At 37.4% G+C, this 144179-nt stretch overlaps 8 protein-coding genes across 12 annotated transcripts; 4 read left to right on the forward strand and 4 right to left on the reverse strand.

Annotated features, from left to right (window-relative positions):
• The first annotated feature begins 5909 nt into the window (after positions 1–5909).
• On the forward strand, positions 5910–12959 carry LOC137385288 (bifunctional 3'-phosphoadenosine 5'-phosphosulfate synthase-like). Its single transcript, XM_068071733.1, has 11 exons — positions 5910–6062; positions 6172–6280; positions 6395–6630; positions 6965–7103; positions 7535–7653; positions 8512–8737; positions 10438–10597; positions 11267–11447; positions 11575–11847; positions 12016–12141; positions 12444–12959. Exons 1-11 carry the CDS (start codon positions 6054–6056, stop codon positions 12684–12686), a joined length of 1821 nt encoding a protein of 606 aa, XP_067927834.1. The 5' UTR covers positions 5910–6053; the 3' UTR covers positions 12687–12959.
• Positions 12882–42680, reverse strand: LOC137385286 (roundabout homolog 2-like). 3 transcript variants are annotated; one of them, XM_068071731.1, is made up of 22 exons: positions 42561–42680; positions 40725–40832; positions 38523–38825; positions 37363–37469; positions 37012–37195; positions 34829–35029; positions 32707–32891; positions 31845–32013; positions 29475–29666; positions 28813–28902; positions 28178–28347; positions 26987–27259; positions 25522–25744; positions 25231–25343; positions 22517–22691; positions 21227–21394; positions 20859–20924; positions 19428–19657; positions 17927–18779; positions 16643–16759; positions 15453–15602; positions 12882–13211 (listed from the first exon to the last, which is right to left on the reverse strand). In XM_068071731.1, the coding sequence occupies exons 2-22, from the start codon at positions 40774–40776 to the stop codon at positions 13150–13152; spliced, it is 4083 nt and encodes a 1360-aa protein (XP_067927832.1). In that variant the 5' UTR covers positions 40777–40832; positions 42561–42680; the 3' UTR covers positions 12882–13149. The 3 variants fall into 3 exon arrangements, with proteins under 3 accessions (XP_067927832.1, XP_067927831.1, XP_067927833.1); XM_068071730.1 differs by having other exon boundaries at positions 16625–16759; XM_068071732.1 differs by lacking the exon at positions 20859–20924 and having other exon boundaries at positions 16625–16759.
• Positions 42681–49668: 6988 nt separating this feature from the next.
• Positions 49669–64067, forward strand: LOC137386026 (sphingosine-1-phosphate lyase 1-like). The gene is made up of 16 exons (XM_068072677.1): positions 49669–49746; positions 50741–50885; positions 51721–51899; positions 52110–52149; positions 55479–55558; positions 55802–55930; positions 56596–56684; positions 57152–57188; positions 57560–57667; positions 57812–57874; positions 58016–58162; positions 59107–59227; positions 62130–62247; positions 62378–62524; positions 63209–63329; positions 63422–64067. Exons 1-16 carry the CDS (start codon positions 49687–49689, stop codon positions 63548–63550), a joined length of 1713 nt encoding a protein of 570 aa, XP_067928778.1. The 5' UTR covers positions 49669–49686; the 3' UTR covers positions 63551–64067.
• Positions 64068–64105: 38 nt separating this feature from the next.
• On the reverse strand, positions 64106–65857 carry LOC137386027 (uncharacterized). 2 transcript variants are annotated; one of them, XM_068072678.1, is made up of 2 exons: positions 64915–65354; positions 64106–64459 (listed from the first exon to the last, which is right to left on the reverse strand). In XM_068072678.1, the coding sequence occupies exons 1-2, from the start codon at positions 65029–65031 to the stop codon at positions 64106–64108; spliced, it is 471 nt and encodes a 156-aa protein (XP_067928779.1). In that variant the 5' UTR covers positions 65032–65354. The 2 variants fall into 2 exon arrangements, 1 of the variants encoding a protein (XP_067928779.1); XR_010977815.1 differs by lacking the exon at positions 64915–65354 and adding an exon at positions 65366–65857 and having other exon boundaries at positions 64244–64459.
• A 1489-nt stretch (positions 65858–67346) lies between these two features.
• LOC137402514 (SUMO-specific isopeptidase USPL1-like) lies at positions 67347–80482 on the reverse strand. The gene is made up of 8 exons (XM_068089016.1): positions 80366–80482; positions 77425–77576; positions 76442–77300; positions 74302–74441; positions 74000–74169; positions 73534–73659; positions 69438–69613; positions 67347–68460 (listed from the first exon to the last, which is right to left on the reverse strand). Exons 2-8 carry the CDS (start codon positions 77572–77574, stop codon positions 67499–67501), a joined length of 2583 nt encoding a protein of 860 aa, XP_067945117.1. The 5' UTR covers positions 77575–77576; positions 80366–80482; the 3' UTR covers positions 67347–67498.
• A 2970-nt stretch (positions 80483–83452) lies between these two features.
• On the forward strand, positions 83453–108111 carry LOC137404444 (F-box/WD repeat-containing protein 8-like). Of its 2 annotated transcripts, XM_068090656.1 has the most exons (14): positions 83453–83587; positions 84214–84370; positions 87100–87231; positions 89927–90034; positions 91697–91801; positions 92319–92489; positions 94580–94668; positions 95477–95661; positions 96564–96793; positions 97608–97841; positions 97937–98064; positions 104929–105105; positions 105309–105416; positions 106970–108110. In XM_068090656.1, exons 2-14 carry the CDS (start codon positions 84257–84259, stop codon positions 107109–107111), a joined length of 1923 nt encoding a protein of 640 aa, XP_067946757.1. In that variant the 5' UTR covers positions 83453–83587; positions 84214–84256; the 3' UTR covers positions 107112–108110. The 2 variants fall into 2 exon arrangements, with proteins under 2 accessions (XP_067946757.1, XP_067946765.1); XM_068090664.1 differs by lacking the exon at positions 105309–105416 and having other exon boundaries at positions 106970–108111.
• A 2107-nt stretch (positions 108112–110218) lies between these two features.
• On the forward strand, positions 110219–127481 carry LOC137400438 (putative glucosylceramidase 4). Its single transcript, XM_068086768.1, has 11 exons — positions 110219–110423; positions 111194–111391; positions 120183–120326; positions 122405–122538; positions 123033–123205; positions 123476–123624; positions 123997–124085; positions 124632–124856; positions 125668–125831; positions 126031–126146; positions 127165–127481. The coding sequence occupies exons 1-11, from the start codon at positions 110369–110371 to the stop codon at positions 127260–127262; spliced, it is 1545 nt and encodes a 514-aa protein (XP_067942869.1). The 5' UTR covers positions 110219–110368; the 3' UTR covers positions 127263–127481.
• Positions 127482–129596: 2115 nt separating this feature from the next.
• On the reverse strand, positions 129597–138523 carry LOC137410605 (putative glucosylceramidase 4). The gene is made up of 11 exons (XM_068096050.1): positions 138435–138523; positions 137507–137701; positions 137174–137317; positions 136337–136470; positions 134384–134556; positions 133301–133449; positions 132228–132316; positions 131517–131738; positions 130408–130571; positions 129971–130084; positions 129597–129767 (listed from the first exon to the last, which is right to left on the reverse strand). The coding sequence occupies exons 1-11, from the start codon at positions 138493–138495 to the stop codon at positions 129668–129670; spliced, it is 1545 nt and encodes a 514-aa protein (XP_067952151.1). The 5' UTR covers positions 138496–138523; the 3' UTR covers positions 129597–129667.
• Positions 138524–144179: the final 5656 nt, after the last annotated feature.

Genomic DNA, 144179 nt, shown 5'->3' on the forward strand with positions numbered 1-144179 from the left:
CACAAGCAATATACCAGTCTAGCATGATGAAGGCTCTATTTATAGCTTGTCTGGAAAACAATCATAGGACCTTCGTGGCCTGCATTTTATGAATAATTATCCTCTTACGAGTTATTAGTAATGAATGCGTTGCAAGGGACTCTGAGAACAAGTAGTCACAGATAAATCAAATCATCACATAGAAAGCTGACAAATTTAGTTGGGCTTAGTTTGACTGATGGCAAATCTGACAATCCATAGTCTGTTGGCTGTCTGGCCAATGCATCTACGTACCTGCCTGAACACAGTTACTGTAGGTTACAGAATAAGCTGTTTCAATTTTATGCCCTTAATAGATATCGTATGCATGGTATACCAACCAGACATACCGTATTTGTACCAGATTCAATCAGTGGTCAGTCTACAGAAGTATTTAGAAGGTTAATTAGAAGTAGTGCCTTTAGAATAATACTAACTGAATGCACAGGTAATGGAATATTACCTGATGAATTTGAGTAACTTAACTATAAAGCTAGATCTTTACTAAAAATTTTACTAAAACAGTACTCGCATTTTGGACCAACAATGTTATGCATAATAGTCAACAGTGCTAGTTATTAACCCCAAGCAAGCGCTTCAAGCTTGAATATCTTAACCAATGCAATGGGTATTTGCCCGATGAATTTATTGAATTTTGTGTAGCTTAATGGTTAAGTTCGCCGCCTCTAGTTCTTGAGATCAACTCCAGGGCAGTGTGGAGTTTCATTGCTAGATTTTAATGGCTATAACTGGACACACGGTTTAACAAAAAGACAAACACTGAGATTTATATAGATGTACTATTATAGTTATAGCCTTAGTCCACCGGGATCACAGACACATCTTGCAGTTTCACCTACTGTTATACGTAGTTATAGCCTTAGTGCACATTGATGACAGACACATCCTGCAGTTTGACCTACTATTATACATAGTTAGGCCTATAGCTTTAGTGCACAAGGATTACAGACACATCCTGCAATTTGACCTATTATAGTTATAGCCTTAGTGCACAGCGTTCATAGACACATCCTACAGTTTGTCCTGGTCCAGTCTGGCTGCAAAATAATCATACGCCCATCCTAGTGCTTTATTTACAGCTTTCCTATCTTATAGCCTTAGAGCATATGGATCATGGGACTGTTTAAGGGCATCCCAGAGAAATCTGTTACTGCATGAATTGCGTTATTCATAAAATATGACTGCTTATCTCCGTTGTAATGCTGAAGTTGTAATGCGTAACATAAAAAACATGTTTCCTAACCCTTTAAAAAACATTTTTTTGTTATACTTACCTTTGCATTGCGCCTACCGTACTTTTCGAGCTATTAGCCGCTACTTTTTTCTGATGGTTTGTGAGCCATGCGGCTTATATAAGGGTGTGGCTATTCTGTGGCATTTTCTTTTACCGCTAGGGCACATTAACCAGAATCTCTAGTTAGTGCGCCTCTAGCGGTGAAAGAAAAAACGAAACAATGACTAGCGGTACTGTTCCGTTAGACACTAGGTTAAAAAGCGTCGGTTAATACGAAACAGTGTTGTTGGGCACTGTTCCGTTTTAAACAGGAAAGTTGTTGCCGTGTTAAAAAGCACCGCCCTGAGTTCTGCGGCCTATACAAAGGTGCAGCTTATGTATTGTTTTATTATCACTTTTTGGAAAATAAAGCAGATGCGGCTTATATAGGGGTGTGGTTTATAGTCCGAAAAGTACGGCAGTTTTATACATACTCTTAACTTCCTGCAGTAATAGACTAAGGACCTCAGGCTTTATAAACAAAACTGGGGTCTTCGGAACAACGAAAAATAAAACCTAACATCCAAGCAGTTCTCTGCTAATTACACTCAGGCTTTGGCAGCCATGAATGTTTCTAGTAGAAATATCTGCATCTCCATTCTGTTTTGTTTCTGTTTTTTTATCTGAGATCTGCATTTGTCTCATGAGTTTTCGCAGGTATCATGAAATATGAATATCTTTATTCCATGACCTATAAAATATATTACCTTTATTTCATGACCTATAAAATACATTACTATAATACTTCTATCTTTTATGTATTTTAACTTCATTACCTATTCATATCAAGGTCAGGTCTCGTGATTGAGCCATCTGGCTTGTCACAGGTTAATTGAATTTTTAATAGCGTAACATTTTTTTTCATCTTTGTAGCAAGGCAGCAGTTGAGAGTGTAACAGAAGGGTGCTGAATGTCAGGTTTATCTGGTGTTACCATATAATGCTGTCTGCCATAGCATTCGCATGAACTTGAGAGAGATAGGCAGATTTCTATGTAATCTATGATCAGCATATGTTAAGAGATCACGCAAAGATATTGTATGACCCTCTACAGCAAAAATGTTGCAGCTTCAATTCTTGTCCTTTGCTTGCTCACGCATTTTATTCAAGTCATGGCGTGTGAAGGCAATACCTCAGATGTTTTAACACGCTACAATGCTTTCATAGAAGCCCTGCAGTGGGTGTATTGCCTAGTTAGACTTGACAGTTTACTAGGAAAAGGGTCTGCACTGATAATAGGACTAAAAACAGAGCTTACTCTATCACTGAGTTGGTTAATACCCTGAATAATTTATAGAGCAGCTGCTGTGTCTTTTCAGAACTTGCTCAAATGTCCTTCAGTTCTAAAAAGACAACAAATATTATAAGCAAGTGTTTCTTCTTATCAAAATATTTCCGAATGCTCCCTCAAGCGTTAATTTTTATAATTTACAGCATTCCTGGTTTTAAATTGATCGAAGCGATCATCACGAATGCCAAAATGCGTTAGCAATTTAATTTATTATGACATATATGGATCAGCAGTTGCGCATAGACGCATAGACACATATGCCTTTGCTACGTGGACCTCTCGGGGTGAGACAAATTAGAGCTCTCCACAATGATGCTTTGACAAACTTTTTCTTTGAGTGAGCTGGCAGCTGAATTTTCCCTAGTGGGTTGCTCCATCTGACAGAAGGGTGCAGGGGCGGATCTAGGAAAAAAAGTGTGTGGTGCAAAATTTGTGTAATATATCTAGAGTGGGAGGGGGTGCGCGAGGCAACCTCCTTACCTGGCCCCGCGTTTGCGGAACTTTTTGAAATTTAGGCATCTTAGATTGAAGGAGAGGTGTGTTTGAGCCCAAAAAAGTGTAATCATTTATTTGCAGCAAACAACAAGTTTAGAGGTAAAAATTGACATTAGATAAGATTAATTAAATTGGTGTTTTATAATGTTTATTATACTATGTATATCAAGATTACATGTAAACAGAAAGTTAACAACATATGTGCAATAAAATAAAATCAAGACAAAATCAATCACAAAACCTCAACAGCCATTTGGTTTGGCTGTGCAGAAATTAGCCATAATTTCTGCAAACTACCATAAAAAATGTTTCGTAGTATTAGCTACATAACGATGCTATTATAAAACAGACATATTAGGGCATACTTTTTTGAATTGTTGTTTTGTTGTCGAAAGAAATGATCCAAAGTTCGTTCTTGACCTTCCTTTTGAGACATTTTGCTTTTAAAATTGCTTGTAGCACTTCTTTCGAAAAAGTTGTGGCTCAATTGGGGATGTTTATTGGGACCACTCTCATTTGTTTATAAGCTAAACAAATTCAGGTCAATGTTATTAAAACTGGTTCATTATAACGAGCTCTACTAGGCCGATTTTGTTCATTTTCTCCCAAAGCAAGTTCTCAGTGAAATGAATTGTAATTTACTCAATTCTTGATGGATTTTAAATCTTTTTTTTTAAATTTTATGCCATATTTATGGTGGTGCATTTGCACCATATGCACTACAGTAGATCTGCCCCTGAACCCGCCCGCGTCACCGCTCTTTAGTTTATAAGGTAGCTTTGCAAGAAATGTGCAGCTGAAGATACCTCTTTAATGCGCAATTTCCTTCGGCTATAAATGAAACTTGTTTCAAGTTATTGGCAATATTATTCACCATGAAGGGCTATTTTGTTTGCAGAACTTTTACCGATATGTTAAAATAAAAATTCAAGCCACCTACTCATATAATTCAAAAATTTGTGTTCCTCTTTAGGATACATAAGCGGTGCTTAAATGATACACCAATGAGTCTTACTGTTAAACTCAGAGAAAACATTTAAACTGTTAATCAGTTCGAGGCCTAGTAAACAAATTTTCATGTAACAATAAAACCAATTAACTAACTTGCAAAGATTCACTCATATAACAGTAAATTCAATATTGCCTCCTTAGCGTACCTAATAAATGAACTTTATGGTTTCCACTGTCAAAATATGGGCAGAGCATTACACATGTAAGGCACTTTCAGATTTCTTACGCGTACTCTAGAGGGCTCGCCCGTGGAGTGAATTCATTTAGTCCCATGTGTATTCATGAACTAGTAACTAACTTCAACCTTTCAGGTATATCTCTCATATATGCGCTCTCAGCTATATCTGACTGACATGGTAATTACTCTCTCCTGAAGATCTGAACAGATCCATCGAAACATTAACAGCATATACCAAATACTTGTTATAAGAAATGAGTGCGGTTATAGTAGCCTAAAATGTTAGAACTTTTATGAAGCTGTCGAGCTGCAGCTATTAATAGATTATTACCATACACGCTCTTATCAACTGTCAATGGACCTACCTGACTTACGTATCGTGCATGTATATGATAACTGTATAGGATGGGATCCATCGAGCCAATTAAGGCGCTATCGTATTTTACTTCTCACGTAGGAAATCCAAAAGCTCACTGAATCGATTTGAGAGTCAACTATATAAATTGCATGTAGCAAAGAGTAATGACAGTTGGAATATAAATTGAATTGCTTCGCGCAAACCAGTCTTTACTATAATAAGAGTCGGGTGTCCGTCTGTTCAAAGCTATGATTAGAGATTAGGAAAAGAATGCATCACCAAGGAATAGAACTCAGATATCCAACTTCACAAGCAAGCACACTATTAACTGCACCACTCGACCACCTTGAGTACAGCATCCAGATTATACTCATGATGATCTCTCACAACGCGCAAGACAGCCAGAGTACTAGTTCATATAGCAAACACAATTATAATTCATTTTTGAATATTTAGGCAATACTCAGACATCCATTTTACCGCCAGACTCAGCATGAAACGTTAGCAATTTCAGTGTAAGAGAGCTCATTGTTGTACAATACATTACAAACTGTGAAAATAGCAACACTGCTTGAGCTCTTAGTTGCATATAAAAATCTATCTATAGCTTGCACAAGCCACGACCTACAGCGTTTACACTGTAGATAGTTTTATTCCTAATTGTAAAAACAACTCGTGACATTAAGTGGACGCCTCCTGTAAGGGTTTACTGACATTGTGAATCACCTGAGATCTGGTGTTTGGGTTGTCCATGAGTGGTTCATTTCATTGCGTGTGACTCACCCATATACACAGGCTCTGCTCTAATTAAATCATCCCCTCTTGCACCATTGACAGATAAATAGCTGTGTAACTAAAAGGGGAATAGGATGCTGCATTCATGAGCTTTATCCTAAGATTTTGCTGAAAGCCATGCGCTGGCAAAAATAGACTGAATTTTGCTCAGACAGGGAGGGTATGGTATGTGGCATTCTAGGACAATTTTAATTATGCAAAAAGAGCTTGTTTTGCTAGAAAGCTGATCACTTATAAACAAATCTTATGGCGCAACAGCAGAAATTAATAAACTTAGTAAATATTCACTGCATAGCTATTGCATCACCATTCACCACTACATCGGCACAATTCTGATAGCGTAGCCGAGCCGGTATGACAGGACCCGGTGAGCATGTAGGACATTGGACAGGGTAGTATTTGGATCAAACACAACTCACGTGATTGCCAAGTCTTCAAATTTATATGTAAAGCTTTGCTGCAAAAATAATTGTGATGCGTAACAATGACATAGGAGGTGGGGCTTGCAAGATACGCTTAGTTGACATTGTATAAAACATTCTGCACTCACAAACTGCTTTGCATTGTCGTGGAGAAGGGGTAGCGAAAGAAAACGTAGGTTGACCCAACGCACCATGTCTAAGGTGGGTTTGCTAGCTTCACACGTGTGAAGTATTTATTTTACTGCAACAGGTAACAGTGAATCAAAGTTGCATATGTGAAAATTGTGTATTGCAACTTTTACACTTGCAGGTAAAAGCGACAAATGTTTACTTCCAAAAGAACCAAGTGTCTCGAGATGCCAGAGCGGAGGTCTTTGGTGGTCCTGCCGGATTCAGAGGCTGTACCATTTGGTTGACGGGTAAGCAACGAAAGCAACCTTTAGCTTGTATGTGCTACATGGTGCTACATGATCTGACATGTGATGCAAGTCTATGGCCTGTGGCACTTGACTCATCTGAGTCTTTATTTGTAGGTCTGTCTGGAGCTGGTAAAACTACTATTGGTTTCGCTTTGGAGCACTACCTCGTTGCTAGAGGGATTCCTGCATATGTTCTTGATGGCGACAACGTGAGAACTGGCCTTAACAAGAACCTTGGCTTCACTCCCGAAGACCGAGAGGAAAATATCAGACGTATTTCAGAAGTGGCAAAGCTCTTTGCTGATGGAGGGATAGTCTGTATAACTTCATTCATTAGTCCATTCAAGAAGGTGAGCATTCTTCAACTCTCTCACTATCTTCAACAGAAAGCCTTTGACTAGTGGCATACTACAACAATACTACTAGTTGAACCTACTATCTTCAGAAAGAGTTTGTCTACTAGGGAATAAACAACAGCTACATAGGTTAGCTTGAGTTTAATTTTCTTGTAGCAAAAGCTCAAAAACACTATTTTCATCTATTTGAGGTTTATTTTTACACACTCGTGTCTTTTGGTACTTGTTCAATCATTTTCCTATGAATGACTCTCTTATGCCCACATGCTCCAAAATAGCTTGCGGTACTTCTCACTAAGCTCTTCAACGTGTGTACCTACTTTAACAGGACAGAAATCTTGCTCGTGAATTGCATGACGAATCAAAGCTTCCATTCTTTGAGTTTTTTGTGGACACACCTTTGGATGTGTGTGAGGAACGAGATGTGAAGGGATTATATGCCAAGGCGAGGGCAGGCAAAATAAAAGGTGAGGTGAGATTAGGTTGACAATGGACAGCCCTAATTCATGACAGCAGCGCCTGTTGTATTCTAGCACATGTGATAGCAATTCGGTATAGTGATAGCGATAATTATTGCTGTGCCTTGCTAGGGCAGCCTTGTCATTAATACGAAACATTTCGAAACGCCTCAACGCCTCAGGTTAGCTGATAGCGATATGAGATACTGTGTTACTGATTTGAGTGTGCTTTTTATAACAGGGTCATTCATGTTTGTACATGTGTAGCCGGCACTCCTAATTCGCGCTCCCACGCAAACTACAAAGTTCTCATGTCAGTCAGATATTCATGAATGGTCTCAAATTAATCAAGTGCGGTGAATTATTACAAAAGCATTTGCTATCATCATCAGCAGTTGTAGAATGATGTCTGATGTCATGCCTCTATACTTTTTTAACAGGTTTTACTGGAATTGATTCGGTCTATGAGAAGCCTGATAACCCAGAGCTGGTTTTGTCAACGACTCATACGACTGTACATGATTGTGTGCAGCGGTGTGTGACAGTTCTCGAGGACTCTGTAAGTTAAATGACGTTCGGCCAATGCAACCATTTAATAACACTGATGAATTAAACAGTTGCAACATGTCTTGCTTATTTCTTGTCAAAACTGTTGAGCCTATGCATAAGTCCTTCTGTACCAGCAGCCTTCGTTTCTAATAGTAGGCTATTTTACCTGTCGTTAGGCATGACAAATAGGGCACTAGTTTACATAGTTAATAATACTTCTATGCATAACCTATGGTAAAGAATAATTGGTAACAAGTGAACACAATTACTCATTGAGCAGGTTTACCAGGGCTAACTGTCACTGTATAAGCAGACACAGTTGCTCATTGAGCAGGTTTACCAGGGCTAACCGTCTCTGTATAAGTAGACACAGTTGCTCATTGAGCAGGTTTACCAGGCTAACCGTCTCTGTATAAGTAGACACAGTTGCTCATTGAGCAGGTTTACCAGGGCTAACCTTCTCTGTATATGTAGACACAGTTGCTCATTGAGTAAGTTTAGTAAGGCTAACCGTCTCTGTATAAGTAGTGAATATAGGATGAACGTTGTGAATCTCCTGGCTAAAGATTGCTGTCAACTTCTTGAAAACACCTTAGCATAGTGGAAATCCATAGAATGATTACCTTTGTTAGCTGTTTAACATAGAGCTTATGCTGAAGCCAATGTTACAGTCTGGCAGCTTTTTACAACATTTTGTGTTCAGCTTCAAACGATCTCTTTCAATCTAATCGTTGGTGATGCAGGTCATTTGCAACCCTTTCCGCTGCATTCATTACCTTTTCCTAGGCTTCCTTTGTATAAAAACCTATACTATTATGTTCTGTTGTTCATTTCTACTTGTCAACTCGTATGTTACCACTAATTGCAGCAAATTGTACCAAGTTATACAGCTGAAACGGTCACCGAGCTGTTTGTCAGCCCTGAGGACTACAGCCGAGTTAGTGAAGAGGCAAGCAAGTTGCCATCTGTAGATATAACGAAGCTGGACATGCAGTGGCTGCAGGTGTTGGCAGAAGGCTGGGCTTCTCCTCTCAACGGTTTCATGACAGAAACACAATACCTTCAATCTCAGCATTTTGGCTGTCTTTTAAGTGGTACGTATTTTAGGATTATTTGGAGGGTGCATCTATATCATCCCTTAGAAGGCCATGAGTCTGGCACACTCTAGAACATGCTTATTAGGTACGATCTCTGAAGTTCCACTGAACACAGTGTAAATGTCAGCAGTGTGTATCATTCCTTGTACCATTTCAGGTTATGGTCCCTTTCAAGGTAAGTGAGGTGAAACACAAGTATTTACAGATATTTTCTGCAATTTCACGGGTAACTTGTTTTTGTTTTGGTTTTGGACAGGCCGCTTTCTTCTTTATTTTATAGACTTGATGGTTTTGTGTTAGTATTGAGAAAAAAGCTTTATTAGTTTGAGTGGCTATAGATCACACTGACCCCTTTTCTGAAAGCGCTATTGCGTAATTACTGTGTTATGTAATCTGAACTCATCGACAGGCCATTCTCTGAGACGCCATCTCTGAGACGAAGCTTTTTGGATCAATCTGTTGCATAACTATTGTGTGCAGTTCTGTCTGTTAATAATAGCCTTACTCAACTGTTACACACTAGGAAACGGATGCAGCTCTGCAAGGCCAAGTATGTATTCAGCCAATCTTCAAAGCTATCGCTAAATTCTGTATGGCTTCATTCAGCTATTCATAACGTGTCAGGGTTGGGACCAAACGCAAATATTGCAACTGCAATTGAGTTCGCAGTAATTTGTAAACAATGTGTAGTGATTACAATTTTGTGATTGGCATATCATAATTTATAACATGATTGCTAGTTTGCGATTTAGATGTATTGCATACTGTGATGGGATTATGTTTGACATATCAGAGTTTGGGATTTGATTATAAGCTTCCGTTTGGATACGCCATAATTTGTAAAGCGATCACGAATTGGTAGCTGTGATATACCGCAACCTAATGTATTGTCACCATTCATCAACATCTCTGCGAGTAATTGTGGCCCCAATCCTGCACACCGAACGCAATATTTCTTTAATTATTCTTTATTGAATCACATTGATGTCTCTTTAAAAGCACTCTTACTACATCATCGTTTCACTTATCCATTTCATCAAAATTTATCGTGGATCCCTGTTCTGGAAATGCATATGCTTAGATGAAAACTTTGCTTGTGAAAACGAACAAGTTCCTTAGCAAGATAACAATCTTCTTTTGCAATTCAAAATAACGCTCGGTAAAACCTTGTGCAAAGCTTCTTCAGAAGGCTGAGTGCTTGAATTTCCTGATGGATTTACACAACAAACATGATTGATGCTAAGATGATAGACAGGCTAGCATGGATGCTAAGGCATGACGTATCATGTTGGCTGGGGCTTGAATGATGTGCGTTTACTGGTATTAGAACTTGTCAAAGATTGCTCTGAAGATTGTCAAAGATTCATCAAATTACGAGCAAGTTAAATCTTGCATGATTGATATTCAAAATATATTAGAGTCCATAAAGATCATTCGGCAAATGTTTAATATCTTACAGGAGATCAACACTTCCGAGATCAACACTTCCCTGCAGCAACTCTCATATTTTCTTAACATGGCTGATTGCAAAACAACGACATCACGCCTTTGGCTAGTTGCTCTTCCACCCTATGCCAGAGCTTTACACATTCCTAGTTTGCGAAGTACTATTACAGATGCTCTTTTGCTCAAGATATGCTGCTTGGCGAGGCATTTGAGTGACCCACTTCTTGTCTTTACCGCGTAAACTGTTTTAGGTGGAGTGAAGAACCAGTCAGTGCCTATAGTGCTGCCTATCAGCACCGAGGATAAGGAGAGGCTAGTGGCTGCCGACACCGACATCACTCTCAAATATGAGGGAAAGAACATTGCGATCATGCGAACTCCAGAATTCTTTGAACACAGAAAGGAGGAAAGGTAAGGGCGAACTGGCTGACAGTCTAACATGTAATCACCTAGTTTTGCTCTTCATCGGTCATTGTATGCGATTCAAACATCAGACATGAGACCAGCATGTCGTGATAGGATATTACATTTGTTTACCTGAAACCCTGAGATTACTGAGAAGGATGTACTACTAGTGTAGGGTGTTTTTCCTGACAGTTTCAATGCAAGCTTCAAGGCTGATGTTGATATTATCGAGCTACCAGCATGTTGAAATATTCAGTCAAGGTCAAACAGAAGTAAATGATGTGTCAAATTAATATTAAAACTCAGTCGATGTAAGAAACCTTAAATAGTTCGAAATGGTTTTGATCATTCGCAGAGGTACTAAGTACACAACCTGCTGGCTGGCACTTTGTACTTACCACACTTGCGGCCTTGGCATTGGATACCATAGTCAAGAGTACGGTTGTAGCCGCTGTATTTAAATTATACCGGCTGTTTATTGATGCGCAAAAGGTACATTTGTCAGACAGTTTGACAAATGTGCAGGGTGTCTCACGTGAGCCGCATACGTAGCAGGATACAGGGATGGATGCGCATTGCATAACTAGGCCAGTACTTGAACAGCTTCACCCGTGATGACTGTGAAGAAGGCAAACTTAGCAAATGGTGCTTATCTTTGTGTTAAATTTTCTATAGATGCGCTAGGCAATTTGGAACCACCAATGGAAACCATCCTTACATCAAAATGATATATGCAAGTGGAGACTGGCTGGCTGGAGGAAGACTAGAAGTTCTAGACAAGATTAAATGGAATGATGGTCTGGATGACTACAGGCTTACTCCCAATGCTCTTCGACATAAATTTAATGATTTAAATGTAAGAACTAATTTCGGTGAAGCAGTAACATTGGCTTTAAGCTGTTCAATAAAAGGTCATGATCTTTGAGATATTCTATCTGTAGTATGTATTTTGCAAATAGTTAGAAGCACTGCTTTTATTGCAGGCTGATGCTGTGTTTGCCTTCCAATTACGTAACCCAATTCACAATGGCCATGCCTTGCTAATGAAAGACACGAGACGCCGTCTCCTGGAGAAGGGTTATAAAAACCCAACGCTACTTTTGCACCCTCTCGGTGGATGGACCAAGGATGATGATGTGCCACTTGATGTCAGGATGAAGCAACATGACGCTATTCTTGAAGATGGTGTACTCGATCCTGAATCAACAATTGTTGCCATCTTTCCCTCTCCCATGATGTATGCTGGGCCAACCGAGGTTAGCATCCAAATGCTTTTCCTTTAGTCACACAAACATCGTGTGAACATTGAGTAGAAATACAAACATCGAGTTCAATTTGCTCTTTAGATGTTGTTTCGCGTTAGATGTCATTACGTCATATAAACTTTTGTCTTTGATATTGATAGATTTTTATTTTCTGTACAGGTGCAATGGCATGCCAAGGCAAGAATGTCAACTGGTGCTAACTTTTATATAGTTGGACGAGACCCAGCTGGCATGGGACATCCAGATGGTGGCAAAGATCTCTATGAACATACCCATGGGGCAAAGGTATTGCACAGTTTCTTCTAAATTCTGTCTTTCATCAACCAGCAGTTTGTGGACTAGCTTTACCAACGAATAGTTGTTTGCTCAAAATTCTATGAACCAATACATCATTTCTGGCTTAGCAGATTTTGTTTTACATGTCCAAGATTAATGTGACCGCAGAGACTGATTCTACAAGGAAACGTGGTGATAGAACAGTTCTTTCTTTAAGTCATTCTGGAGCATGCCAGATTGCCTGTACTCCAAACACAACACCTGTTACTTTAGCTCACACAGACTGCATAACCATGTGTTTATGCCACCAGGTGCTAACAATGGCGCCAGGCCTGGCTCAGCTAGAGATTGTACCATTCCGAGTGGCGGCATACAACAAGGTCAAGGGAGCCATGGATTTCTTTGACCCGAGCAAGAAGGAAGACTACGAGTTCATATCCGGCACAAGAATGAGACACATGGCCAGGAACGGGATAACGCCTCCCGATGGTTTCATGGCACCTCGGGCTTGGGATATTATGGTTGCATATTACACATCACTGGCCAACAAGTGAAAAGTGTGCTACACAGGCTGTGATTGACATTCTGGAATGTCATGTACTGAGGAGGCCCTCAGACATTTCAATATCCATTCCGTATAGCACACCTAACCTGTTACAAAATAACTATATTTTACTATAGATAGGTTAGGAAAGACAGAACTACTTGTCACATGATCTTCTGTATTGCAGCATCAAATATTGGCTATCTTTGTGTTGAATATGAGTAGTAAATATAAAAGCTGTTGTAAACATAATTATGTACACTAATAAATACATTTCAAATAAGGTTTGTGTGTTTGCTAGAGATGCCAACAATTCACATTTTAAAGCCTTACAAAAACTAGAACAACATCTACTTGGCAAGTTCAACAATTCATTATGCACATTTTGCAATAAAATTATACGTTAATAAATGCATTTTTGGATTGCAATTTCTCCTTGTACGCATGGCTAACAAAGCTTGTGACTGATGACATCACACCTTTTCATGTGTCATCTCTTCTTGCTCTACTTGAACTGCCAAGCTCTTGGTATTCTCTACAACATGAATTTACTGTGGTTAACTCTCTGTATCTATTATGATGGCTTTATTTCAAAGCATTCAAGCACTCTATTAATAGAATGCTTGCCCGCTTGCAAGTGAACTAGGAGAGTTAAACCTTCAGTCAGTGATGAGCTTGCAGGTCAACTTGATGAATATTGTTACGTAAAGTATAGGTAAGGTATAATTACATAATTGCCTGTTCTGAGCATGGAGAAGCTGCCTCTACACAAGATAACATTACTTCAAAGCAAAAATGATTTTTACAACAAAAACTACGAGCAATCACAGAATAGGTTTTATATGTATAAAATATAAAAGACATTGTGAGAAGGGTTTCTAGCTTAGCGATAATTCTTTTAAATTTATACCATAGTGAACCGATTGAAAAGCATATACCACAGTAGCTCAAGCTAATACTTCAAGGCAAAGAAGAACTACGCAATTCTTAAAAGGCACCTATTTCCTCACCTTTTCCTAATCTAAAACGAAATTTTGGTTTGTTGCCTTTCCTTGGTTAAGTGCAGACAAATCCATACCTTCAAAGCTAGCTGCGCAACCACAGTTGAATATTATGCAACAATTAAATTAAATAAATTAAATTTCTTATTTTTAGGTAGCAGCAGTACTGACTTATAATTGTTTTTAAATGCTGCGACAGCAAAATAACATTGCTTACGAGGCCAACAATACATGGAATGACAGAAAACACACATTTTTATCTTCATTAATTCTTTGAAGTCGGCAAGTCACTCCCAGCGGCTCTCTGACAGTTGCTTGTTGCATGGCAACCACTAACAGTAGCTAAATACTTTTTTAGCTGCGTTCTCCACAAAATGCAATCTATTTGAAATCCTATATCGCCAAACTGAACAGTTCCATATTTTTGCGGCGATTAGATAAGTGTTCAGTAAATCAGTAATTAAAAATGAAGGCTAACTTGCCGGAGTCAAGTATTTGATTTAACTTTTCGTATTGCTATGAAACGAGTAACACCATCAACGTTAATGTCCCTTTGTAAAATCTCCAAGAGTTTCTGATTATGCTTCAACCAATCACGGGTTTCAGCACCTTTTGATCAACCAATCTGACTACCCTTACCAAACTACTGGTTTTTACAGGCGCTTTTGATTTGGAAGTTTCTCAGTACGTATTAGGTATAAAAATGGATTTTTTTGTGTTGTACAGAAAATATTGTTTTAGAACATAGACTTAGTTTCAACTGCGATAACAGGTTGTGTTTCTCACTATATACTATTCCGTTTCCTCTTTTCACTGAGGTAAGATCCTTCTTTTTTACAAAATAACTCCATGAGGTGCTTGATCGAAAATCATGCTCTCTGTAGTGCAAAATTAAGAAAGCTACTATGATGAAAACGGTTTCAGTGCTCATTATAATAGACATGGCTAATGTGAATGGTCACAGAACATGTGCAACACAATTTTATTTGTTCTTATAGCCAATAATCTGCTGCATTTTAGGGGTAATTTAGAAATCATTTCACTAAACCATTTTTTCTCTTTTTTGTGGAATGGAAAAATTTAGTAAAAATAACCATTTTATATACCACTAGAAAGGAAACTTTGTGCTGAATAAGATGCAATTTTCAGTTTTAAATATATATTTTTTTTTCTTAAGTTATGAAAGATTATATATGGCCATGTCGACGTTTTAAATTTTTTCAATTCATTAAAAATTAAATCCGACTTTGAAGAGTTCACAAATCCCACTTCGCCATTGTGTGTATGCATGCATGTCAGTCTTGTTAGTCGTGCTTAAATGATATGCATTTCCAGTTTTTAATTGATTTCGGACCAACCTTCACATGCATAATTCCAGGCCTTCTGCCAACTCATCAAAAATATTTGGTTTCAAAACTCCAACTGATTCATGAAAAGCAGCCTTTTACAAGTATAAGCAGCTACTTGATCACTCACCTGACTAGAAACTCAATAATTCACCTTCGCATGTGTTAAGGACAGCTGCCCTCAATGAACATGTTCATGGATTGTTGTCATGAACGTAGAGTAGCAATTTGTGTTGAGAATCTAGACACGTGCTGCGGGGTGTCCAATTGAGAATGAAATAAATCTCGGGTAACGTCGATCTTACTGCTACTCGTTTATAAAAAGCTGACATGTATATTATTATATTATTAATTACAGTTATAAAAGACTGTGAACATTTGATGAGGAATAGATATTACTGATTTTTTGGGTAAAAAACACATACGTACTAGGTTTCGCATTCATCTGTTTTCTTCTCTCTGACTTGGGATATGGTTTCCTTGGTACAAAAACGACACTACTATCCGTGCTGTAGCCATTGTAAGGACTCGAGGGCCTGGCTGACTGCGCTCGCTGCCGTCGTCTTTGTCGCTGCCGACCTGTGGAGACACAATTACCGTCTTTGCGGGCTAGCAAATTGCACACATATAAACAATTGTTAACTAGCGATGTTTCTAATAAAATACTATAGTAAGGAAATATAGAATTATTGCTAAAAAATTGTAAAAATATTTTTGTCGCACTTTGCATGTGTATTACAACACAAGTCTGCTGTCAACAAAGAACCCTATATCTAATAGAAGATAACAGTGTTATGCCACTTTTACGAGTTTAATTTTTTATTTTCACCAATACTATCATGACAAGAAGCATTTGTGCCAAATGCTTCTACACGCAATATTAACCGGTGCAAACTATTGCTCAAGATTGACAAGTTAACTCTTTCACTATCGCAAGCCGGTGTATCGACTCGGGTTATCTTCTCTTTGTGGCCGGAAGCCGATACATCGGCTTTTAGACGGTGCGTTAGTTTATTTATAATTACTCAGCTTTTGCTTTAGATAGACCAATAAGATCTGGTCTCTATGAAAACAAGTTTGTTGCTAACGATATAGAATAATCAGCAGGCCTCGCACGAGTGACTCACTGATTATTAAACAAAAAGTTCACTGTGGAAAAAGCACGGACAAAAAAGAATACAGCGATCGTTTGCAGCTGTAGAAGCTTCCAACATTCTTAGCCATTATGACTCCAGTAACTCTATATCGAGTGATTCTGACACTTTTAGTGCATGTGTTTCATAAGAAAAACTGTAATAGTAACCGAATATTATGGTGACAGTCAAAATATGACTATTGAAACTGCTGGCAAAATGTTGATGAAAAAGTTTGTAAAAATTTGGTTGTTTTTTAATGAAGTTAATTTATAAGTTTCATCTATTTCCTAATAAAGTATCTTCTTTTCAACAACATGTTTTTTAAATTAAGTGGATATCTTCATTCTTTCTCAAGTTATCAAAAAAAGTTAGAAAAAAAATTCAGAGCCAGAGTCAGAGCCAGAAATAAATTCGATAGTAAAAGAGTTAAGGCCCAACTACCCGACTATATCAATTGTTACGAACCTGATTTGCTGTCTTCACTGCCCGATTTTGATTGGGCAGTATTACTGCCATGAGACCCTTCACCAGCAGAACTAGCTACAGGCTCGCCGGCCAACATAGGCGACTTCTCCGTTTGTTCTTCCTCGCCATCTTGCTCTGCAACAGCATTTTATCAGAAACGTATAACAACAACAACATCACAGAAAAACAGCTTGCATGCTGGTGAAGCTATTGTGGTTTAAAAGTATTGTTAACCCTTTGGCAGGGGAAACGACCAGAATGTCGTTTATCGGTTGCGTGGGAAAACGACATTTATGTCTATTTCGGTCGACGTTTATAAAGCTGTCGCCTAGTAGCGTTAAACAAAGGATATGAACACTAGTAAGTTTTAAATATCATCAACAAGATATCGGTCGATGATTTACAATATGAAACGATTATCTGAGAGGCGTTGCTTTGTGCTAAAAGCTAAACAAATCGCGCCCCCTTGGAAAAGAATAAAAGTTGGAAAAACCAGTCAACATCGGCTCGACTTTCTAAACGGTAAAATAAAAGATTACTTGATGCTGCAATCGTTAGTGATTTTTTGTCTGATCAGAATAAAAATAATTCAAATGATAGAAGTGATATAAACTTTTTTGGTCTTTTAATATACTTGTAATATACAGAGAAAACGATCGTTATGGTGGCTCGCACGGCTACGTTATAGCGTTTGACTCTACCGAAAATAAATGCTTCCAAGCATTTTATATAGGGACAATTGCTCATGGTTGTATTTTTTTTGAGTAGTACATATGTGAATGAATGTATATGTACAAAAATTTATGTTCATGGAAATAAGTTTAAAATTTGAGCTATACATGTTCATAAAATATCGATTTTATTGAATTTTCGAAAATAAATTACATGAGTTTCGGTTGTTTTTGGGGGGTTTATACCTGGTCAAAGGGTTAAAAAGCTAGAAACAATCATCTTGCTGTTCTGGACTGGTTTTGAACAGTCAATAAATAAGAGATTAGCCAATACGTGAATGAGGTTTAATTTAAACCAATGTTTTGATTGAGTCAAGATCTGTAACTTTTCTATAGTTCTACATGGAAACAAAAAAGGTTCTTTCATATTTGCTTTAAAATAATAATTAAAGCTTGAAAAATTCATAGCCAATGTTTGAACAAGTTTGACAAACTTAAGAGCACCCAAAGCGCAGTTTCAAACAGACTAAAGCTAAATGAAATGATGAGGAGGGTAAATGAACTTCGTTGATTGCATGGGGTTACCATTTTTCTTTCTCCATGTAAAGTAATATAAGTAGTAGCTACCTACCGGCTTGATGTTGATAGCACTGCATTGCCATGTGCTGAGCGTGACTCGCACCGAACACATGAGGCCAGTGCTGGTCAGACCACGGCTCCTCATACTCTGTCTGTTCAGCGCACGACATGCACAACTCGTGCTCAGACGAAGGGATGGAGTGATGTCGAGGCAGTCCCACCTCTTGGCCTGACGTTGCGCTTTGATGCCCTGGCAAAATTCTTCCACTGTCCGTAACCAGCTGTTGTTGCAGCGGTTGGTGGGGCGATACTGGTTTTATATTTTGTCTCGGAAAAGAAGGATGCAATGGTACGCCATCATAAAGATTTTGCTGATCAAACTGGGGCTCAGCGTAATCATGCGAGTCACTGCTATGCGGTATACACACATTGTATGGCTGATACGCCTGCCTGCAGTCACTACGAGGAATACTTGGATACGCTGTGTTGTAGTCAATGCTACCATTATAAGGGTGGTTTGAAAAAGAATGCACGTGGGGTACAGTAGGATTGTATAATCTAGTCTGAGTGTCTAGCATATAATGAGGACGGGTAGGCTCCCCACCCATACTACTGTGATATGATCTATGGCAGGTGTGGCATTGGGGCGCCACCCTAGGTATAGTGCCAAGAGCTGGTTGAGCTGTTGGTCTTGGAGATGTCGCGTTTTTATCTGATGGTGTGCCACCTAAGGGAGGTGGATAAAGAGGTGGAGGTGGCAACATGTCAGCAAAGGAAGGCAGCACCGGAGGAGATGAGCGATCGCCGCTACTGTTACTGATCTCACCTTTGCCAGTACAGTTGTTATCAGTACTCGACTCACCGTCCTGGCCTCGGTGGGCTTCCGGCGTAAATCGAGCCTCTTCCTATAACAGATGATACCGTGTATCGTACCATCAGATGTTAAGGGTGACAAGTCGTAAATGATTTTATGTATTTAAAGAGCTTTGTAACAACATAATGTGTAAGAATCCTTCAGCGCAGCTGAGAGCTAGATACCAAGGTAATTCAATCAGTACTTAAATTCAATTGTGTCACCATATTACAAGCTTGGGACACTAAATTCTCATGTCCTTCTAACAATATTCTCAGGATTTCAGTTACTAGACATGGACTTGCATTTCTATCGGAAATTTGAGGCTTGAAATTTCTAAAGATGGAATCGTCTGCCCCACGTAATACATTTAGAGGTATGATTAGTAAAAGCCACCAAAGTATTGCAGCGATTCTATTAATCGATACAACATACGATACAATAACAACAACAAAAGCCATGATCCATAAATGTGTAGCCTTTGCAACACTTTGCAATACTGAACATAACTCAACCTTTGAATGACTTGATTTTAGTAAAAAATTACTCTTGGATAATTTCCATATCTAACCTTCTGGTTAGATAACAATGAGTGAAATTGAACTTCTAAGGTCTTGCGCTCAAAGCAAATCTGACGTTTTCTAAACATCTTTTACTAAAATATTTTTAATATACAAAAAATGTCAGGCATATTCCTTACTCGCTCGGGCCTATTGTTTAGAATGACCGTTGTAGCATATGGTCCGGGAGCCATTTCATCCCCTTTATCATAAAATGCTTTAGAATGACTATCGTCGTAGTTATCCATATTCTGCTGGTCATAGTCTATGTTGGCATCACTATAACTTCCTGGGTAGCCATTCATACTCATCATATTAGGGGACATGTGTGGAGCAGAGAGTTGTCTTCCCATTGCCAACCTTTGCATTTCTGCAACAAATATTAACATACAGCTTGTTAGCAAACACCAGTTAACATTTTTGGGCAGAAGAAACGTTGGATTTGTGACACAGAAATGATTTTGCAAGAGCGCACTTTATTGTAAAAGCCAGGAGGACCATTAGCACCAGAATAATAACACGAAGACCTTGCATGGCTTATTTTTGAAAAGCAAGTGATTCTGAACACAGACGAGCTTTAAAAAACTGACTGTTTTGAAGCTAAAGAATGTTTCATCTCTGACAAACTGTTAACAACATGCATCATCCTGCCATCACATAAGTACCAAAAGCTAAATTTCATAAAAAACTTTCTGGCTGGCTGTTAGTGGTGGTAAAAAGCTACTTCATAAAGCGGAGAAAAAACGGATGAAATTTCCCAAAGGAAAATCAGTGAATTGAGAAATGGAGAGACTCAGCATTTTGAAGACTGCAATGTGATATTTTAAAATAATTTCTTTGACTTTCATACAAAGAGTCTCTCCGGTGGGTCTCTTCAAGCCTATATAACGATAGCTTGCAGTTTGCTACAAGGGTGATGTTTTATAAACATATCAATGCCAATGATGCAAAAGTTAAAGTTCACAGTAGTAAATAAATTCAAACGGCAAAGCTCAACTTGAAACTATGAGAGTGATCAACTTTTATGTAATGATGATAACAATATATGATATGTGACTAGCACATACTGTTATTGCATGGAACAATTGGGTGCTTGCCATTTGTGAACGTTACCGGGCCATGTAAGAAATATTTATGGCTGGCTTTTAGTGCATGCCAAAAGATCTGGTTCTCGGAATGCGCAAGCTAAGTTGTGCATAGCATGTGAGCTCATTTGCTTCTTTAGAAATCTTTTTTGACATTTGAATGAAATTTTCAAATCACAATCATGACTGAAATGACAAACTTATAGTCGTATAAGAAAATATTAAAAATAGCCATGCTTTTCACCGCGATAGAAAACAAGCCAAGGTATACTAACCAGACCCATAATGCCGAGGAACCGCATGATCAGAATAACTAAATATCATTCGCTAATGTTTAGGAATGGCTTGTACATAATTAGCAGCTCAAATATAGATATGCTAGCTTGCACTGCACATAACAGCAGTATAGAAGTCGGGCCAACATCTGGTCAACACACAAAGACAAGATTGCGGCAAATACAACTCGCAAAGAGGCAATGAACTCACGTTGTCCTTGCGCTACGGTATACTGAAGAGAAAGGCCATGGGAAGCAGACGCCGTCTCTAGGGGGACTGTAAATGAAAAAGATCACACAAAGAATAAGCTGGAAGTGGCATGCAGCAGTGCAAAGTGCGATAGCCTAAGCGAAGGGAATCGTGTCTAACACAAAATACCGAAAAATAAATTGGAATACCGTGCAGAAGCATCAGAGGCCAAATAATAATTCAGTACAGTAGAATGTGTGAGATATTCAAAAGATGCATTGCAATGGAAAATGCTCGACCCACACAAACACTTGTGGGTCGAGATGATGACCAGGAAACAATGAATAAAGCACAAGGCATGCACAGGCGCCGCACAGATGTCTACCAACCTGTGACAATATCGCCGTTAGTCTGTTTCTTTCCAGTTTTCTGTAACCTCCTGCGCTTGCAGAGACAGATGATGATGATGCACAGAGCCACCCAGATGAGACCTCCGGAGGCACCGATGACCGTCTGCCACCACCACGTACTGTCATTGATATCCGGTGGGTTAGTGACTGCAAGAGGAGCGACTCGTGAACAGTTACAGTATGACGAAATCTAGACAAACCATTTAGCCTTGCCCTGATCTCTGCGGCTGTGAAAACAGCCTATCAACATTAATTAAGAGGGCAATTTTGCAGGCTTAGAAGAGGCATGTGAAAATGTTTTAATCCCCTGAAACAAAAACTTTCACAATAGTGGAAGAACATGTGTCTCATTGTATTTCTCCTAGTAAGGTCCATAGTAATAACCTTCACCTTTTACTGACCTTTACAAGTAGTTTTATAAACAAACATGTGAAGTTGTTGAGTCATAGCTGTTAACAGAAAGCAATTTATATATGCACCTGGCTGTTGTTACGTTATGCGAATAACAAAAGAGCCTTGCTTTTAAGTGATTCAGTACCTCCAACAAAGGTGCATACTCAGAATGACCAAAACAAGAACAAATATTTTCTGACGAGCACTGTTTATACGAGCACTGTTTATACGTGTAACAGTAAAAATGAACCAGGGAAGAAGGATGAAAGCTATCCTCTAACCAGTCCAGCCAAACCATAAGTTGAGACAGAATACGAACGAATACAAATACAGTAGTGTAGCGGCTATTATCCAACTGAAGCTGCGTGTGATTGTGAGAAAACTGCATGAGTAGCCTTTAGAACAGAGCATTTATGACTATCAGTACAGATCTAAATACTCAGTTCTTAGGTCTGGCATTCCTGATTTTATAAGCAAACTACTTGCCACCACGACTATGAAGAATAGGCCAATAACAGCCAATTAAAGATATGGAGCCGGCTGGTAGGATGTACAGCTCTAGTGAGTGATAAACAAACCCTGATTCCGCTTGGACAGCTTTGAGAGAACAACCGAGACACGCAGCACCAATGTCTGGTTCTGGCTCGTATCACTCTCAACAGACGAGACAGGCTTGTATCATCTGTATAATACTGGTTTGTTGCTATGGGTGTTGGGACAATGCTTACTAGTCATGGAAATTATCAACTAATTACTTTAAATCAATTTTATGGAACTCCAGTGACAGTCACTAATGGCTACAGTCTAACCGGCCCCGAGCTGGTGGATAAACTAGGCTGTTACTAAGGAATCTCCAAGGACGAGTAGATGACTCACGTTTAGCGTTGATAGGCCACATTTGACTGACTGGGCCCGTGCCGACTACCGTCATGGCGGCCACTCCGATAGTGTAATTGGTCTGTCTATTTAGATTGTCCAAGGCCACATTCATGACACTCGAGTTTACATTGAAGTTCCTGCTGAGTCGGGAATCAGAGGCTATGCAGACGATCTGCAAAGGAAAGACCATAAGAACCATAGGAAGTTTTCTAAAGTCAGGATATGAACAATTTTGGACTCTGGCAAATGGTGTGTTTGAACTTCATATATGCCCGGATAATAGACTAATAATATTAAAAAGCATTTTGAGAAGAATATCGGAATATATAAAGAGGAGTGTGTTTGTTGACATGAGAAGATCGAAATATTTTGTAAACATATATGTAGTATATTATATAGAGTGTTTTAGCACACACAGGCAGTCATATATTTAGCCAGAACTTCCAGAAGGATGTTGAGTAGATCCATCTAATAATAAATTCAAAGTGCCAACAGAAAAATTGGAGTAAAATGAACGCTTTACTTTTTAAACCAATAGTAAGCATGGTTTTTGGTCAACTCTATACAAACAACTGGGGCCTTGTGAATGCTGTTCACCAGTGACATTCAATAGCATTCCTTCTCATGAAGTCGGAAAAATACAAATAACAAAATATTTAATCCTATAATTTGCATATTGCCTTACAATCCTGCAAGCTTGCAAAATAACAAACAATCAAAAGGACTTTCCCACGATTCATCGCACATCGTATTTACAAAATAAGAGAATTTAGATGATGTTTGTAGCTGTTAATGAGTATTCCTTTATTAATTGGTTGAATAGCGGCTCTATGGCTGATATCGATGACACTTCTGGAAAACTCTCTTTGAAGTAATGCAATAAATAACAAGTTTCATAACTGCCCTGAAACTCGTCAGAGATGATGAGTAAGCCATCAGATGAGATGTATGGTTTTATCATATCAGTTTACGGGAATGTGAGTGGCGCCTTTGCATCGACATCATACTTTCACATTAAGAGAAATAGACTAACAGGATGCCATTTATTCATTCTGTTGTTCACATACACCGATGTGTAGATATATAATTCGAAACAAACAAATAAAAATTTACATGCATGTGGTTGATCATATCTACACAGATGATTATCTTCAACCATTAAAAAATATGAAATGTTCAGAATTTATCCGGCATAATCATTCAAAAACACAATTTTATGACTTTTTGGTTTACTTATTTGAAATCATGATAAAATGAAGATTAATTTAATATATAGTTTATGGTTACTGACTAAATTCTCAAGGAGTAATAATGCTGCAAATGAGAATTGAGGTTTTCCAACAAAGGGGTCCAGTTTATTTCGCACACCACCGTAAATTGTAGCATTCTCGCTATTGAATTTAAACTGGTGTCAAATACCTCTGTTTCTCACTTATGAGCCATTAAAATAAAATGAGAAATGCTAGACCAAGGACCTAATGTATCTAACAGCCTCACTTACATAATAACTACTCTACTATACCATGTCTGTTGTTGGTGACTCAGGCTAGAGCATTTGCCAGTTGTCACCACAACTACAGCAAAGACTGCCGATTTGCAGACATCCAAAACTGTCTAAGACTCTAAGAGATGGGTGACCTTGGAGACAAAAACACTTGCCCTCAATACTTTTTATGACTGTTTTCTGTTATATATATGTGGCAAATAGTATTTTTCTTCCTGGAATGTAATGAGTTGAAAAGGAGCGACAGTGTAATTCAATTTAATGGAAGGTCACTACCGCGGCCTGTCACAACCTTGACGAACCCAACGCTATATCTTAAGACATGGAAAACAACAGTAGGCTATAACACAATACCTAGTCTATTTAATCAGAGCCTACATAACTCGGCTACTTGTGCCTGCTGTGACATCACTCATTAGTTGACTGACAGCTACACAGAAATACACGCATCACTTTTAATTTATTGCTGTGATTTGAAAAAAACTATAATATAAATCAAGCTGGCTAAGTACTTCCCAGCCATATAACAATATCTTAATCAGAATACTTCTTCAATATTGGCGTTAAAATGGCTCTATAGTTTGTTGCAATGCTTATATAAAATTTGGAAGCATTGGTCTCAAGTTTGGACACGCTAGCTACATTGAAAGTGAGCAGTGAAAGATTGTACTAATTTCTATGGTTTACTGAGCCATCTTATAGCTGTACTTACTGTCAGCTGTAAACTGACCTAATTGTTGCCAGATGAGAAACACCTACACAAAATGTACCCATTGTCTGCTGCAGACACATAAAAGACAAAAAGAACCATAAAAATTTTGATGAAAAATAGCCACATATTAGCTGGCTGACTCATTCCCAGGTCAGAAGGTGGTAGTTCCAGGATTACATGAATAAAACTACATGTCCTGATACAATGAGAAGTTATTCTCTCTCTCTCTCACCTAAACCAGCTAATCGTTTGGCACACTGAAGCTGCCAGTCAATATCAGAGATTTAAAATTACTAGAACCAAAATGAAACACTCCAAACTTATATGTAGTGACCAATCGCTGTTCAAACCCTGACGCATGACACATAATATGTCAGCATCAACATTCGTGACACGGTTAGTTGCTCCAAAATAACAGCTACATTATTCTAAAACTGCTCAGTGCAGACGACAAATAAAATACTTGAGGAAGGCAAGGTACAAGAATGTACCTACCACATAGCCAGTGATCTCTCCATTCTGGTGACTGTATTTAGGGGCACTCCAGCTGATGGAAATATACCTCGGTCCCTCATGCACTTCAACAGCTGACGGAGGGCCAGAGGGCACTGCGGACACCATATTAACAAACACGTATTATAGAGTTTCCATAGATCTATTTTGTCTACACACAAAATGCTAATAAGCCATCGTATATACCCAACGTAAAACATTTTTTAACGTTGAAAAATAGTGACGAAGCGCAGAGCTAACGAGGTGCTGTATATTATTGCTAGAGGTACTCACCATCTTGTAGAGTCTTGGCTGAAGCCTGTACACTAGGTCTGCCACTGAATTGAAGATAGAATGGAGTGATGGCCACGCTGTAGTTCGTATATGGCTGAATGTTTGTGATGATGTGATAATTGGAGAGGCTGCCATGCACTGTATCTACTTTCTTGAGTCTCCCAGAGAGGTCGGAGAGCCTCACGTAGAACCCTTCCACATACTTCCTATAGAGGATGGGTAGCTGCAAGCAAAACAACGCTATGTTGCAGGTGAGCAACCAGAAGTGACAGTTTGGATGTGGGAATGAATCGTTTTAGATCTAATCCGCTGTTTCTATGTATTAGTGCAATATGGGAATATTTTTGACAAACGTGAATGAAAATGCCTACACATGGCTAGGGCAGCAGCTACCTTATAATAGTTCTATGAGACCAGTAAAACGCTTGACAAATGTGAACAGGCCGTGAGACGCTTCAATGAGACATGACAGCTAGTAACAACTCCTCACTTGCTCTACGTATCTAAACAAAGCGAGTCTCCAATGTATCGTTGATTTCAGCAATCCCATGACATCAGACACGAGAAACAAAATAATATTTATTTCATGTGTCAGAACCGTCGTGTGCTGGACTAACGATTCTTTTGAGAATACATTGTTTGCCGTTCAATTTGTTCCACAGCCAAAATCTATCAATATTTACTATGGCAACCTTGATAACGCAATACATATAAATCTATACAAAAACGTCATTGGAAAAAACGTAATCCATAAATTAATGGTAAAACAGGAGGTTTCTATTGTCGCTTGATGTTTGCATTAAAAACGTATAAATTGAAAGGTAGTCTTGGTGATACAGGAGATTGAAGGTGTGTAGGTAACGGTTGTGATGGAGATACTGAGCTAGTCAAGCTTAAATGATGGAAATATAAAATTGAAATAACTTATTTATACAAAATTTGTAATAGCCTTTCACAATTTTTAAATTTCAAATTCAATTATCACAAGCAGCTAGGCTAAAAGTAAGAAGATGAGAAGGCGCGATTTGCTGCAGGCTGACTGCAGAGTATCCAACAAACAGCAGAGATTTAAACATGTCACTCCAATGTACAATAATAACACATAAAAATGTAAATACAAAATAAACTATAAATACAAAATATGTGCAACACAATCGCCAGAGTTTGTGCAATGAAGGTGCGCGAGGATCAATTTGGTAGCTCCTGAAGGTGTTAAAAAGGTTTCACAACTCAGTTACTAAGACATGCCGAACAAGGTCATGAACTTAACCACTGTCTTATTAGAATACATTCAACAGCATTTGACAGTCAGTGCTAGGAGAATATTGAGAGTGTTCAACTGCAGCCGCAAGTATTGAGCTTGTGTGGGAGTCTGAGTATAAAAAGAGAGGCCTTGACCTACCTCCCACATTGTATTGATAGCAGTGGAACTGGTAAAAGTATGAGAGGAGAAGCCTTGACCTACCTCCCATGTTGCGTTAAGAGCAGTAGAACTGAGCACATCGAGGCTTTTAAGTACAACTGTAGTACGATTCATGTTGTCTTGTATCTGCTCATCTGACCACCTCTGGGGAGGGGGACTCGTACCTGTAGTCTTAATGTAGTCAGTCACAGGAGATGGCTGACTTGTGCCATAGGAGTTGTGCGCCCTCACCAGCATTATGTATGACGTACCTGGCTGTAGATTCCCTACCACAGCCCATGGTTGAGTAGTTGTGGGAACAGCGGTTTCCCATCCCTAAACGACATCCAAATATGAAGTTTATAGTAGGCATGTAAATGATTCCCTGCTACTTGCAAACATGGAATTATGCCTAGTCATCGGCTTGTAGCAACATGTAAAGGTAGCTATCAGACTCCCCTCCTATACCAATGAGCATGCAGCAATGTTCTATGTAAAGATCGCATCGCCTTCACAAAATTCTAAATAAGTTTAAGATGTAAAATCACACAAACCTCAGACTATAATGAAACAAAGACTCGAACAACCGATGGGCACTGTCGAGCCAAGCACATTTTCTCAAAGCTCAAAGTCTCCACAAAGTCGCCACGGGATTGTTACACAAATTCTCAAAACTTAGGTTTGTTTTTGTAAGACTTTCCTATCTAAAGATGTCAGCTATGAACAGATGAACAAATAGAGAGCTGGGGTAACTCCTGGAGTTAACAAGCATACGGCTAAATGACAGACGCTCAGTATGACAGACTCTCAGTATGACAGACCCTCAGTATGACGGAAAATCAGAGATGGACACACAGACACTAAGGATGTCCCGAGGGTAAGGAGTTAATGTCATTACACATGCACATCAGTTATAATTAACCTACTCAGATAGACGACTATTCAATCAATTGGATTAGCAATCCTCATTCAAAGCTAAGAAGATGGAGCTATACTGAAACTAGTCAAATTCCACAAGTCTAAAATACAGAAGCAGTGAGACTATCATATCCACATCATGCTGTTATTCAGTACAGAAATACGCGTGTACTCAGTCGGTCATCTGTCCAGCCGTCTGACCACCTTGGGAGGCAGCGCCAGCCCTGTCTAATGAGCTGTCTTCATCCAAGCTGCCTTCATTAGCAAACAAGTACATACTGCTAAGCCAGGCACGAATAGGAGTAAACAGAGAACTTGTGTAAGCGATTAACAAACCTGACGATTCTCAAGGGTAAATATTTCCACACTATAAAATGATACTTCATCTCTCTCGGCACTCGCACCCCAATATAGCTTCACCGACGTATCCGTGACCTCATCAGGTGATGACATAGGCCTCTCCGGTGTTGAAGGGAGTAAAGTTTCTATGACATTATTCCTAGTGCCTGCAACCAAATAAAGAAAGAATAAGCACCGTGCACAAGGAATCATGTAAGATAGCGGAGAACGACAACCAGGGTGAGAACTGCACCTGAACTAGGACATGCGCTATAGGAATGCCATAGGAGTGCTCAGCGGCCAACTTGACTAAGTCATTGATTATAAAATTCATATCTGAAGGCTTTGTTGTCAGGCAGTGACTGCGCGAACAGTTGGTGCACACACTAAATGTTTTCATACAAACACTGTATCAATATCAAACTGAGCGTCTCTCTATCTCTACCTTCATCAACGCTACATACAGATTTTCTCAATGCCTCCCGCATAACAATGCTTCCATAGAAAATCAACTTGCTATTATTTGAGAAATGAATGTTATTTGCAGAGATCTCTCTGAAAGACAAAACCTACCAGCTACTATACCTATAAGCTCAAAGATTAGCGAATGAAAAGATTTGACTTCTACTAACCAATGACATTTAGGAATGCGGCAGCAGAGGCATCCCCGGATTCGCTGATGGCCCAACACGTATACTCGCCTCCATCTGTCACCATTACATCTGCAGCATATAATGAACCAGTCTTTGAAGTACCAAACAGAGCAGCAAAGAGTAGTGCTTAACTATAAAACAAATGACCACGAGACATATGGGTAGAGATTACAGCGGGTTACAGGCCCCACCCTTCCTAATCTCCCAGGTTGGACAAACAATGGTTATGTAACTTAAGAAGTGAATTAAATTGATAACATTGCTTATGGAATTTTGATAGCCTCTTGAGGATAAAATATAAATTTAAGGACTTGTAGGAGTCGGCGTTTGTAAGGTACAGGCAATAGTCAGCGACCAGACTATGGATATATCAGCAATGATACTTTACCTAGCTACTGATTCAGCCCATAGCCTTGCAAGCGATGTGTCAAGTGACATTGGCCATCGCTGCGTCTAAGTACATAAAAATGCACCCAACACACTCTCTCTCTTCTTTTATGCTGTTGCTAGCCACTGCAGCTGTTGCAGTCACAGCGGTTTCTCATGTCTATGATCGCGAGCTGGCAGTTTATGCCAACAAATATATGTAAGTCAACGCGATGACTGCGAAAGAATGGAAGAAAAGTGTGCCCATTACTGACCAGTGATTCTGAGATTGCCTCTGTTGATAGAGATTCGAGCGTCTGCAAGCACAGGGCGTTTGTTGTGAGTCCACCTTATTGTCGGAGAGGGAGTGCCTGAGGCTGTACACTGTAGCTCAGCGAACTGATTGAGTGCAGCGGTGACATTGCGAGGTGTCTCGGTGATTATAGGTGGGGGCCTACTATCCGTCTCTGTAACAAAACAGAAGGGACTAAGTTATGAATGTCCAATAAATATTGCCATCAGAGAGATGCACCGATAACATAAAACAGAAACATTTAATGACTGATTGCGGCTTGTTCAGGACATTAGTAAAAGCATTAGAATATTTTCAGGGTAACTCTAAGTAGACATTAGAATCACTGTAAATCTCTTCCTCTTTTGTGTCAGGGGACCAGCGTTGAAGAGCTCATTATTGACTGCTAACGCGGATAGCAACCGGGATAGCAACCGGCTAGACTAAGCTAGAAAAGCTAGACTTTTGAATATAATATAAATAGAAAGCATAAGTGGTAGTTTCCAATAGTAAAGCCACAACTAGCCATATTACTAGCCATATTACTCAAAGACTCGACAAGATCAAAGCATGGTAAGAGCTTCCTGGTAGACTATAATCGCTGCCCATTCAAAGAGATGACTTTCTAAACTATTTCGATTTAAATAATCAATGAGATGGAATACATGAGGATTTGTATCTCAGTTAACATCTGTGTCTGGGCTACGTACACACGCTAAGCTAACTCACAAACTGGCCATGAGGAGCAGAGGTTTCACAGGATATCTGATACAAGCAAAGGAATGCAGTGCACAGGCTTCAATTAGAAGACGAACATGCAATATGACACGCGTGTAGAACCACAATGAGAGCAAGTGGTTGATGACCAACCATGAGGACTGATCTCTACTACATATCATACGATGCAACTTGATAAGACACCAAATACTAATGGCAATACCCTATTTCCACTAATAAATATTTAAAGTTAAACAGTGTGAAACACTCTCGATTATGTTCAAGGGAAGACTTTAATTATTAATGATATTGAAGGGAACAATTAGCCTATATATTACGGTCAGTTGAATACCCATACAAGCTACATTACTGCTCCAATATAAACAGTGTTGAGTTTCACATCACTGTTTACCATGTGAAGCAATTTAAAACATTTTCATTTGCACTCAACTCAAGGAACAGATTGGCTCAGCTGACTGACAGCCATGAGAATAGAGTGATGGACTGCTATGTACTTGACAAGACAAAAAAGTTCCGTATGATTAAGTTGGTGGGTACGACAGCAGTTGTTCCACATTGATGCAGCAGCGCTCCAGCGTTGCCTCCCATGCTATCGGCCCGATGCACAGATGCTGGTTTTGGTTTATAGCGCTTTTACATTGCACACATTTTCCGATTATGTTAGCAAAAGTACATTCTTTGCGTTTTCCAAATTATTCAAAAACAATAGGAAATGATCATTGGAAATATCTGTCAGTATGTAACTTCATAGGGCAATACACAATCCTTGCATAAACTATGGAACAATAGCCTTTCTATATAAAGTTCCACATAGCACGTTGATAGAATTGCAATCAAGGAATTTTGAAAACACGGTTGACACGACTCCTAGTAGCGAATAATGCGGGCGTACCCTCCTGAATGACACAGAGGCTCATCTGCGCTTATATGAATAATACTTGATATAATCTGACATTCAACGCTTTTAACGTGTGCTTTAGGATTGTGAGGACTGCAGCGAGGACTGCAGCGAGGACTGCAGCGGGAAGACGATTGTCATAAGAGAGGTATGCCGGTATGAGTCAAGAGAATAGACGTAACATCGGAGAGGAGTTGATTGTTAAATTGAATAAGCATACGGCAATAATGGGCTTTAGTGAAATCATCATCCATCACCTTTCCTTCATTCTTTGATAAATTACCAATCTGACGATTTCCTTTCTCCTATTGTCTGCTCACAAGCGCGCAGCATTTCACTTATGTGCTGGCTATTTATTAAATTATACCTTATTTACTAAGTCAGTTAGCAGGTGTCTGAGCCAAATTTTCATCAGCAACCAACGCGCTATTCTGGAGTAAATATTTACATGGGCAGTAGAATTACTCCACACTCCCGGAGAGCCATAAATCGATCATGATTGCTCTATAAACTGTTTCACAAGTTCGTGACAGGTTGAATAGTCATTAGAATACAATTAGCTCCTCAGGCTGACAATACGACAACATACCAATGGGTACAAACTATTTCGCTGCCAGCTATTGGTGGAGTGACACAGCCGGCAGCCGAGGCGCTGATTTTGTCTCACTTTTTATAAAGAAAAACATACTGCGGTTTTAGATTAATGTATGAACTAACCTTTAACCCTGAGATTAGCGGAAGAGCTGTTCCTCCCACCAGCATTGCTAGCAAAGCACTCGTACACACCGTTGTCTGCCGGCTGACTGTCCGATATTCTGAGAGAGCCATCATCGAGCACAGAAAACCTACCTTTTGACTGGCGAGGGTAGAGGTGCATTGTGTCATCCTGTCCAGAAAAAAAAAATTATATTCAGATGACAGATGCGTAAATGCATATATCTGAAGATGATTATATCAGCCAGAGCCTTATACTCAGCAGCTCTAATCCATGCATACAGAAGTAAAACTCAAGTCCCTTTATAAAGTATCATACAAGGAATCTGGAGGAACTCATCACAATGGCCTGAACTCAGAATTTTTCAAAACTGCAATATTTCAAGAGGAAATGTTCAAGCGCTATAAGCCATGCTATGATGAGAACACAATGACAGAGAGAGACCGCTATGCGGAGCTGTCTGAAACTGGAAATATGGCTGTACCATGCCGATCGTCTCCGCGAGAAAGCTTCAGTCTTCATTTGTACAAAAAGGCATTAATTATCTAAAGACAAGATTAAAGAGTGCTTTTTCATGTTTATATGCTGAGTCTATTATATCAATCAACATAGCATACCATCTCATAGCAACGGGAGCAGTAGCTGACAGCGAGATGGCTGACAGCTCAGTACATAGCCACAACATCCCTGAGAACTGTCCATACTTCAGTGAGAGGATGACGTCAGAGGCCGAATACAGAATAAGACCTCGCTGTCATGAACTTTTAGACAGAAACCGGTAAGCGATTAAACAGGTGCTGGTTTTTATTTAATTTCAAAAAGCTAACAACTGTTTCTAACATACACATGTTGCAATCTAATTACCCGCGCTTTGCTCCAGTAGATGGTTGGCTGAGGAGATCCTGAGGCTACACAGCGAAATGTAACTAGCACTCCCCTTCCAACAGTCTTCGATATGGGCTTTTCTAAGAAAATGGGAACTGTCTGTACCGACAGCTGCGCAGGGGCGGTAACAACACCACCAGGATTGCTGGCCTTACAGCGGTATACTATAAAGAAGGAGAGATATCAATAAAAATGCTAAAGAAAATGGTTGACAGAAGGCATTGTCTACAGGCGAACCAAAGAAAGCTCTTTAGCGCTGTTGAGTAACCACAATTTATGTACTTGACTTGGCATCACAATTGAGAACATCCCTTCTTTAATTGGATGGGAACTCCTATACCACCAGTTGTTAGTTAGAATACGCACATTTTCAGGTCATTCACAGCTTAATTCATCATTATCTAGCTGGTGGAGACACGAGTTAGTAATTAGCAAGGGAATACTGGGCCAAGCAGCCAATCTACACCCTGCAGACTTGTATGCCAATTACATCTATAGCTACTATCTTACTTTCACTTGACAGCCAAGGGACTTGACCGACTTGACAGCCACGAGACAGCCAAGTCATGAACTAATCAAAAACCTTATAAAATTTGAGTTTTAATTTTAAACTGATAATCAGATGAATTCACATTATTCCATGAGCTTCTATAATAAAAGTGTAATTCTAGTTTCATCACAATGTTCTAAGAAATGTACTCGGCGAAGAAAGCTAATACAATTCATATCATACAACTAGACTAGTAGACAAATACGACTAGAGAGACTGGAGAACACGCGTAACGCTGCGAGAGGCACTGCGAGAGGCGAGTTTTAGCTTTCAGTTGAGTTGGACAGATGTTTGTAAGAAAATCAATCTATAATCAGCGAATTAGTTTCAGTCAGCAGCAGTCCAAAGTAATAACAGTCTTGTTGTTTTCATAACTTATCATATGATATTTCTATTCAGCACTCTCTAGTTGATCGCTTTCAACATCTGAGCGGCGAATGCTTTTATTTACTGTTTCAAACATTTCAAAGCATAGAAAACCGATAACATGAATAAATATAGAGGAAATATGCCAACAGTGTTATACTTGACTGCCATAAATATATCAACACTTAAAGGTCATGCTAGAATATTAAAATAAGGAGAGTCAATAAGGTTAATAATAAAGATTAATAAGGAATAATTAATCTTTATTTTTATTACTATAGAAGCCAGAGAGAGAAATTCTCAACTGAACTAGTGCAGTATCCAGGCCTGGCACCAAAGTGAGTGGTTCTCATCAGTGTAAACACGTTTCTCCCGAGCACACGCTGTCGCGGGCATAGCAATAGATGCATTAGCTAATCCCTTTGCACCTTTTTAAATTGCAATAAATTTTTCATAGCTATCAAAAAAAGAAAGAATATATCAAGATGACTTTAAGCTCTGAACCTAAATGGTCAATATATGACCAATGAGAGGCATTATTGGCAAATCATGAGAATAAATGAGTAAGTTTGATGAAGCCAGTCCTCAATAATAGGCTGATAGCATGCTCCAGCAGTTCTTTATAGAAAAGGTTGACCTTCATGTATGAGCAATTTGAACAGCTTTAAACGCTGCCTTAAGTCATTGAATTATAACTTTGAGAATTTAGAATTATTCAGAAGAACTCAAACAACGAATACAGACAAGAGAGCGAATATGCAAATCCCAAAGGCAGTAGAGATAACTAGCTGTGTGACGCAAAATACGCTGGAAGATGTTTACAATTGCGGTAAATCGCCACGCCGAGCTTGAAACCAACACCTTGAGGGTAATGAATAGCTTTGCAAGCAAACAACTTGCAGGGATAGCCGGTGATAATTATGATAAAGGCCAGTGTTGACACGGCAGCTGTGACATCCGACCTCGAGTTGACACTGGCAGCGCGGCACAGGAAATAATAGGAAAAGAGCCGCTACAATCTGCCAGAATCTCAAAGCTGCAGCATATCCGTGTAAATCCACCGGCTATGCAAACTTGGCCATGCAAACTTGGCCGACAAACATAGTGAAAACATACCACAAGAATGCACGGCATTTGAACGGCATTTGAACGTAAATATAAATACCAAACTATTTGGAGATGTACCTCCATTATCTGTAGGGTTGATATCCCTGATCTCTAGAGTGTTATCTAAAAGCACTCGAGTGCGGGAGCTGTCCAAGTTAGCTCCGTCCATTTCCCATTCAATAATCGGCTCGGGATCACCTGAAGCCTGACATCGGAATCTGGCGATGCCTCCCTGGTTCACAAACTGGTCAATAGGAGGCAGCGATATCGTTGGCTTTTCTGTAACAAAAACCAACAGAAGATAAGACCCAATCTACAAGTAGAATGCAAGCTACATACATGTAGGTAGCACTTGAAATACCACAAAGTAGTGGACTAAACGAGCTGATGTTTTAGAGCAGCGAAGTGTGGCAAGGAGCGCGAAGCGATGCCCGAGTAGGTAAATTATTTTGGCCGATATTTTATAACATTTATTTTAGTCGCATATGCTGCCAACATATTCTCCAATAAAACTGGCTATGTTGTACGATCTCTTTCTACTTTTAGCCACAAATAATACTCCCAGAAAAGGCGAGCTAATTTTTGAAAACTGTTAAAACTTACAAAAGGCGTTTGGCGAAAGATAATTAGTCAATGAGATGAGAGAAATGCAAAAATGATTTGCGATATGGCTATAAGCCCGGCTCAAGTTGAAACCAGGCAATAGCTGGACCACAAATATGAAAGCAGTGAAAGGCCTGACACTGAAAGGACATCAATCAGTGTCACTCAGCACTCTAATGATGCAGACAACGATGATGAGTTTCTCCCCATTAACTTTACATGCTTAAGTATCTCCAGGGAGAAGTGCAAGGCTACGCTCCTTGCATATAGGAGTAGGGTAGGTCATCCTGCCACCTAATTCTTTATTTTCTGGGAATGGTACAAGACTTTGTTATTTATTCATAGGGTTTGTCCTGTCCTCCACCCCCTAGCTGGTACTTTCTTCTGGGACCAGTACAGGACCATGCTCTATGTTCGTAAAGTCTGCTCTTAACCCATCCCTAACGCGATCACCTCCTCCCTCCTCTCTACTCCAAGGTTTTCCTCTTCCTTTAAACTCTCCGGCTTTCCCGCTATTAATCGACTTTGCTTTCCCTACTTTTCAATGAGTAAAACTATACAACTACCTTCAACTTGCTTTGCTTATATAAACCTGTGTTAACAACAAAGGCTTTCAATGCGCTCAACTTGTCTTTAGTGTTTCAATGCACAGGACAGTGAATAGAGAAGAGACAAAGGCCCTTGCTAATTATTATCATGTATAATTGTTAGTGCTTTGCTGCTGTAGCAAGCAAGAGCGGCTACGCTTCTATACGATCAATATGTTATTAATCCAAAGCACTCAAGACTTTCCATACTATACTTTCAAATTGCCGTGACCTCTAGCAGCGAGTTTAACCAAAAATATTTAGTAGATTTGTAACCATGACTAGCAAGTTCAAGCCATAAGCAAATGCATATAGGTCTAAAGGCTGGGTCACACTATATCGCAGTTTGTCCGTGTTAAGCCCGCAATACTTCAATGATCATCTGTGATAACAATGTTAACACTATCACCAACCCATTTGCGTTACAACAGCGGAGTTTCCGTGGTATAGTGTTCTCATTATACAATGCGGTTGCAGAAACTATGAAACACCAGTCCCGCAGCAACTGTCATAAAAGAAAATGTAGATCGAGCGATCAGCGATAGCCAATCACCATCACACAAGTGGTGTGCATTGTACAAACTGTCGCGTACAATCGGCGAACTATCGCAAAAGTTTGAGAGCTGCTTTGACTTTGCATTGAAGAACCCACCGGTTTGTGATGCACATAGTCGACAAGTAATCGCCGAGAGGACAACAACGACATACAGGTAGATGTGTGAGTAGACAATAGTCCGTTTCACAACCGAGCACTTCATCCTATGTGAAGGCGATGTGAAGAGTTATGACGGGTAACTCAATACAGCAGCACACGAGTCAACATGTGGAAGCTGCCTAACTCCATTGTATGTACTTACTTTCCCTTCAATGTGGGTAGATAATAATGAGGCATGAGCCCAACATATGGACCTGATTACTGACAGCAAGTGCTCTCATGCACGGACATGCCTCCCTCAAATGAAATAAACTTTCTCAATGAACAATACTGCAGTCCTTCGTAGTCGCTGCCATAAAACAGCAATAGCTGACCTATGTACTCACACAAGGCGATCAAACATCGCCAGAACTAACCATGCACAGAAAGGACGGTCGGTTGAGAACTGATTTCAGCTGCAGCATTTCTCCCGATGCAGACGTACTCAGCTGCATCTGCTACTTCAAGGTTTCTGATCACAAGGTTACCAGGCGGATTTTCTATGGCGAGTCGTTGGTCCCTATCAATGTCAAGAGTTACCCCATCCTTCTCCCAACGCACCTGAAGAAAATACCAAACTGTTTGACCACTGAGGCAAATATAAATTTTAATCATTATTAACAAGCAGTTGTTCATAACCTCTTTTAAATAATTATATAATTCATTGACATACACGATGCTCTCTTCAACCCTCCACCCATCGATAGTACAACTAAGCAAATAGTTACCTTCGGCTCAGGCATCCCTCTAGGCGGTTGACAGTGCAGCGTTATCATTGAACCAGTCACTCCGGTGTACGTAGGTGCTGGCTGCTGTCTAAATTCACTGCTTAAACCTGCACAAAAAATTATCCAACATAAATTCATAATGCACTAAAAAAGCTTTGCTGAAGCCTCTCAGCTCTCAAATGATGTTGATTAATTTACTAGTGAGTGGATTATGCAAGCTTTGTCTAACTCACATGTACAGACTACTGAGTACTAGCGCGCCCCTTGGCACAAATCTATTATTAGAGACAAGCTAATTATGAATTATTCAATACGCAAACAAAGAAACTAAAGAGAGAGTTAGGAATTAACGACTTGTTGAGAGTAATGATAAAGATCATGGTAACTAGTGGCTGACATTTTAAAATAAGAATGGCCTGAGTCAGAGAGGCAGCGGGCAATGAAACAACCATAAAGGAGTGCATTAACGAGTGATGGAAGTGTTAGGCTGAGGCCAGATGACTTTACACTTTGTTGAAAGACTGCCTGATGGCCGATGTAGTGTTTGAGACACAACCTGTACGCAGTTGGCCAGACAAACAGAGATATGAGACAAAAGAGGGCCTATTGCATGCTACTGCCTTTCATCATAGTGATGCGTGAACAAAAGACTGTTGGAATACTGAGAGAATCCCAGCCACGTGTACGCACTCCGATAAAACCTTCCATGTGCAGATGATGTTTGCATAAGCTTTGCTGGTATTTGTCTGCAGAACTTAATAATTGCTCTAATTTCCTTTCATTGAATAAGCTCTCTGAGAAGCCGTGATCAGTTTAGACAGAAAAGCCTTGGTTCTGACTAAAACAAGCAGTTCGGGAGAGTGACAGTGCGCAATGACCCCTGATGAAAAATGGAATGACTAACACTAAAAATCATGCAACACGCTTATTTGCTTTGACATGAATTAATAGCAATAAAAACTCAGTGTTCCAACATACAGAGTGGAGGAAATAATGGCAAGTTAATGGAGAGCCTGCTCCATTCAGTTGGTGTTGACCTTGACCCTGTCATATACACATAATTACCAGCTATTCAAATAGTCGAGAATGATATAAACAAGCATTAAAACAAAGCCTTTCTGTATGACATAAAATCAGATGAGTTGTTCAAGAGCACCTACTGGAGTAGTGAAGGGTGGCGTTGCTGCTGATGACAGATCCATATCCATTGGTCACATTGCAGTAGTATGAGCCGACATCTCCTTCTAAAACTTCGAGAAAAAATAGATCTCCTTCCTCAGTCACAGTGTACCTGGAGTTGGGGTCGTCGACAGGGGTTAGCACCTTAGATCCGTTATGGTACCATGTGACTGTGGCACCACTTGAAGACTCGTAACGGCACGCAAGGGTGTAGGGCTTTTTTCTGGCAACATACGCGTCTGACGGAGATGTCGTTATGACAGGCTTTTCACCATCAGCGAGAGCTGTCAATCAACCATTAATATTACATGCAGAAAGCACATTGTTATTATTGTTAGCAAAATTGGGTGGGGAGGAGACGCCGATGTTAGTTGAAATTGACAAGAATTAAAATAATACAAAATTACTGTTAGGCTGATAAACATTGCAGTCCTGCATTTTCAGCGCCTTTCAATTCTCAGTAAATGAGACATTCCGTAAAACCTCTAATAGAATGCCACCCACGTTGACATTCTATGGTCTTCATGAACCCATAATATCAAGTGATCAGTAGCAAAGTGTTCACAAAATCGTACTATTGATGAATCGATTACATCATTCACAATTAATTCTTTCATTGTTTCTTTCTTTGTATTGAAGTCCGTTTTCGGACTTCATTACGAACTTTTTTTCCAACATTAGAAAAAAATACGATGCTCGGTCGCAGTTCAGCGTTGAGCTAAATCTCGAAGCTTTTCGATTTTTTTGTTAAAACTGAAAGCGAAACCATAGAAATAATTAATAACTGTATCAGGCTAAAAGTAGTTTCTTGTTTAACGCGGTCTTGATGCTTCGACAGATGTGAAAATTGGTTTACATCTATGATGGTAAACCCTATATGAAAAATATTTGTAGGCTAAAAGTTGCGCTTAGGCTAAAAGTTGTGCTTAGCGGCCGTGCTGCTAAGAATTGATCATTATTTGTGCGAAATTAGCTCGACCACACGCTAATATCGACTAGTTCAGCCGAGTTCAAAAAAGACTTGAGGTCAGAAAACGTTGTGAAAGGTATTGAACAGCCAGAAGATAAAATCGTTCCAAACAGAAGCAACAATCAGACAACTGTCTGAGCAAACGATGCAAATATTTTTGTTTCAAAAATGTTAATTTTTGTTTCTGCATCTATTATAAGTATGGTTTGTTTATGTCACGCGTTCTTGGATGTGTATTTGTAACATTTGATAAATTATTATTATTATATAACTTACAAATTTTCAGATTTATAACATTTTATTTGATAGCATAATTGCTTTTATATAAAGCTTATGGATCGACCCTAATAACATTTCTTCCCCTGTGCAGGAAAAGCTATTTTTGGCTGCAACCTGTAGAAAACATCAATGAGTGCAATGAGCTTTTATTTCAACATTGTTAAATATACATACTGGTATAAAATAACAAAAAGCCTTCAAACTTAGAATGAAATAAACAATTGCAAGCTCCAACAAATTTCCAAGTGAGGCACAGGCTATAACATCATCACAGGTTAATTGCAAGCAAAAGATAAGAACTGGTAGATATATTTCCCAGTTTCCTAATACATTTATTTACTGATCTACGACAAATTAGAGATAGATTATCAGATTTCTTGTATCTAAAAGGGTTAATGTCGCTCCGCCCGATGGAGAGTGCAAAATAAAGGCAAAAATTGCTTCACCAGTAAAAGGGTTAAATTTATTTCGTAAAATTTTGACAAGCTATTTGAAAAATATGACGCCAGCCTCTATTTGAACGCCACCTAGATTTGACCATCACTAATGGGAAAGAGTTGAAAAATAGAGCACCATGCCGTTCAAATAAAGATAGGTTTTACGGTAACTGACTGCCAACGCATCTTGGAGGTTGCTGGGAAGATCATGTATAGCATAAGGTCAACAAGGAGTCGTTGTCCCAGGTGAGTCATTCACGTGCATTCCAGTGGTTTGTCACCCAGAATTAACATAAACTGGCAATAGAGCGAACACTCCGCTTAACTTTCCATATCCAAGAAGTAGTGTTAATGAAGTTTATCTACCTCATCATAAACTACTATAACATTTTCTTGCGCAATCCCTCACCTGCAAGTCTGGGAATACGCTTAATAAGATAAAAGTGTTAGAGCCATAAAACGAGGTTGCAATAATTCCAATAAAACGTTGAACTTACCTTGTACTAGAACCAGCAGTCCCACGGCCACTAGCACCTGCCAAGCCGCCATATCAGCTCAAGCTGTCCTTACTTTCTCTAGTGCTTTTCCCATCATAGTCAAAGGTTCTGAACCAACATGAACAATGTTGTTACAACATTTGGCAATTGAATAACGTTTCAAATGAGTTATTCTAGTCGGCTGGGCTTTCATTCAACAAGCTGCAAACAGCCACATTCAATAGCAAACGCATCGGCTGTGAATATCTAACAATAATATCTAAGAAATCGATGTAAGAGAACATTTGTGAGAATCTGTGATTCAGTCTATCGATGGTTGTAAGACCATCCTAACACAGAGCAATAAGTGTAATTAATAGAAAAAAAATTTTAAGTTAAGGATTATAAAGCAATGAGATAAAACTTCAGTTTAAGACAATTTAAACATAATTAGTGACCGATGGCTCTGTCAGCGCCTGTGCAACTCCGATGTATATGCATATGTTGCACGCAAAGCCTAATAATATGGTCACAAACTACTCGCGGTCACTGGAATCAACACTTCTGGCTATATACACGGCATTCCCAATTAGGTGACTGTTTGCCCAAATGAGCCATTTATAAGATCTCATAATCTTGTGTTAGCAAACTATTTCAACACACAGAACCTGCACAAGCCTAATACAAACTTAAAACAATACTAATGACTACGAGTGGTTTTGAGCATCTAACATGAAAAAAGTTAAAACGCGACATAAAACAGTTGTGCTTTAGATAAAGTCAAATGTAAATGAAAAACAATAAAATAAAAAAAAAGGTTTAAAGTGATGAAGCCATGTAAAAAAAAAACATCGTCGGCTTATAATATAAGCTAGTTTAAACACTCCAAACATACAATACGTAATGGCCATTAGTATGCAGTTCACATCTCAAGTGTAATACTCAAGGATGCGATTAACAGGTTAAACATGTATATGACATTATAAAATTTTTAAATGGGCTACTATTTGAATGAAATAAATTTTGATAGATGGCCAAAAATCCAATAAGGGAATTTCCATAGTGAAAAAATTTCATTGAGTCACCTTGAAGAACAACTCACAATGACAGCGAAATTCTGCTCAAGTTGATATTGCTTAAAGTAAACAAAATATATTCAACTAAAATTTAAACTGTCTTAATTAAAAAAAATATCCTATTGCTACATATTGACTAGCATTTATTGTTGCGATGTCTAATTACACAACCACAGACAAAAAAGCTGTGGCAACCACAAAAGTTGGCTTTTAGGTATTTTATCTAGAGCGTCTCTAGTGTAAAGCTTCAATACCTAAATAAAACATTTATAACAATTGCCCCAAACCCAAATCTCAAGCATTGCCCCACTCTTGGATTGGCAGGCCAGGACTCTGTTCTTAGTTTAAACAGCTAAACCAATCTTACACTTTGATAAAAAAGAGCAATAATAACTCAAAATGCAACCAACAGTCGACTGAGAACTTACATCCAATATTTGCTAATATTCAACAGATAGATAATTTCATAGATAATTTCAACGTCAGTTTTGCGAACGTTAATTTCTGTTGACAACTCACGTGTCGAACTCTAACCAATATTGCAAATCAGCTGTATAGTTTTGGCATATTTTGCAGTAAATCATAACAGTCCATATATAATTAATGAACAATTAAATATAGCAATACAAAATTTAACCCAAGTTTAAAATAATACTTTAATCCCCGAAGTTAATTTCGGGGATTAAGCAGATCGTTTCAAATACTAGTTTCTGCTAGCTAAAAGTTGTCTAAGTGACACAAGTATTATATTATAAGTAGTAACAGATGTTATAAATATTACCGTAATCAACAGACAGCAGATTGCAAAAATAAAACAGTTTTACGCGTCGCATCTGCCAAGTTAGTTATCCTCATGAATGACTAGGATTTGTGGTTTTACTACAGAATAAACTGTTCTCCGTTGTAATAGAACTTTATAGATAGGTTTACTATTTTGATACGTTTATTTTGTGAGTTCGCAAGCTAAGCATAGCGCCGTTGCTAGTACATGTACTGAAAAAATAATAAAAGTAACTCGCCTCTAGTAATAGACCCAACTGGTTCGAAATGTACGTATGGTAAATCAAACTACGGCATTATTTGATCGGACTTATTTACCGACTTAACGATAGTTAGCAAAGCGCAGTAAGGAAGAATTATGCATGAGTAGATAACACCGAGCAAAGTATATTAAATCGAGTTACCAAAATTGAATTTAATACCTAATAAAGAAGAGTTGTTCACCACCGCCTAATAAAATTAAACAGTAAACAGACAACTCCTCTAATATGTTATAACTTAAAAGTTAAATTATTTGGCACATGTTTTTAATTACACCACATATAATCAATAGCATAAAATCAGCAAGTACGAATTAAAATGGTAATGCCAATTGCTAAAAAACTTCAATTTGAAAATTAGATTCGATCTGCACTGATAGGTTCATCTAAACCAGCCATGGGCAACATGCGACCTGCAGGCCACTGCGGCCTTTTTGCTGCCTCAATGCAGCCTTTTTGTTGCTGGCTAACAAAAAAAAATTGAATTTGTTTTTTAATTTGAATACATGTACTGCAAAAATTGATTGTCAGTCTGGCACCATATCGAAGTTGCTTCCCTTATTGATGGAATAATGCAGCACTAGGGGGTCATCACTAGGCTTGTCCTTCAAAAAATGAAATCCAGTTTTGCATGGGTAATTCCCTCCAACAGATCTTTTTCAAAACAAAATATTCAGCAACTCTGTGGTAGTGAGTTTTCAAGTGCACCAATGGCAAGTGCAGCAACGAAATGAAAATGTTCAATAGGTAAAGAATATCGTAAATTCAACAAAGAGTGGACTGATGAGTTTGGAAGTGGTCATCATGGAAGCATGGAACAGTATATGGACAGATGTTTAATGATGCTAAAAAGGCGAGAATTGTGAAACTGCTGAGCAACAGAAGAACACAGCAAAGTATGCCGAGGACTCATACTGGAAGCAGCCAAAAGGCCCCTTTAGCAAACATGAAGATAGTTTACCAAATCAGCAGGTGCGGAAAGCCATTACTGAATGGGGAGTTAATCAAAGAGTGTATCAACGATGCTCTGATGAAAAAACCAAGAAAACTTTTAAAGGTACACCCTCTCACATGATCTAGCCGCTCGTCGAATTGAAGTCTTGATTCGGGATATGCAGTGACAGCTACAAAATAAATTGCAAAGTTTTACAGCATATTCCACGGCTTTGAATGAAATGACAGATGCAACAGATACAGCCCAGTTAGCTATGTTTATTTGTGAAGTAGAAAAAGAGGTCACTATTACTGGAGATATGCTTGCTCTGTGCAACATGTATGGTTGTATAACAGGAAAAGATGTGTTGGCCGAAACATGAAAGGTGGTAAAGCAGAAAAATTTTGATTTCAGCAAATTATGTTTCATAGCAGCAGATGGAGCCTCTGCTACGATTGGCTTCAAAGGTTTCCATAGTTTGCTAATGGAGGAGCTCAAGTAAGATGGGATTAATCTACTTCCCGTACAATTCCATTGTATTCTATATCAGCAAAACCTGACTGAGATGGCAATGAAACGGGACCAAGCTGTAAATTTTATCAAATATGTTGTCATTTATTTGTGAAAGAAAGGCTTGAGATATCTTCAGTTTCGCCATTTTCTCAATGGTATCGTATCAGAATTAGATGTTCCATATTTTGCGCAAGTGCGCTGGTTATCAAAGGGAAAAATGTTACTTTGAGTCTTCAACCTGCAAACTGAGAAAATAGAATTCTATAGATTGCAAAAGAAACAGCTGCCTGAGTTTCATGATGTTCAATCCTTGTATGACTTTGCCATTCTTGTGGATATGATGCTGCACCTTAGTGAACTCAACACTGAACTCAACTGCAAGGTGAAAATCAGCTGATTAGTGACATGTATCATACTGTTGGTGATTTTCAAAGTTGACTTAAAACGTGGGAATCACAGTTGAGAGAGGACAACGTTGATGTACAAAGCAATTTCCAACATTTTGTGATCAGCAAGCGAACCACAGCTAAAAAAATGTGCTGATGTTGTGTGTGATCTAAAGCAAGAATTTGAAGCGAGATTTCATGACTTCAAGAATATAAAAAGAGAGCTCTGTCAGTTCTCAGCGAGGTTAATTGTAGAAGACATTCGACCTTATCTTCAACTAGAGTGATTGATCTTAGAAATGATCTCATCTACTCACAGCTGTTTAACTCTGGCCTATCTCACCCTCGCCTATAGTCTGCTTCTCTGTCTGAAATACCCACAACTGAAGGCCTCTTCGGCACAAACCATGAGCTTGTTTGGAAGCATGTACAGGTGGGAACAACTTTTCTCTTGACTGCATTATGTCAAAAATAAATACAGAACAAGGCTCACAGATGAGCACACCACCAACATTCTTCACCTTTCAGCTACAGACATCACGCCACAGTACACTCAAGTCACGAATGACATTCAATGCTAAGAATCTCATTAAAGGAGTCGTGTGTAAACATATACTGATGTTATCATGCTAACAATATCTTATTTTTGCTTTCTATATATATTCAACCATGTTTATTTGTGTTCAAGAATTAAAGGTGAATAATACAGCCATTGCAATAACTGGACGAAGTAGAATTATTTTTCAATTTTTTTAAAATTCTAAGATTTTATGTTGAAGCAGTATCTGAAAATTCATGCTATAAGCATTGACACTCTGAGCATCGGTGATACAGGTAGGTAAACATTCTTTTGCCTGCACTGTTAAAAGTTATAGGCTAATACATAAGTAATGGTGGCCTTTTATCAAATTATTATCTGAAAGTGGCCCTATGCACCAAAAAGGTTGTCCACCCATGATCTAAACACTTCAAAGATGTTTTAGAACTGAAATCAAAGCTCAATCATGGTTAGCTAACCTGATGGCAGCACAAGTTAACTTTAGATATAATTATTTTAAGACCCAGCTAAAAATGAACATTCAATGCCGTATTGAGTTTGTTGTTTTTTTATAACTACCTTGAAGTGTTTTCAGAATTTTTATGCTGTATTTGTAATTATTTGTACAGTTTTTATTGTTCTTGAAACTAATTCGTCTTTCTATGATTGGCACGCCTTTTATATTTGCTAGTTCGGTTTGAAATTTCCTTACCACGGTCAGGGACTTATGTAAACCTCCCCTAACGCGATAATTCTAGCTTTTGCATTTATATGATCAAAGTCCAAAAGGATACAATGACCTCTTATTTAAAAGTAATATGATGGAACTGTGAGGATAACCATTTTTTTGGAACATGTCGTAAAACTAAGCGACAAAGTAAATGTTTCCGTTGTTTATGCGTATGTTGTAGTGGTTATTTTTTTCTCGTCTGTTCCAGCTTAAAGTAGAGTAGTACTTAACTAGCTGTGTATTCTGTTTTAAGACTAGGCAATTATAGTTTGTATTTGTCACAACATTTGTAAATTATATGACATTTTGGTACTGTGTTTTGAAGGTTACTGATACGGTTGTGTTGTTTGAAGTTCGCTTATTTCTGGTACATATGTTTCATATCTTATAGAAGTGTGCTAAGACGTATGACAGAAATAAGCTACCGGTGTATTAAAATACAGATACATTAGGTGCTAGTCTATTATTTATTAGATAGTTTACTGGCCTTATTTTGGATTTATATCGTTTCTAAGCATATCTTATTTGAGATCACGAAAGCCTCCCTTAATTAACACTTTTTAAGCAAGTACAAATACAGTTATTATAAGGAATCTAGTATACAACATATTTTTCGAATACAAGTCTGTTGGCTTTCTGACAAACTTCAACTTGTTGTAGAATTACAGCTCTAAAATAAACGCAAAGAATATTCTAAAACGCCATACACATATCATCTCGAAGCTGAAGGTGTCCAAATCATCAAGCAAATTTCAAGATTTTTTATAGATATCTATGTAATGCCTACGTGCGTAATGGATCATTCTGTGTACTTCTAGCTATATTAAGCAAATATGTTTTAATCATAAAAGTATTGTTAGAGTTGGAACTGTGTCAGTAATTGAACTGTAAGCTTTATGAGTTTTGGTAAATATGGTGGTGAGCAAATGCTTGCCGAGGCCTTTTGAGTTACACATTTGGGATGCAGTTGTGGCCAGTTGTTGTGAAAATTTAAACAATAAACGTTATGAATAAATTTGACTTAACTAAAACAAACTGCCTATGCTGAAACACTATACTACCAGCATATGGATATTCTGCTTTGGTTTTTTACCTTTTGCTAAAAACAATTATTAATTTTACTGTGCAAAAATTGGTGTAACATCTTCATAAAGTAATTAGTATTGTGATCGAATAATGAGATAATTATTTCCAAGAAGTTCTGAACCTCATAATATTGTTCATTATTAACACTGAGCAAAGAAATTAAACTTAGCACTAGCCTTAGACAATTTGAAAACAGATCTATGCTTATACGCAAGTTTAAAAGATTAACTAGCTCATCAATAAACTATAATGGATTTTCAGCTTCATTGACTTACTATTTTTCCTTCATAATCTTTTACCAAAGAAATTTACCAAAAGGTCTTAAGATTACCATTACACATGTAATCATGAGCTCACTAGTCTCACAATACAAAAATTTCATTTTGGTGTTATGTTATTAGCATTTGTTACTTTCTTTACATTATATATCAAGTGTATTTCATTCATATTCCTTCATAGTAATATTTATTAGATAATTATATAATTACATTACATCTATCTTTTTAAACCTTAAAAACCTGCCTTGTGTTGACGTTGAATATAGCATCTCTCATTTCTTCACCTTTCTGATCTCTTTTAAAAAATTGAATTACTGGCATCTGCTAATGTTGCAATGTGTAATCTTTGGATGGCCAATGTTTGAAATCTAGACAGACTTATTTTTTGACTAGCCTGAAGGTAGTTAAGCTAGCTTCATTTTGCTATGCGCTGCTCAAGGTAATTTTGTCCTATGAGATGCATGCACTCTCGTTAATCATTAACGCAGCATGACTGTTTCAGCCATGTTTCTCTGCGCTGTCTGCAGAGAAACATGGCTGAAACAGTTATGCTTGGTTTGGTAGGAAAATATGGCTGACCAGGACTCTTAGAACAGTCTCAATATTTGATAATCTTGTTCACAACTATACAAACTTGTTCAAGTCTAGTGAGAGTCATTTAAACAAATTATTTCATTTGTGGTAACAGGGTAATGCAATCTTTTTGTGAGTAAGTAAGGGCAGTTAACAGCTTTTCAACAAATCTCTTTAGTTTTTCACTGATTCTTCTACAGCCTAATCCTACAAACTAATACTAATAACCAAAGTTTCACATTGTGATAGAGAACTTACTTTCCAAAAATTATCATGTCCGCATAATTTTTACCAAATAGCAACAAATACAGTTAACATTGAGTGAATTGTAGCTAACAACTTTGTTAGGCAAAAGATGTTCAACTTCAGCTTCCTAGCTAAAAAATAAACAGAAACTCTACCTCGTTTGGCTTATAATTATTTAATACACGTAGGCAGGTGCTACCTATGTAAAGTTATATATTACAATCACCTTTATGTTTTTCAAAATTATGAAAGTAGTATATGAAGTTAAACCAGATTTAAGAAGTCCGTTTCGCTGATCAAACCAATTGGTTGTTTAACTATTTCTTGGCTAACATACTGTACATGAGGAAAGATCATTTTGTGATATTGCTGGAAACGGTGATGATTGCCTTAATTCAGCTGACGACACTTTCCCATCAGGAAAGACATGCAACCCATTCGGTGGTCGTTTAAAGAATATTTAGGCTTTCATGCTCACATGGTCACATTAGGCTTGAGCATCTTTTTTCTTTATGCCTTTTTCCTTTTAGATGCTGCAATAAAATAAAAATCCTGACCATGTGTCTAAAAATTTCAAATTTTTTTATCGTTGATATATGCTTGTCACAGCAATTGCATCTTTTGTTAAGAGCATTGGTGCAACAATTAAAGGAAGTATGACACAAAAATTTTACCAACTTTATTTGGTGATGACTTCTTTTTCAGATTGATGTCAAAACTAATTACAGTACTAATTTTTGAGTTACAATGTTTCTGTTATGCGGTTTTTTCACCCTACCATGTGGAACACAATGTTTTTTCGTCCTTGCCATACGACATTTTTTCGCCAAATGACATCAACAAAAATTTCTCAAAATTCAAATTTGGCATTCGGTGTAATATGATGGCAGAGATATGATGCTCGCACTCTTTCAGTTCAGCGTTATTAGTTATAATTTACAGAAGAAAACTAAACCGAAAACAGATCGGTGATAAAAGTTTAACTGATGACAAAGTTTAAGTTTATTGAAGTAAACTACATACTAAAACTTAGCTTCAAGTATGTGTTTTGGAAGTTAAGTTCATTAAAATTAAATTCAACGTTTATATCATACGTCTGTCTCGAAGGTCAGAACTTCCTACAGTACATCTTGTACATTGTAATGTTACATTTTATTGCAGATCATAACCACTGAATACAATAAAGTTACTGTAGGTAACTATAGTTACCAAGGTTAACATGCTATTTTGTTACTAATTTTTAATATGTACAGTATGTATATAAAATTTTGATGATTTTTACCAGGGGGTGTTTGCATTAAATAATTACTATGGGTTTATATACCTCTCTATGCGACATTTTTGCCTCACAATGTCGACACTGGAACGAATTAAAATCGTATGGGGAGGGTCTAGTGTATAGATTTATCACCCCTGGTCTGTCTTTTGTTCAACGCGCTGTTAAAATGCTAGCAATTACTCATTTTGATTTTCGGGATGTTATGTTGTTTTCAAACTCCGTAATGTAGTAATAACCTAAATTCTTAGTGTCAATGTTCACTTCTCATGTCCTCTCTTTTTTGCAGAGCCCTGAGACAGAGGGTATGGCCAGTGAATCTCTCAAAACTCTTCGTATGGTAGTCCCTGGCTTCAAATTTTTTGAGGTAATGTTTTTGCATTAAGCCATTATTGTCTAAAGTCAGAGAATTCTCGCTGACCAAGATCTTAAGCAAAAATTGGCGCAACGATTCTGGCGCTTTCTCTAAACCTATATAATCAGATATGAGCAGTGCAGTACTTAATTTAGGTTCTGTTTAGTAGTCTGCATATTGGTTGTACAAATTCATTATTTTCGCTTTATTATTTGGGGAGCTTTTTGTTTATTTTATATAAACAATGTAATGCTTCCTACACCTGCCATGCTCTACTAGGAATTGGGATGTCTAGAACAAACAGGGAAACAAAGTTCACCATAGAAATTGTTGTACAACAACCCGTTTGCAACTGTTACGAATATGTCTCAGTCACTACATCTTGACCATGCTTGTAATAAAGTTGAATATTAAAATTTAACATTGTAATTGAGAAGCTCTTTGCATGTTGATTACACGAAATTTTATTAAAAATCGTCGGTATTTTTTTGTCATTTGCGATTGTTTTGGATGTTTAAGGTTATCTGACTGCCAGAATGTTTCAAAAATTAAAATCAACAAAACTTCATCACAGTGAAAACACTCAGATCAAGCGAAAGTGCGATTACGGTGTCTCTAGTAGCAAAGTATGACATCTATAGTAGCAAAGAGACCGACAGAATAGAGACGCTTAATGCTGCAACTTGAATGTAATAAACGATAGCAACTAGTGATGTCATTTCTCATGTATTTTTTTGAGCGATTAAACCGTGATCAAGTTTGCTCGATTGTAATCTTGAAACATCCTGGCAGTCAGATCACATCAAACATCAACAACAATCACAAATGATAGAAAAATGCTGATACTTTTGGATAAAATCAAACAAAATTTTTGTGTACGTTCATCTTTAATCTTATTCAATAAATTTTATATTAGCAATTATCCTCGTTATGCTTATTTATGGTAAGTTTTTATATTTATTTATTGTATATTAATTGCTATTTATTGTCATTTTCAACAACCTAGGACACACTTTGGCATGCTCTAGAATGGATGAGGATGAAAGTGAACGGAGTGTGTGCTGATATGGAGGCATGGCAAATAGTCCTGTTGAGTGCTGCTCTCCTGCTCCTTGCTCAATGGCTCTGGGAGTTCTTCTGGTGTGGAGAAGGTATGGGAGCTTCTAGTAAAAGTTATAATGTTGTGCTATTTAGAGGAGTCGTTTCCCTAAACATAATGCGAAAATTTGTACCTGTTGCGTAAATATACAAACTCAACATCTGTTTTCAAGTTGCTGTGTACATTGTCTTTATGTTGTATTTATATACAGTCAAATATCTAGTTATAATTTTCTTCACACGCACATGGTTCAACATACAACACAACAATGGAACAAGTATTTGGCGCTCTACTTCCAGGTATTTCTAACACGTGATCTCATGTTCAAAGGTTTTTAAGCAGGTTCATTAGTGAATTCAAAAGGATTGAAGGTGAAAGTTGAAAGGAAAACCTAAAAATGTCGAAGATACAAACTATGACAAAGAATAAATAATTGTTGTTAGTACAAACTTCACATAGTTTATTTTAGAGTAAGTATCTATGTGTTGCATCTCTATTACCACCTTCACCTCTGCACTGACTAGTTTTGACATTACCAAACCTACACTTCCATTCCCCTGTCTCCAAGACAGTGCACCAATACATACCACTTTCTCGAGTTCTTTATTAATATATTTTTAAATACTTTATGTATGATGTATTTGCTTCATTGTTATATGTTATAGTTGTCTGCAGTATGTATTAAGAGATCATTAAAGGTTTTTTTTAGCTGTAGAAGGAACTTAATAAGTTGAAGTACATTCTTACGGAAATACTGTGTCCAACATATTATAGTTTTAACATATAAAACTTGGTCTGCATTGAATTAAATTCTTACTTACTGTGTGTGATGCTAATGCAATATTGCTTTAATTCTAGAGACACTCTCCGTATGTATTTGTATGCAGGAGGGATAGCTAAGTTAAAAAAAGGCACATTCAGAATGGCTCGGAAGATTCCGTATGTCAAACGTCAAATAGCTGCGGAGGTTAGCAAGACGGCTCATTCTATGAGGCAAGGATTTGCGAAGGATCTAAAACCTGGCATGTCCTTTGTACGTCGTCTTCCGACGAGGGGCCACTCCAGTGTATGTATGAATAATCACCCCCGCTGGTATATCGAATTTCCGCTCACAAGAGCTTTGGCCTAAAAGAATCTTTGTAACACAAGTTTTTTTATGTCTCGTACATTAAGTTGGAGCACTAACTAACAAGTGATGAACTAAAGTTTGTTAGTTCCATGTTATTCCATGTTGTTTTGACTCGCATCTCTTCACCTAATCTTTTTGTATTGACAGGCAGAGGTCTGTGCCCTTGCAGAAGAGTACAAGTCAATGGGTTGGTTAAAATAATACTTGTTATTTGCAACGCATTCAGGGACTTCCTTTTTTAACACTATTAATTTGTGTACTTGTCATAGGGGTTAGCTGATATTAACGGCGATCTCTTTTTAACTTATCAGTATATTGTTTGCTTGCATGATTAAGTATTTAGAATGAATATGTCCGAGGTATTCATGCCCGAAGACTGATCTTGCCTAGCTGTGAATGTTTCTGGTATTATGGATGCTGATATAGTGTCATGTCAGTTTATGTCGCTGCTACTCATGAAGGTTGCTAAAACAACATTTACTAAAGATCCTAGAAAATTAATGCAGCCGAGTTTTGTTTTATCGTTTATTGATAAAAGTTAGTTTAACTTTCATCTTGCAAGTTGTTCTGTGCTGAGCATCATCCCAAATAATGTTAAGAAAACAGGCGTTGAACTCGTGTTATCCAAATCAGGACATCTCAGTTGCAAGGAAAATTAAACTAAGTGAAGTTGCTAAAATAGTAAATAGCTATAGTCAGGGGAGAGTAGTTCTGTTTGATGAATAACATCTGTAGTTAAAATTATAGAAGTTGAAACATGTAACCATGGGTACTACGGATTACTTTCTAATGCATGAGTTGAGCTGTTCCCTCAAGCAGATTCATAACCTCAAGTGAATTATATGTACACATCGAACATTGTTTCTGCCAAAAATGACATGTTTCACAATTATGGTTGCGATGTACGGACATGCTGTGCTGTTGGGTTTGTTTTGTCATAAGGCAGGGATTCACCATTACATACTTTCCCTTTTTACTAATTCTCTCCCCAATACTAGTCAGTTGATATAAATAAGTTATCTTTAGTATTTGTACAATATTAGTCAGTTGATATAAATAAGTTATCTTTAATCTTTGTACAATACTAGTCAGTTGATATAAATAAGTTATCTTTAGTCTTTGTACAATACTAGTCAGTTGATATAAATAAGTTATCTTTAGTCTTTGTACAATATTAGTCAGTTGATATAAATAAGATATCTTTAGTCTTTGTACAATACTAGTCAGTTGATATAAATAAGTTATCTTTAGTCTTTGTACAATACTAGTCAGTTGATATAAATAAATTATCTTTAGTCTTTGTACAATACTAGTCAGTTGATATAAATAAGATATCTTTAGTCTTTGTACAATACTAGTCAGTTGATATAAAATAAGATATCTTTAGTCTTTCTACAATACTAGTCAGTTGATATAAATAAGTTATCTTTAGTCTTTGTACAATATTAGTCAGTTGATATAAATAAGATATCTTTAGTTTTTGTACAATACTAGTCAGTTGATATAAATAAGTTATCTTTAGTCTTTGTACAATATTAGTCAGTTGATATAAATAAGATATCTTTAGTCTTTGTACAATACTAGTCAGTTGATATAAATAAGTTATCTTTAGTCTTTGTACAATACTAGTCAGTTGATATAAATAAATTATCTTTAGTCTTTGTACAATACTAGTCAGTTGATATAAATAAGTTATCTTTAGTCTTTGTACAAAACTAGTCAGTTGATATAAATAAATTATCTTTAGTCTTTGTACAATACTAGTCAGTTGATATAAATAAGATATCTTTAGTCTTTGTACAATACTAGTCAGTTGATATAAAATAAGATATCTTTAGTCTTTCTACAATACTAGTCAGTTGATATAAATAAGTTATCTTTAGTCTTTGTACAATATTAGTCAGTTGATATAAATAAGATATCTTTAGCCTTTGTACAATACTAGTCAGTTGATAGAAATAAGTTATCTTTAGTCTTTCTACAATACTAGTCAGTTGATATAAATAAGTTATTTTTAGTATTTGTACAATACTAGTCAGTTGATATAAAATAAGATATCTTTAGTCTTTGTACAATACTAGTTAGTTGATATAAATAAGTTATCTTTAGTCTTTGTACAATATTAGTCAGTTGATATAAATAAGATATCTTTAGTCTTTGTACAATACTAGTTAGTTGATATAAATAAGATATCTTTAGTCTTTCTACAATACTTGTCAGTTGATATAAATAAATTATCTTTAGTATTTGTACAATACTAGTCAGTTGATATAAATATGATATCTTTAGTCTTTGTACAATACTAGTCAGTTGATATAAATAAGTTATCTTTAGGCTTTGTACAATACTAGTCAGTTGATATAAAATAAGATATCTTTAGTCTTTGTACTATACTAGTCAGTTGGTATAAATAAGTTATCTTTAGGCTTTGTACAATACTAGTCAGTTGATATAAATAAGTTATCTTTAGTCTTTGTACAATACTAGTTAGTTGATATAAATAAGTCATCTTTAGTCTTTGTACAATACTAGTCAATTGATATAAATAAGTTGTCTTTAGTCTTTGTACAATACTAGTCAGTTAATATAAATAAGTTATCTTTAGTCTTTGTACAATACTAGTCAGTTGATATAAATATGATATCTTTAGTCTTTGTACAATACTAGTCAGTTGATATAAATAAGTTATCTTTAGTCTTTGTACAATACTAGTTAGTTGATATAAATAAGTTATCTTTAGTCTTTGTACAATATTAGTCAGTTGATATAAATAAGTTATCTTTAATCTTTGTACAATACTAGTTAGTTGACAGGCTCTCACTGGCATTTTTCTAGCTTATGAAAGGTTATATTCTGATCGCTTTTTATTTTTCCTTTTTCACTTGTTTGCTGCCCAAACATCCAGATTTTTGCTTGGTTGTAGAATTAGAGACATGTCTGACCGGATTGGACTAGTAATATCACTAGTAACATCACTTTATGATGCGAATAATATTAATTGTAGTACTAGAAGAAAGCATGTAAAACTAACAACATACACGATGCACCATAAAACCTTTGAATAACTTAGGTTGTCAAAATCTCAAATATATTTTAGATATATATATATATATATTAAATTATATTTCTGAGTAAATAAAGACGGTTTGTCATACCGTGAGGTGTCAGTAGCTAGAAAAAATGATGAAAGTTCATTCTTTCCATCGATGTAGAGAACAACTTTTAAAAGTTGTAAATACACCGTTTTAATCATTCTAGTAACTACATTTAAGTCTACTATAATTTTATTAAATAAGATCAGAATGTTATTTTTATTTGCATGACTCTGTCAGACTTGCATGGGCATGTTGTTATTTGTGAGCTTCATTCAGCTTGTTGCTACACAGGTAAAACCTGGTTTTGCCACACTCATGCGATCACAAGCTTAGATTCTTAGAGTGTAGATGCCTGAAACAGCTAATAGATATGAGAGTTTAAAACTGTTGCTAGGTTCACAAATACTATGCTCCATTGTAGACACTGTGGAAATTAACAGGGGGCGAGCATCTGGCACCCTTTATAATGGTGGAGAAGAGCTAACCGATCTCAATGCTAGGGTAAGTGCTAGCCGATGCATTGGAATGAGGAATACCTCCGAGAAATATCTGCAAATCCTTCATGAAATGAAAATGTCGTTCTGTGTTATAACTTTACCTTCCAGTCCCCGTTAACTTTATCGTTACTTATAAAATTTACTAACTTGAATTAGCATATCTCTTTTTGTTTTCACTCTTCTTTCTATGCAGACACAGCCTTTAAGTTTAGTGCATAGTTTTTATTGTATAAATTGTAACTTGTAGATATACAAGATGTTTGCATGGACAAACCCACTACACAGCGAAGTGTTTCCAGACATCAGGAAGATGGAAGCAGAGGTGGTGAAAATGTGTCTGACCATGTTCAATGGTGGTCCAGAGAGTTGTGGCACGGTCAGTATCCGCTAGCAAGCTCCCCACCATATTGACTCACTAGAGTCTAGTATGACTGTATTTAACTAAGGTCCATATGTTGCTACCCTCAGAGCAGATTGTTTTAACATTAGGCTTTAGACTCCTCTCTTTACTCTCGTGCTGTTAGTGTAGGTGTTACCATTTACTATTTGATTGTGATTCTTTGTAATCCTGTGAGTCACACTAAACTGGACAGTCAACTTGGCAGTTACACAAATGGATAGATGAAACTTATATCAATCAACCCAAATATCTATTATGTCAGAACCAAACTCTGCATTAATATCAGTTGAAGATATACATGTACCTGCTATAGTATGTACTAATTGCAAAATTACACCTCTCCTGAAAAAGAAAAATATTGGTTATCGTTTCTTTTTTAAACTGTACCAAGAGAAATTATCAGTGTGACTCACTACTGTCACAAATGTATGTTATAGATGACATCAGGCGCCACTTTTCTGACATAAGTATGCTATAGATGACATCAGGTGCCACTACTTTGACATAAGTATGCTATAGATGACATCAGGTGCCACTACTTTGACATATGTATGCTATAGATGACATCAGGTGCAATACACTGACATATGTATGTTATATATGACATCAGTTGGCACTACTCTGACATATGTATGTTATAGATGACATCAGGTGGCACAGAGAGTATTATGCTGGCCTGTAAGGCCTTCAGGGACAGAGCGGTGAACAGAGGCATTTCTCGACCAGAGATGTAAGTCCAGCTATATGTATATTATGTACATTATTTGAGCTTATTCTCCTGCCACCTCTCTTTAGCTTGCACTGCAAAAAAAATGTATTTGTGTGCATTTGACTCTTGTTCCCAAGTGATGTATTCATCTGTTTATACAAATGTATTTATCCCTGTACTAGCATGAGCTGTTTAATTAAATATCTTAGCTCAAACTTATGTTGTAAAGCAACAGATTAGTTTCCCGCTCGCTAGTACTCCTCAGGGACATAGAAGTCTTTAAGTGGCTTGTATGGTAGTAAAGGTTATTGTGGCTATTGTGTTGTTGTTAGGCTATTTAAGAACTCATCCAACTCAGTATATGCTCATCATCCATCACAGCCTACAAACCCTTCTAGTTGCTGTCTCATCTTTACAGCGCATCCACTTCTTTACGTACTGAGCGCAGCTACCTCACTTCTCAGTGTATCCGCTCTTTTATGTTGCAGGGTCATACCCAGGTCAGCCCATGCTGCTTTTGAAAAGGTGAGATCATCGTTGCATTTCTTTGCTTCTGTACGTTAGCAGTTCTATGTTTGAAAAAGTTATGACTGATTTATGAAGAGCACAAACTACATAGCTTATGACATGAGTACTGATAATACAATAGTATTATGACAGCTATGGCAAGTGCTCATCATCTTTTCTCAAAGCATTTGCAGTTGTAGTCTCATTTGGCGTTTGTTCTGATTTACCACAAATCCAGTATGTTACATTACATAGTGACTTGTAGCTGGAGCACCTAGTGACATGCAGTTCAACCAGCATAGGCACCTTTAACTGACCTTGAGCATGTGAAGAATTGGTTTTAAAATTGCCTTTTTATATATACCTTTATTAATTTCTTTACACCACAGGCTTGTCAGACATTTAATATCCTTGCAAGAATTGTACATGCTGATTCAATCACCATGAAAGTGGACGTGAGACAGATGGAAAAGCTTATAAACAAGAATACATGCATGGTAAGAGTAGAAGTTGTCCTCTCTCTGTGGCTCTATCCCTAGCATTTCACTTTTAGACTCCTTCATCGGAGAGATGAAGCAATATTAATGGTTGTTTGCCTGACGATTTGTAGAAATGTTTTAATGTATATTCACTGTTTGCAGCTGGTCGGCAGCGCTCCAGACTTTCCAATGGGTATGATTGACCCTATTGAGGATATTGCTAAGGTATGGATTATATACCGAGTTCACTCAACATGTAGTTGGTGATTTACACTATACCATATGTTGTTTTCACTTTTTCATTATATTGTTTCTTATGTTTGATTAGTGAAGTTGTACTTTTGACCTATGTTGCTTTACTTACAGCTAGGTATCAAGTATGACATTCCTGTGCACGTAGATGCATGTCTTGGGGGCTTTCTTATTGCCTTCATGGAAAAGGCTGGTTTTCCTTTACCTCTTTTCGACTTCAGAATTCCTGGTGTTTCCAGCATATCTTGTGACACCCATAAGGTAAGGTAGTTTAGTAGCTTTTGAGTCGGCTGACCAACTATTGAGATGACATTAGATGTGAAAGCTAACCAAAAAGTAAAACTTGTGGATTCATAAGTTTTTTATATTTACTTCATCGTAGACTGAGTTCGTTGTTTTGCAACTGAAACAGATAACCAATGCATTTTCTAGATTCGTTGTAAGCCAGATTGTCGCTAAAGGTCATTTATTTTTATGATTAGATAATATTTTTTACGAAATCCAAATTTTAATGAATGTCTGCAAAGCTTAAAACATGAATTTTGGTTTATCTCTAAACAACAGTTTATGCAAATATTAATGTTACTATCGGTTTGCTCTGCATACTGTATATTTTTCTGCAACAAAGAAGTTGTGCTGTGCTAGAGTAACTTGGCTAGGAAACTGCTACCAGATGTTGTTTTATTCAGAAGTGCAAACAATTGAAATTGCCAGTTTCTTTGTAGTTTTTTTGGTGACAAACCCAAAAATCACCTCAAGGCTACCAGTTAGATTCGTACAAGAAAAATAATTTCACAAATTTATCCATAAGAAAACACAACTTCCAAAATTTTGTTTATCTGTTATCTCAAGTTTATCAGTTAGTTTTATACACCAACTAAATCTTAGAGAATCTAATCATAAAAAACAACTTCCAAAAATGTTTTCATTTTAAAAAATATGTTCACAATCTTATTTTCTGTAACATTAAAACCGTTTTCCTGTTCTCTGTATAACAAAATCTGCTGCAGGGTTTATAGTTCAAATAAAACAACACTAAGGGTTCTCTTGCCAGAAAATGCTCTACTATATACAGTTATTCTACAATTTCTTTTCATTGATCAACTTTTCTATCTAGTGAGTTTTTGGAAATTTCATTGATTCTGCGTATTCTAGTTGCTTGCTACCAGATGGTCTTCGTGTATTTCAGTGTTGGTTTATTTTAGTATGGCTTTGCTCCTAAAGGCTCTTCCGTCATCCTTTATGCCAACAATGAGCTTCGCAGGTACCAGTTCTACATTATTACTGACTGGCCGGGTGGTATATACGCAACCCCAACTTTAGGAGGTAGGCAAGATTTCTAACCATCAAATATTTTCCTGCGTGCAATGGACATATTAGCAACTTTTCATGTTAAAATATTAATTTCTGTGCAACAAAAGTTATATTAGAAATGCTAGAGAACATTTCTAATATAGCTTTTAGATGTACAGTTGTGTGCGAAATACTTGGGACACCTATGCAATTATACTATAAATGCTTACATAATGTTTAAATTGCTCTAGACTGAGTAAGATTGAAGTTAATCTTATAATTGTACACATCAATGAAAAGCTCAGAGTGTAAGGAATGCACTCATCTTACTTTCGACAAGATAAAATAATTTACTGATATGTTGTCTCCATGTTTGGAGCACATGGACCATAATCTCCTTTCACTGTTTAGACCTGTTCTTCAATTCATTTGTCTCTCTAATTTGGCTTTTGATGCGAGTGAAAATGTCAAAACTGAATTAAAGTTATCTCAAAGACATTCTTTTATCTCATTTCTGTGCATTGTTTATCGTAACTCTTTCAGACATTTACAGTTTTCGTATAAAAGGCTGAGCAGAAGTTTGATAAATTCATTTGATTCCATCATGTCATCTCTTCGCGACAAGAAGTATTCTGTGGTGCACCTTTACAGTAAACAGACCAAGACTGTGAGAGAAATTGCTGCAGAATTGAAAATTGCAAAGTCTACAGTGCATAATATTATAAAGAAATGGAAAGAAGTTGGAACGATTGACGACCAGAGGGCGGGAAACAGTGGACGGAAACGAAAGTCAGATTTTCGTAGTGATAGGGTCTTGCGTAGACTGGGTCGAGACAGCAGGCGTAAATCCTGTGCTGAGTTAGCTGTTGACTGGAAAAAGTCAACAGGTGTGGAAGCAAGCAGGTTTACAGTGACGAGAAGGTTGAAAGAGGGTGAGCTAAGCAGACGCCGTGCCAGGAAGAAACCATTGCTTTCATCTGTTCAGAAGAAAAAGAGATTGGATTGGGCAAAAGCACATCAAGACTCAATCTCCGGATCTGAATCCGATTGAAAACTTGTGGAAGACACTGAAAATATCTTGAGGAAAGATGGGAGAGCTTCAAACAAACTTGTACTGAAAGAAAGGAGAGTGAAGGCCTGGCACAGGATGATATCTCAAGAAAAACTTCTGAGACTGATTGAAAGCATGCCCCATCGCTGCCGCATGATTATTTCCAGCAAAGGTGGTTCAATTAAGTACTGATGTACCACTACACAACCCCAATGGCCCTTTTCAGGGCCACCAACATATGCAAGAGTTGTTCATTTGATTTTATAACTCATTTAGTGACACGAAACACAGTTCGAATTATGAACTAAATTGTGGAAATATACAGGTTTTCTGTAGTGACGAGTTTTGAAACCCAGTATCTCATGAGAAATTGCAATTAGTGCAATTATTTTATTATTATTAGATTTCTAACATTCTGAGGATTCCAAAAATGTGTGGGTTCATATATATATATGTAAGAGGAGTTTGATACAAAAATGATGTTTTACAGCTAAATATTAATATTCTTCTTTGCGTCCCAAGTATTTTGCACACAACTGTATAATATAACTCCTAGGGTTTTCTATGTTGATATTTATGGAGGGCTGATGACTGCAGCTCGTCTGAGATTGGTGACTTATACAGTAGACGCTCCTACCACGTAACAAATCTTTTCCAAGAGCATTTATGTTATAGGGATTTTATGTTATACGAACAGTAAAATACATGTAAATTGCCTAATCCATTCCAAGATCTTTCCAAACTCACTCCTTTGGTCCTTCAAAGGGAAAAAACTAAACTTAACTTTTTAATTTAATGACTACAATAACTGGGGCATTATTGGTTTGTATCGACAACTTTTCCATTTTGTATTACTTTCACTTGGTTATGGGTTCATGATTATGGTAATTTTACATTAATTTAAGAGGAGCACACACCTACAATACAATGTCAATATAAATCAATTTTTTTCAATATTTTTTTAGAGAGAAAGTTTGCTGCAAAGAAAAAACAAACTATTGCCGATGTCTAAGACAAATTAAAACTGTATAAAAATATATCTTTACTATAATAAAAGTGGCGTTTGTCTGTTGGTTTGAAGCCAGGGTTAGAGGGTAGAACAAAGTATCGCTTTCAACGAGACTCTAATTGGTAACATTCAGTTCAGTAGATCGATACTCTAACACCTGCACCAATCAATCTTTTGGGTCTTTTGGAATAATGGTGCAGCTTCATAGTATCTGTGATCTGTCGATACGCCTGACGATCTCTCACACTAGACTACAAGGGTACTAGTATACATAATAGCGCTGCCCCGGTGTGTCACTTTCTCTTCCAAGTGCCGCCAGAGAGAAACGATATTTCAAAGATTAACTATGAGATTTTCAGAATTCAAATTAAGTTTGAGAACTTGCGCTGACTTGACCCGCTGACTTTACGTTATAAAGAATTTTTTATGTAATATGAAGCAAAAACTTGATATAAATTCCTTTTGTTTACTGGAATTAATGTCACTGGAGGTTTACGTGTTAGAAGTTTTACGTTGTAGGAGCGTCTACTGTATTTGTAGATATTTTAATAGTTATTCAGTGTTGAAGCTGTTGTCTTGTGGAGTAAATGATTGGTGTTTTGAGAGTCTACATACGGAGATACAGAGATACTGAAGGACATTGAAGGATGTAAAACTGGTATTTAGGTACCCTGCTCCTTCACATGAACATGAACTTTGAACTTTAACACTCTTATCAACATGCTCATGAACATGAGTTTATGTACATATTGACAGGAAGTAGAGAGTTGAATGTTGAGGGTATGTGTGTATGAGACAGTATGCTGAGGGAATATGCACTTGTTGGCAGGAACTAGTTTGTTTTGATGAGATTTTATGTATGTGTATGTTTGCAGGAAGTAGGCCAGGCGCAATTATAGCTGCATGTTGGGCAACGATGATGTACTTTGGTGAAGAGGGTTACATTAGGAGTACTGCTGACATCATCAACACAACTCGATACATCAGAGATAGGTTTGTGAGAATGCCGCTAGCTTGTCCCACTTCCAGTACATCTTTATTAGGTTGAATCTTTCATAAATAAGATATGTCTATCTGGTGCATAGGATTTAAAAAAACATTTGCAGTTTTATTTGGTTTGCAGTTTGAGAGAAATTCCTGGCCTGTTTGTATACGGGGAGCCCTTAGTGTCCGTCGTGACTGTTGGTTCTCTAGACTTTGATATCTTCCGTCTAAAATCTGGTCTCGAAGAGCTCGGTTGGAACCTCAATGCTCTTCAGTTTCCTTCAAGGTAGGACCACAGGCTACAGATAATATAATTGTGTTCCAAGAATTGGAAGTTATGGAGGTTTTTCTTGTATGCGGTGTGCTGTATCTTCCACAGGATCACCATTCTGCAAACTTTCTCTTATTTCGTTTACTTTTGTAATGGCCACTATTATGACATCAGTTGGCTTATTTGTAAGCTGGATAAGACAACTCCACAAACTTAGAGATTTTTAGTGGTCTCTTGTGATGTTATTAGTCCCGTGCTCTCACACTTATGTGCTTGTCTCAATTATATGGTTATTTTCCTGATATAGAATTTCTAATAATAAGTATTAGTTGTGAATAGGAGACAGTCTGCTCAAACACCTTCATTTCAAACTGCAAGTAATTTAGGTCTGCAAACTATTTGTAAAAACCTATTTCTTTGGAATACTAATCTTACAATGGGAATAATCTACATGAGCTTAGAAACATTTTTGTAACAGTTTATGAACGGGTACTATCCTTCCTATTGACAGCATTTTCTTTTACTTCTTGTTGCTGATGTGTGTTGTATTCTGGTTTGGGTATCCTGGTGCGCTTGACTTCAAATGTTCTATAATTTTACATCCTTTCAGGATGAGTGGGTTCACTGCTATAAAACTGTTATTAGTCCCTGACTTCACTCTCAAATTTATGTTTTCTGCTAGCGAAATTTACGTTTCAGCATCCACTTGTGTTGCACCCTTCTACACACCAAACCAGGTATTGCTGACGAGTTTATTTCTGATGTAAGACGGTGCACCGCTAAAATTATGGCAAATCCTGCAGAAAAGGCATCTGGCATGGTAAGTTATTTTAACAAAATCTTGCTCAATGCTGATAAGCTTACAGCCTGCTGGGATCATCTTGTTAACAAGGAACTCTCTGTGTATTTCAGGCGGCAATGTATGGAATGTCTCAAACTATTCCAGACAGATCACTAGTAGGAGAGCTTGTCATGGAGTTTTTAGATGCCTTGTATGATACGAGCTATAGCGCTTCTATGTCCAATGGCCATACTCAGTAGTTTGTTCCCAAAACAAAAGTACCTTTCTGTTATTAGACTCGAGATATTGATGAGGTTGTGTTGTTTTTGCTCAATATCTCTTGCATCTGACTATGAAAATGTAGACGACTCCTACAGCGAACGCGATGAACTTTATCGATAGTCATCCTCCTTATTGACATGTTGAGAATATATTTCCGATTCACTTGAGTAAACATCGGAGTGAAAGTTTCCTGTTAACATATATTTTTATATAGTGTGTGTTTAGCATGATATCTTTAGCATAATCACCTTGCATTAATGTTGCATTTTATGGTATCACTTGTTAACAATATACAAATATTTTTTTCTTTTCAATGCAAAACCTATGGCCATTATTTACAGATCATAATTGTATTTAGTTTTTCAAATTTCCTAGCAAAGTATTTTGTTGCCAAATAAGTGTATTTTCAGTTGTGGTGAAGATTTATATGTTCATGGTGTGCAGTGATCAATTCATTGATTTGTAGTCCAATAACAATGTATATATATATGCGTATTGCATTTATTAAATTTCGCACTTCTATAGCAATTACATCAATCATTTGTATTCACAATCAAATCCTCATCTAGCACATCATTAGCGATGGATTTGTCTGACAAAGTTATATTTGAATCGCGTTCCTCTTCATTTGGTTTTGACAAGTTTGTAATCTCCAAATTTATCTTTCCATTCGCTGCCAAAAGTGTGCTAGTCAGTTGTCGGCTGCTAGCATTATGAAACTGGCTGAGTCTTATGCTATCTTGACTTGTGGAACGGGTTTCTGGAGCAAGTTCATATTCGTCTTCCGTACCAGGTTCATCTAGGCCTTTTGGAAGCACCACATCTAAATAGTTTTGTAGGAGCTTGTGACGGTAGAGCTCAAAGTTTGAGACAGTTCCAGTTCTACCCTAAAATAGGAGACGCTAAAGTTGATTATAAAAAATTTGTTTGGTACTCTCACTGGTGATTGGTTACTACTTACTTATCTTAGTCTCAAAAATTGAAAATAGTTAATACTATCGTCGCTTAAGTGAGCCTTTTAAACAAAAGTCTGTATCCAAAAGTTTATGAAGCAAGTAGCTGTTAGTGTTTGTCAGAAATCTTGTAACCTGAGGATTTTAGACATCCGCCACATGATGTGATTATACATCTATAGTAGCCAACTGAAAGCTCTAAATGGCTCTGGCACTAGTAGTACTAACAGATTTAGCTTAAGACTATTGACTTATGGAAACAGTATTTAGATAATATTCTCCCATGCTATGGCTTGGTCTCAGATTTTTAAGATATAAATTGCATCTATTAAAATAACTGCATAGAAATAGCAGCATCTCTAAAAGTTTGTGATTAGAAATAAACTTACAAAGTTTGAAAATGATTTGAGTTTTTCAGCCTGACAAGCTGGCTTGTCCTTAGAGACATTCTTTAGAGATTTAGTTGTTGTTTGCATCGAATCTTGAGAAGCGAGCTCTAATTTCATTACAAGTTTGTGAGCACTCTGCAAGAGCCTTGGTGTGTCAATGTCGCTGACATTATTAGCTAGAGATACTAGATGAGTCGCGTCTGTCAGGTCTACAGATGGCTTGTTCTTATGTTCTTTATAAAAGAGAACTATGTAAGCGATGCCTGGTAGTCCAAACACCACTCCAATTCCAACTGTGAAGGTTCCTGTATACGCAAATAATAATCAAGCGGATTGCTAAGCAAAGTTTAAACTGTACGCCTGACCAGTGACTACTACCTGTGTTTATTGTACAGAGTTTTAATGGGTCAAGTATAAGACGGAAAATTAGATAAAGAAACAATGAAAATACCGTGTCTTCCGTGTCATGACTTTTACTGAGCATTGTATAGAACAAATACTAAGCAGTGGGAAAAATCTGACGACCATTGTAAAACGTATTTGTGGTATCGCAACTCCCAATTTACATAAATTTTACTTGAAGTTTCCCTTTGACATTTCTGAACGATTTGCTGCTCAGTAACAACTAAATGTAGCATTTATACTGATATGAACAAAACTTCTAAGCTCTCTATGATAAATCATGCTGCATTTTGTGTTTTTGCTGCTCTTTAAAATATCACTTGCACACAAGACTTGACTATCGCTATCAAGTATACTTCATTGCTCGTGTATACTAATAGTAGCAATAACTAGGGTAAAACATTTTCATCTACTTACTAAATTTCCTGGTGTCAAACGCTTTACAATCCAACCCACACATTTTTATGCAAGCATAATAAGATTATTAAGTCTCAGGCTTAAACAACAAGAATTACAGGCTATTAACGGGTTATAACTTACCGCCCAGCCTTAAAGAGTTGGCTGCTGATAAGTTTTGAAGGCCATTGTAGACAGCGTATAGTATGAAGAGGATGATTCCAGTTAATATAAACAGAAAGGATAATAAACACAATGCCAATCCTTTTTGGTACTCATCCCCAACTTCCTGGGACTGAATATACAGTTTGCTTCGTTCTCTTTCATCAGTTAGCTCCCCTTGTCGATAAAACATCATCTTTGCAAGATAAAACTTACAATAATCTTGATTACAAAAGATGTTATCATCAAGATACTTTGAATTATTTGAATGCCATGTTTAAAAGGCAAAGCATTCTCATTATTAAGAATAAATTTCTTAGCCTATCAACTGATATCAGTGGTCCAATATGGCAGCTAAAACTGAGGGTGACTTCAGTCACGCTTTACAATTTCGACCCATTTATTGTGCTGCAGAATACATTGAGCAAGTTAGTCTATTTGCACTAAACTTGCTTTTCTAAATCATATAATTATATGACTAGCCAATCTATAACACAGCAATATAAATCACTCTAGAAGAAAATAATTTAAAGTATTTTTAAGCTTCCGTCTACCAACAAATAAAGTGCTATTGATATTAGTAATACTGAAGTGTCCCAATAGATAATGAAATGCATGACAAAGTCGTAGGATGCAAAGTCATGATACTCCTATATAAAGCAACTCACGGTAATTTCCACTAAAAGGTCCTTTCATATTTATTCATGAAGAAGCAGTTATGAGCATTTACCATCAATTATCAGACATGATTATCCATCCTTGATATATAGTCGCATGCACAATGTGTCCAGATGTAAGTGCTATATTCCTCAATAAGCACAATGAAATTCATGAAGGTACATACACACCAAGGTCTGGAATGTGGCTTCAATATTATTGCAATGCTGCCATACACTTGCGTTGCTCAATCCCACCGCACATAGCTGTAATACTATTTTGCCATACATAGTTGCCATTCAACTGTACCATTTGATGTAGCCATATTTAAGTTGTATGTAAAGTCACTCATCTGTGGAGGTTATTACTAAAAAAGCCTAAATCCAAGGATAATTTCTATGTATGTAAACGCATACGTCGCCAGATATTACTACGTCGTAGATCACAGGCTACCGCATATCTTTAAGGCTGACTGCAGTGCAGTAACACTAGTTTGTAAGGACACTCAATCCTCAAAGTGAACTTGGGGAAGTAGTCACACATATTCTTTATCATCATTACTATGCAACATAACAAGTGGTAATGCGTTGAGACTAAGAGTTGTCCGTACATGCCCCTATTTACAAGTAGTGCTGAGTCTTGCATGGATGGGATACTGTGCACTGTAGCACAGGCTCTACGTTTTAACCAATCGGATAGAGTTGAACTGCTGATGAGGATGGAATAACCATTAACCATGTAGTGATGGGTTGTTGTATATTACCTTGCCTGTGTTTGGCACGACATTTTCACAGATAAGAGACAATATTTTTGAACAGCTCAAATAGAGCCATGAACATGTATTCAAAACAGAAATGAATACAAATATAAAATCATCTTTGGAAATGTAAAAATTATCTAGTGATTGCAAGGGGGCTGGCATCGCATCATACATAGCTATGCTCAGTATAATCACAGTGTAAACACGCTACCAAATATCTTGGAGTAGCTCTTCTAGCGACTGCATGCCATCAGACGCTTGCACAGTATTCGATGCGCCCTGAGCGGGAGATGTGTTTTCTGAACAAGCGCTACTAATAGGGTTGTTCTTAGTACTTGGCACCGGAGAAGGAATTATTGGTGATGTCTCCATGCCAACTTTAGGAACTCGTTGCCTATTTGGTAATGGAGTTGAAGAACTTTTTGCATATGACAGTCCTGTGAATTTTACCCTTTTTCTTTTAGACTGCTCCGACTTATCCTCAATCTGTCTTTTGGACTTTGGCACGTAGGCTCCGAGTGAAGTACCTTTTTGCTCTTTATGTTTCCTCAATAAAGGCTGAACCATGTCCAAATATGACTTGGAGGCTGCACTGGTGGTTACACGTGATGCTGATGGCAACGATTGGGGTTTGTCCACAGTAGGAGCTACAGGGATAGACTGAGCAAAGGCTGACATTATTTCTTGGTTGGAGGTTCCACTGGTAGGCATGACGGCCTGAGGCACTGAAATCGTTTGGGTGAGATTTGAGAACTTAGGCTTTTGACTCGAGCCAATCTTAGCACTGAGCAAGGGGATAGCCTTTTTGTTCTTTACAGGCTTTCTAGATGTAATGGTATTATTGGTCGCATGGACATCGCTCGGAACCAGAGGCTTTCGCAACTCGGAAGTGAAACTGCCAGGTAATGTCTGCATGGAGTCAGATTGATTAAAGCTTGGTGTCCTACCAGAGTCGGTATAATTTACATGTGATTCAACGCCATCGGCTATTGAACACCAGATACTAGATGTCGAGTTCAAACTGGACGGTTCACATACACTGTGAGTAACTCTTCCTGATTCAAGGGCCTCCCAGAAGACTATATGTATATTATGCGCTGGAACTAGAAATCTTTTTGTAGAAAATTGAGCGTACTGCGACCGGAGATCATCATAACACATCCAATTACCTACAATGACAAACATGAGTTTTTACTGATAACAAATTCACAATATATGGAAATAGTTCTTACTGCCCTAGTAGTTAAATCTTCAGAACAAAAAGAAAGCAAAGTGACAAAAAACACATAAGATTTACAAAATCACCGATAATGCTTTCGGCCATTGCTGATAATAATATGAAGCAATATCTCATGCCGTGTCACATACAACAAAAATACCTATAGGGCCTACATTCTGACATGGAAATAGTTACAAATAAGCAGTTATAAATAAATAGACACGCAATAAACAGTAGTTTATACATAGTGAGCTAGTTAGCACAGAACCACATGCAGTCTAAAATTATAATATTAGTTATCTGTGTTACAGTATCTAAAAAAAAACAGTTTAGACTGGCTTGCATGTTAATCTTCTCCATAATAAAGCAAATGCTGCGAGTACATTAGAAAATGATTAAATTCACAAATAATCTCCATTTTATAGCCTTTCATAAACAACCAGCTAATCCAACAACGCTAGTTGGTTAAATCTAGGAGGCTCGTAAGCTAATAGTTGGCTTTTTTATTTGTTTGAATAATTCACGTCGACTCCATCTTGATGAAAAGCTGATAGAGCCACGGTTTTATCAAACATGATAGAACCAAGGCTATTACAAAATTCTCTGATGCATGGAAACCGCGGAAAGGTTAAGAGCAAAGTGGTGAGAGAGCACTGTGCCATACCGTACTGAGAGAGCAGAATACTGTACCATACCAAACAGAGAGAGCGTCAAAGCAGTAGCAAATTAAAAATTATGTTCAGTAGGGCTGACGGTGAACATGTTAATTGTTCAAATTACATCGATATGAAAGCAAGATCTGTTAACTGTTAATTTATTATAACATTTACTAACATATTCAGGGTAAACAGTTAGATGAGAGATTTTAAGCTCAAACTAGTAATAACAACCATTATTTATACAAGAAAGGACGATATCTTAACTTACCAGCCTTCCCATTTGTCAGTTGACGCTGCCAGAGCACAAAGTGATTTGGCGATGTTCGATATTCGACGACAGCTGTCACGGCATAGCTCATCCCATTACGAGATGTAAAAGCTAATGAATCCATATCAGAGTCCTTCATGCCGTCAACAAAGTGAATCACCAAGTTTGTCGCTGTCCTACAATGAGTCATCGGAACCTTCATAGAAACTAGCCTGACTCGCTACATCTACCTGACCCGCCACATCTGCCCGACCCGCCACATCTACCCAACCCGCCAGATCTACCTAACCCGCCACATCTACCTGACCCGCCACATATACCTGGCCCACCACATCTGCTTGACTACTAAGATACAAATTTATGCTATTGAGTGTCAGAGTGATTCCAAACCAAACCGCCATAAAACAACAGATTTCTTGGATGGTTGAGCTCCAAAAAATATTGCCCGCAAACTACATAACATATACGAAGTTACCACTACCAAATCTGTGTGACTAATTACTACCACTAGGTTTTGACCTTTAAGACTACACAGATTCTCAAATCAGATGAAGGCTGTTTAAATTAGAGTTGCCCCGATTTCAATATCGGAATCGATATGGGTGTTAAGTATCTGAATCGGTATCGGCCGATCTTTTCTTAAAAAATCGGAAACTTCAGATACTTTTTGCAGATCAACTATTTAGCAGAAAACCGAATTTTAGCCTGCTACACTAATAAAAAAATCATTAGCTGCAAGTTCCTTACTTTTACCTAATGAATTCCAGGCCTGTCACGCAATCTATTTCATGTCTATAGCCTGATAAACATCAACACAGCTGAGGAATCTTTTGGCTTCAGTCAGGACATAATCACCAAGTGTGGTACTTCCCAATTACAGCGATATGATTTATTGCAGCCAATCACGAACAAGAGACCAATGATAGGAAACAAGAATGCGGTGTAACATTTCTATGTACTAGCATTACGAAAGTAATTTGAGCAGTCGATGCATAAAGTTATCTAGGTATCTCTCTTGATCCTCATGATATGATGTATCATTTGCATTGCATAAAATAACCTCAGTGGCTTATCGGTATTTAGCCTGTCCTCCATCATCTGTGGCAAGTAAGTCCTTCAGTACGATTGGCTACATCGCTAGTGATGGAAGATAAGGACATCTCGCTGAGATAATTGAATCACTAACGGTAATTTAGAGAAACGTTTATTTGCTCTAAACTTGTACCAGTGCATCAGTTCGTTCAGCAGTAGAAGACAGACTTCATTATCACAGAGAAAACTGTACCACTAACAGTAATTACCATTATTAATAGCGGATTACTAGAAACATGAACTGTTTCGTTACTAGATGCACGGTATGTCAGTATGTGAATATATATATACATGTATATCTTTTTCCATAAATACAAACAAATAAATACATCAATATTTATACTTTCTTTGCATTATATTTGTATAATAAAATTAACAATTATCTATGCAACACAAAAGATCTGAATCGGTATCTGAATCGGATTATTTTTCGATAAGAATCGGTATATCGGATCGGTATCTGAATCGGCTGTTGAAGTTAGAAACGGGGCATCTCTAGTCTAAATGTTGTTTTGTTCCTGAAATGCTAACCAAGGACACATCATTTCTTTGGTTGCTGTTGCATACCCTAGGACACTTATGTATTCGCGGCATCTAACTTTCGCGTTTTCGCGGCAACAGCCTCTCGCGAAAGTTTCATGAGCGAAACTAAACTATCATAACGAATGAGCGAAAACGCGAAAATAAATGGCTTTCTTCATTGATATTCACAATAAAATCGTCATATTAGAAATGCAGGCAATTTTCGTGTGTGGTTGGCTCATTGGGCAAGTTTTGCTAAACTCATTATAGCTAATACACCGACTGAGCAGCTTGGCAAAACAAATTAAGATAATAAATTTTTTTTGGAAAAGCCTAGACAAATGAAGAAGATGATGATATTAGTTTAGTCATTGAATTTGTAACTGATGAGTATGACAGTCTGGTAGGAAAAGTCATAAAATTGAATAATAATTATTGTGGTGATGAATTTTACCAACCAAAAGCAATAACAACCCGGTGCCATGGCCACCGCGGCACCGCGTACTATAAATACTTGAATTCTAATATTGGTACCAATCAGTCACTGCGGCTTTGACGTCATTGATAGTCTAGTAAACAAATGGCAGCAAGCGATCAAATTACATTATTGATCTAGCCTACACATTTCTACCTGCGGTTCACAAATACAAACTACCGTACTTTTCGGACAATTAGCAGCTACTTTTTTCTGATGATTTGAGCCATGCGGCTTATAGGTAGGCCTACAAGGGTGCGGCTAATCACTGTGGCTTATTCTGTGGCTTTTTCTTTCACCGCTAGGGCATCTCCAATTAGTGCACTTTTAGCTGTGAAAGAAAATACGAAACAATGCCTCACGGTACTGTCCCGTTAGGCACTAAGTTAAAAAGCGTCGGATAATACGAAACTGTGTCGTTCTGCACTGTTCCGTTTTAAATGTCGTTAAAAAGCACAGCCCTTAGTTCTGCGGCCTATAGTAAGGTGCGGCTTATGTATTGTTTTATTATCGTTTTTGGAAAATAAAGCACATGTAGCTTATATAGAGGTGCGGTTTATAGTCCAATCAGTACGGTAGTCCCAAATTGAAAAATATTTCGTACCAGCGAACTGGACCTGAGGAATCTAATGTTTGTTCCACTGCATTTATTTTCACATCACTATATTTTCGCACTCATCAGAGCTGCGAAATTAAGTTCCAGCGAAATTTTACTCTGTATGCTACTCACGAAACTAAATACTAGCGAAATATAAGTGTCCTAGGGTACTCTAATAAAATTAATAACTATTTTTTTATACTGACAACCATTGTAGATGGGAATTGTGATGAATTCATATTTGCCTAATATCAAAAATTGTTATGACATACACATACAGTATCAGCGTCAGGAACTGCAGCAAAACAGTCTTACTGACAAGTTGCATCTCACCAAATATTGACTTACTGAATACCCAAGGAGAAAATATCTTATGCACTTGTCTATTCATCAATACATAGCCTAAGGTGGCCATTTTAATGGTTTGAATATGCTGCAAAAAATTAGAGTTGATTTACAAAAAAGTCACAGGTATAGAAGAGGCTGCAAACTTCAAACATGAAAAATTTTATTGATTTTTTTGATCAACCCATTTTAGAATGTATTAAATATAAATAAATCATTGCTTGAAAACATGAGCTTTATATGAAGAAGTTGTGACAAAAGGGAAGAAAACTCACAGAAACTCACTCTTATAGTTTCCACAAGAGACTGCGATGAAATAATAATTACAACTTTGACTACCATTATACTAACATAAGTACTGAAACAATTAAGTTTACAAGTGAAGTTTAAAGATGGCACCACAGAACAGCTTAGACTACCTATAAACAGTGTGTAGTCATTTAAGTGAAGAGCTGGTCTTTATCAGTAGGGATGCTTTTAGATTCTTTATGTATAGAAGATAGGCTAACGGGGACATGTTAAGTGATACACATAAAGGGTACACGTGAATAGGCAAACGGGAAAGGGTACACATGAGGGGGTACACGTGAGGGGGTACACGTGAGGGGGTACATACGAGAGGGTACACACGAGAGGGTACACACGAGAGGGCACACACGAGAGGGCACACATGAGAGATTGCTTGTTAGTGGTGTACACATAAAGAGTACATGTGAAGCATTTAGATCCCTATCAGGTACTTCTCACAATTTTAGGAGCATTATTGCAGTTTTTGCATTGATCAGATTACATGAGAGTATGCGATAATCAAAGTGAGTATGGTCCGATGAAAATGAACAAGCGAAGTGCATGCATGGCAATGCAAGCACTTCTCATAGCACCTCATCGTTCAGCAGAGTTTTTAGGCCATCTGAGAATTAGTTTTCTTGTAACAACGCACATGAATACACACGCATCTCCTTTAAGCAAGAAGCAGTAACCAGAAAACTATACAGAAAAAAGTTAAATATTTTAATATGGAGGCTGTTAGCGAACCTGCTGCACTATTATCCTGAAACACTTACTTTTGTATTTCCAATCGGCGACACTGATTTGGAGCGAGGCACTTAATACAATCTTTGGTGTGTACCATTTGTTGATTCATTTTGAATTCAGAAATTTTTGGGAATGTGATCATCACCTCTCTTTTCCTAAAATGCAGAAAATGGTATTCACTATGTGATAAAACGTAGCGAAACAAGAGCTGCTACACTGAAGTCTGTTCTACTCGAAGAATTTCTAAAAGTTGGCTAAATAGATCAGTGGCTAGATTCAGGAGTCCTAGCCGCCCATTTGAAGATTGAAATCCAGACGAAGCATATGTGCTTGTGAAGATGAACTGAACCTACCTTGCTGATTTAACAAAGCTCTGGGAATGTGCTCGGTAGACGAAAGTTAAAAACCGGTAAGTCATTATACATGCAGGGAGGTTTTACTGCAACCACTGAACTTGAACCTAATGTCAGCGTTACATGACGAAATACTACAGACCTGTCAATCTGTTCATGATGACAAGAGGTGCAGCGTGTGGACCAAGTGAACTCAGTGAGAAAAAGCTTTTCCACACTCTTGTTTGAGCCAACGAGAAGGGGGAAGGCGAAGACAGGGCTATCATCCTTCCCTCGTTCACACCTCAGTGTCGGCTCCAGAAACTGCCAGAGCTGAAACAGAGACACCAGATATAGACATAAATACTTGGAAGAATGCATGTAAAATAAGGAAACAGAGCAGAGTTACAGCATACACCGGCGTCTGTCACAAAACATTTGCCTAACAGTACAGGTAAAACTCACCTCCTCTCGAGCGCACTCCAGCTTTATGCCAGACAGGTGAATCTTGCGTTTGGCGGATGATATTTGTTGACTAGAGAAGGTTGTTGAGCTAGCAAGGCTGTCCAAGAGAAGGCTTGGTGTGTCCATGCAGTAGCCACCACCTAGAATGTCATAGGAACAGCCTGTCAGCTTCCGCTGCACATGCAATGCACACTGCTCTTGGAAAATAGATGCTAACAATTTGCTGATAAGATTACATGAGTGGCAGTGTTGTTCTCCTACATATCAATAACATACTTCCTATTACTAATATTTGATAGAAACATCTGCTTGAGCTTGTATAACAAGATATGAGATGCACAAATCCTGTCCATGTTAACAAATTATCAATGCTGGCAACTTGAAAACAAGGCAATTCCATTCACATGCTTGACCAAATTAAATAGATTAAATATACAAATTGTAAAACAGCAAAAAAAGAATTATTAAAACAATTTCCGAGCCTAAGCAATTGATGTGATATCTACACGACTGCAAGCAGTTCAGATTCAAACTCTATTGGATCCCATGAACATTTGTAGATAACAACATGGAATGATTCTCCCTCTATTACGCATGGCTACATTAAAGCCTTGAAGAGATAGAAGAATCAGACAACACCGACAAAAGAAACAAAATAGTGAGTTTAATTCACTTATGGAAAAAATATAGCTGATACTTTAACAACAGCAAGCCTCAGGGTGCAATTGACAATTATACAGAGGATTTACTACCATTAACTTACTAGAGCCAATTTAATATAAGAAACACAAAGATTAAACAACCATATTTGAGCGTTTTTGATATGTACACATATTGTTCATTTTAGCAATGAAACACTGGATGCAACATTGCCAGTGGGTAAAATAGTTGACAAGAATTAATAATTATTTGATAAAACGAATGTGAAGATTTTTTATAAGCTCAGAACTCATATTGTTAGATGATTATCCTAGTTTGTTTATCATTATGATTATGTAATAGTAGTGAAATATTATAGCTAGTAATAGTGAAGAGAAATTCAGTTGATATATAAAGTTACAATTTGCTATTTGCTATATATATAGCAAATATGATATGCATAGTCGCAGCAATGCTATATATATATATAGCATTGCATATATATATATATGTTACAATTTGCTATATACAAATGTAGAGCACACCCATCAGGGCTGGTACTGTAATAAAACTACCGGTAGTACAATCTGCCTAAAATTAAAACATGGCTTTCACTAGAAATGTCATTCTTGTACATGAAATGAACAACATTGCGCCCTCAGCCCTTTAGAGCTGCTATGATAGAACAGTGGATGATCTAGACATGTTCCCTATAACAATAGCCGATTAAAATATCTAAACGCTCATGTGATTCTGTGACTATGACATCTTTTGATGGGGTATTTGAAAAATATTGTACTGACAAGCTTTTTTGCTATCTTTATTTCAATGGCCTTCAAGAACAAACTGGCAGTTTCTACCATTTTTGGAGTATGTTGTAATTTTGTAAAGATGACTTTGTGCTCATAAAATTTAAAACTTGACAATGAATAAAAAACCACAGAGCTATTTATAAAAAACAAACTGACAGTGTTCACATTTCGTCTTGACATAAAATATTTGCACAAGAATTGGCGTAGTGAATATAAGTACTTATGATGCGACTCCTAACTTTTCTAGGCTTCAAACTAAACATAAGCAAACCTCTACTTACTATCACTCTACAAGAAGTAATTGCTATAAGATTGTGATCAGATGTTTCTCAAAACATTTTCAGTTTTCCAAATGAAAAAAAAAAGTTAAACAATTAGAAATACATGTAAAATGTAAAAATACAAACAACAAAAACCATAAACTAAATTAACCAAGCTTCACCTAGTAGAAGTTTAAGAGTGTTACGTCACAGACTCAAGGCTAAAAATTTGATATGTAAACTCAGTCAATCAAAAATCCAAGCTAAAAAGTTCCCAAAAAGTGACCCTGGGAACTTTTTTAGCTTGGAAACTAGTCTTACCTAGATATCAATTTGTCCTTAAAACTGTAGCAAGTAGCTGGATAACATCGGCCATTAACCACCAGCCATACTTACAAGTGATAGATACAGGCATGTTTGATTCCTCACCTCTCTTTACTCTCAGCTCATCTGATTCTATGACCGTATGCAGAAGGCTCTTATTGCCGTCTTGCAAGGGTGCTATCAGCGCTTGAGCTTCGTCGTAGGCCACAAGAAGCTTCTTTATTAGGCTAGAATATGATAGTGAGTCTAAGATACTCCTCAGAGACTGGTTGTAGCAGAGGTTGGCCAGAAGCACATCTAGCCAGCATAAGGCGTCTATGTTGCACCAAAGCATTACATAGAAATATTTGCTAGAGTGATTAGTCACAGCTGATGCGTGATGAGATGGGCTGAGAATAACTTCTCCCAGAGGCTGCTTTGAGGTTGCTGGCCGACTAGGCAAGTTTTGTGGAGATGCATCAGACTCGTGAGAAGCACTGGGCGAAGGAGAGTTATAGATATGTTCAACTAGTGAGGGATTAACGGTTTTACTAGCAAATGGATGAACTGATGATGAAAAGGTCTGATGATCATCGTTTCCTTCTGAACTGCAAGCTTGGCAGTTTTCAGCAACAACTCCCATTGAAATTGTTTGACCGTCTGTTGTAGAACCGGGCAAAAATCCTTTGTGATTACTAGGAGGAATATTTGAGCAGTCATCTAATGACGAAGTTAAAGAAAGATCATTGTCTAAGGAAATTGAAGTGGAAGATAACTTGTCTAAAACATCACCGGACTTTATAGAGGTCTGTTGACAATTGCTTGTAGACAACTCGTCTATACTGATTGCACCAGTGAGATCCTCACCGGGCGAAGTATTGTATTCAGGATTGGTTAATATAGAGTTCAAAAAATCATTAATATCATTTTGGTTGGCTGAAATATGTGAGTGCACCTCCTCTCGTGACTCTGCTGTGTAACAACACTACAAGAGAAGAATAAAAGTTGATTCAACATGTAACAAGGTTTGAGTAAATGAAACAGTAAGATGAAACGGCAAAAGACCACTGAATAAATCATCTGATACAAACAAGGAGTTGTATACTGACCACATTGTTGTCGCAGAAAATGACACTGCTGTCCAGACTGACACAATATTCCTTGAGAAATCCCACTCTGGAGATTTTCTTGCACTCCGGGCAAGGAGCGATAGTCTCTTTAGTTGCAGCAGGTCCAAGTGTCGCCATAACAGCTACCATCTCTGAAAAATTAACTTATTAGTCAGGATCCGCACAATAATAATCATAAACTAAACAAATCTAGAAGGTATTAGCTTAGTTTAGCTAGGGATTGAGCCATTTAAAAATATAGATTCTTCTACATGGCATGTATGACACTAAAGGGCGAGTGCCGAACTTACAAGAAGGGTAAAGAATAGTAAACTGAGGCCCTCAAACTAAGAGTTACGTTGAGTAAACAACTTTTTACTCTGTAGTCATCATTTTGAGTGAAGAGCGAGAGTTTAAACAAGAGCCTCAATCAATGGTTAGATACAGCTCTTAACTTCGCATCTCACAGCAAAAATGAAATATTTAAACATTCTAAAATAATAATGTTTGTGTAATACTAAAAGCATTAAATATTTATTAAACAAATATTAGTTAACAAATTGTGGCATGAATGCAGTCGCATGGTCAGAAGACCATCACTCAGTCTCACTTCACAGTGATTGGTTCAAAGCTCAACTGTTTTTCCCCTAATGATAGTCAGCTGGGTGGCTCTTTAGTTATGCAACTCATTCCTTATTTGATAATGAAAAAGTGACTGGCAAATTATTCCAAACATAAAACAAAAGAAAGTGTTGTATGGAAGCTGAAAAGTGCCCGCTTGAAGTACCGCGTAAATCAAGCAATTGTTGACTACAATAACAATTATTGCAGTCATTGATGAGATTGTGTTCACACTGCAGAAGGTGGATAAAAGAGCTTTAGCAGTCATGTAGCGTATTAAATGCATTGCACAGCATTTTCATGTAACATGGTGTTGGTACTAAAACAAAGCTTGGCTACCAACACTCAGGTTTCCAGGTTTATATGCAGCTGTTAGCTCACCCCACTTACCCTCCGCAATCACAAGCTCCGACTGGAGTTCCATGTTTTAGAACTGTGGTGTGTGTTGCAGCATTTGCACGTGCTGTTCACATAATGACCACCAGTTCTACCGATAGAAAACTAATTATTCTAAAAGACTGGAATTATCAAAAAACTATAAACTAATCAACCGTTGTCTCATAAACTTTCTGATATATCTTTAACACTGATTAAGCCAGCAATACCTAGATAATAAAAGCTAGGCCAGAATTGCCTGACATTCATAGTGTTGTACTCCAAGATAATGTAGCCCATGACTAGTGAAACAAAACTAATAAATATCCAAGAATGCTTGCACAACCAAGCCATTTATTAGATAGATAGTTTCTGATATCTTAAAAATCGTCATACAACATACTCTTTACTTGTTTTCAAAAGCCTGTAAATATTGTAACACATAAATTGAAAACAAGATGCCTGCATACGTGATGCCCCATTATACTGAAAAGGAATGATTGTAAAGCTAAATTATTAGTCAGTAGTGAGAGTCAGGGTTGGCTAAAACAAAAGACTTTCATCCAGATGAGTTTCTCTAACTTAGGGTACTCCCACAACACAGTTGTTTTCTTTATTGATAGGCCTACTTCAGCAATCGGGTATTTAGGTTTTCTGACACTCATACTAAGAAATATTCGTGTAATTCTTGCAACTCAAGGTTCCAAACTGAGTTGCAAAATAACTTTACAGCAGACCAGGTAGTGGATTACTTTTGATGGTAATATTGATTTCTATTAACCAAACCATAAACTTTAACGAGTTGCAGTAGCAATATTTGCATTTTTAAAATGTCGACATAACACTGCAATTAACTCATTCTAAGAGATGAAGTGAAGCCTACTGCTTCATGCGGTAGAATTTCTTTGCATACAGTTACTCCATTCACTGTTTCAAGTACAATGCAGTGAATGCAATATGTGAATATTTAATGAAATCTTTATCACATTTGATACGCAAGATATCAATAGAAATAGTGCCATCCCCTTCTGTGACAAAAAAGTTTTTGTCTTGCCAAATAAATTCTCAATTTGATCTAATCAGCTTATAATGGAATTACTATAAATCGGTTATGAGCCGAAAAATCAAACCACAATAGATACTGCTAAGGTTAGAGGTTCTGTGAGGTTTCTGACAAACCTCACAAAAAGAACTGGCTCCAAGGGTTTGTTATAAACACAAATCCTTAGAGATGTTTTATGTTTACGACAAACACAAATCTCTAGGATAATTACAAACAAAACGGCCAATCAAACAAATTCCCTACCGTTATAAGGTGCAATAAAGTTAGTAGCAATCGATTGTAGAATCGATTAGCAATCGATTGGTAGCGATCGATTGATTGTTTTCAAAAGACGAGTGTTTTGGTCTAATAAAACATTATTTAAAACAAAGCTACAACAGCACTAAACCAGTGCGCAAAGCTACTGACATACTGCTTATCATATGAATTGTGCGGGAGACCTGGATTACGTGCAGAATCATAGATTTTGAGTATTACTTTGGTCCAATATCTTAAAGAGCATGTTGAACGCTATTTATGGTTTAATTAATTACCTTAATAATATATACGCACAGCAGACTCCATGATATATAAAACATTTCAGCTGCACCAAAAACAAAGTTTCTTCACAGTGCACTATTACGAAACCCTCTTACCGTTTGAAAAAATTGATTCTTATTGATTACATTGTATTGGACAATTATCGGTCGCTATTCCTTATTAAATTTAAAATAACTTTGCATCATACCGGTATGTTTACAGTGACGAATCTGTAAAAGCGTGTTGGGCTAAAATACCTGATGTTATATAAGTAGCTACGATATATGGCAAGTTTGTCAGTTAAAATATATCGCACACAAAGGATTAAATACTTAGAAAGTAAAAGTATATCTGTAATAGTACCAGAACGTTTTTAAAGCAGATTTTTCCAGAAAGAAACAATCAAATTTCGTTATGCTCAATCTATAACGAAACTGAATGCCGATTCGATAAACTATATAAGAGAGCACACCATGTCGTTTATAATGCGAACATTAGCAACATGGCGACATATAGCCTAAAATCTTTAAGCTGCAAAGACCAAAACACAAAGAATGGTGGATATACACTAAGGTCAGAGATATTTTCCAGTTTTTTCAATCTCAAACTAGTTCGCTGTTACGGTTGCTGAAATTGCTAGATTGTAAGGCTTGTTGTGTGATGGAATATAAGGCTATATGAAGATAATTTTTTATCTGATAGTTATAATTGGGCTAACTAATTTCAATAAACTAATTTTTCTTAGAATATTCACAGCGCTCGCTGTTTACTTTAAGCTTTTAGTTTATCATATGCTGGTAACAATTTTGTTACATCTCATCACACCTCAATAAAAAAGGTTACGAAAGAGTAGACCACATTACATTGTTACACATGGAGACATGAGGTCTACAGTCTCTGTTTTTTATGCTTAATTAAGGTTCAAATGTTGTACATACACGTAATCGTAAAGTGCCTTGTCAGCTATCAGAACTTAATAAAAATAGGTATGTTTTAAGTTATTTTTGCTGACTAAATGTAAACTTAAAACTACATGTAAGTACATGTAATGCAGTTTAAAATTGAATGCATCACTCATTTCAAAATTTTAAGACCCAAAAGAAAAAACGGTAGTCAGTTTCAAAAATTTATTAACTATAAAATGTTTAATTTATTTATTTGGTACATGGTAGGATTTTCAGAAAAGGTACACTTGACAACCACAAAAAAATCTGCCACATGTCTTTTAAAGATTTTTCTCTTAATGACTAAAGATTATGGTCATAAGATCATTTAGACCAGTCATATCCATCAGACCTGGAAAACTGAGTTCAGTTAAAATTGCGCATGCAATAAGAGCTATATAAGACCTTGCCTATTAGTTACATATATTTGGCCAGCTTTGATAGGCAGTCAGTTTCAAAATGAGATATGGTAGCTATTGTGTAAGTATATTATTTTTTCATAAATTTACCTCAGAGAAATAAGTTTTTTTTCAATGAAATGAACATTTGTAGTTGAAGCTCGGAAAGACTATTGATTTCTAAATATTTATAAAGTTGCTTGAGCAAGACTGTGACCCCCAAAAAATTCTTGTTTCTTTGCTACTAAGTGACAATTAACTTTATGATTCAATAGAAGTTTTTATCAACACCCTAAGAATATCAGATAGCTATCAATCAAAAAGCTAATGTTTATTTAGGTAGAGACAAATTGTAATAGACATATGGGTGACTAATATAAACTTGTACCCAAATTTAATGGGATGAGACAGACTAAGTACTTGAATTAAATTATTTTCAAGTGCATTTTATGTGTTGCATGAAAACCATTACATTGACATGCCAACTATTACACAAAACAGAACTTGATAGGGCTATTAATATTTTATCTATCAAAATTATTAAAATAAGAACATTTTGCACATAAACTTGGTAATCATTGTGTAAAAATTAGCTGATTATCGTAACTACATACAAGTTTTTTAAACAAGTCTTGAATGTGTTGTTATGGTTAAAATTGTGCATCTACTGTCTGTGGATTAACACAAACCGATGCCATTAAGTGGCAACAAAATAAGAAAACACTTCATGTATCCTTCATTTGCCATGCTTGCAGCTCTGATTAAAGTACATGTTGCTGTTTAAGGCAGAGAGAAGGACAGGAAGGGGGGGGGAGAGGGACATCACAATCATGTCTAGTTTAGAGCTAGTGTATATGGCATACCAAGCAATGCTATAGAAACATATTGTACATTTATTTAATATTAAAAAACATTCAATTTTGGTCCGCATTTGCATTAATATTCATTTCCATGTCCCATAGGAGGGACCACTAGTAGAAAAGCACTGCCACAAATGGCATCTCTGGTTGTAATGCCAGTGTCAGTTAAAGTGCAGTAGCAGTAGCGAGCTCTTTGGTATGTTGACTATTAGAATCTCCATTAGGATAGCAGGTAGCTAGCCTATAGCTGGACATGTGTGAGAGCAGCTTGCTGCATAATGTTTGCATTCTAGCCAGATGCCTGAGAGTGGTCTGATCATTGCAAGGGCCTCCCTCTGAGCTTGAGTAGCCGCTTATAATCCTAAATTGTATGGTTTATGTTCTCTGCTTAGAGTTTCAAATACTTTCAAATGAGCAGATACATAAATACAAATTTAGCAGAGACAGTTAGTTACTTATCTATTCATAAAAAATCTATCAGGCTAGTGATAATCTCTGTGGCCTTTGATCACATTTTAAACACAGCATATGTGAGAATTTCATGGGGGTGAGAGCCTGTAAAACACAAAGTGTAGTAACTCAAACTTTCGTTAAAATTCCCATCTGTCTGTAGTAGTTTAATGCGCTAGAAGATATACAGTCGCCTTATTTTGTAAACCAGTGAAATGGGTGCTCAAGTGCTCCGTGCAAAGCTTGTTCTACATTCTTCTATAGTAATTTTTTTCTTCAATCTTAGATCTTAGATTGGATCATGTAGCTTCTTCCAAAATATATAGTCTTGACTCTTGAGCAGTATTAATTGCACTCATTATTAAAACTGAAGTTAACAGTCTTGTTCAAATTCATGTTAACACTCACTAGTTCATCAATAAATATGCACTATGGTGGATTTTTTGGCTTACAGAGTCACCAGGTATTTATTCTTTAATTGGAAAAAAATTCCAAAATTTATTCAAAAATCTTTAGAAATTTTTTTATAAATACCTACATAAAGGATTAATATTTGATGTACTACATATTTTCATGTCGTAAGAAGGCTGGTCTCTATAAGTTGTTCTCTATTACCTTGAGCGCTGCCATAAGCCTGGTTTCTTTTGTTTTCAAGTTGAACGAGTACTGTGTATGTATCCTTGTGGAGGGGGACAAATTTGGTATAATTGACAAGGTGAACCCATTACAAAAATTTCGGTGATCTATAAGATATAACGCATCATTGTTATTATCTATTCTTATTTTAATAATAAACAGCACAAGTCAAAATAGAATCTACAGTTTTCTGAAAGGAAAAGAAATGCGTTAGACTAACAACCATCTACAGCTGCTTTAGATCTTGCTCAAAGGCCTGTCATCTTATGAGAGGATGCTCTGTCTAAATTCAGCCAGGTAATCATTGAAGTCTGCACTGAGGTCACTGAGATCATAGTGTTTAGATGGAGTTATTTATAATTATTTTTTGGCCTTTCTGGTTAGTTCTGCAGGTATCAGTGGCACAAGCATTTCACCGTTAGCTAAAAGACATCGCTTAGTCATTATCCTCAGTAGGTGTGAATATATTGTCTGACTTCTATAATTAGGTAATTTTTTTCAAAGTTTCTTTTTTGTTTTGATTGGCGTAATATGCTGTCTTTCTGTAGGCTTCAGCATGAATGTTTAAAAAAAATTAGAAGCCAAAAGGTTACAGTAGAACAATTTGTAGCTTCATATTTCAATAACTTATAGTGAGTTTAGTTCCACCCTAGATTTAGTTCTAATGAACTCTCTTCTGTATTTCCAATTTTTGTTTATCCTACATAGAAGTACAGACATAAGTTTTATCATGGCATGAAGTCTTTGTATATGTAGATTTTATGCTGAAATAATGGCCTCAGGCCTTTTGTCTTCTACGAACTACTTGTTTTTTTATATAAATATTGGATTGATAAATGCAGCCACATCATTGTATGGTGACCAAATATGTTTTTTGTAAAATTTCTCACTATTTACCAACAACTTGCAATATACTTTTTCAGTGTTGAGAAATTCTAGCTCTGTGAATGCCAGATATCCTTGACAATGAGTGGGAACAGTAGCAACCCAACTGCTGATCTAAAGGCGTTTAGGGATGACTGGAAAAATGAGCTCAGTCGGCAGGCACGAGATGCTGAAGAGGTCAAGGTAGAGCCTGAGGTTAGTTTTTTGATAAAAAAGAGACAAATTTTATTCTTTGCAGCCAGTTATAATTGTTCTCCCATCAGATGGCTGAAGGACTACCAATAATAATAACAGTGTCTATCAGTTATGAAGAAATTTTAGTTGTAAGTTCCCATCGTCTTTTCAAACCAGTTGTCTCTACATTGAAATTTTAGCCATCTTACTTCGTAATGGGTTACTTCACATCTTTGTTCATTGTATACTTGAACATAATAACAGATGGAATGAGCTAATATCAGAGCATAATAACCAAATGACTGATTTAGACTCAGATTTTCACATGTTCAGTGAAGGGTGATGTAGAAGTTAAGTAGTCGTCTGCTCTTTTTTTAATGAGATAGAACTATAATACACACTATTTTATATTTCGTAAATAGTAAAGGGCAATTCTTCAGAATACATTCGAGTGTCATTCACTACAGTGATAAGCAAGTGTTCTGATGAACAGGTAGTAGTAGCAGCAGTTTATTTACAACACTTGATAAATTAACATCATGTTCGAAGCACCAACCTTCACTATCAGAAATGTTCATGAATAGAGTTTGAACCTCCAGCCAAGCTTCCTCAGCAACTCAGCCATGTATTCAAAAATTATATTTTTTGACAACCCTTACTTTCTTATGACTGTCAGATAGTTTTCTGATGTGAAGTCAGTAAAAGTTGAATACATGTATGATCATTTTTGGATACTTCATGCCAACTTCACTAGGGAAGGTAGGCAATTAGGAAAGGAGCCGCATAAAACAAACTATCGATAAGCTAATATGGTGACTTGAGTGTGGGCCAATACTCTGATAAACAGTAAGCCAATGCACAGACTCAAGGGTGAGTAGACAAAATAAATTAAATGGTGAGTCGCTATAAAGCCTCTAGAGTGAGTCGAATCTATCAACATGTACAGACTTTAAAGTAAGCTGATATACAGACTAGGTGCTCAGCTAGTATAATGGCCCAAGGGTGAGCCGATATACAGACTTGAGGGTAAGCCGATATACAGACTTGAGGGTAAACCAGTATACAGACTTGAGGGTGAACCAGTATACAGACTTGAGGTTAAACCAGTATACAGACTTGATGGTTAGCTGATATACAGACTTAAGGGTAAACCAGTATACAGACTTGAGGGTAAACCAGTATACAGACTTGAGGGTCAGCTGATAGACAGACTTAAGGTTAAACCAGTATACAGACTAGAGGGTCAGCTGATAGACAGACTTAAGGTTAAACCAGTATACAGACTAGAGGGTCAGCTGATAGACAGACTTAAGGGTAAACCAGTATACAGACTAGAGGGTCAGCTGATAGACAGACTTAAGGGTAAACCAGTATACAGACTAGAGGGTCAGCTGATAGACAGACTTAAGGGTAAACCAGTATACAGACTAGAGGGTCAGCTGATAGACAGACTTAAGGGTAAACCAGTATACAGACTAGAGGGTCAGCTGATAGACAGACTTAAGGGTAAACCAGTATACAGACTAGAGGGTCAGCTGATAGACAGACTTAAGGGTAAACCAGTATACAGACTAGAGGGTCAGCTGATAGACAGACTTAAGGGTAAACCAGTATACAGACTAGAGGGTCAGCTAATAGACAGACTTAAGGGTAAACCAGTATACAGACTAGAGGGTCAGCTGATAGACAGACTTAAGGGTAAACCAGTATACAGACTAGAGGGTCAGCTGATAGACAGACTTAAGGTTAAACCAGTATACAAACTAGAGGGTAAGTCGGTATACAGACTCACAAATATGAAGGCACTCAGTAATTCTTGATATTTGTCCAGTAGTACTCAATTGAACACAATTATATAATACTGACTGACATTACATTACCAGAACCAGAAAAAATGATGATGGTTGGTACTATACTCTCTCTAATTTTTCGGGCAACCAAGTCTTGTTATAGCCAATGACTACAGAGTCTATTTGTGCTATATCCAACAGTGCCGGTAGTAGTATAAGGAGCAATGACAAAATCATCACATACAGTTCTGATATTTGATTTGAGCTCAGCTCTATTTAACCAGCCAATGCTGACAATAAATAAGATAATAACATGAGATTTCAGTAGTATTTATTTAAAAAAGAAATTCTTATGATATAAGGATATTGCAGATATAGGGCAGACAATTTGTTGATGTCTGGTGTGTTCTGTGGTTGTAGGTTTGTGGGGTGTAGCTGTGAAGTTGGTGGTTCAGTGGTTGTAGGTTTGTGGGGTGTAGCTGTGAAGTGGGTGGTTCAGTGGTTGTAGGTTTGTGGGGTGTAGCTGTGAAATGAGTGGTTGGGTGTATGAGATAGTCTGCTAGAGTACATTACACGGTAGAGATTATGAAATACCGAAAGTTCATTAAACCCAAGAGCCTTGAAACGTTGGCCATAATTCTTCTTATCATGTCATGCATTATCACCCTAACAAGTTTTTATAGCTTTCCTAGCTTCTCTCTATCTGAAAGCCAGCAAGGAACTGCTTATGACAGATATTGAGCGAAAGTTTTTTTTTGTCAAAATCTTAGGAGCTATTGCACTGCAAACTGTCAAGCCTCCATTGTCAAGAGCTACCTAATGTTTTATTGATAGATGGTTTCATTTTATGCCTTTCAATTATACAACAATAAAGATATTTGATAGACTTCTTATGTCACTATTCATGCATTTATTTCGCTACTTCATTGGTCTGTATGCTGTATTGTATCATCTTTTTAGGCAGCACATCAGCTGAGCCCTTCCTCAACTCCCGCTTATGTACCTCAGGATAACTCCTTTGATGAAGCACCATTTCCTTTTCAGTTCACTGATAGTCTATTGAGGGGCTGGCAGGAGAGTCCTCCTTCTTTGGTTGGTGCATGTTTTTACATTTTCATCAGCTCTTTCCTTTTCCATGGCCACGTTTTATGCAACTGCCAGTTAGTCGTAGGCTAACATAAGGAGTTGCACTCTCAACTTGATAAGCTGTCAGACAATTGACTGAGTTTTGATTTGAAATAAAAGATTGCTTGCTATTTTTCAAGGCTCTTAACACTCCCAGTGCTGGTTTCATTTAGAATATATGTTCTTTGTCAGGGTTGTCTCCATTGCAAAAATTGCTATAACTACGCATTGATAAGTGCTCCCTGATATCCTAATGTAAGATGCATTACAGTTACAGTAAATTTTTGCCTGGATAACTACGCAGCTGCAATAGTAGTGCAGTAGCTGTAAATGTCTACCTACTGTGCATTAGAAACTTGTAATGCACTGCAAAGTTAATGTGTACTGCACTGTGATGACGCAATGCAGTTCTAATGTGTCATCACCATAGAGTTATCTCCCCCTAGAGTGATAACTACACGAGCGTTTCCGGTGCCAACAAGGAGCGTTTAGGCCACGCCTCTTTTTTGTGCTAGTCAGTCGTAGTGATTGACTAGATCAATAACATCAGCCACGAGAAGGGTTAAACAAGGATCATGAATTCCAGTTGAGATAGTAATTAATGCTCATATTAAAGAAATGATGATTATAGTTTATTACTCTAATACATGCTTATTATTAAAGCAATTCAATACCTACCATGGATTGCTAAACATATTATGGAAATGTTTACTTTTTCATTTCCATAAACATAAATATTTCCATAATTTTAGGGAAATGGATGTGGAAATTTTATTTTACAAGTATGGAAATGGTATGAAAATGGAAATAATATGGAAATGAATTATGGAAATGCTATGGAAATGGAAATAATATGGAAATGAATTATGGAAATGGAAATAATATGGAAATGGAAATAATATGGAAGTGAATTATGGAAATGGAAATAATATGGAAATGAATAATGAAAATGAATTATGGAAATGGAAATAATATGGAAATGAATTATGAAAATGGAAATTGTGACATACACGTAATCCCTGATACCTGCATGACTTGCCAAGGCACTGAATAGATAGTGAGTGAAAGTGAAGGTAATGCAAGCAGTTACTCATAGATAACATACATAGTCATACTGGGGTTGTATTACATTGGTGTGATGGTAAGCTAATCAACTGCCATCAACTATGAGCTGTACTACCCGGTGTTGCCCGAGTAATAAAAAAGTATTTGGACAGAGAATTTATTTTTATATAACATTTACTATTCTAACTTTTAAACTTCATATCATAAGAAAATATTTTTAAGCAGTTTAAATGAATTAAGAGGAAAAAGAAAACAACTCTAAAGGTTTGCAAGCTTTTTCAAACAACTACAACTTTTAAATTTCATGAAAGAAGTGTTTTGTTGAAATAAATTAGGAAAAAAATAAAACTGTAAATGTGTTTAAATGTAAAATAATTAGCAAGTAATGGCTAAATATAATCTGTTTAGCTATGATTACAATGAAAAATTATTTAATAAATAAGGTAATAAAAAAGTATATTTTATTTTTATATAATTATAGTTAGTAGAATTAAGTATAATTTATTTTTATTTAATATATAACAACATTTGCCACTTTAACTTTCAAACAACATATTATGAAAAGTGTTTTGTGTAATTGAAATAAATGAAGAGAAGAGAGAAAATAAAAACAACTGTAAATGTTTTCAAGCTTATTCAAACAACTACCACTTTTAAATTTCATATCATGAAAGAAGTTTTTTGTTGAAATGAATTAGGAAGAAAAATGAAACTGCAAATGTGTTTAAATGTAAATTAATTAGCAAGTAGTGCTAATTACAATCTGTTTAGCTGTGATTACAATAAAAAATTATTGTAATCACAGCTAATTTTTATTACTTTATTTAATAAATAAAGTAATAAAAAGTCTATTTTATTTTTAAATAATTATAATTTAGTATAATTAAGTATAATTTATTTTTATCTAACGTATAACAACATTTGCCACTCTAACTTTCAAACTTTTTGCTTGCTTACATCAAGCAAAGATGTCATCTTTGCTTCAAGCTAGTCTATGTATTTGATTGATATGTATTGAAATCTAAGATTACATGCAAGGGCTGTTTGTGAACTGAGGTGACAATGAATCACTCTATCACCATACAATGTCAATACTTTCAGTTGATGGCAGTCGATTAGCTTCCCATCACACCAATTTAATACAACCCCAGTATGACTATCTATCTTATCTATGAATAACCAATGATATACAGCCCCTCATGTGTGGGTGCTGTATATCATTGATTGCATTAACTCACTTACTTAACACCATCTATTCAGTGCCTTTTCAATGCATGTAGGTATTGAATTGCTTTAAATAATAAGCATATATTATAGTAATAAACTATAATCATCATTTCTTTAATATGAGCAATAATTACTATCTTAACTGGAAATTCATGATCATTCTCATGGCTGACGTTATTGTTCTGTCGTTCACTACGATTGACTAGCACAAAAAAGGGGCGTGGCCTAAACGCTCCTTGTTGGCACCGGAAACGCTCGTGTTGTTGAATGCACAGTTATCACTCTAGGGGGAGATAACTCTATGGTCATCACCCTGTTATTCAATCATCGCACAGGTGTCACCCTGTTTCCTATGCTTGAATTGTTTTAGTCTAAGCAAGACAAACGGAAATCTGTTGAAGCTGATCCATCAAAGAATATTCCAGTTTGCCAGAAAAAACCTCGAAGGTCGCTTGTAGATGTCTTCATTGATGACCTAGTAAGGTTGTGTTCTTGTTTCTTCATTACTTTTGCCAATATCAGATTAATTTGGCTCCAATATAGTTTGAAATGAAGTCAAATGTATGAATCATTCCATCCTCTATCCAAAGGATGATTTCATACTCCCTAATAGAGGTATACAATACGGTTGCTACATAGAGCTAGGCAGAATCAGTTCAGTGTTCACTAATTTGGATCTATTCCAAAAAACAGATCGAATAGAGTTGGAATGCGTGAGTAAAATCAGCAAGTTAGTTTGCTTCATTCCACATTCTAGCCTAATTATTTTTGTAACACACAGTTATGACATGATGCTGCTTGAGTACTACTAGATACTACTGGTCACTCATGATTACTACTAGCTACTACTAGTCACTCATGAGTACCACTAGCTACTACTGGTCACTCATGAGTACTACTTGTTACTACTGGTCGCTCATGAGTATCACTAGCTATTACTGATTACTCATGAGTACTACTGGCCACTCATGAGTATCACTAGCTACTACTGGTCTCTCATGAGTACTACTAGCTACTACTGGTCACTCATGAGTATCACTAGCTACTACTGGTCACTCATGAGTACTACTAGCTATTACTGGTCACTCATGAGTACCACTAGCTACTACTGGTCACACATGAGTAGCACTAGCTATTACTGGTCACTCATGAGTACCACTAGCTACTACTGGTCACTCATGAGTAGCACTAGCTATTACTGGTTACTCATGAGTATCACTAGCTACTAATGGTTACTCATGAGTATCACCAACTATTACTGGTTACTCATGAGTATCACTAGCTGATACTGGTCACTCATGAGTACTATTAGCTACTACTGGTCATTCATGAGTATCAGTAGCGATTACTGGTCACTCATGAGTATCACTAGCTACTACTGGTCACTTGACGGCTCTGCTTGGCCACAACATATCATTGCTTTTATGTTTATGCGTATTCTCTCTCCTGCAATGGGCTGACAGCTCATGTACCACAGTTGAGTACAGTTACCATCATATATAAAACTTTCAACACTCGATGGATATTATTAAAATGCCGTACTTTTCGGACTATTGGTCGCTACTTTTTCCTGATGTCATGTTTTGAGCCATGCAGCTTATATATGGGTGCGGCTATTCTGTGGCTTTCTCTTTCACCGCTAGAGCGCATTAACCAGAATATCCGGTTAGTGCGCCTCTAGCAGTGAAAGAAAACACGAAACAATGCCTAACGATACTGTTGCATTAAACACTAGGTTAAAAAGCATCGGTTAATACGAAACAGTGCTGTTGGGCACTGTTCCGTTTTAAACAGGAAAGTTTTTGCCGTGTTAAAAAGCACCGTCCCGAGTTCTGCGGCCTATACAAAAGTGTGGCTTATGTATTGTTTTATTATCGGTTTTTGGAAAATAAAGCAGATGCAGCTTATATAAGGGTGCGGTTAATAGTCCGAAAAGTACGATACGGTACACTAAATAAATGATAGTTTATATTATCTAACTGGTAGTTTTCTTTAGTAATAAAAGTAAGAGTATTGAATTTTGGCATAATGAGAGTTTTGTTCTTGAGTTACTTTCAATGTGCATGTTAAATACAGACCAGCACTGTGAGGAGCTTTTAGATAAGTTGCCGCTATACAAAGTAATTATTCATCTGTTTAGAATGATCTCGACGACATTCCCTTCTTTGATATTAGCTTGCCAAGGGAGATTGCTGTGAGAATATTTAGTTTCTTGGAAATCAATGATCTCTGCGCCTGCTCACAGGTGAGTGCATGTATCTTTTCCTTTATTTGTGTCTTGAGAGAACAGTTTATACAACAAAATTGTACTAAATAGGCTCAGACAAACCAAATGGTGTTGTAACCTCTTGATCTGAAACAAATTTTAATAATAAACAACGGCCGAACTGACAGACATAGACATCTTATCTATGCCTAGGACATCCTTCTATCACAGCAATTTTTCTTTAGATACTATTGATTTCCCATGTTATAGTTTTTTCACCCAGCCTAATTTGCGTTTATCGACATTGGCCAGTGAAATATTGTTAAGAATAAATCAAAGAACTTTATATAAATATTTTTTAGCTAGAAATTGTTTGGAACATCAAGGTAAAATGGGAATTTTAACCCCTACACAGGGATCCTTGACAATTAATAGTGGTCAGTAATTTATACTGTGACGTAAAGCTGATGAACATTTTATTGATCTCCATGTTGTACTCTCATTTAATTGTTTAAACCAATAAAGCTGTTTTACCTGAGTGTTTCAACCCTTCCAGGTTAGCGCTGCATGGAGCAGCATAGCCAATGACAATCTTATTTGGGAAAGACTTTATCAAAGGATTCAAATGACCTTTACTGGTCAAAGCCTTATTAGCCAATCAGATAATTGGAAACAGACGGTGAAGGAATGTTATGTGAGCAGTCGAAACCTCTTACTCAATTGGAAGGTCAGTTAAGGGATGCTGTGGTAATCAAGGAAAAAGGAATTGAAATGTTGCTCATATATGGTGTGAAAATATTCTTTGTTGTATGGCCTCTTGGGAGAGCTGTCTATTTCTCAAAGAGGATTTTTCTATTTTGAAAAATAACACGCACAAAATAATGAAAATTTGAAGTTACAAAAATTTTAAGCAACTTATAACCAGCGTTTGTTAAGTAGGACTATATTTCACTGTAGCTCCGTGAGCCAGTGCTGTTCAATAAAGGAGGCATGGCCATATCGACTCGCACTCTAGTCAAATGTAGAAATAAAGGAGGTATGGCCATATCGACTCGCACTCTAGTCAAATGTAGAAATATAAGGAGGCATGGCCATATCGACTCGCACTCTAGTCAAATGTAGAAATAAAAGGAGGCATGGCCATATCGACTCGCACTCTAGTCAAATGTAGAAATATAAGGAGGTATGGCCATATCGACTCGCACTCTAGTCAAATGTAGAAATAAAGGAGGTATGGCCATATCGACTCGTACTCTAGTCAAATGTAGAAATATAAGGAGGCATGGCCATATCGACTCGCACTCTAGTCAATTGTAGAAATAAAGGAGGTATGGCCATATCGACTCGCACTCTAGTCAAATGTAGAAATATAAGGAGGTATGGCCATATCGACTCGCACTCTAGTCAAATGTAGAAATAAAGGAGGTATGGCCATATCGACTCGCACTCTAGTCAAATGTAGAAATATAAGGAGGCATGGCCATATCGACTCGCACTCTAGTCAAATGTAGAAATAAAAGGAGGCATGGCCATATCGACTCGCACTCTAGTCAAATGTAGAAATGAAGGAGGCATGGCCATATCGACTCGCACTCTAGTCAAATGTAGAAATAAAAGGAGGCATGGCCATATCGACTCGCACTCTAGTCAAATGTAGAAATGAAGGAGGTATGGCCATATCGACTCGCACTCTAGTCAAATGTAGAAATATAAGGAGGCATGGCCATATCGACTCGCACTCTAGTCAAATGTAGAAATAAAGGAGGTATGGCCATATCGACTCGCACTCTAGTCAAATGTAGAAATATAAGGAGGTATGGCCATATCAACTCGCACTCTAGTCAAATGTAGAAACAAAGGAGGTATGGCCATATCGACTCGCACTCTAGTCAAATGTAGAAATATAAGGAGGCATGGCCATATCGACTCGCACTCTAGTCAAATGTAGAAATATAAGGAGGCATGGCCATATCGACTCGCACTCTAGTCAAATGTAGAAATATAAGGAGGCATGGCCATATCGACTCGCACTCTAGTCAAATGTAGAAATAAAGGAGGTATGGCCATATCGACTCGCACTCTAGTCAAATGTAGAAATATAAGGAGGTATGGCCATATCGACTCGCACTCTAGTCAAATGTAGAAATATAAGGAGGTATGGCCATATCGACTCGCACTCTAGTCAAATGTAGAAATATAAGGAGGCATGGCCATATCGACTCGCACTCTAGTCAAATGTAGAAATATAACTTTAACCCCAACCAGTAAACTAAAACATTTGCTTGTAAGTTTTGTATGAAAACCATCATTATTTGAATGTTTCGTTATAAAAAGTTGATTGCAAAGAGCTGATCTATGTTACTCAACTGGAACAAAGGCGCTAGTTGACATCTGACACCTGACATCTGACACCTGACATACCATCCAGTAGAATTATGATATGACACACGCTTAGCTTGCAAGTGAATAAACGCTGTGTAAGTAGTGAAGAAAAACCTAATTTAACAAAAGTAGGTAATCAGATAAACATTCCATGAAATGCTGTTGGGATGATGAAAGCTGAGCGCATCAGCTAATGGAACTGCTGTGTATCGCTCATATGAATATAATTTAGTTAGCAATCAGATGATTATACATTTTGTAAAACTTATATTTTCAAGGTGTTTGATTTTCTGCGACACAACATTGAGAAGTATGTGAGACCAATCCCTGATTGGTCAAACAGCTTCTGGTATCATAAGTTGAAAGCTTGGCACTTGTGCTAGCAGGCACAAAAATCTTCATTCCTTTGAAAATATCTTGCTCATCTGTTCCCAGGAGCACAAGTGTCAGATAACATACTATCATCACGCTCAGGGTGGAATACTGACCTCTGCACATGCTCTAAATGACCTTCTTATTGCTGGGTAGGTTTGTTTTATCTTGTGAATTCTTAATTTCTCTTGAACACATCTCTTACACTGAGCCTGTAGTAGTAATTGTACCGGTAGTAATTAGTAATAGCGGTAGTAATAGTATTAGTAGTAATAGTATTAGGAGTAGTAGAAGTAGTAGTAGTAATAATAGTGGTAGTAGTAGTAATAGTAGTGATAGTTGCGGTGGCAGAGATGACTTAAGAACTAAGTATGTTGCATCAGCTGTGTTGTCCTTCATTAAAATGGGCTATATTGAATATGCTTGACTTAATATCAGCATTTGTATGATAGCATATGCACTAAAACCTATTCTTACTCCGTAACAAATGATATATTTGATCACAAATAGAATTAAAATACATACATTATATCAAGCTATGTAGAAAATGGTAAAAAAAACTCAATTACTTTGAAAACTAAATTAACCATTGATCAATAAACTGATATTTTTTATTGATACAGACAATTCTGGCAACAGAGTCTTTCAGTAATATATGTGGAGTGATACATACAAAACAACAGTAATGATAAACATATGAATGTATGACAGTATTCCAAAAAGAGCAAAATATCATCATAAGGAAAATACTGTTTATGCATGAGCAAACACTAGGTACTTGGTTGTGAGGTGCTAATCTTGAATTTTTTAAATTAAATTATGAGTTAGGAGCAAAGAAGAAACCATTGATTGATATTTTTATGAAAATTTCATGCTGTCTAATTCAACAAATCTGTAAAACAGTATCAAGGAAGTGATACATCTGCACGCAGTATCAGATGTATTACTACTGTTCTTTAGTTATACAAATGGACAAGTGCGATGTTGGAACATATCCAACCAGGACACACAGACGTTTGAACCAAGCAACAAATCTCTTCAACTGCTCAATGAGGATGATGACGGAGTTCTTGGAACATCAGAGAATTCGGTCACTTCTGTTAAAATTGCTGACGGCGACACAGTTATGGCAGGCTATAAACATGGTAGGTGATTACTGTCATGGTGACAGGTTATGGCAGGCTATAAACATGGTAGGTGATTACTGTCATGGTGACAGGTTATGGCAGGCTATAAAAATGGTAGGTGATTACTGTCATGGTGACACAGTTATGGCAGGCTATAACCATGGTAGGTGATTACTGTCATGGTGACACAGTTATGGCAGGCTATAACCATGGTAGGTGATTACTATCATGGTGACAGGCTATGGCAGGCTATAAACATGGTAGGTGATTACTGTCATGATGACAGGTTATGGCAGGCTATAAACATGGTAGGTGATTACTGTCATGGTGACAGGTTATGACAGGCTACAAACATGGTAGGTGATTACTGTCATGGTGACAGGTTATGGCAGGCTATAAAAATGGTAGGTGATTACTGTCATGGTGACACAGTTATGGCAGGCTATAACCATGGTAGGTGATTACTGTCATGGTGACAGGTTATGGCAGGCTATAAAAATGGTAGGTGATTACTGTCATGGTGACACAGTTATGGCAGGCTATAACCATGGTAGGTGATTACTATCATGGTGACAGGCTATGGCAGGCTATAAACATGGTAGGTGATTACTGTCATGATGACAGGTTATGGCAGGCTATAAACATGGTAGGTGATTACTGTCATGGTGACAGGTTATGACAGGCTACAAACATGGTAGGTGATTACTGTCATGGTAACAGGTTATGGTAGGCTATAAACATGGTAGGTGATTACTGTCATGGTGACAGGTTATGGTAGGCTATAAACATGGTAGGTGATTACTGTCATGGTGATAGGTTATGACAGGCTAGTAGGTCATTACATGTTTATAGTACGTGTATCAGCTTAGTACATGTATTTGTGTACACATTACTTGATGTCTGTAGTTATCTCCCTGCAGGTCAGGTGCAGATCTGGAAACAAGCGGATATAGACTCCCTTCTGGTCTTAGACTTTCCTGGCTATTGCGTCAAAGATCTAGTGTCTAATATGGATATAGGCTACATACAGCTGGGGCACCAGACCAACGGCAATTGTGATATAAAGATACTCAGTCTTAGTGGAGACAGTACTGAGGCTATAGCAAGTATCCAAATACGGACAGAGGATGAAAACTGGACATTACCTAAGGTAGGACTGCTTGTTTGGTACAACCATCTTGTAGTAACCTTGCAATGCTTGCCAAATGCTGCTACAGAAGGCTCTACGGCAAGGGTACTGGAAAAGGCTGAGTGTGGAGAGAATATGTAGAAACGGCAGTAGTAGTAGGAATGGTCTGTGAAAGAAAAATATTTTAAATTCACCTTCTAAATCTGATTAGTTTTTAATTTTGAATTGATTGGCTTTCATATAGAGTACATCAACAAGGTTCTTCTTCACAACATTCAACAACTTCCTTGCTCAGAAGCATTACCACTCCTACCCCTTAACTACTGTTGGTCTATCCCTTTGCATATCATAATAATATTATACCCTTGTATGGGATTAGGAGAGAGTTGACTACATATACTGTACTTTTTGGACTATTAGCCGCTACTTTTTTCTGATGTTTTCAGCCATGCGGCTTATATAAGGGTGTGGCTATTCTGTGGTTTTTTCTTTCACCGCTATGGCGCATTAATCGGAATCTCTGGTTAGTGCGCTTCTAGCGGTGAAAGAAAATACGAAACAATGCCTACGCGTACTCTATCGTTAGGCACTGTGTTAAAAAGCGTCGATTAATGCGGAACCAGCAAAGTTGCTGCCATGTTAAAAAGCACCATCCTGAGTTCTGCGGCCTATACAAAAGGTGCGGCCTATGTATTGTTTTATTATCAGTTTATTGAAATAAAGCAGATGCGGCTTATATAAGGGTGCGGTTAATAGTCCGAAAAGTATGGTACTAGGATTACACCCGATCACCGATCAGTGTCAGCCTGTGACAGGAGAACATTGTTACTTGCAGCACCTGATGATACCTCTTCATGTGTCATCATCAGATACCACTCCTCTTATGTACCTCTCCAGAAACTCTGTACACGTTCACAGGACAACATACGACTACTACACATCGAGATTTCATCACAGCAGCTCCCCTCTTGAAGAGTTTTACGCTACGCATTTCACATGCCTCGAGTCAAGTTCTCGGTACTTCAACTTAGGTTTTACTTCCCATCTCGGTCTCCAGGCAGAATATAAGGTTCGTTGTCATAAATATCTATTTATTGAGCTTTCATATCTGCTTTTGCTAGAGGAAATAGTGACACGGTTCTTTCACTGTTGTTGATTGCGCAGGTACGACAGTATGATGCCGCCACATTAGGCAATGTTACGGATCTGAGAGGCCATACTTCACAAGTTACCTGCATCGATAGCTCATTTCCCTCTGGCAGCATGCTCTGCACAGGTTGTCATGACAGAAGGTTTGTATTCGCTCAATTTGGAGAGGTCTGTGGTAGCTTTGTAGTTAGTTTAATTTGTGTCTGTGCTGGCAAGTTTGCAGAACAATGAAAGCTTTGTCAGCTGTAGGATTTCAGCCTCAGATAATGAAGTTAGCTGCGTGCACTTCGTGTACTCAGCGTGTACCGCGTGCACCTGCGTGTACTCTCTGCGTGCACCTCAGAAAATAAAGCAAATGTAGCTTTTTTATGAGATTCAACATTTCAACGGAATAAGACAATCTGTGGCGCAATAACATCGGCTCTCTGTAGGGCAAAACTTTTTATTTTCACTTCATTCACACATTTTATTTTCCCTGTTTTTTAATTGGATCTCATTTAGTAAATACTGAGTAAGTTGATGGATAAAGAATCAGCGCCACTCAGGTACCCATACACTTTTGTGCCCAGGCCCGGTGGGTGGTGACGGGTGTGGCGGTCGGTCATTTGATCACATCAACCACTAGATCTCCAGCCGTGCTACTAATTTGGAGAATCCCACAGGGTGTGAGACACAAATCAAGTTTAAGTCAGGCCCATGAATGACGAAGCTGTTATTGTAGTAAATATTAGAGGTTGTAGGCTCATAATTGTATTTTTCGCAGGTATTTTTGCTCCAGTGAGACCATGACTTGCCATCTCTCCTGCACATGAATGTTTCAATATATGATGTAAAATCTAAGCAATTAGTTGACTTGATATACAGAGTAATTTTCAACATACGACACCTGAAATTCCTTGAAACTATACAGTTCTGTGAGTAAAGAGAAAAATGCTGGTAGAAATTAAAAATGGAATGTAAATATAATAAATAATATGTTAAGTCAATTAATTTGAACTACAGTATATTTAGTGTAACTTGGAATTAATTTGGCGCGTAATTCTTTTGCTCACTTCATCACCAAGCCTACGCAGTGTTGAACCTGCATTTCCATTCACCTATCTCTAAGATGGGTAACATTGAAAACTTAATTTTACTGATTAATACTTCATGAATAGTTTTTGCATATACTGTAATTTAGGTTTCTATATTTGTCATGCAAGTGCCTAGTATTACTGGTACTTTGCCAACAAACATTATGCTTTTTAGCTAAAGCTTTATACAAGCTAATATTATATAGTACTGTCTCATTATAGCTATTAATAATGCTTGTAGCTTTTTACAAAGCTTTTCTATGACCAAACATATAAATACTTGGGTTTTCTGTTATCAAATCAGTTGTCTCTGGAGTGTGCAATAAACCATTTCTCTAATTTAATACTCTATTTAATTGCTTCTGTGCAGAAACATAACAGAAGCTAATTGGCAACAAGGATTTCTCTTTTGAACAGTTACAAAGAATGTTGTTCAGATTTTATCATTGATAAAATCGATACAAAGAGTTCTAGTTTATTACAAGAGTAACTGTTCAAAATTGCACCACTACAATGGCAGAAGTAGCAGACCTGATCAAGCTAATGCAGAAGCAGCAGGAGGACCAGAGACAGCAGCAAGAGGAGCAGATCAAGCTAATGCAGAAGCAGCAGGAGGACCAGAGACAGCAGCAAGAGGAGCAGAGAAAGCAGCAAGAAGAGCATAGACAACAGCAAGAAGAGCATAGACAACAGCAGCATGAGGAGTTCAAGCAGCAACAAGAGGAATACAGACGTCAGCAAGATGAAAGAATGGAGGAGAATAAGAAACTGATGGAGCTACTACTACAAAACCTACAACGGAAACAAGAAACAGCTGCAACCGCTGTTCCAGCCTTCCCAGGTTTTGACCCAACAGCAGAGCTACTAACAGATTACATAGACAGATTCAACACATTCATTGCAGCAAATTCTATTCATCAAGACAAGATTGCTGGCACTTTTCTCACCAACCAACAGCCTACACTCTACAAGCAGCTTAGTAATATGGCAGCTCAGCTTTCAACACCCAAGCAGATCAACGACCTCGACATGGATGAAATACTGGAATTTCTCAAAGACCAGTATGACCCTAAGCGCTTCATTGTTAGAGAGCGTTACAAGTATTGGAGTGACATGCAGAGGAAACCTGGAGAAACTATTCAAGAGTTAGCTGCCAGAATTCGTCAAGATGCAACTACATGTGCCTTCATAGACATTACAGATCCATTAGATGAGGCTCTCAGAACAAGATTTATCTGCTCTGTAAACAATGAAGCAGTTCTCAAATCTCTCTTCAAGGTCAAGGACAATGAACTCAACTTCAACAAAGCTATACAGGTAGCACAGGAAACAGAAGAAGCAGCTAAAGTTGCCAAAGAGACAGTTTATGGAAACTCGTCTAAAGTCAACAAGGTTGCTCAACAGAAATCAAGATACAAACCAATCCAGAAAAACAACTCTACACCTGACAAGCAGAAGGAAGGAAAGCTATGCTACAGATGTGACCGAACTAACCATACAGCGGATGACTGCAGATTCAAAGCAGCCACCTGCAACTTTTGTTCTAAACAAGGTCACATAGAAAGAGCATGCAAGAAAAAGAAATCATCTGCAGCAGAAAAACCAGTAAAGATGATAGAATGCACATCAACCAAGATGGTGAAACTTGCTGAAAACATCAAACTGGAGGGAGACAACTTCACACTTGAACTGGACACTGGAGCATGTGACAACTTCATCTGTAAATCAATATGGGAGAAGCTAGGAAAGCCAAACCTAAAACCTACTACAGTTAACTACAAATCAGCCTCAGGACATCTCATAGAGACGCTTGGCAGATGTGAGCTAACTGCCCAATTGGATGCACAGAAAGAAGTCAGACTACCATTTGTGATTAGTGCTGTACAAGATCTCAACCTACTAGGAAGAACTGCTATACAGCAACTAGGCATCTCTATTGATGACAAGCTACAACAGAACCTTGTATCAACAATCACAGAGAACCAGCCAGATGGGAGGTTACAAATCAAGTGTAAGGAGATGTGCAAAGAATTTCCAGAAATATTCAAAGACGAGCTAGGATGTCTCAAGAACTTTGAACTAGAGATAAACTTCAAACCTTCAACAAAGCCAGTCTTCTGCCGACCCAGACCAGTTCCTATTGCCTTGACAGAAGAGCTCAACCAAGCATACGAAGCAGGTGTAGCTAAAGGCATATGGGAACCAACTCAATTCAACCAGTATGGAACACCAGTTGTACCTGTACGCAAATCTACAACAGGTCAAGCTGCAGGGAAGATCAGAGTATGTGGAGACTACTCCAAGACTATCAATAATCAGCTAGAAACACATAGGAAACCTATCCCACTACCAGAAGATCTAATCAGAAAACTAGGTGGAGGCTATTGCTACACAAAGATTGATTTAGCAGATGCCTACAATCAAATATTGTTGGCACCAGAAAGTCAACGACGACTAGCACTATCAACACACCGAGGAGTACTACTACAGAAGAGGTTGCCCTTTGGCATAAGCTCAGCACCAGGGTATTTTCAAGAAATCATGGAGCAACTGACACAAGACCTCCCAGGAGTAGCAGTATACCTAGATGATATACTAGTGAGTGGAGCCAATGCAGAGAGCCATCTACAAAACTTACGTCGACTTCTTCAAAGATTAGAAGAAAGAGGGCTCAGATGTAGAAAAGACAAGTGCTGTTTTGCTCAACCTACAGTAGAGTATCTGGGACACAAACTCACTTCAAAGGGAATCACTAAAGGAAAGAAGGCAGATGCAGTACAACAGATGCCAGTCCCAACAGACTTAACTCAGCTAAGATCTTTCTTAGGAGCTACACAATTCTACAGCAAGTTCATACCCAATCTGTCACAACTCACAGGACCATTGCACAAACTGACACGCAAAGGAGAGACCTGGAAGTGGGGCACTGAACAAGAAAAGAGCTTCAACAAACTGAAAGATATGCTATCAACTGATAGTGTCTTAGCACACTTCAACCCAGATCTTGACATTGGAATCTCATGTGATGCTTCAGAAACTGGACTGGGAGCTGTACTATTTCATCGTTATCCTGATGGAAGTGAGAGACCAATAGCCAATGTTTCAAAAACACTGACCAGCACACAGAGGAAATATGGACAAATACAAAAAGAAGCTCTCTCAATCATATTTGCTCTAAAGAAGTATCACCAGTACCTGTATGGTCGACGGTTTATCTTGGTAACTGACCACAGACCTCTTCTCACACTTCTAGGACCTACCAAAGGAGTTCCAGCTCTAGCAGCCAACAGACTAGCAAGATGGGCACTGGTACTAAATCAGTATGACTACACCATAGAATACAGATCTACCCAGCATCATCAAAATGCAGATGTCCTCTCAAGACTGCCAGTTGGACCTGATAAAGAGTTTGATGCAAGAGAAGATGAGGATGATGTTGATACGGTATGCACTATTCACACTATTGGACAACAGCTCAACTCTACAGACTACAATGTTCTAGCAAAGGAGACAAAGAAAGACCCAACACTAGCCACAGTAATGCGCTACACAGCAGAAGGATGGCCTGGTAACAAAGAGATGAAGGAGACTCAGCTGTCACTCTTCCACAAGATCTCAGATTCACTTTCTATCACTGAAGGTTGTCTTCTATATGGCAACAGAGTAGTCATTCCTGTCAAGTTACAACAGGAAGTATTAAAGATCCTTCACCTTGGACACTTTGGAAGGGAAAGAATGAAGAAGCTAGCTCGAACGGCTGTCTATTGGCCTCGCATTGACTCTGATATAGAGGAGACAAGCCGACAGTGCACTGCCTGTGCTGAACACCAGAAGCTTCCACAGAAGTATCCGATACATCCCTGGATGCTACCTGAGAAGCCATGGAGTCGTCTTCACTTAGATCATGCAGTGAACTTCATGGGCAGCCAATGGCTAGTGATGATAGATGCCTACTCAAAGTATCCATGCATACACAGGACGTCATCTACTTCTACCAGAGCTACCACAGACATCTTAGAGGAGATATTCGCACACTTTGGATACCCTCACACCATAGTCACTGACAATGCTACCAGCTTCACCTCAGGAGAGTTTCAGCAGTGGTGTCAAGAGAGAAGCATTGTTCACCTCACTGGAGCACCCTACCATCCAGCTACAAATGGCGCAGCTGAAAGACTAGTACAATCCTTCAAACAAGCCATGAAGAAATCGTCACTCTCACCTAAATCTGCACTACAACAGTTCCTGATGCACTATAGAAGGACACCACTTCCTACAGGATACTCTCCCAGTCAGCTGCTGAATGGAAGACAGATGAGATGTAAGATTGACACCCTATTGCCATCACCCGCACACATAGCACAGTTTCATCAATCCAGAGAAGTCAACCGATCGGCAGAAAAGACAGTTAGCAAGATACACAGCTACAATCTTGGAGCACCATGCTATGCCTTGTATCATGGACCTAGACGCAACAGACAACCTAGATGGGTTCCAGCCATTGTTACTAAGATATATGGAACTCGTAGTCTCAATGTCAAAGTGGTACCAAAGGGACCTACTTGGAGAAGACATGTTGAACAACTCAGACCAAGATACTCAACAGAAGAAGATCAAGACCCTGGAGATAAACCTGATATAACAGAGGAGACAAAACTGCAACTACCAGCCCCTACAACTGTAACAGAGCAACCTCCGTCTAGAAGAAGACCACGCAACCCTCGTCTACCTGATGGAGATGAGTATAGCAGAGACAAACCCCGAAGGTCTAAGAGAACCAGAAAGAACCTTTAGCTTAGTGAGGAGGTGTCATGCAAGTGCCTAGTATTACTGGTACTTTGCCAACAAACATTATGCTTTTTAGCTAAAGCTTTATACAAGCTAATATTATATAGTACTGTCTCATTATAGCTATTAATAATGCTTGTAGCTTTTTACAAAGCTTTTCTATGACCAAACATATAAATACTTGGGTTTTCTGTTATCAAATCAGTTGTCTCTGGAGTGTGCAATAAACCATTTCTCTAATTTAATACTCTATTTAATTGCTTCTGTGCAGAAACATAACAATATTTAGTGTATATAATGCATTTGTTTTAATGTAATATGTAATTATTTAAATTTTTTATCTACGTTTTTGGACTAAAGCAAATATGGTGCATTCTCTAGCGGTTTTGACATTCAGATCGAATATTGGCATGGATAAACATTTACTCCGAGGTTTGACTGTATTTTTTCTGGCTACCAAAGTTTGAACTAGTGCTGAGTAATGAAACTCGTTCAAATTGCGGGTTTATCTTCTCTTGAGTCTCGGGTAATAGAAATTTTGAGCATTTCGATCTTGCGGGTTTGGGTTTTGACTTGCGAGTTCGGGTTTTGGTACACGGATCTGTCGAGTAGAGTTGACAAAAACTCGGTGTATTGCGCCCTGAGCTCTAAGCACTGTTTAACAACCTGAGCACAAATATCGGTCGATAGGAAGTAGTGAAAATAATAAATAAATTGAATAGACTTATAATTGCATTGTAAATTTTAATATATGTCTGATGTTTAGAAATTTTAAACATAAAACCCGTATCAATAAACTCGATACCCTAAAAACCTGTTGGCCAAAAAGTACTTGTGCCCAGCACTGGTTTGAACCCTTGATCGTTATTGTCAATGAAAAGGGTACACAATCGTAAACAGAAATACTTCCTAAACTAAAAAATAGGGCACCTCAATTCTTTCATTACATGGAATGGACCACTAGCTATGCATTTATTCAGGCGCAAGGTAGATGGCCATCTCTGTACCGGAGCATTCTAGAAGATTCTCTTTTCACATGGTGTGCCGAGTGACTTGCACCAGTTGACTTTTCGAAGTGGACTATGTAACAAAAGCAATAGTTGAACCGGGCAGTTTTACTTTCTCACCAAATCACTCTGTTTGTAGGGTACGGCTGTATGACTGCAGGCTCCCGAGCTATGCAGTTCACACCTACATGGGCCACCCAGATGCTGTGCAGTGCATTCAATCTGATGACTGGAAAATAGTCTCTGGTGACATGGAGGGCTACATATGTGCCTGGGACCAGCGCATGGCCAATAAGTTCTGGGAGTCACAAAGTCGGTGAGTCATCGGGGGCTTGCTGACCTTCTCAAAACATCGCTGCTAACTTCATCATTAGCGCTACAGGCTTATATGTACTTGGAGTTAACTCTGTAGGTTCCACTCTGCTTATTTTATGAATAAAGTGTGAGGCTGTCAACAGTTTTTGTGTGCTTTGATGTGTAAGTAACGGTGAAGGCCATTGAGTGTAATCTCTACCGCAGGCATCCTGTTCGTTACCTGAGCTTTACCTGCCAGCGGTTAGTCTCAGCAAACATACCTCTACAGACTGATGAACAGGACTTTGATGGAGACAGGATGACTCATCTCAGGTGTAGTATCTGCCACAGTTATTATGTGAATAGATTTTTTCATAGAGTTATTCTGTGGCATTCCATAGACATATTTAATAATATAATAGTGAATTCTTTAGAGAGTTTTACAGTGGTTTCAAGAAGTTTTATAAGAGCTTGTATTGTTTAACTAGTTGCATCTGATTTCTATGAAGCTATCATAAGGATGTTACCATGACCTGTCAAGCATTTATTGAGGATGCAATTTACTCTTATATATTTCTACTATGTACTGAATGCCCAGTGTTGCATGGGTAACAAAAAAGATTTTTGCACAAAGAATTTATTTTCAAGTTACACATGCAACATTCACCATTCTAACTTCTAAATTAAATTGTTTGTTTATTTCTGTGTGTGCTATAAGTTTACTCAAGTTTATACTATACAGACGTATATTTATATCATTTCGAGAACGTTTAGTCGTATATTTCTCTTTCTTCTAGTAGAGTTTTTCTTGTAAATCAGTTCAAGCATGGTAGCTGAAGCGAGAAGAGGGGACACAGTGTGTCCTTGGGTTACCATGTCCCTGTTATATGATTTTTCCGACTTGCGATGTCACACATGATGTTTTTTCGTCCCCGTCATTTGGCATTCTTTTTGCCTTACGATATGAACAAAAATTTCTCACGAAATTAAAATTTGGCAGTTGATATGCTGAATATGTCACAATAACGAAAATGCTGATATGCTATTTGCTGAAATCCCTCTCATACGCTTGAAAGAGATACGATGCCCGCTCTTAATTCAGGGTTGTTCGTTATAAGTTATAGTAAAAACGAAACCGGAAACAGATTGGTGATAAAAATTTTATAGGATGACAAAGTTGAAGTTAAGTTTAGCAAAATTTATACTAAAATTTAACTTTAAGTATGCTCTAGTAGGCTAAATTGTGGTAGGATAAAGTGCTTAGTAGAAATTCGTTTGAGTTAAATTCAACGTTTATGTTATGTATGTCTCCAAGGTAAGAACTCCCTAAAGTAGGCCTACGTACTGTTGTTACTGCACATACTACATTGTATGGTTACATTTTATTGCAGATTATAACCACTAAATTCACTAAAGTTACTGTAGGGAACTATAGTTACTAAAGTTGTCATACTATTTTGTTACTAATTTTCAATATGTACAGTATGTAACATTTTGATGTTTTTTACCAAGGGGGTGTTTGCATTAGATAATTGCTATAGGTTTTTATACCTCTATGAGATTTTCGCTATACGATGCCAATACTGAAATGAATTAAAATCATATGGCGAGGATCACTGTATTTCAACCAATCACTGTTAAAGATTGGCTGGTGTAATTACTATGTGCACATTTATTCCATAGTATGGCAAGTAGGCTGTGTGACGTAGTGGATAGCACACATGTTTGCAAAACCACAGTTTCCGAGTTCAATTCTAGTGCGGAGAAAGTTTTTGTTCCTAGACTTTAATTGTTATAACTGGACACACACATGACAGATGACTGACAGGCACTGAGATGTATATACATAGATGTCGCTGTTGAGCAAGCCTTGTCAATATTTACAGGTATAGAGGTCGATTGCAGTTGAGTGACTTTAGTGTGGAGCACTCTCTAACAGGCCTGCCATCCATATGCTCCTCTAGCTACGACATGCCTGAGGCTTCCACCTACAACCTCTCTCTAATAACTCCCTACGATTCCATATGAAAGATTATAGTCAAGTACAGAGGTCAGAGACAGAACTTACCAGCCGCTGTAGAATTCGAGAGAGGCAGAGGGAGTGTCTGGCGGAGCTGCCTAGCAGGAGTTCAGCGTGCAGCTCAGATCTTTCCTATCTATATCTTTGTGAAATATTAGCTGGCTGTAAACATTGCTGTTCCTAATCAGTGTTGTGGATACCACGGTGGATCAGTCCAAGTGTTGCCAGTAGACATTTTATTGGCCAGATAACTCTGCAGTCACATAGGAGGTCAGCCTTGCCTGATTATTGATGGTCATTTTTTATTTCAGTGAATCCAACGCATCTTCCAAACCATTCATAGAGAGCAGATACATTAAAAGGTAGTATTTAGTGCTCCACTCAACTTCACCTACATTTACCGTGAGTGTTATAGAAACTGTTAGGTGTCTTATGGATGAGATCCATATGCACCTCTTCATGTTGTCTATATTATAAGTCGTGTAGCCTGCAACTGCATTGTATCATGCTGTGTAATTATGTCTTTTATAAGTATGTATGTAAAAGCTTAGCATGGTAACAGTTTTTTGTAAGTATAATTTTTACTTGAAAAGGCAATACGCGTTTTAACTCTTTGTTATGTTTAAACTCTTTAAGCTGTCAAAGCGCACCAAGTCAGAAATAAAATATTTTTAATAAACAATATTGTATGTTTGTTTAGTTGTTCTATATATATGCTGTTATATAAATCTGTGTCAAAGGTTAACTGTAAAAAATAATCTATATGTTAAACAGCTAAATTATTGAAGTTATGATAATCAATAAAAATAGGGTTTTATCGTTATTTTAATGTAGAGACACGACAATGGAAGGGTAGACTTGGTGATGCGGAGGTTTGGAGCTAGAGGTGTTGGTAGAGATACGTGTTGCAGTTTATTCAAACTTGGTCTAGGGGAAGTCCGCAATACCTTAGCTTATGTATCTTTCATTTTTTTTTATATATTTTTACCTTTTGTTTTTATTTTAACAGCTATTGAGATACTGAGCCATATTTTGGAAACGTCTTTGAATATAGAGTGAAATGTTCGCTAAAATTTTACATCCCTCGCTGAAAGATTGATTTGTTGAAGTGGTTTGACTATTCTGTCAACACCCTGACAGTAGCTGATAGTTATGACAGGTAAAGATAGCTTGAAACCAACTATTCATCCCCTTTACTACAAACAAAACAGTATATAAACCCTGCTTGTTCTGTCCATAGTAAGATGATATTGATAATCGATGGTTGTTGCTCATGTGAGTAGTGCATACACTTGTACGGTCACAACAAGATTGCAACGTTCCAAAAATGTGAGTTAGTCATGTTTGTCACGAGTCATTCTGCAAGATCTTAAACCGCTCAACTTACCATTTACCACTATCTTTGGTATATTGGAATTACCTGAGTTTAAAAGGCTTAGAGTATCGTTTCAGGTCTAAGAAGATTCTAGATCAACTGAGTATTGTCTCATGTCTAAGAAGATTCTAGATCAACTGAGTATTGTTTCAGGTCTAAAAAGATTCTAGATCAACTGACTATTGTCTCAGGTCTAAGAAGGTTCTAGAATCTAGATCAACTGAGTATTGTCTCATGTCCAAGAAGATTCTAGATCAACTGAGTATTGTTTCAGGTCTAAGAAGATTCTAGATCAACTGACTAATGTCTAAGAAGATTCTAGATTAACTGACTATTGTCTCAGGTCTAAGAAGGTTCTAGATCAACTGAGTATTGTCTCATGTCTAAGAAGATTCTAGATCTACTGAGTATTGTTTCAGGTCTAAGAAGATTCTAGATCAACTGAGTATTGTTTCAGGTCTAAGAAGGTTCTAGAATCTAGATCAAATGAGTATTGTCTCAGGTCTAAGAAGATTCTAGATCAACTGAGTATTGTTTCAGGTCTAAGAAGATTCTAGATCAACTGAGTATTGTTTCAGGTCTAAGAAGATTCTAGATCAACTGACTAATGTCTAAGAAGATTCTAGATCAACCGAGTATTGTTTCAGGTCTGAGAAGATTCTAGATCAACTGAACATTGTTCTAGGTCTAAGAAGGTTCTAGAATCTAGATCAAATGAGTATTGTCTCAGGTCTAAGAAGATTCTAGATCAACTGAGTATTGTTTCAGGTCTAAGAAGATTCTAGATCAACTGACTAATGTCTAAGAAGATTCTAGATCTACTGAGTATTGTCTCATGTCTAAGAAGGTTCTAGATCAAATGAGTATTGTCACAGGTTTAGGAAGATCCTAGATTAACTGAGTATTGTCTCAGGTCTAAGAAGATTCTAGATCAGCTGAGTATGACTCAGCAGTATTTAGCAATCGATAATCCATACAACTCACTAACAAAAAGAAGTTCAATCTTTAACTAATTGTGATTTAATTTGTAAGTTGTGTTTCACTTGTACCTCTAGTCGAATCATGAATTGTATGCCTGAATCATACATTGGCTTAATAGCATCGTGTAGGAATATACTTAGTCCGTTATCAGGAAAGTGATAAACCTTATATCAGCATTTGTGACATTTCAAAGCTTTTTGCAAGCTCTACCATCATAAGTTACTACTGCTGCATCCCATCGTGCATCTCTGTGGTGGCAGCAGCTGACATATGTAAAAGTTGCTGACATAGTTACTGAAGTTGCTGCCATAGAAATTTTTCTGATGTCAAGTCAGAAGTTGTGCCTCATTTTTACGACTAAAGTTGATTTATATACAGAGTTACCAATATAGTTCAACAATCTAGTAAATAAGGATTCATTTTATGTGATATGGGCATAAAGAGATCGTTTATGCTTCTAAATAGTGGTGACAGTTTCCATAAAGCTTACTGCATTTAAATACATGTATTTGTATGTATCTATTACGAATGATTTGCTTGATCCATGGGCTAATCTTTAAAACACTGTAAAACCATTATGGCAGCTTTCCTGACCTTTTGATCTTCTTAATAAAAAAGAGCATATATTCACCCGATGGTCTGACCAACAAAATCAGGCCATTGGTTATTCATGAGTCAATACGCTGCGCGTGATATCCCGTAAATATAACTACACTACTCAAACAAAGCTAGCTGATTATATAGTAAGCCGTCAGGCATTCCATTGGATGTTTGCCAATGTTTTTCAGCGCACGCTTGAACTTACCTAATCAGCCGACTTGTACTAGCATGTGCTTCTTCTCACAGTTGACTAGCTGAGTTGACTATATCTGCCAGAGTCGAGCATTACCAAAACAGCTGGTTAACAGAATGGCTGTTCATTCACTTATTCTGGTAGTGGCAGGGATGCTTCTTACTGTCCAAGGTAAGATACCAATACATCGCGTGTTATCGTCGGTTTAGTTAACCGAAGAATGTGTCTTGGTACCTGCCACCCTAGGATTGCCTGACAACCCATTTAAGGTTATCTAAAGTCTAGGTTTGCAACATAAAAAACAGCTGATTGGATGGTTCGGACAGACGGGATGAAGTGAGTTACCAGCTTTTGCAGGTCTTTATAAATGATAGTTTGTTTGTTAGTTTTATTTCTGTGAAAGAAAAATATATAACAGGGAGGAATAGAAAAAAAGGTGCAATGAGGTCCCACATGTGCAGGAGTATTGCTAGTCATGCCGCTGGGCCCTGGTTAGCAGTTAGTTAATTTATGAGAAAAACAGACCCACTGGCTACTCGAGTGAACCAAGGAGGTGTTGCTTGAGACTTGATTCAAATCGTCCAGTTTCTTATCTGTTGGAAGTCAGCTAGCAAAGAGTTCCATATGTCGACACCTGAAACATGACCCACCTACATGTATGAGCCGATGCAGAGGAGGCAGGTTGGAGTAGTAGAGCCTTCAAGGAATTAATGGCATAGTTACATGGTAACGTGTAACTATGTTAACTTACATAGTTACTTGTAAGTTATGAATGGGTGCTGTGTAACTAGTCACAGATGCCATTTAACTAGTAGGGTAAATGTATGGGGATAAAATTCATTTAGACGTCTGGTGCAGTGTTGTATTTTGTTAATCTAGCTTGAGAAATAGCCCATGATTTTTCTCGCAAAATAGTTTAACTGTGACATATTTTGCTGCAGATGTCGCTGGGACAGCCTGTGATCCAGTCTCATTTGGTCAAAGCTCGATAGTCTGCAGATGCAATGCTACTTATTGTGACACAGTTCCAGGCCTTAGCCTTAGCGCCAACACTTACACAATCTACACTTCCTCCATGACGGGCAACCGGTTTTCTAATAAGATTGTATCCTTCACGGATAGAGGCGCTATGGCTAACAGTAAGTGCTCCTTGTGCGAATACTTCTTTGCAATGTATCAAACAGACTGAGTGGGTCTAGTGTTGGTGATAGGATTAGACAGCATTGTGGCATCAAGGTATTCAGGAAGGTTGAAAGTCAGCGTTAGAAGCAATGAGATGAACTTTAAGTTCATGTCTGTCCAAAAATTCTGGGGTATTCATTACGCAATTTAAAAAGTCAAAACGTTGCAACATTTCTATGAGTTGTGGTGACTATTAGATGTTATGCACTCAGACAGTCATGTATGGTAGCCTCAGAGACTGTGATAAGCATGAACTAGTGAAGAGATTACAAGAGGGTTTTAAATCAAACTCTGAGATGTTATCTTTCACATGGCTATATTTTACCAGAAATATTCCTTTAAAACTAAATATTCTATAAAATATTTTAAATAACAAGTTTTACTATTTTGGATGCAAACAAGCAAGAATTAAACTGATTCTATGAGAATACCTGTACATTGTACAAGTATTGTACACTGTACCTGTAATATTTACATGTGCTGGTTTTAAAGAAGCCTTGAATCTGGATAAACCTAAGCTAGAGGCATCATAACATTGACATTGTCTAGTATTAGCCTTACTTGTCTAAGCTTTTGCTTTTGGTAGGTTGTAACACGTTCTGGATTGCATGCTATAGACTTATTCACTTCTGTGTGTTAGTAAGCGGCGAATACAATTAAATGTTTTTGTGTAGACATCGATAGACAAGCTATCATGCAACATCGAGCATGTAGTTAGAATTGCGTGACATTAGCTCAATATAAAATAGCTAACCAGTTTCAGGTTTTTACGCATTTTTGTCATTAATCAGTTTTGAAGTTTAGTTTCTGGTTCAGTTTATGGCACCAACAGTGAATCCAGCCTATATGGTGTGTTGCAAGAATGTTCTGGAATGGGTCTAGTTCACAATTTTAAAAGAAAATGATTTGACGCAGGGAATTTGATTACTGTCATTAAAATTATATGCACTATATATTATTATTGTGTATAATTATTATGCCAATTTATTACATGTACTATTACAGAGTTTGTATAAACTATTCTTAAAATTAAATAGAGTAGATAAATAATAAATTAATCAGTCAGCATTTTGAATTGCGTTGATATGTTGACAAGGACTTGACACACTCTGTATTTCTCCTCAGTTTGTGTTGTTTGAGTACCCAACACACAAGCGCACAAACACAGACACACACATAGACACACACACACAAGCACACAAACACAAACACAGACACACACAAGCACACAAAGACAAACACGCACATGCACACGGCACACACACAAGCACACGGCACACACACATGCACACACCTGCACACACACACACGCACGCACGCACGCACACACACACACACACCTGCACACACACACGCACGCACATGCACACGCGCGCGCACGCACACGCATGCACACGCACGCACACGCACGCACGCACCCACGCACGCACACACACACACATACGCGCGCGCGCACACACACACACGTATGTGCGTACACACATATGCACGCCCGCACACACACACACACGCGTATGTGCGTACACACATATGCACGCCCGCACACACACATGCACGCCTGCACACACACATGCACGCGCGCACACATGCGTATGCACTCAGACACAGGCACATTCAGCATGCAGCAAGGTGTTTGTCTGCTGCTTATATAGTTATCATACATCTCCGACTTCCATAGAGTTGTCATATGCTATACATTGGTTGATCATTCATCTTCAATTGACACAAAGTTATCCTACGCTTTGATCTTACATCGAGTTAGCATGTGCTTCCAGCTTACATAAAACTATGATGCATTCCTAGTTTAAATAAAGTTATCACCCGTCATTAATTTCCATAGAACGTCCTATAGGCTGTCACACTCATAACAGTTGATATCACAGGCAGTGTTAAGGCAGCATGTGAAGCATTAGGAAGCACCAGTACTTGAGTCAGCTCTCTGTAATAAATGCTCTGCAAGCAGACTCTGTGTTCAACAGGAACGTTATATTTTGACCTTAACTTTATGCAGATCAGTTTGTTATAATCACTATGTTTCCATGATGCGCAGTGCTTCGGAGTTGCGCCCTCTCCAAATCATGGAAACGGCGTCTTCGCACTAAAATCACTACGCACTGGTCAGTGCGAAGCCAGTGCAAGTTCGCAGCAAGGAAACAGCAATTGCGCAGTGGATGCGCATAGCTCTCATGCTGTGGAAACAGATTCTTCGAGCGCCATAGACTAGTACAAAAGTTATCCTGCTTATCTTTGTTTTTGCTATTCTTCCGATATTTTTGCACTTAAATTTAATTATGGTCTGCTCCTACGAAGATGATGAAATGATTACTTTCCTGGACTTTGTTATCGATACCAACACTTTTCGAAAAATAGGTGGCAAGCTCTAAAGTAACATTTCAATAATCTATTACTTATATAAATATTTATTTAAAATATATTATTTGTAAAAATTGTGTTAAGGTTTGTAAAACATTGTGAATGTGTATTGTAAATAAAAGTATAGTGATGTCAAAAGCATAAAAAGACCTTTTCTGACGTTCGGTACTGTTATGTTTCTGCACAGAAGCCAATTGAATACAGTATTAAATTAGAGGAATGGTTTATTGCACACTCCAGAGACAACTGATTTGATAACAGAAAACCCAAGTATTTATATGTTTGGTCATAGAAAAGCTTTGTAAAAAGCTACAAGCATTATTAATAGCTATAATGAGACAGTAATATATAATATTAGCTTGTATAAAGCTTTAGCTAAAAAGCATAATGTTTGTTGGCAAAGTACCAGTAATACTTGGCACTTGCATGACACCTCCTCACTAAGCTAAAGGTTCTTTCTGGTTCTCTTAGACCTTCGGGGTTTGTCTCTGCTATACTCATCTCCATCAGGTAGACGAGGGTTGCGTGGTCTTCTTCTAGACGGAGGTTGCTCTGTTACAGTTGTAGGGGCTGGTAGTTGCAGTTTTGTCTCCTCTGTTATATCAGGTTTATCTCCAGGGTCTTGATCTTCTTCTGTTGAGTATCTTGGTCTGAGTTGTTCAACATGTCTTCTCCAAGTAGGTCCCTTTGGTACCACTTTGACATTGAGACTACGAGTTCCATATATCTTAGTAACAATGGCTGGAACCCATCTAGGTTGTCTGTTGCGTTTAGTTCCATGATACAAGGCATAGCATGGTGCTCCAAGATTGTAGCTGTGTCCAATAGTGTGAATAGTGCATACTGTATCAACATCATCCTCATCTTCTCTTGCATCAAACTCTTTATCAGGTCCAACTGGCAGTCTTGAGAGGACATCTGCATTTTGATGATGCTGGGTAGATCTGTATTCTATGGTGTAGTCATACTGATTTAGTACCAGTGCCCATCTTGCTAGTCTGTTGGCTGCTAGAGCTGGAACTCCTTTGGTAGGTCCTAGAAGTGTGAGAAGAGGTCTGTGGTCAGTTACCAAAATAAACCGTCGACCATACAGGTACTGGTGATACTTCTTTAGAGCAAATATGATTGAGAGAGCTTCTTTTTGTATTTGTCCATATTTCCTCTGTGTGCTGGTCAGTGTTTTTGAAACATTGGCTATTGGTCTCTCACTTCCATCAGGATAACGATGAAATAGTACAGCTCCCAGTCCAGTTTCTGAAGCATCACATGAGATTCCAATGTCAAGATCTGGGTTGAAGTGTGCTAAGACACTATCAGTTGATAGCATATCTTTCAGTTTGCTGAAGCTCTTTTCTTGTTCAGTGCCCCACTTCCAGGTCTCTCCTTTGCGTGTCAGTTTGTGCAATGGTCCTGTGAGTTGTGACAGATTGGGTATGAACTTGCTGTAGAATTGTGTAGCTCCTAAGAAAGATCTTAGCTGAGTTAAGTCTGTTGGGACTGGCATCTGTTGTACTGCATCTGCCTTCTTTCCTTTAGTGATTCCCTTTGAAGTGAGTTTGTGTCCCAGATACTCTACTGTAGGTTGAGCAAAACAGCACTTGTCTTTTCTACATCTGAGCCCTCTTTCTTCTAATCTTTGAAGAAGTCGACGTAAGTTTTGTAGATGGCTCTCTGCATTGGCTCCACTCACTAGTATATCATCTAGGTATACTGCTACTCCTGGGAGGTCTTGTGTCAGTTGCTCCATGATTTCTTGAAAATACCCTGGTGCTGAGCTTATGCCAAAGGGCAACCTCTTCTGTAGTAGTACTCCTCGGTGTGTTGATAGTGCTAGTCGTCGTTGACTTTCTGGTGCCAACAATATTTGATTGTAGGCATCTGCTAAATCAATCTTTGTGTAGCAATAGCCTCCACCTAGTTTTCTGATTAGATCTTCTGGTAGTGGGATAGGTTTCCTATGTGTTTCTAGCTGATTATTGATAGTCTTGGAGTAGTCTCCACATACTCTGATCTTCCCTGCAGCTTGACCTGTTGTAGATTTGCGTACCGGTACAACTGGTGTTCCATACTGGTTGAATTGAGTTGGTTCCCATATGCCTTTAGCTACACCTGCTTCGTATGCTTGGTTGAGCTCTTCTGTCAAGGCAATAGGAACTGGTCTGGGTCGGCAGAAGACTGGCTTTGTTGAAGGTTTGAAGTTTATCTCTAGTTCAAAGTTCTTGAGACATCCTAGCTCGTCTTTGAATATTTCTGGAAATTCTTTGCACATCTCCTTACACTTGATTTGTAACCTCCCATCTGGCTGGTTCTCTGTGATTGTTGATACAAGGTTCTGTTGTAGCTTGTCATCAATAGAGATGCCTAGTTGCTGTATAGCAGTTCTTCCTAGTAGGTTGAGATCTTGTACAGCACTAATCACAAATGGTAGTCTGACTTCTTTCTGTGCATCCAATTGGGCAGTTAGCTCACTTCTGCCAAGCGTCTCTATGAGATGTCCTGAGGCTGATTTGTAGTTAACTGTAGTAGGTTTTAGGTTTGGCTTTCCTAGCTTCTCCCATATTGATTTACAGATGAAGTTGTCACATGCTCCAGTGTCCAGTTCAAGTGTGAAGTTGTCTCCCTCCAGTTTGATGTTTTCAGCAAGTTTCACCATCTTGGTTGATGTGCATTCTATCATCTTTACTGGTTTTTCTGCTGCAGATGATTTCTTTTTCTTGCATGCTTTTTCTATGTGACCTTGTTTAGAACAAAAGTTGCAGGTGGCTGCTTTGAATCTGCAGTCATCCGCTGTATGGTTAGTTCGGTCACATCTGTAGCATAGCTTTCCTTCCTTCTGCTTGTCAGGTGTAGAGTTGTTTTTCTGGATTGGTTTGTATCTTGATTTCTGTTGAGCAACCTTGTTGACTTTAGACGAGTTTCCATAAACTGTCTCTTTGGCAACTTTAGCTGCTTCTTCTGTTTCCTGTGCTCCCTGTATAGCCTTGTTGAAGTTGAGTTCATTGTCCTTGACCTTGAAGAGAGATTTGAGAACTGCTTCATTGTTTACAGAGCAGATAAATCTTGTTCTGAGAGCCTCATCTAATGGATCTGTAATGTCTATGAAGGCACATGTAGTTGCATCTTGACGAATTCTGGCAGCTAACTCTTGAATAGTTTCTCCAGGTTTCCTCTGCATGTCACTCCAATACTTGTAACGCTCTCTAACAATGAAGCGCTTAGGGTCATACTGGTCTTTGAGAAATTCCAGTATTTCATCCATGTTGAGGTCGTTGATCTGCTTGGGTGTTGAAAGCTGAGCTGCCATATTACTAAGCTGCTTGTAGAGTGTAGGCTGTTGGTTGGTGAGAAAAGTGCCAGCAATCTTGTCTTGATGAATAGAATTTGCTGCAATGAATGTGTTGAATCTGTCTATGTAATCTGTTAGTAGCTCTGCTGTTGGGTCAAAACCTGGGAAGGCTGGAACAGCGGTTGCAGCTGTTTCTTGTTTCCGTTGTAGGTTTTGTAGTAGTAGCTCCATCAGTTTCTTATTCTCCTCAATTCTTTCATCTTGCTGACGTCTGTATTCCTCTTGTTGCTGCTTGAACTCCTCATGCTGCTGTTGTCTATGCTCTTCTTGCTGACGTCTGTATTCCTCTTGTTGCTGCTTGAACTCCTCATGCTGCTGTTGTCTATGCTCTTCTTGCTGCTTTCTCTGCTCCTCTTGCTGCTGTCTCTGGTCCTCCTGCTGCTTCTGCATTAGCTTGATCAGGTCTGCTACTTCTGTCATTGTAGTGGTGCAATTTTGAACAGTTACTCTTGTAATAAACTAGAACTCTTTGTATCGATTTTATCAATGATAAAATCTGAACAAAACTCTTTGTAACTGTTCAAGAGAGAAATCCTTGTCGCCAATTAGCTTCTGTTATGTTTCTGCACAGAAGCCAATTGAATACAGTATTAAATTAGAGGAATGGTTTATTGCACACTCCAGAGACAACTGATTTGATAACAGAAAACCCAAGTATTTATATGTTTGGTCATAGAAAAGCTTTGTAAAAAGCTACAAGCATTATTAATAGCTATAATGAGACAGTAATATATAATATTAGCTTGTATAAAGCTTTAGCTAAAAAGCATAATGTTTGTTGGCAAAGTACCAGTAATACTTGGCACTTGCATGACAGGTACGCATGATCGATTCCATGTATCCATCCAGCGATTCGATTTATACAATTTCTCTTTTCTGGCTAATTTGCTGAAAACCACTGCGCAGCATAGAAACGTACAATCTCCTCGACTTCCGAGGGGGCTGCTTCGCAGTACTGCGCACCATGGAAACATAGTGAATGATTCTTATCCCATGACCAAACACGAGCGAACCGAATGTTTGGTAGCTTTATGATATTTGCATATGTGCGCACAACTCCCGAAAAATTATCCATCAGCGACCGTTACCAAACCCTTGTACAATAATCCCGTCAAAAAATTTAACCATTTTTGTGTAGAGTCGTTTAAGTATAATAATGATACAAAACACATATAAATTATACATATTTAAATATGTTACCAAGTCTTTGAAAAGTTGACGCAATATCCTAAAACTAACCCATCTGATCGGATTATAGGTATACATAAATAGACGGATTAATTTGGCCTAAAATCGCAATAAAAACTTGACAAGCTTTTTTTAATCAAAGTTGAGACCGGCCAACGAAACGCCAATAAGGCCGTGCGACAAAGAGTAGAACCATTAAGTCGTGCGCATTTCATGAGAAAAACGTGCACATTTCACCAGTCTATGGCATTGTCCAATTGCTGAAGGTTTCTGTAATAAATGTAGAAGTACTGAAAAGTAATCGTTTCTCTTTTGCCGATTCTACCGGACTCTGCCATTTTGGACACTTATAATGAGTACTTTGGTATTCCAACTGATGTCCAAAGCAGTGAAAGTAAAGGAAATGATGATGATATTTTTCTAACGATTCTAACAATATTTAATTGTAAGAATAATTATTCGGTTTTATAGGATTATTATAAGATTTAATTATAAGAATATTCATTCGAATTTACAAGATCAAAGTATGTAGTGACCGATGGTGTGCAATATGTTACTGTTATTATTATTCTAAAGATTTTGTTGATGATACTGCGGCTGTGCCCAATATCTCAGTACTGCCAAGCCGTTTTAATATCTGCAAAATTTAAGTAATAGGCCTACATTTTCTTATAGATATACATGTACATCTATTTTTATGACGACCAACTAAAATCTGTTTAGATTTTTAAATCCAGCATAATCTTTTCCTTGCATTATTGCTGTTTGTTGTACATAATAACACCAAGTACATTACAGCTACCATTGCAGCTACCATAGCAGTTCTCCTATTGCACTGCAGTGCCATTTGACTGCTAATATTGCATTTCTCAACTGGCAGTACCCTTTCTTTTTTCATTATCACTTTAAAGGGGGTGTGAATACCAAGCACATCTAATCCAGGCCAATACACTTACATGCAATATTAGTTTCAGCCGCTGTGTATCTCCAGTGTGTCCCCGCCTTCTCTGCAGAAATGATGCTCGTATAATAGAGGTCACGAGGATGACCTTGAAACCATGCTGTATAAGACTTGACAGTGTATACACTGTATGACTCGTATTACCACTTTGATGACTAATCTTGTATACACTAATCTTGGATATATATATCTTGTATAAACAGGTTCCCTGATCCTAGACCGTATTAACAACATCCCATCGACTGTGAAAGCACTTATAGTAGCACAATTCCTTCTGAACTGTATATCATATTTAAGAACTTTTGAAAAGCTTGTAAAAAACTGTGAGAAAAGGAAAAACCGACATCAAATAGAATCAAAGATTTTTAGCTCTATTTTTGATCCTTCATTACCAAGAATTTCAATCAGTGTCTTAGAAACTAGTGTTCTGTTTGTAGCCACGGTCGTTTGTCGTTTCGCGGTCAATTAGAAGTGCCCTCGGAATTTCGGCGATATCTCAAAAACCAAGAGTTTATTCAATTTCAAACTTCAAAATTATACTGAAATCGTATTACTCAGAATGCGACCAGAATTTCGCCATCCTATGTAAACTGAAAGTGCAAAAAAAACAAAGAGAAACTGGGCAGCTAAGTTTAGTCAGGCGTAGGATCAAGTAGGAGAACAACTCCCTAAATTATGTCAGACCCAGGCTTGATAGTGCTAAACATGCTCAGGTCAGACTCTATCAAGTGAATTAATACCAGTTTGTCTGTTTGCATCTAAGCCTTTAAATTTCATTAGTTCACTCAGATGGAGATGGGATGTGCATTTTGATTTAAAATCTTATCACCGTTGTCACTCAGCAAGCAGTTGGCACTCCTGTTCACTTGTTATGATTCAGGTAAAATAACAGTCAACAAGTCCATTTCATATCAAACAATCTTGGGCTTTGGAGGAGCTATAACTGATGCTGCTGCCAAGAATATCTTCATGCTGTCGAGTGCTACCAGGTTAAAGCTTCTAGAGTCCTACTACTCGCCATCAGGTACCTACAGTATACCAGCTCTCATTCTACATTTATATACATGTATCTATTTTGAGCCTGAGTCCATCAGGTTCATTATGTATAATTACATTTTCAACGGATATTCCTTCACCAAAACTCTGGGTAGCTATAGAATGGAATAATAGTAAAACCTAAAATACAAAAACAGGACACCTCTATTGTTAAATAGTTTAGTTATTGAATTTTCATGCCAATGTCTATTATTCCTATGGTTTCACTGTGGCTTCCCATTCTGTAGGATTTTTCGTAAACAGGCAGAATTGTTATTTGTTACGTATCTAACATAATCTTTGACAAGATCTTCTAGTTGTCTACCCTTGGGAGTTTTTGGTTCTCAGTTATAACCTGAATGTTAATGAGTCACCTTAGAAGATTTTAGAAACTGCCCTCTTTGCATGTAGAACAGTGAATTGATTTAGTTTTATTTGTTACAAGTAAAAGTACCCTGATAACTCTTAATATAACCTCATAACTGTTTGTTAAACGTTTTTGTAAAAGAACAGAAAAACTATTTTGAAATGAATGCTAATAAAAGGTCGGTTACATCTATGTATATAAAACCAAGTGTTTGTTTGTCTGTCTATCATATGTCCAGTAAAGCGATTGGTTAAAATGGGCATGTTAGAACTACTAAAAGAACTTGAACTAGCTCACTTAACTACTAGAAGAAAAATATGTGCTGTGAGAGATGATAATCTGTAACGATTGCTATGCCTCGAGTTTGACAAGGTTTAGCTATGCCTCGAGCTTTCGAATATTTGAATTATGCATTGGCTGGACACACAGAAATAAACAAACACCTTCATTCAAAAGTTGGAACATTAAATGTTGTATAATATGATGATTCAAAATAGATTTTCTCTGCAAGAACTTTTTTTGTTATCCGCGCAACACCGGGTATTCATCTAGCAATATATTAAATTTTTGACTATGGATATACTTTTCAGCAAGCAGTAATTTTTGTACTTTGTCTATATAATACGCTCTACACAGATAAAACACAAATTTAATTACATGTACACGCTTTACTACTGGTATGAGACTTTTTAATATACTTTAGCCTCAATGCAGAGATAAATATCATGCTAGAAATCAGTGTTTCTTAGCTCTTCTGTATCAGCATATAGTTAATGGTCAAAGGTACAGCAAGCTACTTGTAATCAACCGACGATGCCCTCTGATATTCTGCTGATGCATCTTATGGCTTGATTACACACCTCGTGTTTCTCTCGCTTGTCTCAGTTTGTATTCAGTCTGTAAATATACACACATATCTTGAACCTGCCTGTACTAGCTGTAACTAGTCCTCACAGCTACATGTAATATTCAGGTGATATTAAGGCAAGTAATAATGTGATATTTGAGCTGTAGGGATGTCTGCTCTTAAATATCTCGAAATCGTCTCTTAAATATGTCCGTGTACAACATAGGCAGTTTCTGATATGTTAGCTAAAGATTTTAATATCATCACAAAAGCATAAATAGACCTACTGCAGGCAATGCCAGCAGAAGATAACTGAACTGTATATGTGAATACTTGTTAAGTCTACTCTTATTGCATAATTGAGTTTAATGCCTGTTTGTTCAGGCGTTTTTATGCAGGCTAATGCTATGGTCTATTGTCAAATTGAGTCTGGCCATAATAACAGTTTGCTTCCATGGTTACGGATAGAAATAGTGATAGTTCTGTAGGTAGGTCAGGTCAGTGGTTGTGAGAGCAGCTAGAAAATGAGAGTACATGTAGTTCTATCTTGTTTACACACTCAGTTTGATTCTGCCTAGCAAGAATTATAAGTAGTGAGGGCTGGTAAAGAATTTAACACTGACACTGTTAAGTGGGTATATCAGAGTTGTCTTCCCAGATAAATAGAAATAATTAAAATTATTGTATGTGAGTTATTCAAAAGTTGTGTATCCTCGAGACCAGCTAGCTAATGTCGAACAATTCACAGGAATATTAGAATCAAATAAATGTTTATGCTATAACAATAATATAAATGTTATATTATTTAACCAATCACAATTTGTTGGAATAATTAGTTAAAACAATCTTACAGGCATAGAGTATACTCTGGGCAGAATTCCCATAGCCAGTACTGATTTTTCGACACATGCCTACTCTTATGATGATATAGACGGCGATTTGGATTTGAGACACTTTGCCCTTGTCACTGAAGATCTTACGTATAAGGTACACCGGGAAACGGAAGTTATGCTCTCTCTCCTACTTACATAAATGGCTGTATTTAAATTAGTTTGCTGAATCAACTAAACTGATGACCTATAATTTGTTAGTTTAACTTGACAGTCAGTTTACGTTGACTATTTACCATATAAATCCTAATTAAAAACAGGTTCTAAGAATCTCTACATACGCAGAAACCTGTAGTCCAAAAATTTGTGTATTAGGCTACAGTTTTCTACAGTTTTTTACAAACAGGCTACAGTCTGAGTTGCTTTTTATTCAGATATCTGTAGTCTGAGAACGTGTACATTCAAGTACCTTCACTTTGAGTCTGTGTATGCTGGTGTTTACAGAATGAGCACATATGCGTTCAGATATCTTAAATCGGAGAAATCGTTTATCTAGATATCTATAATCTGAGATTCCGTGTATTTAGATACAGTCTGAAAATTTATTTATGTACATGTATATATCAATAGTCTGAGAGTCTGTATTTCCAGATACCTGTAGTCAAGAGTGCCCAGCTAATGAGTAGTCGCAAAATTAAACTATTTTCATCACCTTGGAGTGCCCCTTACTGGATGAAGACTGATGAGTCAATGACAGGTCGAGGGTTTTTAATCGGACAGCCCGGTGGTCCTTACTACAAAGCTTGGGCTAAGTACATAGTCAAGTGAGTCCACTCTAGATATTTATGCTGCTTATCCAATACCTGGTGCTATATGAGTCCACTCTAATTAGTGTTGTAGCTCACTTCTGTTTGGTCATACCAGCTTACTGTTTTACAGCTGCACTGACATATCCTGGAGCTATTAGCTGTATATTTTCATGCAAGCATTTGGAAGCACCCATATTTTTATGTAGAACATCGTATGGTCAACTTTGCACTGCTAATACTATCACTGCATTAAATGCTAACCGTTGGTAGTTATATTTTTATCAGATTTTTGGATGAATACAAAAAACAGGGAGTTGAGTTCTGGGGACTTACAGCTCAGAATGAACCGCTTGATGGACGAATTCCTTTCTTTCCTTTCCAATGTTTAGGCTTCACAGCTGAAATGCAAAGAGATTTTATCATTTCTGATCTCGGTGGGTTTACTTTACTGTTGTGTAGCAACCTGTGTGCATCTGTGTAGTGATTGATGTGGTTGTGTCTACTAACTCATTTACATTGTGGTGTGATAGTTATATATTCGTGGAGGAATCAAAGTGCATACATAGAGCCTACAGAACACACTAATGTAACAGCAGTATGTAAACATTTTTATATTGCTGTTACACATTTATAAAAAGATAACAGCGGCTTTTGTAATTACCAGCTTTACTGAGTTAATTGAAGCAAACTTCTGTAGCTCTAGGTGTGTGGGCCAATATTAAATTTTCAGTCGGCTATGTGAATAGGAGTGAGCGAAACGAGTGAGCAAGTTTTAGATCCTAAATCAGTCAGGGGGGCTATTACAGGTCCAGCACTGCATGCAGGGGGCTATGCCGACCTCAACCTCATGGTATTTGATGATAGCGTATTGGAGGTCTCATCATGGGCTAAAACAGTATGTATTTGTATGAATTATTATGTTAGTGATATAGTCATTTCTCTTATACATGTACAGCTACCATTTCTCTCATGTACTAGCACTATAGAAACTCTTCTCATTTGCTAAAGCCTCAGTTATTTCTTTAATGCATTACTACAATTGCTAGTTTTTAATTAGTTTGTGCTTCAATAATAATAATAATAATAATAATAGTGCTATAATAATTTCTTTTATGTGTTAGTCCCATTGCTATTTCTTTTATGTAGAAGTGTTACAGCCATTATTTTGCACTAGTATGCAATTTATATTTTTCTCACGTGTCAATGATGAAGTACTTTTTGTACATAAGTCTCATGCATAAATACATGTTCTATAAATATGCATGATTAATGCTATAGAGCACTATCATAGATGTCTATGACTGTAACATGTTCTCTCCAACCTTATTATTAAGACTCTTAAGTAAACGAGTGTGTAGTGAAATTATAAACAAGGTGACATCAAGCTTAACCAGATTTACTCTAGTGTATGGACCAGTGTATGGTCCGTAATGTTCTTTAGATATATGACAATGAAACTGCTAGCCAGTATGTGTCAGGATTGGCTCTTCATTGGTATGAAAATGGAGTCTTTGGTTACAACGAGATGACGGATACTCACAATATCAATCCTAGCAAGTTTCTCCTAGCTACTGAGGCTTGTACAGGTTCCAGCCCGCTTGATAAGCAGAAAGTGATACTTGGCAGCTGGGAGAGGGCGGAGCAATACACCGATGATATTATTAAGGTATCCTATGTGAAAGCACCTGTTACCAGATATTAATAGGTGGCTGCTAATACACTCCATATGCCATGTTCCCGCTTATCTGCTGATGCAATATCAAAAAAAATTTACTGAGCCACTTAAATTTTCTTTCAAATTTTGACTAAAAGTTACAATTTACAAATTTTGTTAATATTTTTATCACACCAGATGGTAATATTAAAATGATTGATATTAGCGTTCAAAAGCTTCAAGCTCAAATACAGGCGAAGGCTCCTGAGAGAATGGACGGATATTTTTCAAAGAGTGGATTTACACTGATTCATGCTCAGTCTCTGATTTGTTGCCTTTCTCCTCAGAAATGAGGTGCTGAAATTGTGATGTTGTACAGAGTAGAGCCGAACCATCAAAGCACCCAAACCAAAACCAGGTTTATAAAAGTTTATTGCACAGCATCAAACCTCTGTTTTTGTATAAAATCTTTTGAAAGTTGCAAAAGGTTAAAGGGCGATGTGAGCCAATCAATAACTGTCTGGATAACCTCCATCAACCTCAAATACAGCAAAAATCGATATGTGAGACTGACTGGTGTGAAAGGACTGTTTTAAAAAGATGATTGAGGTTGGAGCAAAGAAAAACCTTTGTGACAAAGTTAGCATTTGCCTCTAGTTATGCTGTGAGCTGAACGTGGGTTGGTGTAAACACCCCCCACTTTTAATTTGTTATGGATAACCACTTTTACTAACAATGTTATGACAATGTTTCTGTTCCATCGGCTACCATTATACAAATACAGATAGGAAATATCAACTCAGTAACCACCTTGTTTTGACAGGATCTTCAGAACTGGGTAACCGGTTGGACAGACTGGAACATCGCACTGAATATGTCTGGAGGTCCTAATTGGGTGAACAACAATGTTGATAGTCCCATCATAGTCAATGCTGTTCACAATGAATTTTATAAACAGCCGATGTACTATGCAATGGGCCATTTCAGGTGAGATAAGTGCCTAGTTAATTGACGGAGAAAATTTATGCTCATGAAAGGCAGCTCGTCTGACATAACCACTATAATCAGTTACAAATTTAGAACACTATGAAAACAATTTCTGTGCCTTGCTAATGCGTTGCCATTTGGCATAAGTAAAAACAGCTTCAATGAATTATAGCGTTTGTATGTATGCTTTCTGTTGCAGCAAGTTTGTCACTCCAGGTTCTATAAGACACGAAATGTCCATTAAAGGCTCTGCTTGCGATGGAGTTGTCTTCTCTACGCCTGAAGGGTACACTGCCATGATCTTATATAACAGGTGTGCAGGGTGTTATTCTCTAGCTCGGATAATTAGAGCAGGCAAATTTATTCTTTCAAGTCACTTAATTACAGAACTTATGTTATGCCATCTGTTGGTTGCCCTCATCGCCGAGTTATGGTTGGAGAGACTCGAGGCTAGGTCCCATACTGACATGAGGCTTGCCCATACTGCTATGCTTAGGGTGGCTGTAGTCACTGGAGCAGGGTAGATTGTTGGACAGTAAAGCTATGATATCCGAAAAAATCAAATATCTTTCCCCACTAGTTTCTCCTACTCGCATTTTTTGGGAAAGCAGACTCCTGATAGAAACAGACCTCAACACAGAAAGCTGATCTGTTCTCAGATCTACTTTGTATGTTGAAACTGTTGGATGTATGAAAATGAAACAGTTTCTATAAGAACACACTTAGTGATAGTTCAACTCGTTCTGAAAGTTAGGTAAAGCTTAAACTAACTTAGCTTGTTTATATTACTAATTTTATATTATTAATTTGATATTACGTATTAATTTTCACCAACCCCAACCCTTTTACAATATTTTGAGTAATCTGGAATATCATGATGTAATAAAGTACCTTTAATTGTAAGTCAAATGCAGTATTTGTTCTAATTTTGCACCATATGTGAAAACAATTCTTATGCTGAGGTGATCATAATCATGACCTAGTTTGTTATATTGTGTTGTACGTTATATATTTGTGTTGAAAAATGTACTTGTTATAATTAGCTTAAGTCTATGACCATGACAGCAATTGTCCTACATATTGACATTTATTGTTTAACCAAATACGTTCCTTCGTTCTATAATTACGTTCCATATTGACGTTATGTCCTACTCTCTGTTTTCTTATTCAGTATTTCAAATGCACCTGATCATGTCGCTAGTCTTACTGAACTGCTCAAGACTTCTATAATAATTAAATATTAGTTCAACATATAGACCCCTTGTAGACTGATTGTTATTTATTTACATGTATGTGGCTAGGGTGAACACCACCGCCTTTTATATTTATAGAGCTGAGACTGCTGAGAATGTAGATGTCGTAGATGGAAACAAGACCTTTACGGTGTCTGTTGCCCCAAGGTCTATTAACACAGTTGTATATCTATCTTAGCCTCAGTCCACCAGTTCGCTCTTCTCCATCTCAGCTGTCTTTGTAGATCCTAGTCCTATTCTTATATCTGCTGTCATTTTGGCTAGTCATTTTGCTTGCAGTATTTTTATAGTTATCAGTAATTTTCTGATATAATGTTTTTTTGCGACTATCTCCAGACCAGATATTCTTCTCTCTTATAGCATGTCACATTTAAAATAAATAATGCAATTGTGTTGAGACGTGTATGTGTAAAATATCCTCTTTGCGACAGACACAAGGTAGTGAGTTGTCTTTTCTCAAAGCAGAATGAAACAAATCAGCCAATCAGTAATCTATATTCTATATGTACTGTACTATAATAAAAGCAGTGCCCGCTGATCTGTTCAAAGCCACACCAACAGCATTAGGAACAAAATTGCCTCACAACAGAATTGAACTCGGGTATTCCGATTTACAGTCTGGCACTCTAACCACTACACCACTACATTACTCTATCATATCTGTACATAAACGAAAGAAAACAATTACATCGTATCTGCATGCTTTAAGCCAATAAAAATATGTTAACAACCCATCCTGAGCATACCGTAGTGCATAGTTTCGCTTTGAAAATCTTTCATGTTTTATCGCAATTTATTGTTAGCAATAAACAGTTGCAAATAATGTAGTGTAAGGATAATGTAGTAGGTAATGTAATGTTTATAAGCTGTTTTTTATTTCTCGCGCAACTCAGGACATTCAGCTAGTCCTTACTATAATAAGAGCCGTGTCGGTCCGAAACTACAATTGAAAGTTAGAAAAAAGATTGCATTGTACAGGATTTGAACCTATGACACTTGCACTCAGCCACCTGCACCAATCACTTTCAGGAAATTCTGAATAATTGTGAATATATTGAGTCTCTGCGCTTTATCGACACACCTGAGGATTCCTAACGGCACACCGAACTGCCAGGTTACTAGTTCAGGTAGTTTAGGAATGATACAAAGTACGAAGATTTCTCTGCAAGCATGAAAGTCACTGGCTTATTTCCCGTCCACTCTGTCTAGTTTTAAACAGAGTGTTGGTGGTATAAGTGTATCATATTGCTATGCTGGAAGGTTGGTATGGTTTATATTCCCTTTTGGTGTTGATTCATTCATGGCCTGGTTATATTTTGTATCTTCTGTACATTGGTGCAATGCTCCTTCGATGTAATGTAAGTTATGATAGTATTTTGAATGTGCTATATTATGTTGCATGTACAATGTAGGGGAAAAACTCTTAATATAGGGAGCACTAAATCACAAGAAGAATTGTTGAAAAAACCATTACCATGGTGTGATATTATAATATTCTTTTTATGTAAGTCACGTTTGACACTAGTAATTGACCATTTTTTATGAGACATTTTTGTACTCTTGACCTATCCAGTAAATTCGTCTCATGCTAATAGCTTATGCAGTCATGTTGATTGTAATCTGTGCTGTGGTGTTTGTGTGAACCACAAAAATAATTGGAGTGAATGGGTCCTATAACATTTTTTCACAATCAGTGGTGTAGACAACTCTACAAGTGACAATTCACAAAGATGAACAGATGAGTGGAAAATGCTTCTTCAAGCAAGTCCAGCCACCACACATAATGGAGACCACCGATGCTCTAGTTTGTGTTAAGTTGTTTATCATTGTAGACATATCTTGTAAAAGAGCAACTGTTGTTGTGGAATACTCGTTATAAATGCAAATAATGGTTACTATGATTATCTCTGTTATAGGAATCAGTGAACTTTTAAACTATTGAAGTAAAGAATAATGCATCAGCCTGATAAGCTGTTATCTTTTCTCATGTAATGTAGAACTTGATAACAGAGCTGGACAGCGAATGCAATATTGGAGTCGTTGCATCAGGCATTTTACAATATGTAAATATAATTGGTAAGATTTCAAAAATTACTGACATTAATTTTTATAGTATGAATTTTGCTAGCATTGACAACCTATTAAATGAATATAGTGCTTTGGCGTGTTGTGCTGACACTATACACACCTACTATCAGTTTTTTAGACTGATATTATATATACTCTATTATATATACAGTATATATATATACTCTATTTTAAACTTGATCCCTCTGACCAGACCTGAAGGAAAATCAGGAAACCTGCTCCAATGAATGAACATAATCTCTGATGCTAGATCCTGGTAAGAATTATATTGGTGGTTACTAAAAAGTTAAGAATTATAATTCAACTCAAAAGAGTGTAAAACAATCACATGATCTACTAGTTTAAAGCCAGTTTGTACAACATTTTAACAATAATAATCGAAATGCGGAACAAAACACAATTTAAAATGAGCTTACTTTGCTGCTTATGAACATTCAGTCCCCGGATTCAGATAATCTTGCCTCCAGTCACAAAAGGTTTACAGAAATGAGTTGGCTAGTTCTGGTAAATAAGAGTGTTGAATGACCTTGCCTTTACTGTCACAGAGAAAGATTTCTCACCGTCAGTCACCTTGATAACCTCTTCAATGTCCATCCTGTAGATATAAACAACCTTTTTGTTACTAATTATGATTGGTAGCATCACATTATATTAAATTATTTAAATCATAATATATTATTTTATTTTAGAGTGCAATAGAGTACCAATAGGAACAATACGGGATGAGTTCTCCAGCATTTACATTAGTTGGTTTTCTTTTGTTCGATAGTGAGAGCAGAAGAGTAATAATTATCTTACGCGTTGTATAGAATTATCACAGAATTGTCATCTGGGGTAGTGAAGGCAACTCCATCAATCTCAGTGCCTTCCAGTGTCATCTCTTGCCTGATCGAGTCAGGAACCACCCACTTGCTGTAACAGTTCATAAAGGTGTCTTTTTTAGCAGAGTTTAAGTGATGCATGCCTATTCCTTCTCTGATACTGTGAAGAGGATAGTAAAGGAGAAGGCCTCGCTCGCAGCGACAGCGTGTACAGCACTTTCCAAGTTGCTCAAGTAATAGATAAAACCTTGAAATGCCTCGGTACATGAAATGTTTTTTATAGATGCAAGTTTACAAAAAACAGACAGTAGCTTAAAAAGAAAAGCTGGAACAGTTAAAAACCTGTGCAGGAAATCAGCTAACCTACTGTAGACTTAGTACCTAAAGTTTAGAGTAAGGGACTTGCGAGCTGACCTGAAGTGACCCATAGCGTAGTACATGGGCTGTTTGTAGAACTCATCTGAGTCTGAATTCACAATGATTGGGCTGTCAACAGCAGAGTTTGCCCAACTCGGTCCACCAGACATGTCAAGAGCAATATTCCAATCTGTCCAGCCAGTAACCCAATTCTGCATTACCTGTAAATGTTAAAGTTGATGTGACACTTGTCTATGTGTGTCATGAACTAGTTGATTACTCAGTGTGACACCAGCCTATGTGTGTCATGTACTAGTTGATTACTCAGTGTGACACCAGCCCATGTGTCTCATGTTCTAGTTGATTACTTAGTGTGACACCAGCCCATGTGTCTCATGTACTGGTTGATTACTCGACATGACACCAGTCTATGTGTGTTATGTACTAGTTGATTACTCAGTGTGACACTACAGCTATTACATTGTTTAGGTAGAAACAGGTTATCATAGAGTCGGAGGTTTATCCAACTATTACTCTTGAATGTGTATTTCCTATGCTTACTAAGACCTATTTTAGGACTACATAAATGCCCGGCATTGCATAAATAATCAAAAAAGTTTTTTATAGAAAAGTTATTTTTAATTGGCCAAGTTTTTTTTATTCAATAAATTTGATAACTTAAGCTAGTTTAAATCGTTACTATAATAAGAGCCATGTCAGTCCCTCTGAAGCCAACAGTAGGAAAAATGATTACCTCATGATCTCTCACGCAATCATGATCTTTAAGTATGGTACCGCAGCTTGAAGCGTGCTATTTTAACCAATTGGCATTAAAGATTTGCAGGTGTAATAAGTATGATGTGCAAAATTATTCCATAGTATGGCCAGTTGGATGCATAGTGCAATGGATAGCATGCCTGTCGGCAAAACCGAAGGCTCCGAGTTCAAATCTAGTGCAAAGTTAATTTTTCATTTCTGTAACTTTATTGCTATAACTGGAAACATGACAGACAGATGACAAACAAACACTAAGATTTACAGATGAAGATATTGCTTTACAATACCATGATGTAGTCATTGACATTCATTGACAAGTACTTTATAACAACCAGGCATAGAGGTAGACTAGCTGCTGATATGTAGGTTATAAGGAAGTTGTAGTGTACCTTGACAATATCATTGAAGTAGTCTTCTCCTCTTTCCCAACTGCCTAGCTCGACAGGAAGAGTTCCCTTAGGTGGGCGAATGCACGATTCTGTTGACAGGATAAACTTGTCAGGCGCAACCTCGTGGGTTTTGGTGATCACTTCATACCCGCTGAGGTAATTTAGGTAGTCATGAAGAGCGAGACCCGATACGTAGTCCTTGGCTACTGAATCCCCGTATACCTGTCGGATGTCAAATTGACAGCCACATTATTTGGTGACAACCAATGTTAGAAAAGCTGCCTATAACTCTTATGTTTCGAACAATTACTAAGTTTGCTTACAGTGATAGTGTAGGGACACCTACGTAGGCGTACCAGTGCCGACACGCTATGGTGGGTTGTCATGCATATCGTGTTTCCATAAAGCTCTATAGTTGAGCGATGGTTGTGTGACACCTCATGTCAAGGTTGTATTTAGGTATCTTATATCAAGGTTCTAAGCAAAACCTGTGCACACTCACAAGTGCAACGCTATTGGTTGTTCCCATGGCACAAAGATATGCACGTCACACAGGAGTTTCTGCCAAACAGCGATACTGGATTACGACAAGATGAGAGACATGGCTGTTTCCATGATGGCATTGCAGGGCCCTATGTAGGTGTATCATTACGCTATCGCTCTACGGGAACTTAGTAAATTTTGAAGTAGAACTGTGAAAGTAGGTCATACCTTACTGGCCCATTTCTCTGGGTAAAAGGTGTTTTCATCATATATCATTAGTTTCAAATGTCCAAATCCTGCAGCTTCTAGGGCCGGACCTGAATCAGAAGCATAAAGAAAAGCATGGAAAGCTGCTAAAAGTTTAATAAAAGCCAAAAAAATGAAAGAGAGTAAAAAAGAGATGTGATGAAACACAAGGAGAGTCATAGATTTTAATCAATGACAATTCCATGTGAGGCAATTCCATGTGACCTGAAATATTATTTTCATGCGATTCCATGTTATCTTTTTTTTTGTGTCTATATCGGAAGCAGTTTCAGATAGCTGCGAAGTTGAATTTTCAAAATAAATTTTGACCTCAGCTGTTGATCTAATCTATCCCAGAGGGCTCTTCAAATGCTGAAACAATGTTCCTCGTTACAGATAATTTTAATATGTTTCAAGATTACAAAACAACTGTCTAATTATTTTACACCATAAACTGTTTATTAAGAATTTATTAAGAGAGTAGGTACGTTAAGTGAACTGAATTTTTCATAAATACTCACTTCATAAAGTGGGCTAAGATGGAAATTGTAGTGCCACACCTGTAGTAGTTCATACATCATTTTCTCAGATTTTATTCTCAACAAATTATGTAAAAAAAGCACATTGAAAATATGTTGTATTTTCATTGATTGTGACATATTCAAATGTGACAAATAAAAATTAACATATTCAAGCTAGCCAACAGTTTAATGGAATTTAAGACAAATGAGCCGGGTGGTCAGCTTTTCTCAGCTGATCTCAGATATGTTTTATTCTAAATTTGTGATTGGTGTCTAAAGCAAAAAGATCTTATAGTTGTTGTTCTGAACTCTAGCTCGTCGGACAACTGAGGTTGAACCGCAGAAAGTTTGGGTCAAGGACCTAAGAATACTGCTGATAAGATGGGTAGATAAAATAAATCACGAAAATTAATAGGATTTTTGATTTTCCGTATGGGAGTACAAAAAATATCCTCTTTCAGATAGAGCCTGAAGTGTAAAACCAAAGCAAATGAAGTTTAATAAAAGAGATGAAATGCGTTGTATCAGACTCACCAAGATCCATAGCTATAGTGTCTCTTTGTTGAGAAGCTGTAAAACCCGTAGATAGAGAGCCAACTACACCAAGCAAACCAAATATTGGTTCGTTTTGAGGTGTCAGCCCCCAAAACTCTATGCCGTTGTCCTTGTATGCTTCAAGGAACCTGTGAATAAAATAGAAATGTACTTCAACAAGTCGTAATGCTGTCACAAAATATCTTTGTTGTAAAATGCTGCCTAGCAAACAAGGTAAGTTTAAGACCACTTCACTTTTACTTCTTGCGTGTAGGTAAGTTGTCTTTAAATTGTCCTTGACCTATAGCTACAGAGTATCTCAAGTTCTTACATGGTTCGAGTCTTTGGCTAGCGCTTTTTGTAGGCGACTAAAGCAATGGATAGTATATATAGAGTGGCCATCAACATGACCAATGAGTGATCTCATCTCTATAAATGTTTTACTTGCTTTTGTCGAAAACATGAAGAACCACATGTAACCAGGTGTCATTTGCATCACACTGCAAAAACTCGTCATGCGTCAACAGATATCACTTGCATTATATAGGAACAAACTAGGAGAGTCGTATGTATCACAAGGAACAAGCTTCAAGTGTCACGTACACTATGTTTCCATGATGCTATTAATCAGCTAGATTGAAACGGCAAAAAACGCGCAAGTCAAACGAGTTTTGTTACTCGTGTTTCAATGAATGTTTCACGATTTCGAAAGATGGAAACAGAAATGGCGAATGATGCGTGAGGCCATGCCGTGCAGGCTGTTTTATTTTAACCGTTTTCCACACATCAGTCACTCCTATTTCAAAAGCTTGCTGCTAAGTGAAACCGGAGTGTGCTGCTATGAACTCCGGTATAGAACTTTTTATCTTTTTTAACAAAGCTCCAGTGTTAATCCACAACATGCGAATGTCTATTGAGATACTCATCGCCTGGTAATTCAACGTGTTCACAATTCCAAATTCGCATCATCCATACAAACATAGTGATTTAAACATGTGTAACCTGTATCACAAAGCCAGATACTTTCGGTTCCATACATAAACAGATGCTTTGACTTTATAGAGGAGGTGAGTTATTACCCACTTGACATAGTAATTGGCATATGCTTTATAGTATGTTCCTCCTGGATCACCCTTCAGAAATCCACCATGGGTCATCGAGCCAGACCTTTTCATCCAATAGGGCGCCCCGAATGGAGTCGAGAACAAGTTAATTGTTCGATTACTCATTTTTTGCGCTTGCTTTATAAGAGGGATCTGCAAAACATAGAGGTCACGTGATATGAATAAAATGGCTATTCTCTTAAAACAGTGCTAAAATCAGTCTTCAAATATCTCTGCTAGAGGGTCCTGTAACGCGCGTCCCTACAATTTAGTTTGCAAATGCTAGCATCTAAAAAGGCAAATGACCTATGTACTTCTTTATATATATTACTTAAAGTATGTCTGTGGGTCATTCCGGGTCATTAAAGTATGTGTGTCTGTCTGTGTGTCCGGCTATAGATCTTAAAGTCTTGATATTAAAATTCCAGATTTTGATGTATTTGAACTCGCGATGAATACCACGAATGCATCGACCAGTTTCTAATCCAGACACTCTACCATTGAGCTAGAACGCCGTAGTCATCAGTTACGTTTTCATATACCATATACACCATGCGCGTGCTAATTATTTTAGCCTTGTGTCCACGAGTTATGATGCCTCTGTTCAAAAATATTTTGGGACCTAAGTATATGCAACGCGATGCTTCTTCGGCGTTTTTTTTGTTAGGGCTAAGTTATTCCGCCCCAAGATATCGACAATAATTTATCTCAAACTTAAAGTTTGGCGATTTGTGTACTGATTATATACAGTGGAACCTCGGTTCTCTAACATAATGGTTCTCGACCAACTCGGTTTTCGACCAAAGATTTTGAGATTTGTTCGTCTCGGATCTCAAATATAAATTCGGTTCTCAACCAAACCGGAGCATGCGCATTGGAATTGGAACAGCTCTAGAAACAGCATGGAAGCATTTGTTAACAAATGGAGAAGCAATTTACGCTTCATAAATTCTTTACAAAAAGGGAAGAACCATCTGGGAAGGCGTCTCCTCTACCGAAGAGATTTGCTAGGGAGATACATTGTAACCCCTTCAGTCGAGTTACCCTAAAATGTTTTGGAGTAAGATTCTCCTTCAAAGATGTGAAGTAAAAGTGCCATTGCTGTTTATATTTTCTTTTTCTTACGATTTTTGATATAACTGATCTGTTGCATTTTTTGCTGTTTCCTTATCAATTTCTGCAATTTTTGTTATTTTATCTTAACTTTTAATGTTTTTGCTGTTTTAAGAGCAAAACATATGAAATGTTCACTTTTGTTTTCTTTTTCAATCATCTTAAATAGAAAACCTTTTATTAAAATTAAACACGATCTATATCTACCCGTTTTTATTTATAGTATGCAGTATACAGTACAGCTTATGGTGTAAATGTAAAATATTTTACCGAAGTTGTTTTCTCGCCTTAGAATGGATTAAAATTTACATACATTTATTCTAATGGAAAAATTGTTTCGGATCTCGAACAACGTAAAAGCTGAAAGTTATGAAACTTTAAAATTTACAGTGGTTTGAAAACTTTTACAGTTGTTTTATTTATTTTTAATTCAGTTGTCCTGCACAAAACTTTTTCCTCATGATATGAAGTTTGCAAACCTTTACAGTTGTTTTTATTTTCTGTTTTAATTTATTTCAACTACACAAAACACTTCTCTCATGAGATGTAGTTGGAAAGTTAGAATGGCAAATGTTGTTATATGTTCAAGACAAATCAATATTTTGTCCAAAGAACTTTTTATTACCTGGGCAACGCCGAGTAGCACTGCTATTATTATATAAACCTAAGTTACACACAAGAACATTCAAAGTGTATATAGATGCTAATGAACATTCTCATAAAATGAATGAATAAATCTATCAAACAACCCTGAAGCCATGTACTGTAAGTCACTCCGTTACATAAACAGGAAATGCACTTTATAAACACCAATATCTACCTTCATGGTGAGATCCTCAGAAGCCAAAGCAAAATGTTTAAGTTCAACATCATCATCTACATCATCGTATGTGTAGTTACGTACTGAGAAATCAGTGCAAGCTACCGGTACTCTTGTCAAAGTGTACTCGAGTCCTGTAAATGGTCAACTGATATCAAATATGCGTTCCCACAGTGTCTAATGACATTTTTACAAGACCCGCACAGGTTGCCAGATTGGCATAAGCCATTTAGAGCAGGACTTGAGATAGTTACATGTGGGTCAGCTGGAGGTCAATAAATGATGCTATCTAATTGGTAAGGAGCATCAATGTAATAGTTAAGTGCAAATGACCATTAAAGGTCAACTGTAAGATGTCAGGATGAAAGAAAGTAATGACAAGTAAAAATGGCGGCTACCGAAAGAAAGAGAGCATTGTTAACAACCACATGCGGCAGTTGTTAAATACCATTGTCTGTTTCGAAAGATATGAGTACGCCAACAGATAACCAGGTGATTTACTGTAAATTTTGATAGGTCAATAAACTTTGAAAAACTTGTTTTTAGCTGAGTAAATATTTTTTTAAATCGCCTGAACTACAAACGATCGTTCAGTTGCGACAGTCAATCAGAGCAGACCGAGTGCAGCTCGATTATCTCACATAGAAAGAGCACACACCAAAAACCAATTAGAATGAGAAACATATTTGTGTCGGTAATATCAATCGATGTGCTCATTTGCGAAGCAAATCGGCCGACCCAGACGCTTGCCAGAAACTAATAAGAGATTATTGATGAGCCCAACTGCAGTTGATCAATCACTAGTTGCCTCTGCAAAGCCACCAGAACTGCTCTTACCTTGACTGGAGTAATAGGATCTAAGAAGGTTGTCTGATGCATTCTCTGACAAGCTCATGATGTTAACGCCAGCCGAGTCAGTCATGGCTCCTCCAAATCCAATAATGCTCTGGTAGCTGTTAGCCCTGTTCACTCTAGCCTGTCCTAAATGGTAACAGGGGAGTAATCACATAGGCTGGTCAAAACAAACACAAACTCATTTTTACAACATTCTGTTCAAAGAATGGAAAAACAGCGTTTAAATTGAAATCTTACCCATACACAGATGTTATTATTCTGCTTGTAAAAATATCCAAGCGTGTAAAGAAATCTGTATGAATAGGATTTGCTTACCAGTAGCTGGAGAGGTTTCACTAGAGAAAGGAACAATCCTATCAGCGAACCGGTCTCCTGCCATCGTCGAAGTGTAGATAGTATAACTGTTTGCGCTAAGCTTCAGCTCTGGTACTGTATCGCAGTAAGTAGCATTGCATCTGCACACTATCGAACTTCCGTTAAAGGAAACTTGGTCACAGTCTTTTCCAGAAACTACAGCAGGTATAACGATATTATCAATAGGTGTGACTGTATTACTAACAGATGTGTCTGTATTACCATCAGGTGTAGCGGTGTTACCAAAAGATGTGGCTGTATTACCAACAGGTGTGGCTGTATTACCAACAGATGTGGCTGTATTACCTACAAGTGTGGCTATAATACCAACAAGTGTAGCTGTATAACTAACAGGTGTGTCTGTACAACCAACAGGTGTGGCTGTATTACCAACATATATGGCTGTATTGCCAACAAGTGTGGCTGTATTACCAACAGGTGTGGCTGTATTACCTACAGATGAGGCTGTATTACCAACAGGTGTGGCTGTATTGCCCACAGGTGTGGCTTTATTACCAACGCATGTAACTGCATTACCAACAGGTGTGACTTATCAGTGTCTTTGTGTTCCAGACAATCCAAAACGTTGACAGCTTTGGAGCAACACACATGATGTTCAGCGAAGGTCTAAACAGTCAATTAGGAAACAGCCCATGCTGTCGCTAATTGCATTTGTTATGCTTAAACTAGTTTCAATGTTTTGCAAAAGTTCAATAATAAACAAGGTACCTATTAATCAACCACTTAGTCTTGCTATGCATTTATTGCATATCAAGCTATTTATTGATTTAATGCTTGAGTAGGTGACAGAACGCTTCAAAAAATTGTAAAACATATTTGCAGCAAAGACGAACTAGAATCTAGATGAATACTAATATACACAGTCTACCTGTAATAACAGCAGTCAGGGTGACACAGAGTAACAGCAGGACACACCTCTGTCCTGCCATGCTGATAGCCTTTTGCTACAGCTCTCTCAGCATCTGCTATATGTTCTGGTGCTTATGAGAAAGTGCCATAACCTCAGCTATTGGTTAGATAGATAGATGTATGTCAGGGTCTCCATCAATGGACAAAACAATGCTAAACTCTCATTCATTGGATAGATGATGGGTCTGATGCTATTGGAGAGAGAACATCTGAGCGTTATTAAGGGAATAGAGCAGTTTCACACGCTTGGTATTTTAATGTGATGTGATATCAAAACCACCCGTGCTTGAGGAGCTACATAAGGCATTAATTAACACGGTATAGCTAAAGATTACAGAAATTTGTTTGATTAATTGGGTCCATTTATTCACCAAAAACTCTAATAAAAATGACCAATCCATGTGCTCACATAATTAGCATTAGTTGGAAATAAAACCTGAATTAATTATATACTAATAAAAATTGATTTAGTAAGACTTAACTAGAAATTCCCTTGTCATACAGCCTACGACCAAAGTGATAATGGAAAAAAGAAAGGGTACTGCTGGTTGTTGAAAACGTAGTTATCAGCAGGAGTTGACAGAGTATAGTGTAAATTAGAGTTGTTCAAGATGATATAAAATAAATTTGAGGGAGCATGACTCCAAAAAGGTGCAACTAACAATTTATTTTGGAGGTAAAGTTGGGTTGAGACCAGGTATACAAGTAAATGGTTGATTGTTGATATTACAGTTTTATTTGGTAGTATAATATAAATGGATATATAAAGGTGAAAAAGTTCTATTTTAGAAGTGTAAGTATAGAAGAATGTTAGGAATGTTGTGAATGGAAAGTATATGGGGAATGTAAAGTTGTATATAAAGTAATAGAAATAGAATAATGGTATATGATATAGAATAATGTTGCAAATAGATTTATATGTAGGCCTTATATAAGTATATGCAAAGTATTTTGTGTACGAACTAATAACAAAGGAAATATATAGAAAAGGAGACATATAAAGTGTTTAGAAAAAGTTCATATAGAAAATAATAGAAGTAGTTTTGTTAGATAGTTGCAGTGTTTTGTTCAAGGTCACGCCATCTAATCTCCTCTCTTTCACGTTGTAGGATTTGGTCATTGATAGCTAATCGAGTGGTGCGCTCCCTAGCGAAGTTGTTAACAAGTAAGTCATTAATGTTTAGAACTCGAGAAAGGGAAGAGTATAGTTCATATTAGAAAAAGTTCGTTTCCTGTTACAACTGTACAATGTTGAGAGTTGGTTTGTGTGAGCCAATGAATAGTAACTTTAAGATCTTGAAATTGGATTTTACTAAAAGTGTGCAAATTTTTCATTTTCCTTAATAATAGGGAAAAGTATAGTTCAGTAAAATCTAATCTCAAGATCTTAAAGTTACTATTCTCAATATTTTACCAATTTTTAATTTTATTTTGTAACAGGAAATGAACCTTTTCCAATATGAACTATACTTTTCCGAGAGAGAGCAATAAATGATATTCCAGCGGTAACTTCAGAACTGGTGAAATGTGCACGTTTTTCTCGTGAAATGCGCACGGCTTTATGATTCTACTATCTGTCGCACGGCTTTATGGGCGTTTTGTTGGCCGGTCTTAATTTTGATTAAAAAGGCTTGTCAGGTTTTAATGGCGACTTTAGGCCAAATTAATCTTTCTACCTATGTATAATCCGATCAGATGGGTAAGTTTTATGATATTGTCGACACTTTTCAAAGACTTGGTAACATAATTAAATAGGTTTATATATGTTTTGTATCATTATTATACTTAAACGACTCTACAGAAAAATGGTTAAATTTTTTGATGGGATTTCGATACAAGGGTTTGGGTATGCCCGTCGATGGATAATTTTTGGGAGTTGTGTGCACATATGCATTTATCATAAAGCTCCGGCACACTCGCTTCGCTCGTGTTTGGTCGTGGGAGAATGATCTCGATAAAACTTTTAATGATTGTCAACCAATACATGAATATAACAATTCAAGTATTGGTATAGAGCCTACAAATTTATTAAAATAAGAGAATGCCGTTTTGAGAACTTGACTAACATTAGTGAGTTTTTGACTATAGATCTGAAAATTATATAGTATGAAAATTTTAAAGAATTATGGAGCTGATGAATAACAAAAATGAGTATTATAGAAAACTGACAACATCTCCACATACAAGTCATGTATGTACAGCTACATGCATGTCAACTGCTAACTCACATGTATCTTGAAGAGAAAGCAATAATAGTATGGTGAGGGAAGGAGAATTAGCTCGATAGTTGTGGCAATTACAACTTATCAGTTTGATAAATGGGTTGGTTAACCCACCTTCAGTAACTCACTCACTAAACTAACTGCTAGGACACTACAGTAGACTAAATAAACATTTATATTCATGCAGAAGTGCTGAGATTAGATCTTTTAGCAAGCTTTGAAGTAGCTACTGATTGCTTCTAATGGCTATGAATATTAAAGTCACTTTGCTATCAAACTCTCGGAGTATATACAGTATAACTGGGATATCTTTTACCTTTTTCAGTGTACACTCAGTTCAGTATACTGATACATGTGAGTATCTGTGAAAGTAACCATATAATTTGGGACAAGGATATTCAAGCGACATGTTTTTACAGTACTTCACTGCTCTCCACCTAAATACGGTTCACTTGTCAGTTATCTTGCTGATGTGCTTGAAAGAGTTTCTTTTTCAGACATAAAGAGTCTTGTTTAAACTGACTTCAGCCAACATAACTACTCCTACTAATGAACTGATTTAACTGCTTACTGAACAGCAGCAGAAGGAACAGGTAAAGCAGCTGAAGGAACAGGTAAAGAGCAGAAGGAACATGCAGGTAGAGCAGCAAAAGGAACAGATAAAGCAGTACAAAGAACAGGTAAAGCAGCAGAAGGAATAGGTAGAGCAGCAGAAGGAACAGGTAGAGCAGCAGTAGGAACAGGTAGAGCAGCAGAAGGAACAGGTAGAGCAGCAGAAAGAACAGGTAGAGCAGCAAAAGGAACAGGTAGAGCAGCAGAAGGAACAGGTAGAGCAGCAGAAGGCACAAGTAGAGCAGTAGAAAGAACAGGTAAAGCAGCAGAAGGAATAGGTGGAGCAGCAGAATAAAGAGGTGGAGCAGCAAAAGGAAACAAGTCGAGAAGAGAAAAGAACAATTAGAGCAGAGGAAGGAACAGGTGAACCAGCAAGAGCAACAAGTGGAGCAACTGAAGGAACAGTTTGTGATGTAAGAAAAGGCAGAATGGGAATATTTTAATAATTGTTCACAGACTTTGTAGTCGTCTACTTACCTTCTGTAATATATAGAGTAAGTTAAACTGTAGGCGCTAGCCATTGAGGGTTATGGAGCAGCTTATAAAAGCACTATGAGATATAATCTTTAATCATACTGTTATTTTATAATGGACATAACTTTACTTTAAAAACTTGTTTAATATAGTTAAGCATTGCTTCATGACTACTGTGTGAATTGCATTGCTATGACCTGATGAGTCTTCTCAGCTAAAAGGCTGAACTTTTTGTAACTGGTCACGTGTTAGCTCTATTTATTTTACTAATTTTGCTACTGCCCGAATGTGATAAAAACATTATAATTTAGCAGACATTCGGTTATCATTAGCTACTGGCAATCACTGATCTGTTGATAACATAAATTTCAAAAAGTGTAGCTTTCGAACTAAATGGCTCCAATCTGTTAGGATTACGAATTGTATAACAAATCTAGTCCGGTAACAAATAGAAATCCAAACATGCACATCTATACTTTTCACACATGATATATCACCTTTGTGCCTAATAAGTAGCCTGGGCAACCGATTTTCCATTAAACTTGTTCGTATTTACTTAACCTTTTTATTGAACCGTGAAACACACATTATGTAGGCTTCACATATCACAATCAAGATCTAAAACTACATACATAGGCAATACTTATAAAATAGTAATTAAGCATGTTCCAATAATAACCTGTAAACTTTAGAGTACTGAGTTTAGTAAATCCACAATAAACCTGCCTATTTATACAGCTCTAAATCAGTTCTCAAATACAATTCATTCCAGATATTTGTTCGTCAACTGAATTGTTTGAATACTGGTTTAACGCCTTCTATAAGAACAAAGGATATCAACTAATGCATTCTTCGACATAATATAATGTATGTATTTCTGGAGAAAATGATGAATTAGTACATGTACAGCATTTAAAGCAAAACAAACTGTCAACAGTAAAATAAATTTTACTTACTTATTTTATTCGAAAGTGAGAGTCAAGAGAAGCATGCTGTTTTAAAAGATGTCCAGTAGGTATTCCTCTTTTCATGGTGAGTTTTAGCTGTTTATGCTGCACAAAGCTATTTGAATAATGTGAAAAAAATATTGCGTAACCATTTTAAAACATTTCTGGTTTGCCTAGCAAATGATGTACTATAATATCAGTGAAATTTTCACAAGTTACCAAAACACAATCTTTGAACACAATTAAACTTCTATTTTCAATAACTCACTTTTTGTTCAAGAACCCACGTTTCTTGGTTGATTTGGTTAAGACATGCCCTAGATATTTCTCACGCTCTTCTCTTTTTGTTGTTTAATTTTTATATATGAATCACATTTAAAATTCTGCCAGATATTTTTTACAATTCAACTTGAGGTTTTCGATAGTCTTAGAATTCACAGAATTACGTAGTCTGGGTATTTATGGCAGTACACAGTACATACAGTGCTTAGCTTATCAAAAGTCTGAAAATTTCAACAAAAAAACGTGTCCACTAATAAGGTACTTATGTCTGTGACTTCATTGATCACTGCCAGTTTTGTGAAATCAATAGTTAATTAGAACAACAGAAATTCTAAGAAATTGGCACATCTGCTTTTGGTTGCCAATTACCAGTAATTTGCAGCACTTTTTCTTTGGCTTGTCTGAGTTATTTCTAGGAATTCAGCACTTTAATGACTCTGACTCAAGACTCAGGGGTGTGTGATCAAATGAATATTTCATATAGGCATGCTGTCTGGGGAATCTTTGTGTGTTAGTACTCGCAATCATATGCAGGTGTGTTAGTGCCTAGACATTTGATATGGGTGTGTAAGTACCTGGGGATACGATCCAGGTGTGTAAGTACAATACCTAGAGAGTCTATGCAGGTGTGCAAGTACCTGGGGATTCTATGCAGGTGTGCAAGTGCAACCTCCAGATTCTATGCAGGTGTTTACACACATGCATTGAACCTGGGAGTTCTATTTAGGTGTGTAATCATATCTCGTTACCATTCTCTAAGACTCTGGCCACAGCACTCTGCTGCAACACTCTCCTTCTGTGGAGGCCCTGGGGTATGTCCATTCAGAACTGGGAGGTGAGAGCAGCTGCGACCAGAACCGCTGCTGTCAGGCCCCGAACCCCTACCTGGCCACCTCGGTCTCGGCGAACGCTCTGTCAGCTCCTCAGAGCCATCGGACCCATATGAGTTGGCTGGTACGCATAGTCATCTGTTGCCAGTGGCAGCTATCTTCCAAGAGTTGTCTGACCCTCTCTTTTTGACAGCTGTACAGGACTTCATCCTGTGCAGAAACAAGGATTCCAGGGGTCTGGGACCTTTAGGGATCCAGGCTCCAGGTCCTCTGAAGCCTGGTAGTAGTTCTGGAGAGCTATGGCTGGGTCTCTTCCACCGTCAGCATGGCAGGGCAG

The sequence above is a fragment of the Watersipora subatra genome, chromosome 1 (assembly GCF_963576615.1).
Source record: "Watersipora subatra chromosome 1, tzWatSuba1.1, whole genome shotgun sequence".
Lineage (NCBI taxonomy): Eukaryota > Metazoa > Bryozoa > Gymnolaemata > Cheilostomatida > Watersiporidae > Watersipora > Watersipora subatra.

Bases quoted from the DNA above. Each gene is read 5' to 3' on its own strand.
- LOC137410605 (XM_068096050.1), bottom strand. From the start codon at position 138,495: ATGGCAGGACAGAGGTGTGTCCTGCTGTTACTCTGTGTCACCCTGACT. The intron at 133,450-134,383 runs GTGGGTAATAAC...TTTTATTCACAG, and splicing joins TATGCCAATTACTATGTCAA to GTTCCTTGAAGCATACAAGG. The intron at 132,317-133,300 runs GTGAGTCTGATA...CTTCTGATTCAG, and splicing joins CACTATAGCTATGGATCTTG to GTCCGGCCCTAGAAGCTGCA.
- LOC137400438 (XM_068086768.1), top strand. From the start codon at position 110,369: ATGGCTGTTCATTCACTTATTCTGGTAGTGGCAGGGATGCTTCTTACT. The intron at 122,539-123,032 runs GTACACCGGGAA...CTGTATTTCCAG, and splicing joins CTGAAGATCTTACGTATAAG to ATACCTGTAGTCAAGAGTGC. The intron at 123,625-123,996 runs GTGGGTTTACTT...GGGCTATTACAG, and splicing joins TTTTATCATTTCTGATCTCG to GTCCAGCACTGCATGCAGGG.
- LOC137402514 (XM_068089016.1), bottom strand. From the start codon at position 77,574: ATGGTAGCTGTTATGGCGACACTTGGACCTGCTGCAACTAAAGAGACT. The intron at 74,170-74,301 runs GTGAGTTTTACC...TCTCTGTTTCAG, and splicing joins TGGAGTGCGCTCGAGAGGAG to CTCTGGCAGTTTCTGGAGCC. The intron at 69,614-73,533 runs GTAAGTGTTTCA...GACTCATTGTAG, and splicing joins CGCCGATTGGAAATACAAAA to GACAGCGACAAACTTGGTGA.
- LOC137386026 (XM_068072677.1), top strand. From the start codon at position 49,687: ATGGCCAGTGAATCTCTCAAAACTCTTCGTATGGTAGTCCCTGGCTTC. The intron at 49,747-50,740 runs GTAATGTTTTTG...TCAACAACCTAG, and splicing joins CTGGCTTCAAATTTTTTGAG to GACACACTTTGGCATGCTCT. The intron at 57,189-57,559 runs GTGAGATCATCG...TTTACACCACAG, and splicing joins CCCATGCTGCTTTTGAAAAG to GCTTGTCAGACATTTAATAT.
- LOC137385286 (XM_068071730.1), bottom strand. From the start codon at position 40,776: ATGGCGGCTTGGCAGGTGCTAGTGGCCGTGGGACTGCTGGTTCTAGTA. The intron at 37,470-38,522 runs GTAGGTGCTCTT...TTTTTTGTGCAG, and splicing joins CGCCACCCTTCACTACTCCA to GTTTAAGCAGTGAATTTAGA. The intron at 25,344-25,521 runs GTGAGTACCTCT...TGGTGTCCGCAG, and splicing joins AGCCAAGACTCTACAAGATG to TGCCCTCTGGCCCTCCGTCA.
- LOC137385288 (XM_068071733.1), top strand. The intron at 8,738-10,437 runs GTACGTATTTTA...AAACTGTTTTAG, and splicing joins TTTTGGCTGTCTTTTAAGTG to GTGGAGTGAAGAACCAGTCA. The intron at 10,598-11,266 runs GTAAGGGCGAAC...AATTTTCTATAG, and splicing joins GAACACAGAAAGGAGGAAAG to ATGCGCTAGGCAATTTGGAA.
- LOC137386027 (XM_068072678.1), bottom strand. From the start codon at position 65,031: ATGAAATTAGAGCTCGCTTCTCAAGATTCGATGCAAACAACAACTAAA. The intron at 64,460-64,914 runs GTAAGTTTATTT...CTCCTATTTTAG, and splicing joins TCAAATCATTTTCAAACTTT to GGTAGAACTGGAACTGTCTC.
- LOC137404444 (XM_068090656.1), top strand. From the start codon at position 84,257: ATGAGTGGGAACAGTAGCAACCCAACTGCTGATCTAAAGGCGTTTAGG. The intron at 97,842-97,936 runs GTTCGTTGTCAT...TTGATTGCGCAG, and splicing joins GTCTCCAGGCAGAATATAAG to GTACGACAGTATGATGCCGC. The intron at 105,417-106,969 runs GTGTAGTATCTG...CAATATTTACAG, and splicing joins GACAGGATGACTCATCTCAG to GTATAGAGGTCGATTGCAGT.